General features: G+C 36.8%; 1 protein-coding gene across 1 annotated transcript; it reads left to right on the forward strand.

The window, feature by feature from the left end:
* The first annotated feature begins 28,575 nt into the window (after positions 1 to 28,575).
* LOC106074855 (transcription factor Sox-10-like) lies at positions 28,576 to 82,098 on the forward strand. Its single transcript, XM_013235733.2, has 4 exons — positions 28,576 to 28,839; positions 46,491 to 47,117; positions 74,896 to 75,227; positions 78,748 to 82,098. Exons 2-4 carry the CDS (start codon positions 46,693 to 46,695, stop codon positions 79,470 to 79,472), a joined length of 1,482 nt encoding a protein of 493 aa, XP_013091187.2. The 5' UTR covers positions 28,576 to 28,839; positions 46,491 to 46,692; the 3' UTR covers positions 79,473 to 82,098.
* Positions 82,099 to 119,070: the final 36,972 nt, after the last annotated feature.

Raw genomic sequence — 119,070 nt, forward strand, 5'->3', positions numbered from 1 at the left:
TAAAAAAAAACACGAAACTTGTCTACTCCAACAACACTAAAAGAATGAGCTTAGTAACGAATGTAGACGATTTCAATACAATACAAGGCCTACAGTTTTAGTTTTCTGTCTTGGCCTACTTCCAATTGACAAGAATTTCATCCGATCTTTTCTGCTCTACATATTTTTATCTCCTTTTTTCTTCTTTGAAATGAAACTAAACATTTACTCCAAGACTTCAATTCATTCCTTCATATTTTGATTTCTCTCAACACCCCCCACCCCATGCACTGCTATCTCCCACCTAGCCTTCAAATTATAATCTCATCCAAATCTGCAGGGAAATGATTTCATCTGGTGCCAGCCATGTCTTACTTTGTCGTCATAGCTTCCGAATGCTCTAACACTACCCCCCCCCCCTATCTGGCCATAATATCTAACTTTGAAAAAAAAAGTTTTATAGCCAGGCTGAAAATAAAAGCTATTCAGATGGGTAATGGTCTCCCCTGCCTGGTTCATTGCCCAGCACAGGTCAACAAGTGGTCTCAGATATCCGGCGCCACTCCGGGTGGCAAAATCATTTTAACTCTAAGGTGGTTGATGCCCGTTTTTTTTTTTTTTTTGTACAAATCGGTTTGTGTTACTGTGTTCTGGACCTCCCACTTGACCAACATTCTTAACTTATTCTTTTACTTATTTCTAGTGTAAATGTACAGAATCAACCAGACATGTTCTTAGAGACTCAAATTAATAACTTAGTTAGATACAGAAATTACACCTTTAGGTTAAAATTTTTTAGCTGTTTTTTTTTTTTTTTAAATACAGAAAAGACGAGTTCTACGTACACAAAATAAGAAATATGTTCCAGGGAGATTACCTTATTCCAATGGTAATTTTTTTTTTGTGAGTTGACAGGTGGTAGGGCAACATACTTCTGAACAATCGGTGTATAATAGTTTGAGTTCGAATTCATGTCGTACAAATGTTTAAAAAATGCATTTAAAAAGCGATCACGCTAACATTCACACAGATAGCATCTTCTCCCCCCCCCCTTTTTCCAAATCGGTCAAGACAAGTGATAGGATCATTTATTTTTGTTAGTCTAGATTACTCTAGATCTATTACAAACTTAATTACCGGACTGATCCAAGCTAATTGATACAGTTACACTTAATATAAGCTTTGTTTATTTTTTAAGTTTTTTTGTTGGGGGGGGGGCGGGGGGGGTTGCTTAGAATCTAATCAGTACTCATAAAACTTTTTAAAATTTCGTAATATAATTCAGAGAAAAGTGTTTATTGGACTATGCAGGAAGGCACGTAGGTCTCGTGTCAAAATATAGAAGATGAATTAGGACTTTCTGCAGGGACCCAAGTCTCGTGTACAAATATAGAAGATAAATTAGGATTTTATGCAGGGACCCAAGTCTCGTGTACAAATATAGAAGATGAATTAGGACTTTATGCAGGGACCCAAGTCTCGTGTACAAATATAGAAGATGAATTAGGACTTTATGCAGGGACCCAAGTCTCGTGTATAAAAGTTCACAACCGACTACTCATCAAATTGTATTTCATAAATATTGAGGGGTTTTCCCACTGATCCACAGAGCTGTCTGTAAATGAAAACAACAACAGTTGCTCACACGTATGTGTGATACTTCAGTCAATACTAGTGATTCATGCTTGTAGGTTGAATATATTGCTATATGTGTCACGAGAGTTCAACCCACACCATGACTTCCTTATAATGTCACATCTAGGGAAAGGGAAGTTCAAAATCTGTGCCATTTTTAGCGGCCCCCGAAAGGGGAAAAGACGCAATTAGTTTTGTGTGGAATGTCAGTCCATCCGTTCGTCCCGTTTAGATCTCGTAAACTAGAAAAGATAGTGAAAATAGTATCGCGTGAACTGCAGAAATACAACACAGATATAAAACACTTCACTAAAGGGGGAAAAAATGTTTTACGGAAATATTTTTATTTCGCGAGTATTTGAATAAGAGACTGACCCTTTACAAAACAATTAGATCAATTAGAAATTCATTATAAGACATCAGTTAAGCCAGGTTCACATCTAATTTCACATTCACTTTCACCTATCCTTTGGTCTGCTGGACTGCTGGGGCACCAAACAAGATCGGTCAACTTTCTTTCTCCATTCTTCTCTGTCATTAATAGAATTTCATTCTGATGTTCTTTCTGGAAATATTTTTAAGTTTGTGTTTCCACACAAACTGTCTTTGTAACCTTGTTTTATTTTGATTCATAACTTGCCTTGAAAGATTGGCGTCCAGTATTGTGAGAGTGACACGTTCATGTCTAAAGTAAGTCAGACTACTCGTAAGTGATGCATTGTGCAAGTCTCTGGTGACAATAACAACAATATTAGGCAGTGGACGTCAAACTAGTGATGCATTGTGCAAGTCTCTGGTGACAATAACAACAATATTAGGCAGTGGACGTCAAACTAGTGATGCATTGTGCAAGTCGCGGGATTCTAAATAGCGACTGAACAAGCATTGCCTCGACTGATGACTGAAGTAGCCTACACATGTAAAGATAAGTTGATATAGGCCTAGTAGTAGACTAGTCCAGACGTATCAGAAATGGATTGCCAACCATGTACGTGCACGCCTCTGAATTATGAGTAGCCACATTTTAGCCATTTTTTTACACCTTCAAATCTATTAACTTTTTCTAAGTAGCAACTTAACAAGTTCCACTGAAGTAAAGTTGTAAAGAGATGCTATTATTGTGAGAAACTAGAATAGGCAAATCTTTCCGACCATCTACGACTTATTATAGGTTTGCACTTCATTGCACTATTATTAAAGGAAGTGAAATATTCTATAGCACGTTAGTCGTGACGATTTCTTTTCATTTGCACATCATTATAGTTAATATTATATTTAGTGAAGGCCTAGAATAGGTATAGTCTATGAATAGGATAAATGTTTTGTGTTGTTATTTTTTGTTGTAGCAGGTTAAACAGTTAATAAACACGTCCATCAGTCTACGATAGAAGATATACAAGAAAGTTCTTCACATGCCATCGTCCGAGTCAAAACGTTGATTTGTATCAACGGAACACTGGCAGCAGCAAGAAACCAAAAAATATCAGTATCATAATCACGAATTAACTGCATTATCTGGATATTTTAGGGATGAAACTGCAGATATCTCAGGCACTAAATAATGTTTTTGAGCATTCGGTTGGTGGCGATTCTATTTGAGAAGACTTCATTGGTTTTGATCATGTTGTTCTGAGATACGCATTGCATATGTCTAGCATCATTGTCTGCGAATACATTTATGTACAGTCTAGACATGGACAAACTACTCGACCAAGGCTGCCCCGTGAAGGCTAGCATTCTTCTTCCGTAATTTACCTCTTGTGTGTGAGACTGAGATACGAATCCATTCGCGTTTTAAGCCTCAACTTGAGATCTTTGTTTGGCGGATCTTAAAATAACGTCCGCAAGTGAAACCAGACAAACTACACACGTGTAATCATTGCCTCCTCCTCTTGTGTTTCTGATTAGTTTTTTCATTGTACTCAACTATTCTTGAACCAGTTTCCCAGATGTTGCAATCTATCAGCAGTCCCATTGACATAGTCACAAACCAACTTGACCATGCCGAGGAACATCTTGAGAAAGGCGAAACTGCTGGCAGACAAACTTGATACCGGACACAAAGAGCAGAAACCAAATGTTTTGATTTGTAGAAGTTATTACAGAACACAACTTTACTTTACGTTTCTTGAGTCGTTCATTTCTTCATTACGTCTCGCTTTTCGAGCAACAATATTGGTCAGTTCAACTTGTTTTTTGTCTTCATCCTAAAACAATGCAAGAGTAAAGAAGAATATCAGAACTGCAGGATAAGCATTCATCGCCAGCTTGTCCATCCCGACGAAAAGCAATTCCATAGTAAAGTTATTGACAATTTCGGCAGCCACAGTCAACGTTTGCAGTTTTTGTCCGATCGAACGTAGGGAATCAAGGGCCACACGGATAACAATGTGTACAGTAAATACTTTCTTTACGTATTTAGTTTTTCTTTTACTTCAGAAAGAAGAAATATTTACTATACACTTAATATCGATTAGGTATGGAGGCCCGAATGTTGCTCAAGAAAGTTGAGGCTACGACTTTAAGCCATAGGTGGCAGCTTGCACCCCCCTGCAAAAAATCCTAGGGGCGCCCATGGGTGTACCTCAGGAACAGTCTCAGGACCACTACTCTTTCTAATTTACATAAATGACCTACCAAATTGCATTAGCTAAGAAACAGAAGTCAGATTATGTGCCGACGATTGCATAATATATAGTTAAACAAGTTTACAAAAGAAATTCAAAATCGGTCGCTCATGCAGGTAAAAAGGCAGGTTTCAAAATTTTCAGAAAGAATATCAGAAACTATGAACTACAAACTATCAACTACTACAACCCCGTCGATACAAAAAGAAGAGACGTACTGTTGTATTGTTAATTCAACTAACGATTTGATACCACAGGATACGGAGATTTATTAATGTTATTATCATAACATTGTTTATAATCATATGTATTCAATGAACTGATCGTTACGTAATGGTATCTCTGCCACAAGTGTTACTTGCAAATAATATGACATACTACTTAATAATTAATGTTTTAAATTATATTCCACTTACATGCATACTAAATAATACTTTTCTCTTTAAAAAAGAGTAAACATTTTTGTTTTGTTATAAATATAGGTAGTTAGTATAACATAAATTATTTTATACTAGACATATGTTACCCGCGACCCGCGGGTCTTTATTTGCGCATTACTGTCGATATAGTCACTGAGAGTGTTTGTAAACAATTAAACGAAATAATAATGTAATAAGTAAAGCGAATGTGTCAATGTAAAAATAGTGTGAATGAAGCTATCAAATCAGAATAGCTAATAGGCTTAAATCCATTTGTTCAAATTAAAACATTTGCTTATAGGCCTACATATATTTGATTAAAATTTGAGACGAATAGACTTAATTTTGTATGTTCATGTGTTACAGTATAAAGTAGATCTTTAGGTAGACATAGATCTAGATCTAGACTAATCTAGAGGCTTTTATAGAGTTCATTCTGTGTTGCGCATGCGTGACCTTTTTTCATGAATGAATATAGGCCTATCTCAACACGGCTACGCAGCTTTGTTTAGCGAACAGCGAACGAATGTATTAAAAATGCTTTAGAAAAACAAATTTTAATGCTAATTTGATTAAAATATGAAATGAATGGACAATAATTAGTATGTTTATGTGTTAAAGCATAAAACTATCTTTGCGAAAAGAAGTTTTATAGAGAGATGTGTTAATACATTAATGTGTAACCATTTGGAAATGACTAAATGTCTAATGAAAGAATGTTCGCCAGGAAATCTGTAGTCACAGATATCAGGAACTAATTTATGTAAAAAATGCTTTTGAATAATCTAGTGGATTGGATTTAGATGTATGTTAAATGTAGCTAATGATCCTTTCACGTTATTTTTCTTTCGCTACGAAAATAAAATTAGTTTTGCGAAAATGGGTTTACCCGAAGCCGATACATTCTTATCTATTAAAAACGAAAAGAGCGATAACTTTGTTAAATGAATGGGATTATAAAGTGAACAATTAAACGAAATAATTTTATGTACGCGATTCATGAATGAATATAGATCTAGGCCTATCTCAACTCGGCTTCGCAGCTTTCGTACACGAATGTAGCTTTAGAAAACCAAATTTGAATGTTTATTTGATCAAAATATGAAATGAATGGACTGTAATTAATATGTTAAGTGTTAAAGTATAAAACTATCTGTGCGAAGAGAAGTTTTATCATCTTAGAGTTGAATTAGAGTTTTAGATCTAGGGATGGGATTATAAAGTAAACAATTAAACGAATAAATATTTAGTACGCGATTCATTACGGTATTGTCTAATGAATTAATGTTCGTCAGGAAATCTGTAGTCACAGATATAAGGAACTAATTTATGTAAAAAATGCTTTTGAACACAAAATTGAAGGTTAATTTTATTATATAATGAAATCAATGGATCTTCTTTTGTATTTTCATGTGTCAAAGTAAAAAACTATCTGCGCAAAGTGTAGGCTATTTCTTAAAATTAGATCTAGGTTTAAATCCTTTCTATCTTTTCTCATGTCAACATTGTAGACATGGCCTAGATCCATAAAATACTATAGCTGTAATAGAGTCGGACAACTTTATTTTTTTTTTGAGGGTCTTAAGTTTGTTTTAGGGCTACAATACATACACTACGGTCTAAGTTAGTAGCCTACCCAAGGAACATTCCTGCCTAGTTTTATCAAGATTGGTCAAGCGGTTTTGATGTCTATAAGTAACATACATAGGCCTACATACATACATACATACACCTCACATTCTACTTTATAATATAGATAATACAATTAAAAAAAAATGACAAGAAATCTAAAACCGTTTGCATAACTGTGTTAAAAAGATGGTAGATATCCATCACCCCTACTAAGTTGTCCCGTGCTTTTTAGTAAATAGTTGTAGAAATGGTGTATTTTTATGAAAGAACTGCTTGAAAATTTTTAAATATTTAAAAATTAAACTACCACAACACTACTCACTACTAGTGGATTTTGAATTTCGGGATTTTTGGGGCTCCCTGAGTTCACCCAACTCTAATGGGTACCTGGCTTTAGTTGTGGATAAGTAAAGGAGGTTGGTCGTTGTGCTGGCCACACGACACCCTGTTCGTTAACCATTGGTCAAAGAAAGAGATGACCATAACATGATCTGCTGTTTAGATCGCAAGGTTTGAAAGGAGATCTTTAAACTTGACACTAACTTGATTTTCTTCTGATCTTATTCTTCCATCTCGCCCTTCATTGGGCTTCATACCATTCTTAACAGTGATCTCACTTCAAAGTAGCCATACCTTTTGTCATCCTAACCTTGACTTGACCAAGACCACATGTTTCAATTCAAGACGTATCCGTATAGAGATTACTTTACCTTATTACATCTTGCTTTTGTTAAAGTTTGTTCTCTTCTCGGAGCACACGATAAGCTTATGTGCATGTTTGCTACCAGCGCTATAGAAATAAAATGATTAGTAGTATTATCATTTCATACACTTTCTATGACATGGCAGTATTATCATTTCATACACTTTCTATGACATGTCAGTGTCTGCCTGGGCCACATCACAATTGTTTGTTGTCATGTTGCTGTAGTTTGTTTTGTTTTTCACTAGTCCTAGTCAGCCTAACCTATCACTTATTTCCTTGACCTTGGCCAAAGCAGCCTAACCTTGACCCCACCCATGATTTCTTACAGTATAGGTACTACTAAGCACTCAAGGTGCGTAAGTCAACTAGGTCAAAGGTCATGGCGAGCAACACTTCTTAAGACCTAGTTTGTCTAAAAATAGAAACGTTTGACTACAACCAAAAGTTGCATACTGTGCAGACAATAAGGATCTGTTTGTGTACTCAATAAACCACACGAGCTACTTAGAAAGTACACAAACACGTCATTTCATTGGTCAGTCTACAGAACAGGCCATCATTCGCCTGCTGATTACAGGAAGAACAATAGTTCGTGCAGAACATGAGGCAAAGGCACGTTTTGGGGTGTGATCCCTGGACTTTCAGTTTTTCTTTTTTTTTTAAAGCTAGTGAATTTCAATTGACTCACACAATCTAGTCTACTAGTTAGATCTACATGTCCAGCGAATTTCTATTGACTCACACAATCTAGTCTACTAGTTAGATCTACATGTCTAGTGAATTTCTATTGACTCACACAATCTAGTCTACTAGTTAGATCTACATGTCCAGTGAATTTCTATTGACTCACACAATCTAGTCTACTAGTTAGATCTACATGTCCAGTGAATTTCTATTGACTCACACAATCTAGTCTACTAGTTAGATCTACATGTCCAGTGAATTTCTATTGACTCACACAATCTAGTCTACTAGTTAGATCTACATGTCCAGTGAATTTCTATTGACTCACACAATCTAGTCTACTAGTTAGATCTACATGTCTAGTGAATTTCTATTGACTCACACAATCTAGTCTACTAGTTAGATCTACATATCCAGCGAATTTCTATTGACTCACACAATCTAGTCTACTAGTTAGATCTACATGTCCAGTGAATTTCTATTGACTCACACAATCTAGTCTACTAGTTAGATCTACATGTCTAGTGAATTTCTATTGACAAAATCTAGTCTAATGGCTAAATCTACAAGATTATGTGGAAATCTTAGTAATGTATACTTAGTATTTTGACCGAAACTGTTTGGTTCTCCCAACCCGCCCCCCACCTCAGGCTCTAACCTTTGGGGCGGAGGAAAACGGTCCAATTATTTGTGCAGAAATCACAGGTTGTTAACAAAATTAGTTAAAAAATGTATGTCAAAAGTGCTACTTCTTGATTTTGTAATATTTCCCGTCGCACTGTCATCTCAAATTGAATCATTCCTAAATATCAAATAGAATCGTGGGCACACGGAGGAACAGTTGGAGGTACGATACATGCAATGCCCCCCCCCCTTCCCCCGAAGGAAGCTAACTTTTTCTTAGGGGGCGTATTTTATCAGAGACATTGCACAATGTGTGTCCAACGTCAGTGGCACGAATATAAGTTATCTACAGGACATACTAGAGTCTTCATAAGTTATCTACAGGACATACTAGAGTCTTCATAAGTTATCTACAGGACATACTAGAGTCTTCATAAGTTATCTACAGGACATACTAGAGTCTTCATAAGTTATCTACAGGACATACTAGAGTCTTCATAAGTTATCTACAGGACATACTAGAGTCTTCATAAGTTATCTACAGGACATACTAGAGTCTTCATAAGTTATCTACAGGACATACTAGAGTCTTCATAAGTTATCTACAGGACATACTAGAGTCTTCATAAGTTATCTACAGGACATACTAGAGTCTTCATAAGTTATCTACAGGACATACTAGAGTCTTCATAAGTTATCTACAGGACATACTAGAGTCTTCATAAGTTATCTACAGGACATACTAGAGTCTTCATAAGTTATCTACAGGACATACTAGAGTCTTCATAAGTTATCTACAGGACATACTAGAGTCTTCATAAGTTATCTACAGGACATACTAGAGTCTTCATAAGTTATCTACAGGACATACTAGAGTCTTCATAAGTTATCTACAGGACATACTAGAGTCTTCAATTCATTCTCCCCCCCCCCCCCATACACTATAATGTAAGATGCAATCATTAAGAAATAGAGAGGACCCGTACCTGGTGACCGTTTACACCTGAACACACACACACAAACACAAACACACACACATATATATAATAAATATATATATATATATATATATATATATATATATATGTATGTGTGTGTGTTTGTGTGTGTGTGTGTAAGTGTATCTATATGTATAAATAATTCTCATTACACATAACCTTTGCTTTTATTTTTTTTTTGTGTAAATAGAGATTCGAACCTCTAAACTTCTCTCTTATGGCATGTAGTAAATAGTTATCCTTCATTCGTGTTATTTATAAAAAAAAAGGGGGTGGGTTAACCCAAGCCCCCTTCTTAGCTACTCTTGTGTAGTGGAGTGACTATAGGTACTCTTGTGTAGTGGAGTGACTATAGCTACTCTTGTGTAGTGGAGTGACTATAGCTACGCTTGTGTAGTGGAGTGACTATAGCTACTCTTGTGTAGTGGAGTGACTATAGCTACTCTTGTGTAGTGGAGTGACTATAGCTACTCTTGTGTAGTGGAGTGACTATAGCTTTGTTGTTCTTTGTATTGGAACCAATGAGATTTGAACCCAAATAGTTGTTTTCCTAATCGCCTTTGCCATGTTTTTCTCAATCTCAGAATTTTTTATTTGTATAAATAACTCGTTCTTAAGCTGCTTAAAATACACTCAAATTATAAGTGCTCTGCTCAAGTTAAGTATGTCCTCCCCCTGGCTCTCCCAACTATTGTGTTCGACGAATCAAAGTTCTGTAACAACACGAAGTCTCATACAGACGAATAGAACCAAATAAATTAGGCTTCTTAAACTATTAAAGCTTTTTTTAAATATAATTTTTTTTTTTTAGTGGCCGCTCCCCCCCCCCCCTTTTAATCTTAATCCACTTTTCTCTACCTGTAGGACATAGTTTGCTGACTGGGTGAGGGGTGGAAGATAATTTTTTAAAACTAAAGGCAAAAAAATATGTTATATTTTGCAATAAGCTCGGCCTCTAAATTCATATTTGAATATTGTTAAAGTAAAAAGACATTATTTAAAAGTTATTTAAAAATAAGAAATTGTAAGAATATGTCATTCGTGAAAACATTCTACACGTTTTTGTTCTTTTCTTTCGTCACTAATCCCAGCATTGTATATGTGACTAAATAAAAACATCATCACACTCTAGCATTACGCATCGACTACGCCCGTTGATTTCTTCCCAGGGTGTAAACTGTTTAGTTCGGCCGATACCTCCCGCTATCTGTTTACTGAAATAAAAGCCAGTATTTTAACGATACCTCTCCCCTAACATCATTTTAGTGAATTCTAGTATTTATTTAGGTGTATTGAAACAGACGTCTCTCTCTCTCTCTCTCTCTCTCTCTCTTTCTTACCAAGAAAATTGCACAAATTCATTTACTCCTGGAGATCATGCAGCGTTAGACGACGTAGAAACACCAACTCATATAAGATAAGAAAGATAAGATCATTTTTATTGGTCCAATCAAAAGGAAATTCCGTTTGACTACAATTGACCACCTCAGCGTAACTACAGTACAATAACAAAATAGATGCAAATACGAACACCATTCACACACGAAACACATACACACAACCAGCGCTTTATGAATTAGACTTCTATGAACCTCTCGATGACGACAGATGATCTTGTAACACCGATAGTGGGATGAAGGAGTTTTTAAATCTTTTTGTTTTAGTCCTTATGAAAAGGAGACGACCACTTCGTTCAGATCTGATGTAACAGTGGTTTAATGGGTGCAGGTTGTCTTTAAGAATTGTAAGTGTTTTGGATTAAGTGTTTCATGACTCTCTACTATATAGACATTTAACTGGATTTAGAACGGCCCGCTTTATAACACATCATGACTCTCTACTATATAGACATTTAACTGGATTTAGAACGGCCCGCTTTATAACACATCATGACTCTCTACTATATAGACATTTAACTGGATTTAGAACGGCCCGCTTTATAACACATCATGACTCTCTACTATATAGACATTTAACTGGATTTAGAACGGCCCGCTTTATAACACATCATGACTCTCTACTATATAGACATTTAACTGGATTTAGAACGGCCCGCTTTATAACACATCATGACTCTCTACTACATAGACATTTAACAGGATTTAGAACGGCCCGCTTTATAACACATCATGACTCTCTACTATATAGACATTTAACTTGATTTAGAACGGCCCGCTTTTTAACACATCATGACTCTCTACTATATAGACATTTAACTTGATTTAGAACGGCCCGCTTTTTAACACATCATGACTCTCTACTATATAGACATTTAACAGGATTTAGAACGGCCCGCTTTATAACACATCATGACTCTCTACTACATAGACATTTAACTTGATTTAGAACGGCCCGCTTTATAACACCCCACACACAAACACACACAAACCACTGGCGGATCCAGGGGGCGGACGAATTTTAATTTAGAATTCGCACAATTTATATACGAATTTATTACTTATTTTCATAATATATATTAATTATTTATATTTCAACCTATTTTTTTTTTAGATTATTTCTCCCCCCTCTAGTATGTTGGCCGATTTGGTGGGGTCGGGAGGGGACGATGGCCTCAATCCCGCCCCCCTTCCCTAAACTTTCGAGTGGGGAGCGGTTTAATTTATTTGTAGAAATCACAGCTTGCTAACAGAATCAATTAAATATCTATATGTTTAAAACTTGTTATTGATTTTTTAAAACGATGTTTACATTATGTCGTTCCCCTGTCGGGCGACTGGGGAGGGGGGGGCGAATACCTCTACTGCCCTTCCCACCTATACCCTTTGAGTTGGGGGGCGGTCCTACTTTTATGGAGAAATCATAGTTTGTAAACAAAGTTTGTTGAAATATAATTCCTGTATTATGTCGATCCCCTTATGGCCGATTCGGTGAAGTTGGGGGGGGGGGGGGGAATTGCATCTACTGCACTCTAGCCTTCTGAGTGGGGATGCGGTCCTATTTTTATGGAGAAATTATAGTTTGTGAACAAAATTAGTTGAATATCTATATAATATAAACTACGTATTGATAAGTGAAGCAATTTGTATATTATGTCGCACACAGACTCTGACCTCAAATTTTATGATTAGTAAATATAAAAAGAAAAAGGGTTGTACCAGGTGGGAGGGGAGATACATGCAATCGCCTTCCGCCCATCGGACAAACCAATACTTTTTCTTTTTGTATTATAGTGAAGAAATTACAAAATTAAAAATAAATCTGTCATTAATGTAATTTATATAGGCTTCTAAAATAAATTCTTATAAATAGTCGCCCCACCCCCTATTCTTTAATGCCAAATGCAATCATTAGCAGAAATTATAAAAGTAGCGAGGATTAATCATTTTCACTCTCACCAGACGAAACCAGTAAAAGAGTAACGATTGAGATGAGTTCTGAACCCAAATATTCTTTTCCTAGTCGCCTTTTTCCAACCTTTACTCATTCTAATAATTTTCTAGTTATATAAATTTGGGACTATAGTTCACAATTTAAACTAGAATCCTAAAAATGCAAAAAAAAAAAAAATTAGAGTAGAATGTAACTGGTCCACTTCATTTCTTCTCCCACTTGCGAATTTTTTTGTTTAGAGCTTTGAACTCTAGTTCTGTAACAAAACAAAAAAGTTACAAACATGCCTTTTGAACAAAATGTATCACTTACATAGGAACTTTTAAAATAATATTATTTTCGAATATTTTTTATTTCGGCGGCGACCCTCAAAGCCTTAATCTAAATATGTAGGGTATCTTCAAATCGTTTTATTTGTAATGTAGTAAGGGCCTATAAATTCATATTAGAATATTCTCAATTAAAACATTATTCCAAAGGTCATTTTTAAAAGGATAAATAATGAGCTGTAGATGTCAGGAGAATGCGTTTCTGCAGTGAAAATGCAAGAAAGCGCTTTTGGCGTCGGGGCTCCCCCAGACCCCCAAGCTATCAAGAGAAAGGCCTCAACATGACTGGTTTTTTTTTGTTGTTGTGTTTCGCCGAAAGGGGAGTAACACTGCTTTTTTTTTTAATTCTCATATATATATTTATATGCTGTGCGCACGTTTATGCTTAGGGTTAGGGTTTACTGAGCGTTAGGGCTAGGGTTTGGAAAAAAATCGCCCCTCCCCCCCCCCCCTCCAAAAGAAAAAAGAAGTAAAAAGAAGAAAAAAAGTCCTAAATACAAAATCTGACTTTTCTTCGGCTTCACAATTCAATATCAAAATATTTCACAGGCGCTTTGTCGTTTTTGGTATTGACCACGCCCCCCTTTTCTGTGCACCCTACCCATAGAAACACTCTCGTGCGAATGTTCATTTCAACTCTATTGGAACAGTTTGAAAGGGATAACACCCGCAATTTAATTAACCACAACCTATGCGGCGCAGTGGTACCGCGTTTCCAAAGGCCCCGCGCTAATTCTATGTGTAGTTCCATTATATTTTTTTTAACTATATTAAATAATTGTCAACATCCACTTATCAAAACCTGGGTCCTTCCTTGAGTCCGCCTCTGTCCACTCACCTTAGCTAAACCAGAAGAAAGCCCTGCGGGGCTGGATTGGGTTTTCCCCATTTGAATCTGTTGCATACAAGTATATATAGAGATATCACAATTGGCTCTGTGTCTGTTGTCTAGATCTGAACTCGCTGATGTGTCAAGATAACCTGAGCTGACGTGTACACTTGTCTGTGAAACAATGTGTCAGTCAGAACAGAATGATATTGTCCAACCAACACTCGGAGAATAAACTTGCTAGAGAATTCTGTTTTTTAAGTTGTAATATTCAATGGAGGAGGACGTGTGTTGCCACTGCGCATAGAGCAAAGGAGAGACAAACAGGGGAACAGAGGAAGTGAATGGGAGAGCTAGAGAGAGACACAGAGAGACAAACAGGGGAACAGAGGAACTGAATGGGAGAGCTAGAGAGAGACACAGAGAGACAAACAGGGGAACAGAGGAACTGAATGGGAGAGCTAGAGAGAGACACAGAGAGACAAAGTGGTGAAGAGAGAGAGAGAGAGATGGACAGAGAGACTGTAGTAAAGAGAAACAAAGACAGAGAGAATGAGAGACATATGAAGAGATTAAGAAAGCTGCTGAAATAGAATTGCTGTATAAAGTAACATTAAGAAAGAGACAATTTTTTTTGTGTGCATCATAATTGTGTCATCATTATACAATGTATAGTATATTTGTAAAATACCACTGACTGACTCATTGATCAAGAAATCTCTTAAACTGTCGCACAATTCGCATGAAATTTCGTCCTAGACGCTTGCTAAGAGACGGTTTTGACAGATTCGCAGCCTGAGGACCGCAAATAGCAAAAAAACCGCAAGCTTTGTAAGAAACCTTTGTAATTTATTTTCAGGATTTCCCCCCCCCCCCCCAAAAAAAAAGCCGAAGTTTACATATAAAGCATTTAAACAATATCACACGAATTCCGAGCTTTGAAAGTAAATTCTTTCTTTTTGCCTAGGTCTACTTATTTTTAACATGCCTTACGTCTAATAAAAACAAAAAGCAAGTAAATCGTAATAGCATTAACTCTTTCTCTCCGTAATTATTTACCACATTCAGGTGGAGTCAACGTTAGTATCGTCAGTTCAGAGAGAAAGAGTTAAAAAGATAATGCATGTTTAGATTCGTTTTCTTATAATTAAAATCTGTAGATGAAAAGTTTAAAACTAACCCTAGATGCTATATATAGATTCAAACTCTAAAAAGTGTGTCGGTGATCAATCAGAGGATCTCTTTAGAAGCTGACTAAATAACAACATTCAAAAGAAATCTCTGGATCTGTTGTCATTTCGCTACACTCAAACTTTGACTTCTTAGATATGCTCAAACTTTGACTTCTTAGATATGCTCAAACTTTGACTTCTTAGATATGCTCAAACTTTGACTTCTTAGATATGCTCAAACTTTGACTTCTTAGATATGCTCAAACTTTGACTTCTTAGATATGTTCAAACTTTGACTTCTTAGATATGCTCAAACTTTGACTTCTTAGATATGCTCAAACTTTGACTTCTTAGATATGCTCAAACTTTGACTTCTTAGATATGCTCAAACTTTGACTTCTTAGATATGCTCAAACTTTGACTTCTTAGATATGCTCAAACTTTGACTTCTTAGATATGCTCAAACTTTGACTTCTTAGATATGCTCAAACTTTGACTTCTTAGATATGCTCAAACTTTGACTTCTTAGATATGCTCAAACTTTGACTTCTTAGATATGCTCAAACTTTGACTTCTTAGATATGCTCAAACTTTGACTTCTTAGATATGCTCAAACTTTGACTTCTTAGATATGCTCAAACTTTGACTTCTTAGATATGCTCAAACTTTGACTTCTTAGATATGCTCAAACTTTGACTTCTTAGATATGCTCAAACTTTGACTTCTTAGATATGCTCAAACTTTGACTTCTTAGATATGCTCAAACTTTGACTTCTTAGATATGCTCAAACTTTGACTTCTTAGATATGCTCAAACTTTGACTTCTTAGATATGCTCAAACTTTGACTTCTTAGATATGCTCAAACTTTGACTTCTTAGATATGCTCAAACTTTGACTTCTTAGATATGCTCAAACTTTGACTTCTTAGATATGCTCAAACTTTGACTTCTTAGATATGCTCAAACTTTGACTTCTTAGATATGCTCAAACTTTGACTTCTTAGATATGCTAAAACTTTGACTTCTTAGATATGCTCAAACTTTGACTTCTTAGATATGCTCAAACTTTGACTTCTTAGATATGCTCAAACTTTGACTTCTTAGATATGCTCAAACTTTGACTTCTTAGATATGTTCAAACTTTGACTTCTTAGATATGCTCAAACTTTGACTTCTTAGATATGTTCAAACTTTGACTTCTTAGATATGCTCAAACTTTGACTTCTTAGATATGCTCAAACTTTGACTTCTTAGATATGCTCAAACTTTGACTTCTTAGATATGCTCAAACTTTGACTTCTTAGATATGCTCAAACTTTGACTTCTTAGATATGTTCAAACTTTGACTTCTTAGATATGCTCAAACTTTGACTTCTTAGATATGCTCAAACTTTGACTTCTTAGATATGCTCAAACTTTGACTTCTTAGATATGCTCAAACTTTGACTTCTTAGATATGCTCAAACTTTGACTTCTTAGATATGCTCAAACTTTGACTTCTTAGATATGCTCAAACTTTGACTTCTTAGATATGCTCAAACTTTGACTTCTTAGATATGCTCAAACTTTGACTTCTTAGATATGCTCAAACTTTGACTTCTTAGATATGCTCAAACTTTGACTTCTTAGATATGCTCAAACTTTGACTTCTTAGATATGCTCAAACTTTGACTTCTTAGATATGCTCAAACTTTGACTTCTTAGATATGCTCAAACTTTGACTTCTTAGATATGCTCAAACTTTGACTTCTTAGATATGTTCAAACTTTGACTTCTTAGATATGCTCAAACTTTGACTTCTTAGATATGTTCAAACTTTGACTTCTTAGATATGCTAAAACTTTGACTTCTTAGATATGTTCAAACTTTGACTTCTTAGATATGCTAAAACTTTGACTTCTTAGATATGTTCAAACTTTGACTTCTTAGATAGGCTCAAACTTTGACTTCTTAGATATGTTCAAACTTTGACTTCTTAGATATGTTCAAACTTTGACTTCTTAGATATGCTCAAACTTTGACTTCTTAGATATGCTCAAACTTTGACTTCTTAGATATGTTCAAACTTTGACTTCTTAGATATGCTCAAACTTTGACTTCTTAGATATGCTCAAACTTTGACTTCTTAGATATGCTCAAACTTTGACTTCTTAGATATGCTCAAACTTTGACTTCTTAGATATGTTCAAACTTTGACTTCTTAGATATGCTCAAACTTTGACTTCTTAGATATGTTCAAACTTTGACTTCTTAGATATGCTCAAACTTTGACTTCTTAGATATGCTCAAACTTTGACTTCTTAGATATGCTCAAACTTTGACTTCTTAGATATGCTCAAACTTTGACTTCTTAGATATGCTCAAACTTTGACTTCTTAGATATGTTCAAACTTTGACTTCTTAGATATGCTCAAACTTTGACTTCTTAGATATGCTCAAACTTTGACTTCTTAGATATGCTCAAACTTTGACTTCTTAGATATGCTCAAACTTTGACTTCTTAGATATGCTCAAACTTTGACTTCTTAGATATGCTCAAACTTTGACTTCTTAGATATGTTCAAACTTTGACTTCTTAGATATGCTCAAACTTTGACTTCTTAGATATGCTCAAACTTTGACTTCTTAGATATGCTCAAACTTTGACTTCTTAGATATGCTCAAACTTTGACTTCTTAGATATGCTCAAACTTTGACTTCTTAGATATGTTCAAACTTTGACTTCTTAGATATGCTCAAACTTTGACTTCTTAGATATGCTCAAACTTTGACTTCTTAGATATGCTCAAACTTTGACTTCTTAGATATGCTCAAACTTTGACTTCTTAGATATGCTCAAACTTTGACTTCTTAGATATGCTCAAACTTTGACTTCTTAGATATGCTCAAACTTTGACTTCTTAGATATGCTCAAACTTTGACTTCTTAGATATGCTCAAACTTTGACTTCTTAGATATGCTCAAACTTTGACTTCTTAGATATGCTCAAACTTTGACTTCTTAGATATGCTCAAACTTTGACTTCTTAGATATGCTCAAACTTTGACTTCTTAGATATGCTCAAACTTTGACTTCTTAGATATGCTCAAACTTTGACTTCTTAGATATGCTCAAACTTTGACTTCTTAGATATGTTCAAACTTTGACTTCTTAGATATGCTCAAACTTTGACTTCTTAGATATGTTCAAACTTTGACTTCTTAGATATGCTAAAACTTTGACTTCTTAGATATGTTCAAACTTTGACTTCTTAGATATGCTAAAACTTTGACTTCTTAGATATGTTCAAACTTTGACTTCTTAGATAGGCTCAAACTTTGACTTCTTAGATATGTTCAAACTTTGACTTCTTAGATATGTTCAAACTTTGACTTCTTAGATATGCTCAAACTTTGACTTCTTAGATATGCTCAAACTTTGACTTCTTAGATATGTTCAAACTTTGACTTCTTAGATATGCTCAAACTTTGACTTCTTAGATATGCTCAAACTTTGACTTCTTAGATATGCTCAAACTTTGACTTCTTAGATATGCTCAAACTTTGACTTCTTAGATATGTTCAAACTTTGACTTCTTAGATATGCTCAAACTTTGACTTCTTAGATATGTTCAAACTTTGACTTCTTAGATATGCTCAAACTTTGACTTCTTAGATATGCTCAAACTTTGACTTCTTAGATATGCTCAAACTTTGACTTCTTAGATATGCTCAAACTTTGACTTCTTAGATATGCTCAAACTTTGACTTCTTAGATATGTTCAAACTTTGACTTCTTAGATATGCTCAAACTTTGACTTCTTAGATATGCTCAAACTTTGACTTCTTAGATATGCTCAAACTTTGACTTCTTAGATATGCTCAAACTTTGACTTCTTAGATATGCTCAAACTTTGACTTCTTAGATATGCTCAAACTTTGACTTCTTAGATATGCTCAAACTTTGACTTCTTAGATATGCTCAAACTTTGACTTCTTAGATATGCTCAAACTTTGACTTCTTAGATATGCTCAAACTTTGACTTCTTAGATATGCTCAAACTTTGACTTCTTAGATATGCTCAAACTTTGACTTCTTAGATATGCTCAAACTTTGACTTCTTAGATATGCTCAAACTTTGACTTCTTAGATATGCTCAAACTTTGACTTCTTAGATATGCTCAAACTTTGACTTCTTAGATATGCTCAAACTTTGACTTCTTAGATATGCTCAAACTTTGACTTCTTAGATATGCTCAAACTTTGACTTCTTAGATATGCTCAAACTTTGACTTCTTAGATATGCTCAAACTTTGACTTCTTAGATATGCTCAAACTTTGACTTCTTAGATATGCTCAAACTTTGACTTCTTAGATATGCTCAAACTTTGACTTCTTAGATATGCTAAAACTTTGACTTCTTAGATATGCTCAAACTTTGACTTCTTAGATATGCTAAAACTTTGACTTCTTAGATATGCTCAAACTTTGACTTCTTAGATATGCTAAAACTTTGACTTCTTAGATATGCTAAAACTTTGACTTCTTAGATATGCTCAAACTTTGACTTCTTAGATATGCTCAAACTTTGACTTCTTAGATATGCTCAAACTTTGACTTCTTAGATATGCTCAAACTTTGACTTCTTAGATATGTTCAAACTTTGACTTCTTAGATATGCTCAAACTTTGACTTCTTAGATATGTTCAAACTTTGACTTCTTAGATATGCTCAAACTTTGACTTCTTAGATATGCCCAAACTTTGACTTCTTAGATATGCTCAAACTTTGACTTCTTAGATATGCTCAAACTTTGACTTCTTAGATATGCTCAAACTTTGACTTCTTAGATATGTTCAAACTTTGACTTCTTAGATATGCTCAAACTTTGACTTCTTAGATATGCTCAAACTTTGACTTCTTAGATATGCTCAAACTTTGACTTCTTAGATATGCTCAAACTTTGACTTCTTAGATATGCTCAAACTTTGACTTCTTAGATATGCTCAAACTTTGACTTCTTAGATATGCTCAAACTTTGACTTCTTAGATATGCTCAAACTTTGACTTCTTAGATATGCTCAAACTTTGACTTCTTAGATATGCTCAAACTTTGACTTCTTAGATATGCTCAAACTTTGACTTCTTAGATATGCTCAAACTTTGACTTCTTAGATATGCTCAAACTTTGACTTCTTAGATATGCTCAAACTTTGACTTCTTAGATATGCTCAAACTTTGACTTCTTAGATATGCTCAAACTTTGACTTCTTAGATATGCTCAAACTTTGACTTCTTAGATATGCTCAAACTTTGACTTCTTAGAGCAAACTATTGCTTAGTAATGTTATAAGGGATGGTTCCTATCAAGTTTGGTTTGAAATGAAGTAAAGCATCTTTGAGAATTTATTTTGTCATATAATCATCACTAACTTCGCATCGTACGTATTGGAACGCAATAACTCTGTAACTAGAGCATTGAATTCCTAGCACCCAACTAGAGCAGACAAATACGAACTGCTCCATCAAATGTACAACTTTATCGCCTCAATGTAAATAGTGTACTCAAACTTTCACCTTTACTAGCCGCCTCCAAAGATTTGAAAGAAAAAAAACAAGCCAGGTCGGACGTCCGTAAGGTTGAGTCAACTATCTCTTCTACTCCAGAAGCCGTGAATCTTTCTAATTGAATGCATCATTATTATCGTGTGTATCCCACGTTTGTTTATCATTGGACTTGCATGTCTCTGAAACCAAGGGAAGGTAAGCCAGGAGACAGGAACCACTTGGCGCCGCTTTGGGAAGGGAGGCCACCCATCCATGCTGACAGAGTTATGATAACGAGGGTTCGCCCATCCCGTCAATGTTTAGCGACACTTATCTCCCCTAGAAAGTAGAATCAAAGACAGGAACTGGCAGGGAAAGACACATTTTGACAACTCGAGTTTAAGATAAACCCGTTACAAGTAAATTTCCAGTTAGTCACTATCAAATTGTAATAGTAACAATAGTGGATACAGTGGATAGCGCAATAATGTAACAATATAAAGTATCACAGTGGACTTCATGCAATTACGTAAGAAAAGTGGGCACTAATTGTTTTTACAGCGAAAAAAAAACCTATAGATAAGAATACTTCTTTAAAGGCAACATACAATGTACTGTACAAATATGCTATTTATTTACATCCTTTTTATTCTCTTTAGATACATTACATTATAAGGCTTTGGCCTGTTGTAAATGTACACAAATGTTTGGCTAATTAAAAAAAATATTACATAGCACTTGAGTACGACAAAAACAAAGACAAAACAAAAAACAAGATTACAAAGAGAGTTTGTGTTATCACATGCGGCTTCCATCAAATTCACCAATGTTTTGATCGTTGAAAGAAATTTGGCGTTATTTTTCACATAAAACCAAACAGTGCAACACTTCGTCTTTGATAAGACTTTTTTTTTCGAACTCTTCTAGAATAAGTAGCGTTAAGTGATCACCTAAGATCAGCATGGAAACCTCCCGAAACAGTGTGAGCTGATAACCTAATTTTATTGATTTTTACTCAAATGTTAATTACATTTATTCAAATGTTATTGCACATTTTACAATAATACTTCATTAAAATTATAATCAGACTTAACATCGCATGAACAAGTTTCTTTTGTTATACTTTAATTGGTATAACGTTGTGCTGCATTATTTACTCTTCATCTACCATCTAGATGTGTCTAGGCATATTTGGGCATATATCTAGAGATTTTATTATTATCTTTTCCCATGTGTCTGCTTTTACCAAGTTAAAATTTTTCCAACTTGGTTGTCACCCCCAAAATGGTGTCGACTGGTGCGGAACGCACCTCTCACACCCCCACCCCCCTATTGACGCCACTGCTCCAAGATATATCTCGAGATTTTATTATTATCTTTTTCAATGTGTCTTCTTTTGCCAAGTTAAATTTTATTCCAACTTGGTTGTCATCCCCAAAATGGTGTAGACCGGTGCGGACGGCACCCTTCACACCCTCTTCCCCCTAGTGACGCCACTGTTCCAAGATACCTACTTCTTCCCAACAATTTTTTAATATATTGGAGTAGACGTAGTAAGAAATGAATAAAAAGGGCCTGCAAAGCTTAACAGGTTTCCCATGCGAACAGAATAGGCTAATACACTATTAACCACTAGTAGGCCTACTAATCCTGATCAAAATCGCTCTAGACTCTATTTACTTAATAAGTCTAGACTAGATCCAGAATATAGAATATATATAGAATCTAGATCTAGACAAGTTCTAGATTTCCTGACTAGTTCTAGATATAATATAGATATAGTTTAGATCTGGATCTAGACTCTTCAGAAAGGTCAAGATGATCAAAGAGTTTCTAGCCAAGGACTGTCAGAGTTTCTAGCCAAGGACTGTCAGAGTTTCTAGCCAAGGACTGTCAGAGTTTCTAGCCAAGGACTGTCAGAGTTTCTAGCCACTACACAACAATACAAACAGAAAAGAGAAAGTATTAACACTACACAATATACAGACAGAAAAGAGAAAGTATTAACACTACACAACATACAGACAGAAGAGAGAAAGTATTAACACTACACAATATACAGACAGAAAAGAGAAAGTATTAACACTACACAACATACAGACAGAAGAGAAAGTATTAACACTACACAATATACAGACAGAAAAGAGAAAGTATTAACACTACACAATATACAGACAGAAAGTATTAACACAACTCTTATGTTACAGACAGCTCAATGAAACATTTACCCCATACAACACACTGACCTATCAACCTCATTGAAAACTTGTCAGAAAGTATTATGTCAATTCGATGTTATTTTCCCACATAATGTTTCTAAGACAAGTGATGTTCAAAGCAACACTGTACACTTAGCGCGCTGATGTCTTGAGTTTACGAGGGCTCTTCGAGTAGCGGCCATCAGACCTTCTGAAGGTATCGATGAGAGAAGAGGGTGGTACTCATCCACAGATCGCCTCCCCTTGGCTCACCAGCGCTGAATTATCGAGATTATGTTAATTAGTCAAGAGAAACGTGCTAATGAACAAATTTCGTGGTTCATCAAAAGAAATCGGCGACTTCAAATACTGTCTGACTGCTGCCACTTTAGTCTATTTTGATAGTTCCACAAAAGTATGGCGGATTGTGTGTTTGAGCACGCGTGTGTCTGACTGCAGTGGAATGTTTGTTTACACTCAACTTGACTAAGTATTTCCAATGTAAAACAAGTTACACTTCAAATATTCTCTCTCTAATTGTTGGCTTCCTATTTAAAAGATGTTCAGATAATGAGAGAGGAAGCTGTCAACATTTCTGAAGACACTCCTGCCAGTTCTGCTTTACATTTCCCCTAAGAATAAATTTAAATACTGAACTTTTTTTTGAGTGAAACTGGGTGATGCCGTGCTATTAAAACTCGCAGTGTCAGATTTTCCTCTGGATGTGGTATATTCCTGTCACCGATCAAACTTTTTCTTGATTCTCATTTAACCCCCAAATCAGAATACTTGGCATTGTACTTTTGTGCCTGGTTAATGAATATGAGGGACTTTATTCGAGACCCATTCCCTGGCTCATACTTACACACACACACACACACACACACATCCGATATAAAATCCTTAGTTTAGGTTTAGGCACATGTTTTGTTTCAATCGTGTTTCTTTAACTCATGAAATGTGTGTGATAGCCCTTGGCTGTGTGTGATAGCCCTTGGCTGTGTGTGATAGCCCTTGGCTGTGTGTGATAGCCCTTGGCTGTGTGTGATAGCCCTTGGCTGTGTGTGAGCGTAGGTGTTTAGAATACTCCGGAAAACAAATCATCTTAACGTGTGAAGTATATCAGACACAGACCTACACACACACACACACACGACACATACTAACACAGACAAACCAGACAGGCTCCTGCACGTCAATGTCACGAACACTTTCAAATAGACAAAAATGTTTTCTCTTCTGGTAAGTCTCAGAATAGATTGTGTTCCACAGGTTACAAACTATAAGCCAAATCTAAAACCCTTCTGGTACTGACTACTTTAGTCAACGAAACGGTTTCAATGTGAATCTGTTTAAATATTCAATGTTTTAGATAAGTGGAATCATCAAACCACAAAATTGCTGAATGACTTGAGGGTTAGACTTAAGACTCTGTGATTGATAAGTGCAATCAGTCAAGTAGGTGAGTCACAAATAAAGAGAAGTCTTCAACACTATCAGTGACCTACTGTAACTACAGTTCAGAAACAATTGGACCTCGCTAGGGCTAGCCTGTAATCAAAGGGTAGAGACCAAACAATTCTTCCATTAGATACCAGACCAATTCACTAGAGATAGGCATCTCGTAGCTCAGACCTGTTCAATAGAATATGTGTGGGAAAAGGGGAGGGGGGTCTAGTGTTTGTGGGACGTGGGCATTGCCAGGAGAAAATTACAAACAATTGTTATCATAAGTTTCAGTTCTGATAGTATCATCTTCACGCTTGAATGGTTCTCACTAGTCCAACTAGTCTGTATAATGTATTGAAATAGTATTGTAAATTGTAAGCATTAGACTAGACTGACTTACAACTAGTTAGAAGTCATAGTGGAAATACAAAGCTGATATGACGAGATGGGATAATCCCTCAAATAGTGACTACTTTCTTATGCTCCGTTGAAGCTCACATTTTGTACTGGATTATCTGCTCGAACCTCTGATGACAACAGGCTGGTCAAAGCAAAAAGATAAAGTAAAAGTCATCAAATAAATATCAGTTGAATAATTCAAGTCATTGATAGTAACAGAAACAAAGTCCTTCGACTATCAATGTACTGGAGCTATGAAATAGGACAGTGACACAACTCTGAAGCGTAGATCTACTGACAGATTGTTGAAGGCACGCTGATGGAAACAAAATTAAAGTCAACTTGCCTAACAGAAACACATCTAAAGTCAACTAGTCTAACAGAAACAAATCTAAAGTCAACTAGCCTAACAGAAACAAATCTAAAGTCAACTAGCCTAACAGAAACACATCTAAAGTCAACTAGCCTAACAGAAACACATCTAAAGTCAACTAGCCTAACAGAAACACATCTAAAGTCAACTAGCCTAACAGAAACAAATCTAAAGTCAACTAGCCTAACAGAAACACATCTAAAGTCAACTAGCCTAACAGAAACAAATCTAAAGTCAACTAGCCTAACAGAAACACATCTAAAGTCAACTAGCCTAACAGAAACAAATCTTAAGTCAACTAGCCTAACAGAAACAAATCTTAAGTCAACTAGCCTAACAGAAACACATCTAAAGTCAACTAGCCTAACAGAAACAAATCAAAAGTCAACTAGCCTAACAGAAACACATCTAAAGTCAACTAGTCTAATAGAAACACATCTAAAGTCAACTAGTCTAATAGAAACACATCTAAAGTCAACTAGCCTAACAGAAACACATCTAAAGTCAACTAGCCTAACAGAAACACATCTAAAGTCAACTAGTCTAATAGAAACACATCTAAAGTCAACTAGTCTAATAGAAACACATCTAAAGTCAACTAGCCTAACAGAAACACATCTAAAGTCAACTAGTCTAATAGAAACACATCTAAAGTCAACTAGCCTAACAGAAACAAATCTAAAGTCAACTAGCCTAACAGAAACACATCTAAAGTCAACTAGCCTAACAGAAACAAATCTTAAGTCAACTAGCCTAACAGAAACACATCTAAAGTCAACTAGCCTAACAGAAACACATCTAAAGTCAACTAGCCTAACAGAAACAAATCTTAAGTCAACTAGCCTAACAGAAACAAATCTTAAGTCAACTAGCCTAACAGATAATAATCTTAAGTCAACTACCCAAAAAGAAACAAATGTAAAGACAACTACCCAAAAAGAAACAAATGTAAAGACAACTACCCAAAAAGAAACAAATGTAAAGACAACTACCCAAAAAAAAACAAATGTAAAGTCAACAGTGGAGTGGGTAGGGTGGGAGGAGGAGGAGGAGAATTTGAAAATCCCCACGGGCCCCCATTTGAGCAGGACCTCCAAATAAGTTTTTTCTTTACATTAAACATTAAATATTACGCAAAAAGCAGGGGCCCCCAAAGAGGTCAAGTTTCCGGGCCCCCAAATGATGGAAAATTCCTAGTTACGCCCCTGAAAGTCAACTAACCTAATAGAAACAAATCTAAATGAACTAGTCTAATAGAAACAAATCTAAAATGAACTAACCTAATAGAAACAAATCTAAAATGAACTAGTCTAATAGAAACAAATCTAAAATGAACTAACCTAATAGAAACAAATCTAAAATGAACTAGTCTAATAGAAACAAATCTAAAATGAACTAACCTAATAGAAACAAATCTAAAATGAACTAACCTAATAGAAACAAATCTAAAATGAACTAACCTAATAGAAACAAATCTAAATGAACTAACCTAATAGAAACAAATCTAAAATGAACTAACCTAATAGAAACAAATCTAAATGAACTAACCTAATAGAAACAAATCTAAAATGAACTAACCTAATAGAAACAAATCTAAAATGAACTAACCTAATAGAAACAAATCTAAAATGAACTAACCTAATAGAAACAAATCTAAAATGAACTAGTCTAATAGAAACAAATCTAAAATGAACTAACCTAATAGAAACAAATCTAAAATGAACTAACCTAATAGAAACAAATCTAAAATGAACTAACCTAATAGAAACAAATCTAAAATGAACTAACCTAATAGAAACAAATCTAAAATGAACTAACCTAATAGAAACAAATCTAAAATGAACTAGTCTAATAGAAACAAATCTAAAATGAACTAGTCTAATAGAAACAAATCTAAAATGAACTAACCTAATAGAAACAAATCTAAAATGAACTAGTCTAATAGAAACAAATCTAAAATGAACTAACCTAATAGAAACAAATCTAAAATGAACTAACCTAATAGAAACAAATCTAAAATGAACTAACCTAATAGAAACAAATCTAAAATGAACTAACCTAATAGAAACAAATCTAAAATGAACTAGTCTAATAGAAACAAATCTAAAATGAACTAACCTAATAGAAACAAATCTAAAATGAACTAACCTAATAGAAACAAATCTAAAATGAACTAACCTAATAGAAACAAATCTAAAATGAACTAGTCTAATAGAAACAAATCTAAAATGAACTAACCTAATAGAAACAAATCTAAAATGAACTAACCTAATAGAAACAAATCTAAAATGAACTAACCTAATAGAAACAAATCTAAAATGAACTAACCTAATAGAAACAAATCTATAATGAACTAACCTAATAGAAACAAATCTAAAATGAACTAGTCTAATAGAAACAAATCTAAAATGAACTAACCTAATAGAAACAAATCTAAAATGAACTAGTCTAATAGAAACAAATCTAAAATGAACTAACCTAATAGAAACAAATCTAAAATGAACTAACCTAATAGAAACAAATCTAAAATGAACTAACCTAATAGAAACAAATCTAAAATGAACTAGTCTAATAGAAACAAATCTAAAATGAACTAACCTAATAGAAACAAATCTAAAATGAACTAACCTAATAGAAACAAATCTAAAATGAACTAACCTAATAGAAACAAATCTAAAATGAACTAGTCTAATAGAAACAAATCTAAAATGAACTAACCTAATAGAAACAAATCTAAAATGAACTAACCTAATAGAAACAAATCTAAAATGAACTAACCTAATAGAAACAAATCTAAAATGAACTAACCTAATAGAAACAAATCTAAAATGAACTAACCTAATAGAAACAAATCTAAAATGAACTAACCTAATAGAAACAAATCTAAAATGAACTAGTCTAATAGAAACAAATCTAAAATGAACTAACCTAATAGAAACAAATCTAAAATGAACTAACCTAATAGAAACAAATCTAAAATGAACTAACCTAATAGAAACAAATCTAAAATGAACTAACCTAATAGAAACAAATCTAAAATGAACTAACCTAATAGAAACAAATCTAAAATGAACTAACCTAATAGAAACAAATCTAAAATGAACTAACCTAATAGAAACAAATCTAAAATGAACTAACCTAATAGAAACAAATCTAAAATGAACTAGTCTAATAGAAACAAATCTAAAATGAACTAGCTTCAGCCTGGAATAGTTCTCCATCCAACAGGCTTCAGCATTCAATAAGCGTTTGACCAGCATGATTGTATAACTGTATCATTTGGGTGTCAACCTTTTTTTTGTTATTGTTTGGTGGGATGCTAGGTACCAATACATCTCTAAAGTCTAAATATTTCCGTTGAAGAAACTCGAAAGTGTGGTTTCAATGTTATTGCGAGTACATGAGAAAAGGGAAATAATCAGAGGTAGTTACATTGTAGATTGGTCACTGTATAGGCCTGCTCAGTTGTTGGTCGATTGTACTTCTGACGCTCGACTCCCCACGTGACTCCCCCTTTGACGTTTGATCCCCTAACACGGACCTCTAACTCGTACTCTCCCTACAGAGTTATCGACATCTTGAGCGAACCAATCGCAGCGGCTGGCCGACAGGTGGGAGGAGCTGTTTTTTCCCATGTCTGAATCACAGATTTCTCTCCCCCTTGTTAGAAACCAACGTAATTTGTGCAGCGTTGCTTTCAATTTGCTATAGGAGACAGGCTGAGATGTTTGATAGAGTCAGAGTTATGTCTTCAAGTGACGCTCTTATTTAAAGGCTAACTTTGACAACAATCGGGCCAATGTTTTGACTTTGTGTCTGATCAAATAAGAGAGAAAGATGATTGTGCCCTAGACACACTAAGTCCCTTTTGTTTTGTGAACACTTTCTTTGGATTGGATTACCTGGCTGGTGAGTTGGCACCTACTTTCTACTTTAGTACAGTGTATAGGCGCCGTTACACACATTGGTTCTTGTTGGACATTACAATTTAGACAATTGAACAGTTTCAGAGACTTTGAAATCAAGTTGAGTGCTAACACTAGTAACAGAAGATGGTTGCAGGAATGATTCAAGACACAAGACATTTATTTCAATGTTACTATTGGGCAATGATAGAAATAGGGGCCTACTTTACAAAATGAAAAACATGAAAATAAAACAGTTTTAATTTAATAGAAATGTTTATAGAATAGATTTTTTACTAAACTATGAGATATATCTTTTTGAAAGAAACAAACTTACTAGAAATAGACAATTATTCTGTGCCCCTCCTTATTTAAATAAACTTTTTTGTTTTGATGAGATGATATAATTATGAACATTTGATACATATTCAGTGAGTCAATCTAGTTCTAATATCAGTATAAACGTTGGCTGAATGATGGTGAGCTCTCCTAGGACAGTTCTAGTGACATGTGATCAAACTGCGAGCCAGGGGCTAACAACTCGTTTGTTGAAAGAAGACATTATTTCCCTCATGTAGATCTATTCCTAGAGGCCTAAACAAAATTTGGTTTTTAATTAATAAAAACATAATCCGAAATATTCCGAAATTATTTCTTTCATCATGTGAAGGAATTGACATTCACCAGTCTGGTCATAACTAGTTGATAGTTAGTCTCAGTCTGGTCATAGTTGATAGTTAGTCTCAGTCTGGTCATAACTAGTTGATAGTTAGTCTCAGTCTGGTCATAGTTGATAGTTAGTCTCAGTCTGGTCATAACTAGTTGATAGTTAGTCTCAGTCTGGTCATAGTTGATAGTTAGTCTCAGTCTGGTCATAGTTGATAGTTAGTCTCAGCCTGGTCATAACTAGTTGATAGTTAGTCTCAGTCTGGTCATAGTTGATAGTTAGTCTCAGTCTGGTCATAGTTGATAGTCGCAGCCTGGTCATAGTTGATAGTTAGTCCACCAGCGAATCCAGAACTTTCAAGTTGGAGTGGCATTTTTGTCCCAAACCCTAACCCTAACGCCCAGTAAACCCTAACCTTATGTATATACGCACACACAGCACACATATATGTGTGAGACAAAATTGGTCTATATTATAATTAGACCAGTGTTTCTCAAACCTTGGCTAATCTCCCCCCTACCAAAAAAAAAAAAGGTACGTCGGTGGCTCTTCTCTGTTAGTTCTCCCAGCGGAGTTCGGGGCAGAGCCCGACGCAAGCCGTTTTCTTGCAATTTTAACTGCAGAAACTCAATACCCTGACATCTAAAGCTCATTATTCATCCTATTAAAAAGGCAGATCAAATTTAGTAAAGTAACGTGGGGTCAAGGGCAGATAATGAAGTGTGACAGACATTCGAGACACAAGTACTGAAGTAGGCCTTTTTTGGTCAGAATAAGACGATATAGTATGATGTTTAATTAACATATTTATTCCATCCTGCTGTTATGGTCAGCAGTCGTTGGGGCCTTCCTCTACCTATACCTTCCCCTTTTTGTATCTACCCATTCAGCTGGATACTTTAGTGAAGGCCTCGTTGAGTGCTAGACAGAATGGCAGTTATATGTATGGGGCGTATGAATCAGACAGGGAACCATTACTTATACATGGAGAAATGGTTTCTTGACAGGTCAATGTTGTTTACATTAACGTTTGCGAAACATTGGGGAAAGTTGTTGTTTTTTTTATCTTTCAGTATCTTAAAATATTTTTTGTATTTATTTATTTTACATTTTTTTTTTACTTAACTTAACATGCCTATTGGACATTTTCACTATAAAGTAAACAATGAACAAAAAATGAACAAACACAAGACATTAACCAAGAAACTCAGATTGGGCCCGATCTCTAGCAATCATTTTTTTTTTTTTTGGAAATAATAGCTACAAAAGTCTACATGTAAACAAATTAAACACGCGACGAGAATATATATAATAAACAATATGTTACTATCCAGTGAACCATTTGTCAGTGAACAATTTGTCGGTGAACGAATTGTAGTGAACCAACTGTCGGTTAACAAGTCGTCGGTGAACAAGTTGTCTTTGAGCCAGTTGTCGGTGAACGAATAGTCGTGTGAACGAATCGCCGGGTGAACTAATTGTCGGGTGAGCAAATTGTCGGGTGAACGAAAAGTCGTGAACGATTTGTCGGTGAAAGAAATGTTAGTGAACAAATTGTGTCCCCAGAACGAGGCTAAACGCTTTCTTAGACCGTTTTGACGCACGCAAAATGTCTCATTTTTAATATTTTCAATAATGTTTTTACTTTTTAAAAATTCTATATGAATTTAAAGGCCCCTAACTCTACATTGCAAATAGAAAGGATTTGTTCCTTGAAAAGAAAAGATACCGAAAAGATTGAGAAAGTTGATTTAGATTAAGACTTTAAGGGTCGCCGCAAAAAAAAAAATGTTTTTGAAAAATTATATTTGAAAGAGTTGTTCATTTATAAGAGATTAATTTTGTTCAATTTGCTTGTTTAATTTGCTTGTTCAATTTGCTTGTTTGTAACTTCGTTTGGTTACAGAACTATAATTTAAAGCTCTAACAAATATCGGAAGAGGGAGGATGAATTCAGTAGACCAATTCGATTCGACTCTAAATTGTGTGTATTTTTAGGATTCAAGTAGAACTTGTGAGTTCAAGTCCCAACATTATTTATACAATACAAAAATCTCAGATTGAGTAGAGGTTGGAAAAAGGGCAACTAGAAAAAAATATTTGGGTTCAGAACTCATCTCAATTGTTACTCTTATACTTAAAAGTTTCTTATGAATTCAAACATTTTCCAAAACAAAGTCTTTCTTTAAGTAATTATGACCAATTCATGCGCTATTACATAGACTGTCGCCATATTTGACTATTCTGTTTTAACAGTCATGTCTTCATCAGAAAAGGAGAAGGGCCGGTAGAGTGAAAACGACTTATCATGTAAGCGTTATCTCTCTTTTTTATAATTATTGCTAATGGTTGCATTTGACATTAAAGAATGGGGGTGGGGCGACTCAGTCACTAAAGTACAAAAGAAAAAGTATTGGTCTGTCCGGTGGGGGGGGGGGCACCCCCACGGTCCCACCTGGTACCGACCACCGTCTTTCATTGTAATGATTGTATTTGAGTTTAGACTGTGGTCCAAATGTCAATACGCGGCTTATATTTAACTGATTAATTTGAGTTTAGACTGTGGTCCAAATGTCAATACGCAGCTTATATTCAACTGATTTTGTTCACAAACTATGATCTCTACTTAAACATTGGACCGCCCCCCCCAACTCAAAGGGTTAGTGTGGGGAGGGCAGTAGATGCAATCGGCCCCACCCCCATTCATTACCATACTAGAGGGGCGGGGGCGTCATAATCTCAAAATTGGTTAGAATTTAAATAATAAGTATACATTCTTAACATAAGTAAAGAATTAGTATACAAATTGTATAATTTCTGTATTAAAATTTGCCAACCGAAGAGGAGGGGAGGGGTCGGCCGAGGGGCGAGGATGGCCCCTACCGCCCCTCTTCCCCCCTGAATCCGTTAGTCTCAGTCTGGTCATGCTAGTCATGATTAGTGACCACTGCGAACTATTGTGTAGAAATTTTTCTTAACTCCTCAAACTTGTCTCCTCCCTTTTTTTTTTGGCTGACTCTCGAAACAAAAATGTCTGGTAGAGAAGAAAATGAAACCAATCCAAATATATTACTATCTGAAAAACAGTTTCCACTTCAGTTCTGACACCAAATATGTCGTTGGCATTACACCAATGTCTCGCATTGCTAGAAAACGTTCATGTACAAGGATGGGGGGGGGGGGGGTAATTTTGAACTCAAACAAATGTGTTTTTTTTTCGTTATTTAAAATACAAGTTTTTATCTAGGCGACGTCCAGGTGGCGACGTAAGTAGTCGAATACTATAGCAGGCATTTCTAAGTAAGTCAGGTTCCATAGGTCTTCATCTTCTTTAAAAAAGTCGAAGGCTATTGGTCTAGATCTACACAGAAGTCGGAAGCCATTTGTTTTACATTTTATAAAATATTTTTTTACATATATTTTTACTATACTTTGAGAACCCTTATGGCCTTCAATTGCACCCAAGTAGCAAAATAATAATCAAGCTTAAAAAGCCAATGTGTTCTTATATATCTGACTCCTAAATATTTTCCTACATTCGATAAAAATACCCCCTCGCACACACATACACACCCCCTCAAACACCCCCCCACACATACACACACACCCTCACACATATACATACCCCCTCACACACACATACACACCCCCACAAACAAGCATAATCCGTCAGCTTTTCTAAGACTTGTTTGAACTGCGACACTCTCTAACTTTTGACTCTCACTGTATCAGCAGAAGTCAACAATGACACGTGTTTCAAGTCGTGAGTACACGACGGCTCACGTCTGAAGGAGTCACTGTACACACGTTCTCTAATTGCTGACCTACCGCGTCATTCACAGTTGACTGTGTTATCTAGCCAATAGGATAGGCTAGGGAGCATTTAGATTTGGCTTGGTGAGATACGGGGGCTTTCCCCAGCTTATCAAATCTCTGTCTTAAGTGTGACCTGACAATTGGGAGAAGGACACTCTGGACGTTTTGTCTGTCTCTATTTACTAGCTACACAAGACATTCAGTTCAAACCTACAGGATAAGTGTATCGCTTAACGAACAAGTTGTTTGATTGATGTAAATACATTGCTGTCAGGGCTGTAAGAAACATTCTGTCGATTGGATGTTAAATTTATAAACAATGTTACTAACAAAGTAGACAAAATGTGTTTAACTGTTGCTAGGTAAAACAATGTACTAAACAGGATTGTGACCATAGGACCCAGAAGTCATTCGTGTTTCACTGGCCGATACAGACATTGTCGATGGTGATTGTTATGCCCCTGTAATAATGCCATGATCAGATACACGTCCCTTATATGTTGCAATCAAACTAAGCCTTAGAAGAACAATATCTAGGTTTTTATAGTTAAAGCCATCTAGGTTTAAGTTTTGTTATACGATTAGAAGTTTTGAAAAGTTGCTGCTCGTGCCTACTCACCTCACGTTAGAAATGATTGAACATGCCTTCATGAACACAGGGAACATGCCTTCATGAACACAGGGAACATGCCTTCATGAACACAGGGAACATGCCTTCATGAACACAGGGAACACCTTCATGAACACAGGGAACATGCCTTCATGAACACAGGGAACATGCCTTCATGAACACAGGGAACATGCCTCCATGAACACAGGGAACATGCCTTCATGAACACAGGGAACATGCCTTCATGAACACAGGGAACATGCCTTCATGAACACAGGGAACATGCCTTCATGAACACAGGGAACATGCCTTCATGAACACAGGGAACATGCCTTCATGAACACAGGGAACATGCCTTCATGAACAAAGGGACATGCCTTCATGAACACAGGGAACATGCCTTCATGAACACAGGGAACATGCCTTCATGAACACAGGGAACATGACTTCATGAACACAGGGAACATGCCTTCATGAACACAGGGAACATGCCTTCATGAGCACAGGACAAGCAAAATGAGACTTTGTGTGTGCGTGCGTGCGTGTGTGTGTGTGTGTGTTTGAAAGAGTATGAAGCATGGTGAAAAAGTGGGAGCGCTGGTCAGCCCATGGGCGTAGCCAGGATTTTTTTTTCGCTCATTGAATTTGGCGACAGTAGTTTGCTCTAGAATAATATTGTACAGGTGTTTTTTTTAAACCTCAAAGCTATCTGTAGGGGGGGGGGTTAAACTCAAAACAACCTGGATGGCATTTTAAACTTATAACCCTTTAGAATTTGGTGTGTGTAGTTTGCTTTAACTTTATATTCAAGAGGTGGTTTCTAGCTTCAAATTCAAAACCCTCTGGAAGGGGGGGGGAGTTAAACTCAAACCACTTTTGGCTACGCTCATAGTATCTGGTGACTGTTGTATGCTTTAGTCTTATATTGAAAAGGGGGTTTTATCCACACACAAAATTTCGTAGGGAGTTTTAAACTCAAAATCCCCTTGTGGAAGATGGTGACTGTCATTTGTATCAATTTTGTTTTATAGAAGAGGGGTTTCAACCTCAAAACATTAACATTAAAATCTCACCTAAAATAAACAAAATTAAAGTAAAAAATCGGTTATATAAATTCCCCTCCTTCCTGGGGGAGGGGGGTCATTTCAGGATTGGGAGGGGGGGGGGTAAATAAATCATTAAGTTTCAGACTAGGTCCCAAACGTTGACATAGCAAGTTGACAACAAAAATTAAAAAAACAAAAACAAAATCTCGCAGTAGGAGTGGGGGCTACAATAGGAAGTTGTGATAGTCTGTTCAAGCTCCAGTGGATTCTAATTCTGCGTGAAATATTTCAAACATATAATACATAATACTGGATCTATCTGTCCAATATGTGTTCCAATATGTTAAGTGTTTTTTTTCAAACTTCCTACAAGTTCTGCTCAAATATGTGACACGCAGGTCACGTGACGCACCCTGACCAGATGGGTGTAAATCGTGGCAATGAAGTCCTGTTTCAGAGTGCATCGGATGCCTTTTTGAACGGGCTGGAAGTCCCAGTTGGATGCATTAACCGCATTTACCGCCTCTTTGTGAAGACTATCTTGAGGGCCGCTGGAAGGGCTATACCGTGGTCCTACGGTGGGCAAGAGTTTAGGGCCTTTACAGCTTTTAGCCTTCTCACTACGCTATGATCCTATCCCTTGTCTCACTACGCTATGATCCTATCACTTGTCTCACTACGCTATGATCCTATCACTTGTCTCACTACGCTATGATCCTATCACTTGTCTCACTACGCTATGATCCTATCACTTGTCTCACTACGCTATGATCCTATCACTTGTCTCACTACGCTATGATCCTATCACTTGTCTCACTACGCTATGATCCTATCACTTGTCTCACTACGCTATGATCCTATCACTTGTCTCACTACGCTATGATCCTATCTTATGTCTCACTACGCTATGATCCTATCTTATGTCTCACTACGCTATGATTCTATCACTTGTCTCACTACGCTATGATCCTATCACTTGTCTCACTACGCTATGATCCTATCACTTTCTCACTACCCTATGATCCTATCACTTGTCTCACTACGCTATGATCCTATCACTTGTCTCACTACGCTATGATCCTATCTTATGTTTCACTACGCTATGATTCTATCACTTGTCTCACTACGCTATGATCCTATCACTTGTCTCACTACGCTATGATCCTATCACTTTCTCACTACCCTATGATCCTATCAGTTTCTCACTACCCTATGATCCTATCAGTTTCTCACTTCCCTATGATCCTATCACTTGTCTGGACAGTTGTGAAAAAAGGGAGGGGCTGAATGTTGATCGTTTTTTAAATAAAAATGTGCAAATAATAATGGAGTGGAGTCCCGATAATTCGAACTTCGGTTATCCGAAAGTCCACTAAATCCGAAACCAAAATGAGTCTATTTTTAGGAATAAAAGAACAATAAAGAAAGAGAGAACAGTGAATAAGTTGTACTCCAAATGACAGCACATTTCAAAGAGAGACAAATGTCTTGAAGATAACAAAACAATGTTAGAAAGGTTTCTAAACTCCGTTGTTTGTTTTTTTAAAGTCAATTTTTGTTGTTTAGGAGAAGACCTTTCTTTCCAAACAAAACTACGCCAACGCCTCAGAAACAACGTATTCGCTGGAGCCGAGGCGGTCTGTTCTTTAACGCAGCATAGCGCTACTTGAAAGCTGACGTATTTACACGCTGTACGTAGTGACGTTTATTTGAGTCATAATATCACTTATCCGAAATATTCATTAATATGGGTCCAGTCCCAATCATGTCAGACCATCGGGACTCCACTGTAATAATAATAATGTACATTTTTATGCAGGGACTCTACATATCTCGGGATTAGGTTTTGCTTTCAAGTTTTATGCAGAGTCCTTAACACCCACTACCTTGTTTGATGAGCAAATTGTCTCTTAGACCTTCAGGTCTTGTGTACAACACAACATTAGAGACTAGACCATAATGAGTAGTATACAGCACCTGGTCTCTAGTTCAAATATATTAGACCAACAGACCTAAATACGGGTTAGAAGACTTTATAGGCCTAACTGTTATACTTAATCGAAATAGACTAGACTAGGCTAAAACATCACACTAGACTAGACTAAGACATAGATAACAGAGAATAGACACTATTATTGTTCTTAGTCTGTAGCTATAACATTGCTATTTCAAAAGCAGTACATACACACACACATGTTCACTTTAAGTGATGACGTCGTTTCATCTAAAGCGATTACCCAGTAGCCGGACAAAGTCAGACGTGAAACTTTTGAAGTCGCCACCACAGAAATAATGTTCACGCTCAATGAGGTTGTTTTTTTTCCCTTTTTCCTCCCGTTCCTCCCCCTGCTGGTAAATGAAGACTTTTCTCAAGTAGATAATTATAAGAGTCTTTCATAGGGGCTCCACAGAGTTGAATAGAAAATGATCCAGTCCCGTTTGTTGCAGTAGACAATTTCTGACGCCCCGGGCAGCAGTTTTTCTTGTGCTGGTGTGTAGAAATGTGTTCAATGGCCTATAGACTTGATCTTGTAGTCTACACTCTAAAAGTGTACCAATGTTTGTAAAGAGTTTGGAAAAGTCTTTGATGACATTCCTGGGAACTAAACAAAACAATGAAGGTGAGGAGAGCGAGACACGAAGATTCAACGATGTTTTCAACTAGGCTACAAAACACTGATTTTTATTTTTTTTTACAGTTAATAATCAAATAAAATCACACAGATTTAGTGTCAATAGTTATATTGAATACACAGATTTTACTGTGGCCTACGTTCTACGCCCGAAACGGATTCAGACCTTAGAGTCATCATTGGATGGGGGATGAGAGGCTTAGGAAGAATGTAACAAACAAAAAAATTAACATCCTGTGTTGTGTTTAATTGGCAAGAATGTTTAATGTGACTTAAAATCAATCAAAATGTACTCAGTTCTCTAACAGTGTCTACTATTAGAGGCGACTAAATGTCAAGTTAGTGCTTTGTAGATATAGTTCTCTAACAGTGTCTACTATTAGAGGTGACTAAATGTCAAGTTAGTGCTTTGTAGATATAGTTCTCTAACAGTGTCTACTATTAGAGGTGACTAAATGTCGAGTGAGTGGTGTCTGTAGATATGACTAGTAAATCACATTGGCTGGAACTGAAGGACAACAAAATAGTGCGTATAGTGGGGGGGGGGGGGGATCCATTTTTCTCTCTGGAAATGTCTATGGGATGAATAAAACAAAGTTAGTTTTTCCATAAGGGCTTCATCTTCACCTATCTCTTAGTCTGTTGAACCGTTGGGGCACCACACAAGATCTGTGGACCCACCTTCTACATTCCTCTGTCTTGCAATGACAGCCCTGTTCATTCTTGTATGTTGTCGTCCCTTTGCTTTCTCTGTCTGCCTCTTCTTTTTTTCCTGGTACTAATCCCCGAAGGAAGGTGTTTTCGAGCGCTGAGAACATTCTGATAAAGCCATACAATTTTAGTTTGCGTTTTTTTTTGTTGACAGTGGTCAGCAGGTCATCGTGGGGATTCATATGTGATCCTGTTCTGAATCTCCTCTTTTGTGAAGCCGTCTTTGTGTTGCATTGCATGCTGTTCCACTAACCAACACATTCCAAACTGTCCACATTCATTAAAGTGACCTCCTCAGCCCTCAATTAGAACAATATATACATTTGTTTAATTCATTAAAGTGACCTCTTCAGCCCTCAATTAGAACAATATATACATTTGTTTAATTCATTAAAGTGACCTCTTCAGCCCTCAATTAGAACAATATGACGACATTTGTTTAATTCATTAAAGTGACCTCTTCAGCCCTCAATTAGAACAATATGACGACATTTGTTTAATTCATTAAAGTGACCTCTTCAGCCCTCAATTAGAACAATATATACATTTGTTTAATTCATTAAAGTGACCTCTTCAGCCCTCAATTAGAACAATATATACATTTGTTTAATTCATTAAAGTGACCTCTTCAGCCCTCAATTAGAACAATATATACATTTGTTTAATTCATTAAAGTGACCTCTTCAGCCCTCAATTAGAACAATATGACGACATTTGTTTAATTCATTAAAGTGACCTCTTCAGCCCTCAATTAGAACAATATGACGACATTTGTTTAATTCATTAAAGTGACCTCTTCAGTCCTCAATTAGAACAATATGACGACATTTGTTTAATTCATTAAAGTGACCTCTTCAGCCCTCAATTAGAACAATATGACGACATTTGTTTAATTCATTAAAGTGACCTCTTCAGCACTCAATTAGAACAATATGACGACATTTGTTTAATTCATTAAAGTGACCTCTTCAGCCCTCAATTAGAACAATATGACGACATTTGTTTAATTCATTAAAGTGACCTCTTCAGCCCTCAATTAGAACAATATAGACATTTGTTTAATTCATTAAAGTGACCTCTTCAGCCCTCAATTAGAACAATATAGACATTTGTTTAATTCATTAAAGTGACCTCTTCAGCCCTCAATTAGAACAATATGACGACATTTGTTTAATTCATTAAAGTGACCTCTTCAGCCCTCAATTAGAACAATATAGACATTTGTTTAATTCATTAAAGTGACCTCTTTAGCCCTCAATTAGAACAATATAGACATTTGTTTACTTCATTAAAGTGACCTCTTCAGCCCTCAATTAGAACAATATATACATTTGTTTACTTCATTAAAGTGACCTCTTCAGCCCTCAATTAGAACAATATATACATTTGTTTACTTCATTAAAGTGACCTCTTCAGCCCTCAATTAGAACAATATAGACATTTGTTTAATTCATTAAAGTGACCTCTTCAGCCCTCAATTAGAACAATATGACGACATTTGTTTAATTCATTAAAGTGACCTCTTCAGCCCTCAATTAGAACAATATAGACATTTGTTTAATTCATTAAAGTGACCTCTTCAGCCCTCAATTAGAACAATATAGACATTTGTTTCATTCATTAAAGTGACCTCTTCAGCCCTCAATTAGAACAATATATACATTTGTTTAATTCATTAAAGTGACCTCTTCAGCCCTCAATTAGAACAATATAGACATTTGTTTAATTCATTAAAGTGACCTCTTCAGCCCTCAATTAGAACAATATAGACATTTGTTTCATTCATTAAAGTGACCTCTTCAGCCCTCAATTAGAACAATATAGACATTTGTTTAATTCATTAAAGTGACCTCTTCAGCCCTCAATTAGAACAATATGACGACATTTGTTTAATTCATTAAAGTGACCTCTTCAGCCCTCAATTAGAACAATATAGACATTTGTTTAATTCATTAAAGTGACCTCTTCAGCCCTCAATTAGAACAATATAGACATTTGTTTAATTCATTAAAGTGACCTCTTCAGCCCTCAATTAGAACAATATAGACATTTGTTTACTTCATTAAAGTGACCTCTTCAGCCCTCAATTAGAACAATATATACATTTGTTTACTTCATTAAAGTGACCTCTTCAGCCCTCAATTAGAACAATATATACATTTGTTTAATTCATTAAAGTGACCTCTTCAGCCCTCAATTAGAACAATATAGACATTTGTTTAATTCATTAAAGTGACCTCTTCAGCCCTCAATTAGAACAATATGACGACATTTGTTTAATTCATTAAAGTGACCTCTTCAGCCCTCAATTAGAACAATATAGACATTTGTTTACTTCATTAAAGTGACCTCTTCAGCCCTCAATTAGAACAATATATACATTTGTTTAATTCATTAAAGTGACCTCTTCAGCCCTCAATTAGAACAATATAGACATTTGTTTAATTCATTAAAGTGACCTCTTCAGCCCTCAATTAGAACAATATAGACATTTTTTTCATTCATTAAAGTGACCTCTTCAGCCCTCAATTAGAACAATATGACGACATTTGTTTAATTCAAGGTCGTCGAGCTAAGTCTGTAGGGGAGAGAGTTCACTGTAGGAAGTACGTCCCCTTGACTGCACACGCTTTACTAACTAACGTCTCACACGCTTTACTAACTAACGTCTCACACGCTTTACTAACTAACGTCTCACACGCTTTACTAACTAACGTCTCACACGCTTTACTAACTAACGTCTCACACGCTTTACTAACTAACGTCTCACACGCTTTACTAACTAACGTCTCATACGCTTTACTAACTAACGTCTCACACGCTTTACTAACTAACGTCTCACACGCTTTACTAACTAACGTCTCACACGCTTTACTAACTAACGTCTCACACGCTTTACTAACTAACGTCTCACACGCTTTACTAACTAACGTCTCACACGCTTTACTAACTAACGTCTCACACGCTTTACTAACTAACGTCCCACACGTTTTACTAACTAACGTCCCACACGCTTTACTAACTAACGTCCCATCACGTTTTACTAACTAACGTCCCATCACGTTTTACTAACTAACGTCCCACACGCTTTACTAACTAACGTCCCACACGCTTTACTAACTAACGTCCCACACGCTTTACTAACTAACGTCCCACACGCTTTACTAACTAACGTTCCACACGCTTTACTAACTAACGTCCCACACGCTTTAACAAAAAAAAAAAAACTCCCCTAGTTTTCATCGAAACTCTCTCTCTGTCTCTCTCTCTGTCTCTCTTTCTGTGTGTGTGTCTCTCTCTCTGTCTCTCTATTTCTCTCTCTGTCTGTCTCTCTGTCTGTCTCTTATTCTCTCTATCTCTCTCTCTGTCTCTCAGTCTATTTTTCTCTCTCTCTCTCTGTCTGTCTCTCTCTGTCTCTGTCTGTCTCTCTCTGTCTCTCAGTCTATTTTCTATCTGTCTCTGTCTCTCTCTGTCTTCATGTTTTCAATCTTGGTGTTTGTCCCTGGGTTTCCCTATATTATTTCAACATAGCAAGTTAATTGTTACTTCATGCCAGGTGTTTATCTACAAATATTTTAAAGGACACTTGCAAATAAATCAACGTTTCCAAAGGGGGCAAGACTGCATGTTCAACAAGGCTAGTCACATCGTTTAAGTCGAATGTAGTCATATCTTTTTTAGGATTATGAGCCGTGGGGAAGCTAAAGGGGGGGGGGACCAAATTTGAAAATCCCCCCGGACCCCCACTTGAGGAGGGACCCAAAATGAGTATCCGAAATTTGTTCTTACATTAAATATTACGCCATTACCTCATGTCATGATGTAGAATGTCAAAATGCAGGGGCCCCTAGAGTGGTCCAACTCCCCAAAATCACTAGCTACGCCACTGCTTATTTGTTTCCTTTTTTTTGTATCTGTTCAGTACAGATAGGTCATTAGGTAACGATATTGATGCCACATTATTAGTTAGAATATGATAATAGATCTAGAGTGATCTAGCAACGTTACCAGACAAAAAAACTAATTTAAAAAAATATTGCATATTGAAAGTGGAAAAAAAAAGTTATTCGCATGCAAATAAAATAAACCCAAGTTCCCAAAGAAAAAAACTTATTCATGTGTCGTGTCCTGAGAAATAAAACACATTGAACCAATTTCTAATCATTTTTTAAAATCATTTTTATTGTGAACAAAAACAAATCGTTGTATAATGGTCATGAATAAATCCAATTCCATTGTACAATGTTCATCATCAAAAAGCCGAATCTAGTTGTACAGACATACATAAACCAAGAAAACCCAAACCTGCTCCTACTTTGAACGTTCTCTTGGTGAACAAATCACCCACTAGCAGCCAGAGATAAACAAAAAATGTTCAACTCTTTCTCTTCAAATGTATTTCTAAAGTGTAGCACCAAGAAACAGTTTTAACCACACCTCATGAGGCTGGATGTACAAGCACTGCCTGGTCATGTAGGGCGTGCCATACTCCCGCTATTAAATCACGCCCACTACTCCTCCCTTTCCCTTGGGAGGTTTGGGCTAGAATATACTAAGATAAGATAAGATAATTTTATTGATCCAATCAATAATCCTTAATTTGAAGGAACATCCAAACAAACTTTGGGACAATGTCTGTGGTGATACACAATAATCATGGATTAGTCTTCATTGAATGTAAGCCCGTGATCTTTTGTGACCTGGAGTTCTGTCTCAATGTTTTAGAAAGCACACAACATTTTGTAATCAACATATGTATCAATAGAAAAAGAAAAGAACTGAATATTTAAAAGAACACACACACACACATTTACTTGATATAATATATCACATAGTTTTCAATATTGAATGCATAAAGAGAGCTAACCCTAACAAGTCAGATTTTACCCGAGAATACAATAAATGGGCATTGCATGAAGCTCCTCCCTAACCCCATACATGTAAGGGCTTCTTGCATGCATTTCCATTTTGGTATCCCATAACAGCTTAGGTCACGTGACATCCTCTTTTATAATGACGTGTTAGGAGGGACTGGCTTTCGCTTTCCTGGAATTATTGAGAAGCAAGACAGTGACCTCTTAGTACTTCACCATGACATCAGTGTCCAGTTCGATTTCTGGTGTCGGTATTGGCATTCTTTTGGCAGTTTTATAGTAAAAAAATTAATGTATAGATTTGTCTACCATTGTGTTCACTTTCAGTTTTGTTTGTCAACTTCCATTAAAAAAAGAATATTAGCAAAACCCTGACACTTTTTAAAATTAGATTAATGAGAGAAAATGAACAGAAACACACATATACACACTCACACTATTAATGAACACCATGAACGACCTGATATGGCCTCATGTAAATGAGATGAATGTCTGGGCATTAGCTGTGGTAGGAACGATGTCGCCCATATTGAGTCCGGCGGAACTGTTATCACTAACAGGAGAAGGGGCAAAGGCGAGTAACTGGCGCCTTAACCAGGAGGGGCTCGTTAGCCATGGCTGGCCACCCACCTGGGAGAAGGAAAACTCTGAATTGAAGCCTCTGTTGTCTTGCAACGTCTGGATAACTTAAAACTTGAATTCAAAATCTGACGGGACAAAAATTGTACACATAAAAATGTACATAAATGAACCAAACTAAACAAAACAAAAACATGGATAGATCTTTTGAAAGACGTATTTAAATAAATGTACACTATATGCCTAGTAGTTAGCGCCCAATTGTCCCGTCGCCATAACGTCCTGCATCATTGGATGCTATAATTGTTCTCGAACTTAGAACTTAGACTATGAGATGCCGAGTCAAGTTGATCACTGCCTGCTAACATGGACTCTGGATAAGGGGAGTTGTCAAAGGTAATAATTGAATATAAATTCTAACAAATTCATAGTTGCCTCAAGAAGTCTCAATTGCTCTGGCCTAGTTTCAAAGATGTGAAAAAGAAATACAATTATTTGAAACACTAGCATCAGAGACAGTGATCAGGTACTAAAGTCTGAACTTTGTTGAACTTTTGGAGTCTCTAAACTAGGCTCTGTTCCTTGCCATCACTGCGACAAAAGGACGACTACATTCAATGACTGGTTATGGACTTTTCAGATTGACTTTTACTGTAGTTCTGCATAACAATCCGAACCAGATTTTGTTTCCCCACTACAGTTAGGGCACTGAAAGATATTAGACCTTCAGTTATTTGAATACAGGGGACGGGCTCATGATGTCACTAAGACAGAGATGGAGAAAAAAGAAATACATGTATGGAATTCTTCGCAAAAGTTACCACCATGTAAATAGACAGACTGCCTGGTGTTCGTAAAACAATTGGATTGAAAGCTTTGGACGAATTGTTGGTGTTTCTTACCTTATAAAATACAGACGTTACTTTCAAAACAATTTTACGTCCTACAAACCAAGAGATTGGAGACAGAGTTACTGCAGCGATCGGACCCCATGATGACCTGCTAACTATAGTACAAAAAAAACGCAAGCTTAAAAACTATGGCCATATTACCAGATCTTCGGGGCTCGCAAAGACCTTCCTTCAGGGAACAGTACAAGGAAAAGAAGAAGAGACAGACAGAGAAAGCCATGGGAGGACAACATAAAAGAATGGACGGGCCTCCATTGAAAGAGATTCTAAGCAATGCAAAAGAGAGGGAGGAATGGACAAAGACGGTCGACGAGTCTTGCTTGGTGCCCAAACGGTCCAACAGACTAAGGGATAGACTCTAGACGCATGATAAAGTCATTGTCAAAATATGGCAGATGAGGACAGCCTTAACTAGTGTTTACCAGATCCTGCAAAAGTAGGACAAGTCTTCTTTAAGGCAATAGTTTAAAAGATGAAAATGTCAGTTTTGTGCCCTTTTATCTCATGAAATGCCATAAGATCCAACAGTGAATCTTTAATATCTTCTAGTTTAAACATAGTAGGCCTAGGTCACTTACAATTAATGTGGCCAGGAATTCTCTACTTTGATAGGAAAAAGAGCATTGATCTAAAAGATGTTTCATTCCAGTCTACTACATGCTTTTTGTATGTGTACCACCCACTTTATGTTTCTGTTTGTATGAAGCATGTTACTTAGAGCTCAGATAGACGTCCTGCCTCTGACAGTAGCAGCACAGTGGACAAGAGGGAGAAATACACTCTCTCTATCGTCTCAGAAAAATGATACTTAATATGTTAGTTGGACATCCAATGATTTCATATTTTAAAAGTTTTTCTTGTATTTTGTGTGTGTGGCCTTCTTGGTAAGTCTGTGTCCTGTTTTCTGTGATCATTGAAGTGTGCAGGTGTCTGTGATCTTAATCCGAATTTAAAGCATTGGGACATTAGCACCGAACAATAAGTACTTCAATGTCAAACGAGCAATAAACACTTTGACTAACGACTATCTCGTTATTCGTAAGAAGTCTTACTACACAATGTGTAGTGGACATTAGATAGACCAGGCCTAGACCTAGCCATAAGTCACGTTTCATTGGCTAGAGCAAGTCGTAAACCGTTTGGCTGGTCAAACCACGTGACATGTGGAAAGTAAAATTTGATTGGCCAGTTCTATAAGGTCTATAAATATTATGGATCAAAATTTATTGGATAAATTGGTCTTAAAATAAGTTTGATAGGCTTGACTATCAGTATGCTTAGGTCGTCCTAATGAGACACAGGCTTCTGCCATCTATTCCCGGCTTTCTTATCACCTTTGTTCCCAGAATTTAAAGTTGAGTTTAAACACCTCAAGTATAAGTCAGCCACTTAACTCATTAACTCAGCTTTTACTCATTAACTCAGCTCTAACAGAGATCTACTGATTGCCGTCTGATCGTTATCCCAACTGCCTCAGGTGCCGACAACAATTGACTTCAGCTGATAGAAGCCAGCTAGCCATATGTAGGCATGGCGCACACAGTCAAATGTTTCTGCTGCACTGAGTTTTTCCTGAGGACGGATAACAGTAGGGGGTCTTTGTTTGATTCTATCGCCAAACGATATCCTATTTATAACGCCTCGAACGTCTTCCTATAATAATCCTATTTAAACTGTTTGCTTTAACCACGCTGAATTAGCACTAACGCCGGGAATTTCTTTGATGTTAAATACCAGGTAATCACTTCATGACGTTTTAGTTACGTATCTTTGTAGTCACATTTTTTATTCTGATTTTTTTTTTTCAGATTATTAGTCGCAGTGCCTTTGTTTGGATTCCAACATTCGGAGTTGTAGATATTGCACTTTATATCAAACATCAAGGGCCAGATACTGTTCTTTCAAGATTGGTCACATGTAGAATTTGAGTCGATCACTAACTACTGCATCTGGTGACCCTATAACATCACGTCACCCTATAACATCACGTGGCTCTATAAACTCAATAAAATGAATGACAGAGAGAGGAGTAGGTCCCCACGACCTAGCAGCACGACTTCACCTAGGGCTCACCTAGCATCGCCCTCCTACAGCCGAGAGACCAGTGAAGGCAAAATGACCATTGACTTAACTTGTACTATCCCTCATTTAGCCACATCAGCCAACAAAGGTCATCCCACAGCCGGGATTGGAGTGGACGATCCAAGGTTCTCGCAACAAATTCAGGAAGCTGTGTCCCATGTACTGGACGGCTACGACTGGTCACTGGTCACAACTCCAGCTAGAAGTCAAAATGGCGAGAAAAGGAAACCTCACATCAAGCGGCCAATGAATGCATTCATGGTGTGGGCTCAAGCAGCAAGAAGGAAATTAGCTGACCAGTACCCACATTTACATAATGCAGAGCTCAGCAAGACTTTAGGGAAATTGTGGAGGTAGGTTGAACATATACACACATATAAATATAAACCTATACATAGGACCATAAACATCCACATACACAATCACACAGGCTCAAAAACAACCACAGAAACGCATGCACGTTGAGACCTATTCACAAAAACACATACACTGAACTAGAAACAACAGCACACACACACACATCCTTCCTACGATCATATAGACAGCGATCCTTATTCCAATCTTTCAACAACAGCACACACACACACATCCTTCCTACGATCATATAGACAGCGATCCTTATTCCAATCTTTCAACAACAAACACACGTACACAGAGCACCACATGCACACATCACATACACTCTTTTGGGGGCCCCCCTCAAATGGGGGAGGGATTTTCAAATTCTCTTCCACCACACAATTCTTCTTGACCTACCTGTTGAAAGCTTAGAAATCTTGTTCATGAGCTCTTGATTCTCTTTTAGAAAGTGCCTTGTTCACAGTGCTGTTGAAAGGACACTTCTATTCCATTGACAATCTAACGTACAGCATTGATTGAGATTGACATTGTTAGCTCAAACAAAGGAAGACTACTCTCTCTCTCTCTCTCATTTGCTGATTAATATTGTACGCATTTGTAATGTCCATGGATCTGTAATGTACATATCTGGGCAGTCTTGTAACTAATGACGCATTACTGCCAAAGCTAACACTGGTCGTCTTGAGTGTGATGGTTGAGAATCGCTCTGTCGACCAAGAAACCCAAACTTCATGTCTACCTTTAGTTCTGTATGTCTCTCGGTGTTCTACAGATAACTGCTATGTGGCTTTTCGAATGCCTTCAACTCAAGTGACTGCTCTGTATGTAACATACAGCTGGCTCTGTGAAGCCACGTAAAATAGTGTTGCTTATTCAATCTCGAGACATACTTTCATAGATCAGGCTCCACAGGGGCGTAGCTAGGAAGTTTCCATTATTTGGAGGTCCGGGAGGCTTGACCTCTTTGCGTAATATTTAATGTAAAAAACACTCTTTTGGGGGCCCCCTCAAGTGGGGGGGGGGTCAAACTCTTCCCCCTCTTCCAGCACCCTAGCTACTACACTAAGGCTCCACCATTTTTCTGTGTACACCTTCTCTCATACTGCCTAGAATAACATTCAATGTCAGCTGTCATTGTAGATATCAATTCTGTACACTGCCTAGTTTACACATCTCAACCCCTCAACTCAAGAAAACATTAAGAAACTGGAACAGACACAAAATAGAGCAGTGAGATCCATAACAAACGAATATTCACATTTGACTAGAGTAACACCTTTAGTAAAATCACTAAATTTAGAAAGCCTTCAGGACAGAAGACTCAAAAGTAAAGTAGCAATTATACATAAAACACTGAACCATAATCTTCAAATACAAAAACAAAATTTAATAAAATACTCAGAAAGACACAAAGATAAAGGCACATTCCTCATCCCATATGCTAGGACGAATTTGTACAAATACTCCTTCTTCCCTAGTGCTATTACAGCTTGGAATGGGTTGCCTGAGCTAGCCAGGAAAACCAGTGACTTGGCAGAATTTAAGTCATTGGTTTATATGAATGACTAAATGCATGATGCGTAGGACGTAATCATCTTCTTTTTTGAAGTAACGTCTGTATTATATAAGATAAGATAAGATCTAATACTGCCTAGAATAACATTCAATGTAAGCTGTCATTGTAGACATCAATTCTGTACACTGTCTAGTTTACAAATCATTATACAAAGAAGAAAAATTTTAATTTTATTTTCACATTTGACAACTTTGCGTTGGGATGGTACAATCTCTGGTATTCTAAAAGTCCAAAGTCAGGTAACATTCTAGAATAGTGTACACATGAAATGGAAACGTATCTAATGTTGTCATTCATTGTTAGTGACTTCTTATTAGGACTTAAACAATGTTCTAAAATCTCTTTAGATATCTACTTGCTTGACCTGGGAAATGACAAAGAACAACAACAACAAAAAAAAAAGACTTGCCCTGTTCGTTCCACCTCTTCCTGCCCAGTAGTCAGGGGTCAACCTATTCTGTTGACACGGTGACCCTCTGTGTTTCACTTCCGTCTAACCCTAGTTCAACATGTTGGACCACCCATGATCACTACGTTCTAGCTTGGTCAATGGAATAACTGCATCCTACTTGGATGTCATCACAAATTTAGAGTCCAGTATAATCAGGTCGCCTACAGTGTAGCGATCCTTGTTCATTCAAAACAGATTGATAATGTTTACATTGTTAATCTGAATCGATTTAATGGTATAGAAAGAGTTTTATACTCTTTTCTTAAAACTCTTATATTATCCAAGAACGAACAATTTGGCAGTACTGTTCTATTAAATAGCACATTTGTTAGTGCAGTTAGATCAATAGTCAGAAAACCTGGAAGTATCATTAGGGACATCTGCTGGGATAGTATCGGCCCATTATACATCAGCTCAAGATTTGTTCAGTTTAGTCTGATGTGTTTGAATTGTACTTTGTGTCAATAGAGTAAGTAACCTGTAAACTTTGTGTCAATAAAGTAGCCTGTAAACATTGTGTTAATAAAGTAGCCTGTAAACATTGTGTTAATAAAGTAACCTGTAAACATTGTGTTAATAAAGTAGCCTGTAAACTTTGTGTCAATAAAGTAGCCTGTAAACTTTGTGTCAATAAAGTAACCTGTAAACTTTGTGTCAATAAAGTAGCCTGTAAACATTGTGTCAATAAAGTAACCAGTAAACTTTGTGTCAATAAAGTAGCCAGTAAACTTTGTGTCAATAAAGTAGCCAGTAAACTTTGTGTCAATAAAGTAGCCAGTAAACTTTGTGTCAATAAAGTAGCCAGTAAACTTTGTGTCAATAAAGTAGCCAGTAAACTTTGTGTCAATAAAGTAGCCAGTAAACTTTGTGTCAATAAAGTAGCCAGTAAACTTTGTGTCAATAAAGTAGCCAGTAAACTTTGTGTCAATAAAGTAGCCAGTAAACTTTGTGTCAATAAAGTAGCCAGTAAACTTTGTGTCAATAAAGTAGCCAGTAAACTTTGTGTCAATAAAGTAGCCAGTAAACTTTGTGTCAATAAAGTAGCCAGTAAACTTTGTGTCAATAAAGTAGCCAGTAAACTTTGTGTCAATAAAGTAGCCAGTAAACTTTGTGTCAATAAAGTAGCCTGTAAACTTCACTTCTTGTACAACAGCGTGAAAGGGATTCAAAAGACTAGAGTGAACTGAATTATACTTGCAGAAATTGTTTATTTCTATACCTGATGAGACACACACACACACACACACACACGTTTCCCAAGAGGTTACACTCGTCTAACGTAAATATATTCATCAACTACAAATGTCACAAAATCGTTGTCAATTTTGTTGGGAAAAAATCTCCATGAACGATTCATTTCTTGTTTGAATGTGTCTCATTAGATTCTCCTCCATCAAGATGTTGTCATTCTCGACTTGTGGCGGCTCTACACTTCCAGAAAAGACGGGCCATTGTTACTTGTCAGAGTTCAGAAAACAAAAGAGCTCTTATTCCCTGCCATGCCGCACGATTATCGAAGTTTAAAGATCCCAGGTCTTGAAGTAGGCGACGTGAATTATGACTGGTGGGCAGAGTTAATAGAAGAACTAATCCATATGTAATGCTAAGAACTAATCTATTTGTAAGGCTAAGAACTAATCCATATGTAATGCTAAGAACTAATCCATAGGTAAAGCTAAATCTGCCTGAAGAAATTCAATTAAAACGTTAGTGTAAGTTTGCGTCACGATTCGCTATTACTGAATTCAACTTCACATGTACATTGGGCGACACCTGTTTGGTTTAGTTTATTTTTTTTTTACTTGAAGGTCAGTTTTTTATTTAACACACACAAAATGACATTACACAATCTCTAGTGGTGTCACAATCTTGTCCACTAAAAACATTCCAACGCAATGGACCAAAGGACACGGCTAAGAAAATACATTTATTTAAACGATTCCTTTTGCAATCTATTTAGAGGTGCTGTTGCCAACTTGAAACAGTTTAACATATTTTTTTAAACAGAAGAAAAGGGATCGCAATTTTTTGAAGAAGTAATGTCAATATTGTCAATGTCACAAATTAATTTTTTTTTTATTTATATCAATAGGTTGACATTTTTGTTTTCGTAAATATATAAAATTGTTTGAAGATTGGACAAAACATAATAGGTTCTTTCTCTTTTTCACTCTCTCTCTCTCTCTCACTTTCTCTCTCTCTCACTTTCTCTCTCTCTCTCTTTCTCGCTCTCACTCGCTTTCTCTCTCTGTCTCCTCCTCTCTCTCTCTCTCTCTCCCTCCCTTTTTCTCCCGCTCTCTCTCTCTCTCTCTCACTTTCTCTCTCTCTTTCTCGCTCTCTCTCTTTGTCTCTCTCTCTGCCTCACCCTCTGTATCTGTCTCCCTTCCCCTCTCTTTTTTTTTCTCTCTCTCTCACTTTCCCTCTCTCTCTCTCTCTCGCTTTCTCTCTCTCTTTCTCTCTCTCTCTCTCTTTGTCTCTCTCTGCCTCACCCTCTCTATCTGTCTCCCTTCCCCTCTCTCACTTTCCCTCTCTCTCTCTCTCACTTTCTCTCTCTCTCTTTCTCTCTCTCTCTTTGTCTCTCTCTGCCTCACCCTCTCTATCTGTCTCCCTTCCCCTCTCTCTTTTTTCTCTCTCTCTCTCTCACTTTCCCTCTCTCTCTCTCTCTCTCTCGCTTTCTCTCTCTCTGTCTCCCCCCTCTTTTTCTCCCTCCCTCTCTCTCTCTCTCGCTTTCTCGCTCTCTCTCTCTGTCTCCCTTTATCGCTTTCTCGCTCTCTCTCTCTCTCTCTGTCTCACTCTCACTCTATCGCTTTCTCGCTCTCTCTCTCCCTCTCTGTCTCCCCCATTTCTCCCTCGCTTTCTCGCTAATACACACCTGCACACACACCTTGCACTGACTTTGGATTCAATTATCCAATTAAGTTTATCTCTTGATTAACTTGACGGAGCTACGACGTATGTCTAGCAGAGTCACTTCGTGTTCATTATGAAGTGAATCTTTGAACTATTTGACGACATCAATCACTAGAGAATTGTTCTTAGCACATCGCCTCAATGGCATCATTTATTCTGTACGGTCAAATCGTGCTTCGCGAGAAACATTTTATTTGTTAACCATTTTGTCACTTGGAAGAAAAACAAAAGTCAATGAAGCCGCCAAGAAAAAAGATTCTTCTAAAGATATCACTAGATTAACAAATTAGTAAGCAGTTTCCAGTTCGTGAAGACTGTTACACATTTCCAGCTTAAGACTTTGCTCATGTGTTGTGTGTCTGTCTGTGTAATTACTTGTGTGTAAGTGTGTAGGTATGTCCCTGTTAGTTTGTAGTGAAATAGTTTCACTCTATTGAATTAATAAATCGATAAACTAGTTTGTGCCTTGTTTCTATTGAATGAATAAATCGATCAACTAGTCTGTGCCTTGTTTCTATTGAATGAATAAATCGATAAACTAGTTTGTGCCTTGTTTCTATTGAATGAATAAATCGATCAACTAGTTTGTGCCTTGTTTCTATTGAATGAATAAATCGATCAACTAGTTTGTGCCTTGTTTCTATTGAATGAATAAATCGATAAACTAGTTTGTGCCTTGTTTCTATTGAATGAATAAATCGATCAACTAGTTTGTGCCTTGTTTCTATTGAATGAATAAATCGATAAACTAGTTTGTGCCTTGTTTCTATTGAATGAATAAATCGATCAACTAGTCTGTGCCTTGTTTCTATTGAATGAATAAATCGATAAACTAGTTTGTGCCTTGTTTCTATTGAATGAATAAATCGATCAACTAGTTTGTGCCTTGTTTCTATTGAATGAATAAATCGATCAACTAGTTTGTGCCTTGTTTCTATTGAATGAATAAATCGATAAACTAGTTTGTGCCTTGTTTCTATTGAATGAATAAATCGATCAACTAGTTTGTGCCTTGTTTCTATTGAATGAATAAATCGATCAACTAGTTTGTGCCTTGTTTCTATTGAATGAATAAATCGATCAACTAGTTTGTGCCTTGTTTCTATTGAATGAATAAATCGATAAACTAGTTTGTGCCTTGTTTCTATTGAATGAATAAATCGATCAACTAGTTTGTGCCTTGTTTCTATTGAATGAATAAATCGATAAACTAGTTTGTGCCTTGTTTCTATTGAATGAATAAATCGATAAACTAGTTTGTGCCTTGTTTCTATTGAATGAATAAATCGATAAACTAGTTTGTGCCTTGTTTCTATTGAATGAATAAATCGATCAACTAGTTTGTGCCTTGTTTCTATTGAATGAATAAATCGATCAACTAGTTTGTGCCTTGTTTCTATTGAAGTAGGAACGGGATGGGGACACACTTTGACAAACTAATTGGATTATTTCATGGCATGATATGACCCTCACCTTCACATTATGAGTTCTGACTTTCTTCAGTGTTGCTACAACGCGTTATTCTAGTGACACGGTCGTGCTCAGTGTCTAGGAAACACAGTGTCTGCTGAAAACGTATTGGCAGAAGAAGTGACGAGACAAACACTGAAGACATCTCCTTGACTTTAGTTCACAGTATTTTAAGGCACACGAGCACGCAGTCCCCCCCCCCCTTCTCTTCAACAGTCCAGAGCTGATCGGTTTAGTTACAAAAGTCGGGCTAGGCTTTTGTTTATTGTCACCGGAAGACGGATTGTCCCAAGAATGCACCCCCCCCCTCCTTGCCCCCCCCCCCCCCTCTCTGTCCTCCGTCTGCTACTATCAAAACAATGTTCACCAAATAGCGCGCCAGTTTGTTCTCTTCCCACCACAGGAACACAAGCTTTCAATGGTAACAGACTTGGACACTTTTCTCTCTGACCTCAACTAATACTACCTTAGTCACGCTTTCTACTAGGCCAACATGGGATAGGTCACATGTTAATAGTCACTCTTTTCTAAACTAACATGATATATATCATATGCAATAGTCACTCTTTTATTTGGTATATGTCACATGTCAGTAATCACTCTTTTCTATACCAACATGGTATAAATCATATGTTACTCTTTCTTATGACAACATGGTATAAGTCACATGTCACTCTTTCCAATATGTCCCTTGTGAGTTGCTAACTCTCTAGTCTCAAAACTCTCCCGTATTGGACACTAAACTTTCATTCAGCGACACAGTTGGCAGACAAGTAAACATAAATGTCAGCAGCTTATCAGTGGCCTGGCATTTGGAATAGAAAAGATACAAGATTTTTTGATGTAATTGAAATAAGAGGGGTTTTTTTGCGCATCCAAAATGGAAAATCCGCAACTAGTTTTGTGTGGTCTGTCTGTAAGTCTGTCCGTCAGTCCCATTTAGATATCAAACTAGAAAAGAAAATGAATATCGGACATCATGATATTATAGACCTTTCAAAGTTCTGATGCAACGGCTACTTTTTTTTTTCTTTTCCGAAAGTGAACCATTTAATTATTCTAATTCACTATACAAGCAGATGTTTCATAAAAACACACCACTTTTAAATGAAAAACTTCAGGGGAGGTATTTTTTTTAAAAAAAGGTTACATATTTTTTCATTAATAACTCAAGCTTCATTCATAGAGTCGTGCATTGGTTAAAAAATGCATCTAAGGTTACAATGGAACATGTATCAATGGATAATTATAAAATATATTTTCAATTTATTTACTAGCTCATTGAACGAAATATTGATTGAAATGTTGTGTTTAAAAAACAATTTTGATACGAACTTCGCTTTAGTTGTAAGTTAAAACGGACTATTTTTATAACGCGCAGTTTTGCAATATCCTTATTATACACTTGACAACAATTTAAACAGGACTATTTTAAATATAGGCCATGTCGAAATCTAGATTTAGATACGAATGTATTAATAATTTGAAGAAAATTTACATCTATAGATTATTAAATAACATAGCTTCTGACAGCTTAGGGGTGCAGATTTATTTCTTAAGTCTACGGTAGTATCACATTAAGAAGCGGATCGGATGTGAACAGTATAATGTAAACTATTACCAATACTAGACCTATTCCTGATCATATCAGTCATCAATCCATATTCTACTTCTAGATCTTGATCTTCTAGACTTAGATCTAGATATTAGAGATTCTAGACTAGGTCTAGTCTAGAAAGTAGATCTATATCTAGAATTGTAAATCTATATCTCATTGGTTATCCTATCTTGCCACCTTATTTTAAAGATCCGCCTTCCAATGAGGAAGTGCTACGAAGAGCAGGATGCCTGGACATCCGCTGTGTTATCAGCAGCAGACGCCTTGGCTTGCTTGGTCACGTTCGTAGAATGCCAGTAGGTCGACTTCCACAGGACAGATCTACATGGAGAGAGAGCATAAAGGAAGGGTCTCGGATTGCAGATGTCATATACAACAGAAGCAGAAAGAAGGGTGATAATGCAACGGCGCCTGGTGATTATATATGCCCAACCTGCGATCGCAGCTGTGTATCAAGGATTGGCCTCTTTAGTCACACAAGAAGTTGCAAAGGGAAAAGATCGTCTCTCGAGACGTAAAATGCCACAGAAATCTATATCTAGAATTGTAAATCTAGTCTAGATCTCTATTTAATAGATTTAGATTCTAGATCTAGACAATTTAGTCATTGATTATATAATCTTTGCTTATAGTTTTACTAAAGAAGTAGATCTAGATCACAATAGTAAAGCAGTGGAAATTTGGGAAGTGGAATGTTTATGTTTGTTTGATTGCAGCATGGAAAGGAAATAGTTTCCCAAATTGTTAAGTACTTGGCGTGGGAGCTATGTGGAATGCCGCACTCCCCCCACCCCATCCAAATATTTTTTTAAAGTTTCAAATCATTTTGTTAACGGCCTTTTTATGATGTACGGTGTCCATTAGCTTTGTCTTTCTGTATGTTACAATCAGATTTGACAAAATTGAAAAGATATTGGAAAGACGATTTCTCTTTTTAATAAACAAACACATGAATATACTATAAGCAGAAATCTCATAATCGATAAAAGGCTGTTCATTTTGTAAAATTAAAACAGCAATACCAAAAAATTATTTAAAATCATTCTTCTGATGTATATAAATTTAGTTTTCTTACCAAAAGGTCCAGAGATCTCTGTATTTGATTATAGGTCATTCCAGAGATCTCTGTATTTGATTATAGGTCATTCCAGGGATCTCTGTATTTGATTATAGGTCATTCCAGGGATCTCTGTATTTGATTATAGGTCATTCCAGGGATCTCTGTATTTGATTATAGGTCATTCCAGAGATCTCTGTATTTGATTATAGGTCATTCAGTTTGTTTTCGAGTGAAACGTAACGTCAATTCATTCTTCGAAATTCTATTACTTTAGATAATAAAAAAATTGTGGCTTGAATATTTGCTAATTGGCGGATCCTATGGGGGGAAGCCTCTGGGTATGTAATCTTGTTTATTGATGGTTTCTATAACTTCTTAGATACGAATTTGTTATTTTTAAGAGAAAACAAGGTTACAAAGACAGTTTGTGTGGAAACTTAAAATCGGCCCAGGAAGTGGTCCACCCAGGCAGGCTTCAATATTTTCAGAAAGAACATCCAAATGAAATTATATCAAAGACAAATGAGAGATAAGAATGGAGAAAGAAGATTGACAGATCTTGTGTAGTGCCCCAATGGTGCTGCAGATCAAGGGATAGGTGCAAGTGAATGCAAAGTTAGATGTGAACCTGGCCTAAATAGTTCCCCTTTTAGACCTTGTGGTCTATAGGGCAGATGATGTAAAGTTCATCTGTTTTGTGGCCTACGGTTAACGAGGGTGTCATGTAGCCAGCACAACGACCAACCGCCTTTACTTTTCACCAACTAATGTCAGGTACCCATTAGAGCTGGGTGGACTCAAGGGCGCCCAAGAATTCCGAAGTTGAAAATCCCAGTCTTCATCAGGATTCGAACCCGGGATCCTCGGTTCGGAAGCTAAGCGCTTTACCTGGTCTTTAGAAAATGTAATTGTTTTGGGAAGGCTTCATCTATTTTTTGAATTCTTTGACTACATCCATGTATTAAAAAGGTTAAAGAAAATAAAATTTATAAGATTATTATTCGTTTTAAAATAGGTCTAACTTATAATGCATACTAATTAGCCTTTTCTCTTTAAAAAACTGCTTGCATAACTGATTTTAAAAATTAGATTTTTCGCTTTCAGAAAAAAAAAAGTAGCCGTTGCATTAGAACTTTGAATGGTCTAAAATATTGTGATGTCGGATTTTCAATATCTTTTCTAGTTTACGAGATCTAAACGGGACAGACGGATAGACATTTCGCACAAAACTAAAAGCGTCTTTTTCCCTTTCGGGGGCCGCTAAAAATGACTAGGAAAAAAAAATGAAAGTAGAAACTATAGTATTGTTGCGTTTTTCTGAATCTTCTGGCTAGATGTATTAGTTGGCAGACAAATAAGAACACAGCAAAGAACTTGACGACTAAACTTTCAGTATCATATAACTTTAATGACTATTAACTCTAACAATTCGTTACTGTAACATGTAGCGTAGAAGACTGTACAATATCTGTCAGTTTACAGTTAGCTATACTTCGTTGCAATTCATCTCTTCACTTCGTTGCAATTCCTCTCTTCTCAACTTTCCTCGAGCCGTATTCCACAGAACAGACCAACGACACACTTCCCAGTGTCGCTCCAGGTCTCCCAAAGCTGAACCAAGTCGTACTCAAGTCTACCGAATCAGAGCCGCACACGTCTTACATCGACTGTATCGACTGTAACAGCTCAAGTCCACTGTAGTTCGCTGTATAGACTTTAACGACAGTAGTCCACTCCAGTTAACTCTACCCTAGTTAACTTGCATTGAGTCGTACACATTTCTCTTCCACAGAGCCGCACGCGTCTTACATAGTCTGTATCGACTGTAACGGCTCACTCACGACTCCATACGACTGACTTTCGCATTAACTCTCTGGCTTATATAGAGTCCCTAATCGCTTGTCCAAAGTTACACAAACACGGCTAGTATCCTCTGGAATAACACGTGAGGAAACGTCACATCCTGTCTTTGTTTATACATGAAGATTCCAGAAAACATCGGCTGCAGTGTCATCTTGCCGGGGTCACAAGTTGTGACCTCTATCTGTCACTATTCATTAGTAACTGTCCCCCTACTTAGATCTGTTCGTCCCCTGGAACAACACGTGAGGACACGTCACATCCTGTCTTTGTTTGTACATGTAGATTCCAGGGAACACTAGCTGCTGTGTCATCTCGCCGGGGTCATACGTTGACCTCTACCTATCACTGTTCATTTGTAACACTATTCATGAGATATAAATTGATGTGTATGTCTTATAATGTAATGTACACGGTATACGCAGACTTCCCGATGTCTTCCCAAAGTCTTCAACATGTCTTCCAGATGTCTTATAAATGCCTTACCCATGTTTTATAGATGTCTTTTCCCAGTCTGCCCTATGTCCTCTACATGTCCTCTATATGTCCTCTGCCTGTCTTTCCCTCTCTCGGAACCCGAAAGTTTACGTTTAAAACCTATGGCGTTGTATTGGAAATGTTAGTATTGGAAATATTGAACTCTTCAACTCCACGTGTTTCCAATTGGTTATTTAATTTGATTATGGGTAAACATTAAGTGGAATGGTTGAAATAGAAGTGCTTGCTCAATGCAAGTATTGTAGAAGATGTAATGACCAATTGTAAATGTGGCAAACAATGGACACTATTTAGGACACAATGGAACAAAACAAAACAAAAGGGATATAAATACATTCAGAAATGTCATGTTCCTTTAGGTTAAAAAGTAGTTCTTGTGCCTACATTGAAATGTTACTTCCTAATTTGGGAAAAACCTAGATTACGACTTCCCGCTTACCAGTACAGGTAAGTAAGTCTCTAGGGTAGGCAAACGTAAGTAGTGTGTTCAGAACTAGTTCACGTAGAGACAGAACAAAACAAAGTTGTAAAATTTAAAAAAAGTTGTTCAGAACTTAGATTACTGTCAGAAATGTATGACATTACATGCTGTTGTGACATTACATGCGGTTGTGACATTACATGCTGTTGTGACATTACATGCTTCTGTGCCATCACATGCTGTTGTGACATTACACGCTGTTGTGAAATTACACGCTGTTGTGACATTACATTCTGTTGTGACATTTCATGCTGTTGTGACATTACATGCTGTTGTGACATCACATGCTGTTGTGACATTACACGTTGTTGTGACATTACATGATGTTGTGACATTACATGCTGTTGTGACATTACACGCTGTTGTGAAATTACACGCTGTTGTGACATGACATGCTTCTGTGCCATCACATGCTGTTATGACGTTACACGTTGTTGTGACATTACAAGCTTCTGTGCCATCACATGCTCATGTGACATTACACGCTGTTGTGAAATTACACGCTGTTGTGACATTACATGCTGTGGTGACATTATACGTTGTTGTGACATGACATGCTTCTGCGCTATCACATGCTGTTGGGACATGACATGCTGTTAAGACATTACACGCTGTTGTGACATTACACGCTGTTGTGACATTACACGCTGTTATGACATCACACGTTGTTGTGACATTACATGTTGTTGTGACATGACATGCTTCTGTGCCATCACATGCTGTTGTGACATTACACGCTGTTGTGACATCACACGCTGTTGTGACATTACATGCTGTGGTGACATTATACGTTGTTGTGACATGACATGCTTCTGTGCCATGACACGTTGTTTTGACATGACATGCTTCTGTGCCATTGCACGTAGTTGTGACATGACATGCTGTTGTGACATGACACGTTTTTGTGACATAACATGCTTCTGTGCCATCACATGCTGTTGTGACATTACACGTTATTGTGACATTACATGCTGTTGTGACATGACATGCTTTTGTGCCTTGACACGTTGTTTTGACATGCTGTTGTGACATTACATGCTGTTGTGACATTACATGCTGTTGTGACATCACATTCTGTTGTGACATCACGTGCTGTTGTGACATTACATGCTTCTGTGTCATCACATGCTGTTGTGAGGTTACACGTTGTTGTGACATTACAAGCTTCAGTGCCATCACATGCTGTTGTGACATTACACACTGTTGTGAAATTACACGCTGTTGTGACATTACATGCTTCTGTGCCATCACATGCTGTTGTGAAATTACACGCTGTTGTGACATGACATGCTTCTGTGCCATCACATGCTGTTGTGACATTACACGCTGTTGTGACATGACATGCTTCTGTGCCATCACATGCTGTTGTGACATTACACGTTGTTGTGACATGACATGCTTCTGTGCCATCACATGCTGTTGTGACATTACACACTGTTGTGACATTTCACGCTGTTGTGACATTACATGCTGTTGTGACATTATACGTTGTTGTGACATGACATGCTTCTGTGCCATCACATGCTGTTGTGACATTACACGTTGTTGTGACATTACACGTTGTTGTGACATGACATGCTTCTGTGCCATCACATGCTGTTGTGACATTACATGCTTCTGTGCCATCACATGCTGTTGTGACATTACATGCTGTTAAGACATTACACGCTGTTGTGACATTACACGCTGTTGTGACATTACACGCTGTTATGACATGACACGTTGTTGTGACATTACATGTTGTTGTGACATGACATGCTGTTGTGACATTACACGCTGTTGTAACATTACACGCTGTTGTGACATTACACGCTGTTATGACATCACACGTTGTTGTGACATTACATGTTGTTGTGACATGACATGCTGTTGTGACATTACATGCTTCTGTGCCATCACATGCTGTTGTGACATTACATGCTTCTGTGCCATCACATGCTGTTGTGACATTACATGCTTCTGTGCCATCACATGCTGTTGTGACATGACATGCTTCTGTGCCATCACATGCTGTTGTGCCATTACACGTTGTTGTGCCATCACATGCTGTTGTGACATGACATGCTTCTGTGCCATGACACGTTGTTTTGACATGACATGCTTCTGTGTCATTGCAGTTTGTTGTGACATGACATGCTGTTGTGTCATGACACGTTGTTGTGACATGACATGCTTCTGTGCCATCACATGTTGTTTTTACACTGTTTAATGTGTTTGGTGATGTGGCATTGTCTTGCTACAGAATCAGTCACTGATAGGAAACAACGTCTACTTATTTTATGTTCTATGTCTGTTCATTAGTCCGTCACATGTCTTCTTCTCGTAAACGAAGACGGAAGTGCAAATCTGATTTCAGTTCCGCCGTCATCAATACTTTGTGCTTTCCAAACACTTTCCTAACACTTTCCAAACACTTTCCAAACTTGGATGGAAGGAAATCAAATACGCACTTTAAAACAAGAAAAATAATTTTTACATAGGAACTTTTTTTTTTTTTTGGCTCATGCCTCTTTTTTTTTTTTTTTTGTGCTTGTGCCTCTTTTTGGGGCTTCTTGCCTCTTTTGGTTAATCTGGCCTCATACCGTTTTGTTTGTTAGACCCCTACGGTCTATATTAATTGTCTTCAACTACTATCGGTAAGATTGATCCTACAAGCTTAAGTAAATCAATTGTAACAAAGTCTTGAGCTGTAAGTTGTGTTGCAGTTTCTAATACAAGAAGAAACTCTCTACTCCGCCTCTTGTTGTTGTGGCTGTAGTTGGAAATATACAAACACAACTTTTATTTGATACTTTGATCTTTTCATGATAAAGTTTTATGTAGCGATCATTTTAAAATGAACTCTAACCCCCGAGCCTCTCAATGGTTGAGATAGAATAACAACTTCCTTTCACTCGAGCTTCTCAATGGTTGCGATAGAATAACAACTTCCTTTCACTCGAGCTGAAGCAATGTTGGGGTTAGGGAAGAGTAGAATTGAAACCAATGGGCTGCTCAGATATGTCTGGATGGTTGGTTTATTTTTGACATAACTCAAATTACAAATAAAGTCATGTTACGCAATCAAATAAAATTGGATTTTTTTTAAATGTCAAAAAAAGTGGCCCATGTGGACGATGCCGAAAGTGCTAATGAATTACAAGGACAGTATTTTAAATTTTGTAAATGTTTCTGACGTCATAGTAATTAATGATTAAGTCAATTTGTCAAGTCATGGATAATTTAGATAATTATATGTCAAATTTATTGAATTACATACAAAGGTAACAACTTCAATGTCTGTACTTCTACGCTAGTCAGAAAGAATTTCAACCTCTTCAGTGCCAAGGCAGAGCTTCAGTTTCTATTCGAATATTTGAATGTGCCATAGTTTTAAAATAGATGAACACTATTGAAAATCAGAAAATGAAGCTTGCAGTGAGGTGTGACTAACAGTAACACATCGTTGTAATGACAGCCTGCCTTTTGTAACAAATACATGCATGGGCGTAGCCAGGATTTTTTTTTCGGGGTGGGGGTGAATTTTTTTCTCCCCCCCCCCCCCCCCGCGAAAAAAAAAATTATATGTATTTATGTGTATGTGTGTGTGTGTGTGAGTGTGTACATAATCTTTATTACATTCTGACCCTTCATTCTTTCGGTAGACGTTTATTGTGCCGCCAAGCACTATTTCTGATATTGAAAACCAACAAAATGCATATTCTGAGGTATCTACAGTGCATTTTCCTGCTATTAAAAAGTTCTTTTTCAAAAATCTAATGTGCTATTCTTACTGACTTAGACCCTCCCTCGTCGTTCGGCACATTTGCCATCAAGCTGTTTCCATAAAATTGTGGACTCCCCGCCATTACTAGCAAGGGGGTCTGGGGGAGCGCCAGGAGCTCCCCAGCGCGGGGCGAAGCCCCGCCGCCAAGCACTATTTCTGGTATTGAAAGCCAACAAAATGCATATTCTGAGGTATCTACAGTCCATTTTCCTGCTATTAAAAAGTTTTATTTCAAAAACCTAATTTGCTATTCGTACTGACTTAGACCCTCCCACGCAGTTCGGAGCCTTTGACGTCAAGCAGTTTCCATAAAAATATCACTGCTAATGTCTGAAGCCTCTTCCCACCTACCATGAGGACCTCCATGAATGAGTGGCGCTAAGTTGTACTAAGTTGTTCTTATGCGTAATTCATTTTGTTGGAGAACATGTCCCGCAAACCTCATGCGTCGCTCTCTCACAATCTTACTAAGGGGTCGACTCCCAGTTCGGCATAGGATTTCCTTGATTTAGATCCGATCTCTATAACTGACTCCTAAAACCTGTCTTAGCCATCTTTGTTGAGCTATATTTAGTGTTTTTCGATTTCGGTAGATGACTATTCACTGCAGTTTATTAATGGAGCCCTGCCACTGGTAAAAATGTGTAACCTCTCTTGAATACGCTCTTGGAATTAAGTGACTGTAGTTTGCTTTAGATTTTATATCGAAAAGAGAAGTTTTATCGTTAAAATCTTCTGTTGGGGGTTTTCCACCTCAAAATGCTCTGTAGGGGGATCTTAGACTCAAAACCATCTGGAGGGGTTTTAAACGTTAAAAAAAAGCCATCTGTAGAAGAAACTCAAAACCCCCGATTGGCTTGGCTACGCTCAAATAATTTTAGTGTGTCATTTGCTTTTTTTTTATATTGAAGATGTATTTTTAGCACCAAACCCTCTGAATGGGGGTTGAAACTCAAAACCCCTTTGACTACGCTCATAGATTTTAGAGTGAGTAATTTTCTTTTATTTATATTGAAGAGGTACTTTTTAGCTTCAAACTCCACTGGAGGGGAGTTTAAACTCATAACCCCATAGACTACACTCATAATATTTTTAGTGTATAATTTGCTTTTTTTCATTATTAAAGAGGTATTTTTTACCTTCAAACCCCGCTGAAGTGGAGTTTAAACTCAAAACTGAGTCAAAACCCATTTAGCTACGCTCATAACATTTTGAGTGCGTAATTAGCTTTTTTTTATATTAAAGAGGGGGTTTATTGTAAATTTTAGACGGGGTTTTAGAATCAAAATCTTCCTTAACTGTGCTCTTGGAATTAGGGATTTTCGTTTGCATTTTTTTTTTGTTTTGTTTTATAGAAGAGGGGGAGTTAACTGCAAAAACCCCAAGTAGGGGGTTTAAAACTCAAAACCCCTGGTAGGGGGTTTTAAACTCAAAACCCCTAGTAGGGGTTTTTAAACTCGAACCCCCCTGGTAGGGGGTTTTAAACTCAAAACCCCTTTGGTTGTGCTGGGGCAAGTGATGGTTTAGTATGAAAATCTCACCTAAAATAAACAAAATCAAAACAAAAAAATAGTCACTAAATTCCGCCTCCCCCCCCCCAGCCAAAGGGGGGGGGGGTTCATTTCGGGGGGGGGGGGTTGAACCCCTAGAACCCCCCCCCCCCCCCGGCTACGCCCATGAATACATGCTCCAAGGTCACTCAACAAAGTTTTGATCCAATTTGTTCGTTAGTCTTTAATTATTCTCTCTCTCTCCTGATATTGTAGCTATCAATCTTTTAATCATGACGTCATTTTGATCTCTTTCTATCTAAAACTTTATTTCATTGACATTTTCGTTTCAAGTTTGGGCTCTCAAAAACGTACCAAACCTTCTCCAAAAGACTCAATCAATAAATCAAATGTGGAAAAACAAGGGACAGCATTGAAGCTCATTTTAAAAAGGTGAAATGAAATATTACCAGGTCAAAGTTCAACCTTAAATAATGATATTAAATATAGAAATAGTATTTCTACACTACAATTAAAACTTAGATGACCTGAACTACAGGAAGACTATTTCTGAAGTGGATTGCTCTATTTTTTGAAATAAAATTCATTTTGCAGAAAAAATGTTGACTCATTTCAATGATTTGTCAATAAATGTAGAGACGTCTAATGCTATCATTCAAAATGGCCCTAAAAGACAACAGAAGTGGCGCAGGGGAGGGAGGGGGGCGAACAGTAAATAACAAGTGACACTCTAACGGAGAGAACTCGTATAGACAAATAAGGTAGTGAAGAACTAGTTGTAGATGTGGTCGTCAAGAACTAGTTGTAGATGTGGTCGTCAAGAACTAGTTGTAGATGTGGTCGTCAAGAACTAGTTGTAGATGTGGTCGTCAAGAACTAGTTGTAGATGATAATGTTGTTTAACAGCAACTTATTGACAAATCTGCTGAGTGTCAAACTGTGAGATGAATTCGTTTGTATGAAACTAAGGGCGCATAAGTCAGAGCAGCAGTTAGAGCAGATGTTAGAGCAAAGTTAGAGCAGAAGTTAGAGCAGATGTTAGAGCAAAGTTAGAGCAGATGTTAGAGCAAAGTTAGAGCAGATGTTAGAGCAAAGTTAGAGCAGAAGTTAGAGCAGATGTTAGAGCAAAGTTAGAGCAGATGTTAGAGCAAAGTTAGAGCAGATGTTAGAGCAAAGTTAGAGCAGAAGTTAGAGCAAAGTTAGAGCAGAAGTTAGAGCAGAAGTTAGAGCAAAGTTAGAGCAGAAGTCAGAACAAAGTTAGAGCAGAAGTTAGAGCAGAAGTCAGAGCAGAAATTAGAGCAGAAGTTAGAGCAAAGTTAGAGCAGAAGTCAGAGCAGAAATTAGAGCAGAAGCTAGAGCAAAGTTAGAGCAGAAGTCAGAGCAGAAGTCAGACCGAAGGAAGAAAACTCTTGGTGTCCAAATCTAAATAAATAATCTATTCAATGTAGTTCGTCTAGTAATTGGACTGATGGAGAGATACTACTATCTAATAATCAGGCGAGTGTTTTCATTTCGAGATAAAAGGATTGAATTTCTTAATGGGATAGGGATGTCTGTGCTTAAATATAGAGTTGGGTTTTTCTGTGTATAAGTACAGAGTTATTTTTTTTCTGTGTATAAAAGTAGAGTTGAGTTTTTCTAGTTAGCTGCCCCGAAAGGGGAATATACGCTATTAGTTTTATGTGGTATGTCTGTCTGTCCCTCCCGTTTAGATCTCGTAAACTAGAAAAGATAGTAAAAATCCGACATTATGATATTTTAGAACTTTCAAAGTTCTGATGCGACGGCTATTTTTTTTCTTTTCTGAAAGAAAAAAAAATAATTTTTTAAAATAAACTATGCAAGCAGTTTTTTTTTTTTCATAAAAATACACCATTTTTACAACTATTCACTATTAATAGTAACAAACACGGGAGGCTATTTAGTAAGGGAGATCCATATTTTTAACACATATATACAAACGGTTGCAGATTTTTGGTCAAAATAGCTAAGTTAAGTAAGTTCTGTTATACTAACTACTACAATTACAAAAAAATATTACTTTTTTTTAAAGAGAAAAAAATCTATTAATATTCATATAAGTAGAACATAATTTAAAACAACAATTAATAAGTAGTTTTTCATATTATTGCCCCACGACACACCTGTAACAGTACATATAACAAACGGAATTTTCTTTTTCGGAAATTTTTTTTTTGAGGCTTTGAATAAGAGATTGCCCTTTACAAAACAATTTGATCAATTACATAATGATTATATGACATCAGTTAGGCCAGGTTCACATACAACTTCACCTTCACTTCCACCTATCCCTTGGTCTGCTGGACCGCTGGGGCACTACACAAGATCTGTTAACCTTCTTTCTCCATTCTTCTCTGTCATTTGCCTAAGATAGAATTTCATTCTGATATTCTTTCTGAAAATATAGAAACCTACCTTTTTACCTGGTCTAACCTGGTGGACCACTTAGGGGGGCCGATTTTGAGTTTGTGTTTCCACACAAACTGTCTTTGTAACGTTGTTTTAAAGATGAGTTCAAAAATCTACATAGCTTTACAAGCAAAAGATTAGCCAAACATGTCTCAAGCTCTAGTCTGGAGGATACATTGTAAAGATGCTGTCAGTGTCTCATTAGTTCACCATTATTTTAACAGTTACAATCACTCAATAATGAAACAACAAATATGTTAAGTCTTGTTATGTAGTCTCTCCATTTATTATGTAGTCTCTCCATTTATTATGTAGTCTCTCCATTTGTTATGTAGTCTCTCCATTTGTTATGTAGTCTCTCCATTTGTTATGTAGTTTCTCCATTTGTTATGTAGTCTCTCCATTTGTTATGTAGTCTCTCCATTTGTTATGTAGTCTCTCCATTTGTTATGTTAACTCTCCATTTGTTATGTTAACTCTCCATTTGTTATGTAGTCTCTCCATTTGCTATGTAGTCTCTCCATTTGTTATGTAGTCTCTCCATTTGTTATGTTAACTCTTCATTTGTTATGTAAACTCTCCATTTGTTATGTAGTCTCTCCATTTGTTATGTTAACTCTCCATTTGTTATGTTAACTCTCCATTTGTTATGTAGTCTCTCCATTTGTTATGTAGTCTCTCCATTTGTTATGTAGTCTCTCCATTTGCTATGTAAACTCTCCATTTGCTATGTAAACTCTCCATTTGTTATGTAAACTTTCCATTTGCTATGTTAACTCTCCATTTGTTATGTAGTCTCTCCATTTGTTATGTAGTCTCTCCATTTGCTATGTAAACTCTACATTTGTTATGTTAACTCTCCCTTTGTTATGTAGTCTCTCCATTTGCTATGTAGTCTCTCCATTTGTTATGTAGTCTCTCCATTTGCTATGTAAACTCTCCATTTGCTATGTAAACTCTCCATTTATTATGTAGTCTTTCCATTTGTTATGTAAACTTTCCATTTGTTATGTAGTCTCTCCATTTATTATGTAGTCTCTCCATTTGTTATGTAGTCTCTCCATTTGTTATGTAGTCTCTCCATTTGTTATGTAGTCTCTCCATTTGCTATGTAAACTCTCCATTTGCTATGTAAACTCTACATTTGTTATGTAAACTCTCCATTTGTTATGTAGTCTCTCCATTTGTTATGTAGTCTTTCCATTTGTTATGTAGTCTCTCCATTTGTTATGTAGTCTCTCCATTTGTTATGTAGTCTTTCCATTTGTTATGTAAACTCTCCATTTGTTATGTAAACTCTCCATTTGTTATGTAAACTCTCCATTTGTTATGTAGTCTCTCCATTTGTTATGTAAACTCTCCATTTGTTATGTAAACTCTCCATTTGTTATGTAGTCTCTCCATTTGTTATGTAAACTCTCCATTTGTTATGTAAACTCTTTATTTGTTATGTAAACTTTTCATTTGTTATGTAAACTCTCCATTTGTTATGTAAATTCTCCATTTGTTATGTAGTCTCTTCATTTGTTATGTAAACTCTCCATTTGTTATGTAAACTCTCCATTTGTTATGTAGTCTCTCCATTTGTTATGTAAACTCTCCATTTGTTATGTAAACTCTCCATTTGCTATGTAAACTCTCCATTTGTTATGTAAACTTTCCATTTGCTATGTTAACTCTCCATTTGTTATGTAGTCTCTCCATTTGTTATGTAGTCTCTCCATTTGCTATGTAAACTCTACATTTGTTATGTTAACTCTCCATTTGTTATGTAGTCTCTCCATTTGCTATGTAGTCTCTCCATTTGTTATGTAGTCTCTCCATTTGCTATGTAAACTCTCCATTTGCTATGTAAACTCTCCATTTATTATGTAGTCTTTCCATTTGTTATGTAAACTTTCCATTTGTTATGTAGTCTCTCCATTTATTATGTAGTCTCTCCATTTGTTATGTAGTCTCTCCATTTGTTATGTAGTCTCTCCATTTGTTATGTAGTCTCTCCATTTGCTATGTAAACTCTCCATTTGCTATGTAAACTCTACATTTGTTATGTAAACTCTCCATTTGTTATGTAGTCTCTCCATTTGTTATGTAGTCTTTCCATTTGTTATGTAGTCTCTCCATTTGTTATGTAGTCTCTCCATTTGTTATGTAGTCTTTCCATTTGTTATGTAAACTCTCCATTTGTTATGTAAACTCTCCATTTGTTATGTAAACTCTCCATTTGTTATGTAGTCTCTCCATTTGTTATGTAAACTCTCCATTTGTTATGTAAACTCTCCATTTGTTATGTAGTCTCTCCATTTGTTATGTAAACTCTCCATTTGTTATGTAAACTCTTTATTTGTTATGTAAACTTTTCATTTGTTATGTAAACTCTCCATTTGTTATGTAAATTCTCCATTTGTTATGTAGTCTCTTCATTTGTTATGTAAACTCTCCATTTGTTATGTAAACTCTCCATTTGTTATGTAGTCTCTCCATTTGTTATGTAAACTCTCCATTTGTTATGTAAACTCTCCATTTGTTATGTAAACTCTCCATTTGTTATGTAAACTCTTTATTTGTTATGTAAACTCTCCATTTGTTATGTAAACTCTTTATTTGTTATGTAAACTCTCCATTTGTTATGTAAACTCTCCATTTGTTATGTAAACTCTTCATTTGTTACGTGGTCTCTTTATTTGTTATGTAAACTCTTCATTTGTTATGTAAACTCTTCATTTGTTATGTAGTCTCTCCATTTGTTATGTAGTCTCTTTATTTGTTATGTAAACTCTTCATTTGTTATGTAATCTCTTCATTTGTTATGTAGTCTCTCCATTTGTTATGTAGTCTCTTTATTTGTTATGTAAACTCTTTATTTGTTATGTAAACTCTTCATTTGTTCCTAAACGTTTCCAACCAAAAGATAGACATTCAAGAAATTCGTGGTTGTATATTTTTCTTGTTTGAGGACCACCTAGTGGAAGTGTAAACTGACCAAGTGAACCCACCATTTGAGTAATTGTGTCTATAAATACATAATGTATCTCATGGCTTTGTCCGTCATTCAGTGGCCGAAACTGAAGGAAAGAAAAAGGGAACACAAGACTGGTCAGCAGTATGACAGAAGAGAGGAGACGCTGCTTCTAAACTCAATCATTTCCTCTGAATGTAGATCACACACACACACACACACACACTTAGGATCATTGTTTCATGCTTTAGATCTTATCTCATTCAAGTCGAATCTTCAAGAAATGATCTATTTTGTAGCTAATTACAGAATCGATTTAATAGTGATTCAAATAGATCTGCCATCGTTTCTTTCATTAAGTATATAGATCTGTTAACAATATTTTAGTTACAATAAGGCTTACATTGTCATGGATTTGCAACTAGTAACCATGGTAATATGAAATTGAATCAAATACTTTTTTAATCATGTTTTAGAAATTGTTTGAATGTACATAAAATATGCATATTTTCTTTTTTTTTTTAATATTCAATTAGCGAGAGCACTGACTCAAGGCGATACTGGTACTTGAATCTATACGAATTGTTAGCGTGAACCTTCTTTAGTAGCCTATGTTTTCATTGGGTTCTAGTTACATGTAAAGATATTTTTAGGATAGATTCTTGGTATAAATTTAATTTTACTAAAGATAATTTTAAGTTTTCATTCTTAAAATAGAATACGTTAAATAAAAAATGGATAAAATATGAATTCTGCGTTTGAAAATTTCTCTAGAGACTCGCTTATGCCAGGGTATACTCGATTGGCTAGCTTCCAAAAATGGCGGTCCTATTTCGCTTCTCACTTGAACTGGGATTTCCCAAGTAGGTCAAGTCTGATCTTCTCTCCACCACTTACATGCACTCACGTCACGGATCTTAGACTTCTCATTGATTGACCTTTTATATCTAGTATCTGAATGATGACCAGTGACTAAGTTCCGATATACCCATCTAGTTGGCTAGTGTAGAACTACTTTAGAATACCAAGTGGCCATACACTTTGGGCTAGAAGACAATGGTGTACTTTCGAGTGTTAGTGAGAGTTCCGTGGATTGCAATTAGAACAAAATAGTTTGTCGACTGTTACACTGCCATAATATTGTCATGATTGAATAGTTCATTTGTAAAATGTTCCCTTTAAAAAAAAGATATTAAAGATATAATAGATATAAAAGTCTTACTGCCACATTAATTAACACAAACAAGTATCTGTCTCTAGCGGATCAGTCGTACTGCCCCATTACGTAACACAAACAAGTATCTGTCTCTAGCGGATCAGTCGTACTGCCCCATTACGTAACACAAACAAGTATCTGTTTAAAAACGTGCAAACTCTAGGAATACTGAGTGAAGCTGTTACGCGCACACACACACACACACACACATAATAAACAGTTATTCAGTTAGACTAGAACCCCCCCCCCCTCCTTTCGCTGTGGTCACAAGACGTTTCAACATTTATTTTATTTTAAATAATGCATGCATATTTTAAACAAGCAAATTTTTTGAAAGATTGGTTCGAGTTCAGATAACCAATGAGCTCTACATTGTTTGTATTAACATCGGATCTTCCAAAAAACTTTAGGATTTTAAAGTGGCAGATGGACAGACAAATACACAGACAGACGGACAAAATCAATAAAGCTTTTCCTATGAGGGTCGATAAATTACCAAATGAAAATGACAAACTTTATATATATCTTTTGTGTGTTGTTGTTACTTCCGTAACTGTTTGTACGAGTTTCACTAATGACTGGAGTACTAGAAGTGGAGATTAAACTTTATGGAGATTTTACATTTTTTTGTTTTGAAAGAACAATGAAAACTATCAAACAGTTACAACAATTCACTTTAACTTACTAAACTACTTTTAAATTTCAGACTGTACATATGACATGTGTGTTCCTATTTTAGTTTTATTGCTTGTCCAAGTCTTGCCAATCAGTGTCTAATGAGTATGCCTATGAACTTTAACCAGTATATGTTTTCTGTACAAAAAGGCCACCGTTACAAAAATATTGATCCCAGTTCATAAGCAATGCCTTAAATATACCACATGCGGATGTTTGATAGGCGAATCACATGTCGCAAAAGTTGATGAATTTTTTGACTAAACTTAATCATTATAATAAAATAAAATAATGAATATATCAAATGGTAAAAACAAAAACAAAAAAAGATTTCGCATATTCCCTTAAAGTGAAACAGGCCTACGGGAGAGAGCAATACAAGGTCAAATACAGACTTTATACAGAAAGGTTTGTGTGAACTTGACCTCTATGTTATGAGCCTAGACATTTTAAAACATAACTAGGTCACATGTAGGTCACATGTAGGTCACATGTATCATCCTAAACAATTGGTCAAAAAGATGAACTCTATGACCATTCGAACTTTCAGTTCTCTAGGGTTAACTTCATTGTCTTAACCCAACCATTTGCTGGTACACAGGTTCAGAATCAAAACTAAATATTACCAGCTGAGACAATGGCTCATGAAAGTAACAAGTTGACTCAAAGTCATGTCAAAAAGGAAATCAATTGTTCAGACAATGAAGTGCCCATTGTGTTTGATAGGCTGACTCAAGATGGACAGGATCAATGTCATCCACTGACAGCTATCATCGTCCGAATCACACTTTATGATTATCTGTCTCACCATTGACTTCTCCAGAGCTGGTCCAGGCAGAATTATAATTGCTTGGGTCAAGACAACCTAAACGTATGATTAGCGCTTGAGTTGCGCTTCGTTCTCCACAGAGGGAAACAAAAAACATGATGGCTGGACTACACTTTGAATGTATTTATATTTTCTTTCCCAAATAGTTGTTTTGTAACGGCTGCCTAAATGTTTATTATCAGTGTTTCGTTTAGCTCTGTTCGTCGTTAGGCATGCAAGTACTATGTCGGTACTAAGGTCTGACGTTTCAATAAACGCTCTTACAATGCCAATTGGTCGTGAAAAAAAGAATAACTATACATTGACAAACAGATGGAGAGCCATAAAGTTATATAGATGTATACACACACACACAGACATTTATGGATAGATCGATAGATAATAGATAGATAGATAGATAGATAAATAGATAGTGGCAATGTCTTTGATTTTGCAGATTAATATCTTAACGGTACACAATAATGAATTTACAATTGTTCGTACCACATTCAAGTGTCTATGTATCTAAAACAAGAGAGTTTTCATTTTGGCATGAAATGCTTCACATAAATGTCTACACAAATTCTTTTAAAACGGAAAGTCTTGACAAGTGTTTCTTGTAGCGGTACTAGTGCAAACATATTGTAGTGTTTCTAGTTAACTGATGTATGGGATGGGTTATCTCCTTCCAAACAGATCTATATTTAGATGTCACTTAGAAACACACTTATCTAGTGAAATAAATAATAAATACAAATTAGATGTCTAAAGTTAAAATTTAGTAGTATCAAAAGTTGTTGTATTTACCGCCCCCTTAGCCGCCCCCGAAAGGGGAAAAGACGCTATTAGTTTTGTGTGGCATGTCTGTCCGTCTGTCCGTCCGTCCCATTTAGATCTCGTAAACTAGAAAAGATAATAAAAATCCAACATTACAATATTTTAGACCATTCATAGTTCTGACGCAACAGACACTTTTTTTCTTTTCTGAAGTCGAAAAATCTAATCTTTCAAATCACTTATGCAAGCAGTTTTTTCATAAAAATACACCACTTTTACAACTATTCACTATTAATGATAACAAACATTTCAGGCTTATTTTATCAGGGATAAGAGCTACCCACCACTTTTTTAACATAATTATGCAAATGGTTGTATACTTTTTATCAAAATTTTTTTTTTTTAATTTTTATTGTGAAGTTATGTAAGTTCTGTTTTACTAAGTACTATATTTACACACAAAAAAAGTTAATTATTTTTTTAAAGAGAAAAATCTATTTAGTATGCATATAAGTCAGACATAATTTAAAACAACAATAAATAAGTAGTTTTTCATATTATTGTGTGAACTGCCGCACAGCACTATTACCATGCAACACCTGACCAAAGAAATTTTTTTTATATTTTTTTTTTTACGGAAATGTTTTATTCTTGAGGAATAAGAGATTGGCCCTCTACAAAACAATTAGATCAATTAGATATTCATTATAAGACATCAGTTAGGCCAGGTTCATATCTAAATTCACATTTACTTTCACCTATCCTTTGGTCTGCTGGACCGCTGGGGCACCACACGAGATGTTAACCTTTTTTTCTCCATTATTTTCTGTTATTTGTCTTTGATAGAATTTCATTCTGATAATATTGAAACTTGCCTTTTTACCTGCCTGGGTGGACCATTTCGGGGACCGATTTTCAGTTTGTTTCACACAAACTGTCTTTGTAACCTTGTTTATCAATTTGTCTATTACAGTGTTATAGTATGCCGATCTAATTGTATAATTACAACTCTCATTTAATGCTTGTCTGTAATGTATTTAAAATAGGTGGTCATTTTCTGAAAGAGAATCCGTTGATTACGAAATAATATTTAAAATACTGACATTTAAAACACTAGTTTATTTTGTTATTTATTTACAAACATATACTCAAAGGGAAATGACTACAAAAACATAGATACTACTCCTTTAGTATTAATATAAATAAAAAGTGTTAATGTTTAAAAGAAAACACAACATGTATAAACTTAAGAGAAATGCTTAAAAAGTCTTTGCATAGTTTTTTAGGTTCTCAAAAATTTTGTACATTGTAAAAATGATTTACTTGGCAGTTTGTGTGATATAATTGACACCTTGGCTCGGGCTTGGCATTGGTAATGTTCACAATCTGACTACTTGAACCGTCTTTTAGCGACGTATTGATTCTTATTGAAATCCTCCTGTAGTGCTCAGAAATAGTTCCACCTTCCCATTAAGTTGCTTACCAAACAAAATAGACTGAAATGTGTGTGAAACTACAGGCCCTACTATTTAACTATTCTCAATCTTCTCCTCAGACTGAAAAGTGTGTGAAACTCTATTCTACTATTCTCAATCTTCTCCTCAGACTGAAAAGTGTGTGAAACTCTATTCTACTATTCTCAATCTTCTCCTCAGACTGAAAAGTGTGTGAAACTCTATTCTACTATTCTCAATCTTCTCCTCAGACTACTCAATGAAGGCGAGAAGAAACCATTTGTAGAAGAGGCCGAGAGACTTCGAGTCCAGCACAAAAAAGATCATCCTGACTACAAGTACCAGCCCAGGAGAAGGAAGGCCCCTAAAGGGGGTAGCGCAACTTCCGGTGGGGCGCATACTTCCAAGTCTTCCCAGGCAGGTCGAGACACATCGTCTGCTAGCGATGACTGTGACAGTGAATGCTCCAGCCAACAGGGCAATTCAAATGGACCACCGACCCCGCCCGTTACACCTAACCAACAAGACCCAGTGGTTCTCAAATGCATGTATGAGAGACGCGCACATCGTGGCTATATTATGGGTAAGTCAGAGATGGTAATGTGATGTCATTCTTGCACTGACTTTAGAATGTCAAAGAATTGTAATAGGAAGAGAAGACCTTTGCTAGCACTGGTGCATCAAAGTTTGTTAAGATTGCTTTCAAATATGGCTGAGGCTGGACCAAAAAGTGTCAAACATGACAAGAAAATATCAGGGTCCGAGAAGTGATGCGAATAAACAAATAAAATAGGAAACATACTTTTAAAAAACAAAGCTTCTATTTAGTTATATTGAGTGAGATTGCATCAATTATTTGAATTAATCAAGTCATTAATTTTTAATAGATCTAGACTAAGTATTATACAATGGAGCGATTGGTACGAAATATTTGTAATAATTGTTGTTTTGTTTTGTGGTTTAGCACGACTTTCATTCGTATTCAATACTCAGATAGCTATTGGTCCAATCCTATTATGGTTAGGTAGGGGAGAGAGAGGGGGTATCTGGGAGAAGGTTTCCGGGCTGTTTTTTCATATAATAGTTACGAAAAACTGCTCTAGTCTGAATTCAAAATCGGGATCTTAGCTTTGTACATATCTATCTCAAACAGAATGAATTAATGATGACTAAGTTATTAACTATTTTGTTTTATTAATTCATGTGTTGTCATCGAAATGAATAATTGTGCCAAGTTTCAACTTGATCAGACAATGGGAAGTGGGAGAAATATCGTGTATACAATTCCACCTAGACACAAAGATTGACAGTTAATAGAAGCTTTATAAAACAAACAATGTTACAAGAAATGAAACAATTAATGCAAGTGATAGTTACTAGAACGTTGTCAATAGTTGTTATATCAGCTCATGAACTAGTTACACTCAACTCATCATGAATAAGTTACACTCAACTCATGAATTAGTTACACTCAACTCATCATGAATAAGTTACACTCAACTCATGAATTAGTTACACTCAACTCAACATGAATAAGTTACACTCAACTCATGAATAAGTTACACTCAACTCATCATGAAGAAGTTACACTCAACTCATGAATTAGTTACACTCAACTCATCATGAAGAAGTTACACTCAACTCATGAAGAAGTTACACTCAACTCAACATGAATAAGTTACACTCAACTCATCATGAATAAGTTACACTCAACTCATGAATTAGTTACACTCAACTCAACATGAATAAGTTACACTCAACTCATGAATTAGTTACACTCAACTCATCATGAATAAGTTACACTCAACTCATGAATTAGTTACACTCAACTCATCATGAATAAGTTACACTCAACTCATGAATTAGTTACACTCAACTCATCATGAAGAAGTTACACTAAACTCATGAATAAGTTACACTTAACTCATCATGAATAAGTTACACTCAACTCATGAATTAGTTACACTCAACTCATCATGAAGAAGTTACATTCAGCTCATGAAGAGTTAGTTACATTCAGCTCATGAAGAAGTTACACTCAACTCATGAAGAAGTTACATTCAGCTCATGAAGAAGTTACACTCAACTCATGAAGAAGTTACACTCAACTCATGAAGAAGTTACATTCAGCTCATGAATTAGTTACACTCAACTCATTATGAATAAGTTACACTCAACTCATGAATTAGTTACACTCAACTCATCATGAAGAAGTTACACTCAACTCATGAATAAGTTACACTCAACTCATCATGAATAAGTTACACTCAACTCATGAATTAGTTACACTCAACTCATCATGAAGAAGTTACATTCAGCTCATGAAGAGTTAGTTACATTCAGCTCATGAAGAAGTTACACTCAACTCATGAAGAAGTTACACTCAACTCATGAAGAAGTTACATTCAGCTCATGAAGAAGTTACACTCAACTCATGAAGAAGTTACACTCAACTTATGAAGAAGTTACACTTAACTCAACATGAATAAGTTACACTCAACTCATGAATTAGTTACACTCAACTCATCATGAAGAAGTTACACTCAACTCATGAAGAAGTTACATTCAGCTCATGAAGAAGTTACACTCAACTCATGAAGAAGTTACACTCAACTCATGAAGAAGTTACATTCAGCTCATGAAGAAGTTACACTCAACTCATGAAGAAGTTACACTCAACTCATGAAAAAGTTACATTCAGCTCATGAAGAAGTTACATTCAGCTCATGAAGAAGTTACACTCAACTCATGAAGAAGTTACATTCAGCTCATGAATAAGTTACACTCAACTCAACATGAATAAGTTACACTCAACTCATGAATTAGTTACACTCAACTCATCATGAATAGGTTACACTCAACTCATGAATTAGTTACACTCAACTCATGAATTAGTTACACTCAACTCATCATGAAGAAGTTACACTCAACTCAACATGAATAAGTTACACTCAACTCATGAATTAGTTACACTCAACTCATCATGAATAAGTTACACTCAACTCATGAATTAGTTACACTCAACTCATCATGAAGAAGTTACACTCAACTCATGAATAAGTTACACTCAACTCATCATGAATAAGTTACACTCAACTCATGAATTAGTTACACTCAACTCATCATGAAGAAGTTACAATCAACTCATGAAGAAGTTACATTCAGCTCATGAAGAAGTTACACTCAACTCATGAAGAAGTTACACTCAACTCATGAAGAAGTTACATTCAGCTCATGAAGAAGTTACACTCAACTCATGAAGAAGTTACACTCAACTCATGAAAAAGTTACATTCAGCTCATGAAGAGTTAGTTACATTCAGCTGATGAAGAAGTTACACTCAACTCATGAAGAAGTTTCATTCAGCTCATAAAGAAGTTACACTCAACTCATGAAGAAGTTACACTCAACTCATGAAGAAGTTACATTCAGCTGATGAAGAAGTTACACTCAACTCATGAAGAAGTTACATTCAGCTCATGAAGAGTTAGTTACATTCAGCTCATGAAGAAGTTACACTCAACTCATGAAGAAGTTACATTCAGCTCATGAAGAAGTTACACTTAACTCATGAAGAAGTTACATTCAGCTCATGAAGAAGTTACACTCAACTCATGAATATGTAAAGCAAAGTTATGTCTTCAGCTCTAGAATCTTGTCCAGTCGTTTTTTCAAATCAACTTTCCACTCTGCTGCAAAGCAAGTATATACAGAACTCATAGCTTCACGTCAAAGGAATGTGCCTTAAGTGAAGTTTGTACATTGAATGGATCCTTGTATTCTATTCATTAATTACAGCATGCTGAGTGTATGGGAGTAACATTCCATTACGCTGCAATTAACTATGTTACATACATATTTGTATTTCTAGTGTTTCTTTATGTGAACATCTCTCGTTGGTACATCAAATGTGTACTCTACATCAACAGGATCCTAGTTCTTTCATTCCTCAAAAATATTGTTTTCCCGTCAACTTTAGTGTACTCATGTTATTTGTTTTAAACTCATTATTAGAATTATTAATGCGCGAAATCCAATGTAATCTTCCACTACTATTTTGATATGTCTGGTTCACTGAACTCAACTTTTATTGTATTTCTCAGGACCATCTGGACACCCCATTGACTTTAGTAGAATGGATCTCAGCCCGGAAGTAATTGAGCAGTTTGATGATCAAGATCTTGACCAGTACCTACCCCCACCTGGGGTCCCCCATCCCCAACATCACCCTGACAGCAGCTACCCACCATGTTACATGAGTGGGCCTATGCAGACATCTGCCAATTCTGGTTCCGGTTGGTCATCTCAATATGGACGCATGAGTGCACCGGGCACATCGTCTTGCCTAACATCCTATATGACTCATGGTCCGACTTCGTCCTATAATCTGTCTGAACAAGGGCCATCGACAACAAGGTCTCCTCCTCTGAACAGTACACCCGTTGGGAGCGCACCGCAGTCCTCGCCAACCAGTCTCTCTGGAAGTGATAACTTTCTCCACGCCAACACATCCTCTTCAGAATGTAAATACCCAAACGATGAGAGCTGCTCGGTCAAATTAGAGCAACAGTCTCACGGCATGAGGCCAATAACTCTGCAATCGCAGTACCGATGTGATAGTAAATATGACCAGAGCTCCTACAACAGTAATCAAGTTCGTTACGAGGGTCCCTACAACCACATGTCCAGCCCTTATTCTGCACAGAATAGCCCCAGTCTCTTGTCCTCTACTGGCTATCAATACACCATGGGGCTACATAGACAAGGAATGTTTAGCGCAATACCGGCTGCGGGGCCTTCGGAACAAACCTGGGAGAGATTTGGATGAGTGCCAGTTTCAGAGATATCGTGTCCCTCCCCCTAACACTGATGCAGTAGTTTCACAAGTTCAATAGGGTTTAACTACTTGTAAAGTCAGCCTAAAAAAACAAACAAATAACTAATTTATTTCTTCGATCAATGAATGAATTTTTCTGAAGATAGCTATTTTAGATGTCCCACAGAAAAAAACAAAACTATTTTAGATGTCCCACAGAAAAAAAAAAACTATTTTAGATGTCCCACAGAGTCTGATCAAAATAAACTTTTTGAGGCTGTTAAAATAACACCACAAAAAAGCTAAGCTGTGTATCGTTCTCTGTCACAAGGGCACTGTCACTACATGGTACAAGATTAAATGGTTTGACTTGTCTGATGCTGACAGTGTACTATCCATTATGGTTTGACTTGCTGACGGTGTACTATCCATTATGGTTTGACTTGCTGACGGTGTACTATCCATTATGGTTTGACTTGCTGACGGTGTATTATCCATTATGGTTTGACTTGCTGACGGTGTACTATCCATTATGGTTTGACTTGCTGAGGGTGTATCAACTAGTTAGTGAACAGATGATATTTCGTGAACATAAATACTCCTTCTTGAATCTCATTATTTTTGTAAAATTGCTTTCAATATTTGGTTTCTATATGCCTCAGGACAGAGATTAAGTTGTACACATCATGACCTAGAAAGTGTACCAATGAAAACATTGACACCAAGTGGTATGTTCTAGCCTAACAGCCCCAACTTACTGGTACATGCCTTCGGAGTGAACTAGTTCTAACTAACTTCTAACATACTTCCCAGCGTGCAAATCAAAATCTATAAACGGAGTTGAAGATTTTTATATTTTTATATCTTGAAGAATTTGATTCGTGTCCTTCTAGAGATCCAAGCATAGAGCACAATAGCTCGGAATGTTGTTTCCAGGCAGCAACTCACAGCAAAATATTTCGATAGACTTTTCTTTCACTGGCCTGGAAGTTTTATGGATGTTGATTTGTACCTGACTTGTGTTTCAACAACATAATCAAACTCTTGTGAAATGATGTAATCCAACTATTTATGTACATATTTGATCACTGTTTTTGTTTGATGTCAGGTTCTTATTGGCTTGTGAAAGTAAACCTTTTGTTTGACACATGAATGAAACATAATACTTTCTGTTAGCTAGATGTCTGTACAAAGCATTAGGACATCAACATATTTACATATACACCTTTTCGGATGTTTATAGATTTAGCTCTTTGCAATCAGTCATAAGCGAATTTTTCTTAGTGTCAATAGAAATATAGCATACAGTTGTTACATACATTAGTTCAGTGAAGACATTATTCTATAATTTAGCTGTTCAATCACGTGGTCATTTTTTAATCAGCTATTATCTCTCTCTTTTTTTTTTGTTGATTTTATATGTATCTCATTAAGTACTTTATTTATGAATGTATCTGATCTATTGGAAATCTTTTTTATGTGTGCATATTTATATCTAATTAGCTGAGTCGAGCGTCGCACTGCACGCTGCACATTAAAATGTAAATATTATTTTGTATTTTGTACAATTCTATTTCATCTCCATCCTGTGGAGTTCATCCAAAGTGTACTGACGTTGTGTTCTTGTTCTATTTTATTTACTACTAAGTATCTACTGGCCAATATACACTAATGCTCACTATATATATATCTTTTAATATTATACTTTATATTATATCAAAAATATCACCAAAAGAAAAATGATATACCTGGTACAGGTATATCTAATTATTTTGGGTACATTCAACATTTTAACTTATACCTATGACAGACACTCTTAACTTAAGCAGGGCCGGTCCTACAGATTGTGGGCCCTATGCGAAACTGTTTGAGCGGGGCCTAGTCTGGGTAGGGATAAGGATAATAAATGAAAATTAAGATTTTGTATTAGAAAATACATTCTTCTTTGGCTTTGCATTTTATACATAATAGGTACAAAATTACGGTCAAATTAACAGTAGATGGTAGTTTTCCAACAAAAAGTCTATAAACATTTAGAACTGCCTTATAGATTTACTATCGACTTGCAAAGACTTGCAAAATATCGCTTTTTCTTTTTTTTTTTTTTGTAAGAGATCGAACTAGATTCAGATCTATACTTATATTCCAGTAACTATTAAAGTAAATTAAGTATTTGAACTTCGCCCTATTATTACGTTTTTATTAAATGAAAGCTGGCAATGCCGTTTTTTTTTATAGCGAGTAGGTTTGAAGTTTTTCATATTGAATATCGCCCCGAAATGACAATTATATCTGTGTTTCAGGAGATTTTTTTGAGTTTTCAGAAGATTTTAATAATTTCAGTAGGGACTTTTTGAAACATTTTGCAATTTCAGGAGATTTCCATGAGCTCTTGGAAAATAATTTACACCTAGTTCTAGAATTAGGGCGGGGCCTATGAAAATGCGGGGCCCACTGCGGCCACATAGGTTGCAGTGGCCTAAAGCTGGCCCTGCTCTTAACCTATGACCTCTGAAGACTTTCCAACTGCCATTGAAACGCCATAATCTTTCTACATAACGCCAGCACATATCTACTGAATGCCCTCTACAGTCAACATTTCTTACATATTCAATAAACTCACCGTTTCTACCCATGACCATTGACTTATTATCTCTACATTTCTACAATCACCTATCTAATGACCACTGCAGATCTATATGACCATCGCCATGATTGATTCCTTTTACTTAACTCATGGCTGATCAGTTCACCACAACAATCTTCTGCATTGATAGACATCAGCATTTGATATTTTCAAAGTAGAACACTGTCGCAAGTCTCTTGCTAGCCACTAACTTTTAACATCATCATTTGATATTTTCAAAGTAAAACATTTTCGCAAGTCTCTTGCTAGCAAATAAATTCTCCAAACTTTGCTGATGTGCAGTACATACGTTGTCAGGTGAATAGAGTAACCGGACCAGCATCTATGCATTTTTTTTCTGTATGATACTAACCTATGTCTAAAGTGATGGTCATTGCATCCATAACCATTTTCTGCTTACCTGGTGACACCTGAATTAGTAAATAGGTATCTACTTCGATACTTTTCAAACATAATAACTTTAATGAATCATTTCTAATCACTTGCTTGAATGATAACCACTAAATACAGACTTTCTACCTACATTAGATCTCCTGCTAAAACTTTTGAAATCATCAGTTTGATGTTCTCATTTTTTTATTCTTCAATTTTCTATCCGTACTCATGTTGGCTAATCTCAGTACTTAATTCTACACACTAACTGTACGTAATTTCAAAACTAACTGCTACACTCTAACTTATGTTCCATACCTACTGCTCATGTTTAGTAGCTGAAACTAAATACTTAAGCCCAGTGACCAAAACATGTCAGACTACTAATAACAATGATAATTACAGAATAACCATCACGGTTACTAATCACTTACCTTTTAAATGTTTGTTCGCTTTGGTGCCTATCTTCTAATCCCTTTGGTGCCTATCTTCTAATCCCTTTGGTGCCTATCTTCTAATCCCTTTGGTGCCTATCTTCTAATTCCTTTGGTGCCTATCTTCTGATCCCTTTGGTGCCTATCTTCTAATCCCTTTGGTGCCTATCTTCTGATCCCTTTGGTGCCTATCTTCTGATCCCTTTGGTGCCTATCTTCTGATCCCTTTTGTGCCTATCTTCTAATTCCTTTGGTGCCTATCTTCTGATCCCTTTGGTGCCTATCTTCTAATTCCTTTGGTGCCTATCTTCTAATCCCTTTGGTGCCTATCTTCTGATCCCTTTGGTGCCTATCTTCTGATCCCTTTGGTGCCTATCTTCTGATCCCTTTGGTGCCTATCTTCTAATTCCTTTGGTGCCTATCTTCTGATCCCTTTGGTGCCTATCTTCTGATCCCTTTGGTGCCTATCTTCTGATCCCTTTGGTGCCTATCTTCTGATCCCTTTGGTGCCTATCTTCTGATCCCTTTGGTGCCTATCTTCTAATTCCTTTGGTGCCTATCTTCTGATTCCTTTGGTGCCTATCTTCTGATCCCTTTGGTGCCTATCTTCTGATACCTTTGGTGCCTATCTTCTAATTCCTTTGGTGCCTATCTTCTGATCCCTTTGGTGCCTATCTTCTAATTCCTTTGGTGCCTATCTTCTGATCCCTTTGGTGTCTATCTTCTGATCCCTTTGGTGCCTATCTTCTAATTCCTTTGGTGCCTATCTTCTGATCCCTTTGGTGCCTATCTTCTAATTCCTTTGGTGCCTATCTTCTAATCCCTTTGGTGCCTATCTACTGATCCCTTTGGTGCCTATCTTCTAATTCCTTTGGTGCCTATCTTCTGATCCCTTTGGTGCCTATCTTCTAATCCCTTTGGTGCCTATCTTCTGATCCCTTTTGGTGCCTATCTTCTGATCCCTTTGGTGCCTATCTTCTAATTCCTTTTGTGCCTATCTTCTGATCCCTTTGGTGCCTATCTTCTGATCCCTTTGGTGCCTATTGACTCATGACTTCTGATCACTTGTAGACTGACATTTGATACTAACCTCGACATTTACATATTGATATGGACTCTATTTGATGGTTAAGAGTTTAGTCGATGTTTCTTGGGAACTATTTTTTTAGATGTCAATGTCCATATGAACAAAGGGTCAAATAGTTTTTACTCGGAGGTCATTTAAAATTGTGAAAATAATGAATTTTATTTTGAATATCATAGGACGGACATATTTGAAATGTTTTATTACATCGAGATAGTCTCTCTTATTGTGTTGATTTTCTATTGCGACCTTCCCCTTTAATCTTATAAAAAACATACAAAAAATGATTATTTTATGAAAATAAACAGAAAGAAAGAAAGAACTTGCATGTGTTTCAATTATCTAATGAATTGGCTGACTTGACTGATTGTATCCGACATGTGTTAGTACTTAACATTTAGTTCAAATGACCAATTTGGATGTGTAACACTCAATAGTATTTATACAATTATTGCAAATATTTTCTGCACTTGACAAGCGTTAAAAATGATTTTTTTTTTGTTTTTTTGTTTTTTCTTTTGGTCGTGGACATTTAGAATATTTACATTAAATAGTAGAAGAAAATAGAAGAAACTTGGCACAATGTTTTATGTGACGCTGTCATCATAGCAAAGTACAGCAGTTCTTAAAATGTTATCTGAACAAAGTACAGCATTCTCAAATGTCATCATAGCAAAGTATAGCAGTTCTCAAAATGTTCTAAACAAAGTACAGCAGTTCTCAAAATGTTATCTTAACAAAGTACAGCAGTGCTCAAAATGTTATCATAGCAAAGTATAGCATTTTCTCAAAAGGTCATCTCAGCAAAGTACAGCAGTTCTCAAAACGTCATCTCAACAAAGTACAGCAGTTCTCAAAACGTCATCTCAACAAAGTACAGCAGTTCTCAAAACGTCATCTCAACAAAGTATGGCATTTCTCAAAACGTTATCTCAACAAAGTACAGCAGTTCTCAAAACGTCATCTCAGCAAAGTACAGCATTTCTCAAAACGTCATCTCAGCAAAGTACAGCAGTTCTCAAAACGTCATCTCAGCAAAGTACGGCATTTCTCAAAACGTCATCTCAGCAAAGTACAGAATTTCTCAAAACGTCATCTCAGCAAGGTACAGCAGTTCTCAAAACGTCATCTCAGCAAAGTACGGCCTTTCTCAAAACGTCATCTCAGCAAAGTACAGAATTTCTCAAAACGTCATCTCAGCACAGTACAGAATTTCTCAAAACGTTATCTCAGCAAAGTATAGCATTTCTCAAAACGTCATTACATCAAAGTACAGCAGTTCACAAAATGTCACCTCACCAAAGGGCAGCAGTTCTCAAAATATGATTCTACACGACACACACTTTTTAGTTCTGCTCTAATGTTACGTCCCTGGATTTATTTGTTAAAAATTGACTTACAGAAGACTTTGACGACTGAATGCTTCTACAACTGAATGATCTTACATAAGATTTTGAGGAAAGAATGCTCATACAGAAGGCTTTGAGGACTGAATGCTCATACAGAAGACTTTGAGGACTGAATGCTCATACAGAAGGCTTTGAGGACTGAATGCTCATACAGAAGACTTTGAGGACTGAATGCTCATACAGAAGGCTTTGAGGACTGATTGCTCATACAGAAGACTTTGAGGACTGAATGCTCATACAGAAGACTTTGAGGACTGAATGCTCATACAGAAGACTTTGAGGACTGAATGCTCATACAGAAGACTTTGAGGACTGAATGCTCATACAGAAGACTTTGAGGACTGAATGCTCATACAGAAGACTTTGAGGACTGATTGCTCATACAGAAGGCTTTGAGGACTGAATGCTCATACAGAAGACTTTGAGGACTGAATGCTCATACAGAAGACTTTGAGGACTGAATGCTCATACAGAAGACTTTGAGGACTGAATGCTCATACAGAAGACTTTGAGGACTGAATGCTCATACAGAAGACTTTGAGGACTGAATGCTCATACAGAAGACTTTGAGGACTGAATGCTCATACAGAAGACTTTGAGGACTGAATGCTACAAAAGTTCATTTTCTATTGAAGTCAATTGAAAGGTTTTTGTTTCACCAATTTCTTTCGTTTTGCTTCAGAGACTTTTGTTTGGGAGACAAAATAACCAGCTACACATCAATCCTGTCAGTAGACAAAATAACCAGCTACACATCAATGCTGTCAGTAGACAAAATAACCAGCTACACATCAATGCTGTCAGTAGACAAAATAATCAGCTACACATCAATGCTGTCAGTAGACAAAATAACCAGCTACACATCAATGCTGTCAGTAGACAAAATAACCAGCTACACATCAATGCTGTCAGTAGACAAAATAACCAGCTACACATCAATGCTGTCAGTAGACAAAATAACCAGCTACACATCAATGCTGTCAGTAGACAAAATAACCAGCTACACATCAATGCTGTCAGTAGACAAAATAACCAGCTACACATCAATGCTGTCAGTAGACAAAATAACCAGCTACACATCAATGCTGTCAGTAGACAAAATAACCAGCTACACATCAATGCTGTCAGTAGACAAAATGACCAGCTACACATCAATGCTGTCAGTAGACAAAATAACCAGCTACACATCAATCCTGTCAGTAGACAAAATGACCAGCTACACATCAATGCTGTCAGTAGACAAAATGACCAGCTATACATCAATGCTGTCAGTAGACAAAATGACCATCTACACATCAATGCTGTCAGTAGACAAAATGACCAGCTATACACCAATGCTGTCAGTAGACAAAATGACCAGCTACACATCAATGCTGTCAGTAGACAAAATGACCAGCTACACATCAAGTTCTGTCAGTAGAGAAAAATGCAAAGAAAGACATGTCACTGGAATGAAATGTCATTTCAACTCTTGAAATAGTATCTCATCTACAAGTAGTTATATAGTTACCTTGAACTGTTTTAGTGTCTTTTCTTGTGAACTCACTATGTCTAGGTATGTTAAATAAAAGTACTCACTATGTCTAGGTATGTTAAATAAAAGTACTCACTAAGTCTAGGTATGTTAAATAAAAGTACTCACTATGTCTAGGTATGTTGTACAAAAGTACTCACTAAGTCTAGGTATGTTAAATAAAAGTACTCACTATGTCTAGGTATGTTGTACAAAAGTACTCACTAAGTCTAGGTATGTTGTACAAAAGTACTCACTATGTCTAGGTATGTTGATCTAAAGTGTGTATCTCTCTGTTCAAATGTTCACACTTTGCTTATCAGACTCAATAAACTTTTTGCATGGATCACATTTTTAAAGCGTGTTCTTCTTACTTGTCTACTTAGTACTTCTGTCATGTCTACTAGTAAGTACTTACATCTGTCATGTCTGCTAGTTAGTACTTAGATCTGTCATGTCTGCTAGTTAGTATTTAGATCTGTCATGTCTGCTAGTTAGGTATTGTCCAGGGATCAAAGAAGAGCCTTTTTGTAATGGGTGCGTAGACCCATCTCTGACCTACTTATTTTTCATCCGTTGGATGTCTTTTATGGTTCTCGTCGATTTTCCTTTAGATGACTACACAATGTGTTCTATTCCATTCAAACTCTCATGTCCCAGTACAACATTGCTAATTACATAAGCTGAACTTGCAAAGCATCTAAGAAATAAAGCGGATTCTATAGCAAACTTAAGACTCAACACGGTTACACAAAGATAGTTTGAGTGGAAACACAAACTCAAAATCGGCCTCCGAAGTGGTCCACACAGGCAGGTAAAAAGGCAGGTTTCAGTTTTTTCAGAAAGAATATCAGAATCAAAGGCAAATGACAGAACAGAATGGAGAAAGAAGGTTGACAGATCTTGCGTGGTGCCCCAACGGTCCAGCAAACCAAGGGATAGATGAAAATGAAGGTGAAGTTAGATGCGAACCTGTCCTAACTGATGTCATAAAATGATTATTTAATTGATCTACCTGTTTTGTAAAGGGTCAATCTCTTATTCAAAAACCTTCACATAATATATTTTTGTATTTTGCATATATACTCTCGTGTGTATTAATATGAAAAATACTTATTAATTGTTGTTTTAAAGTAAGTTTCATTTAAATGCATTTTAATAGATTTTTTTCTCTTTAAAAATAAAAGTAAAGTTTTTTTTACAAATATAGAAATTAGTATGATAGAAAAGATACCAGCAACAGAGCTAGGCAGGCCTTAGAGTGGAACCCCCAGGGAACAAGACGCAGAGGAAGACCAAAAAGAACATGGCGACGCAGTGTACTTGAAGAAGCAGAGAAGACCGGGAAGAGCTGGGACACCATCAAAAAGCTAGTAAGAGACCGTGGAGAGTGGCGTGTTTTTGTCGAGGCCCTATGTTCCATGAGGAACTCAAAGGAGTGATGATGATGATGATGATGACAGAAATTATTTGACTTAGCAATACATTTGTATAAAAAAATATTTTTTTACAAAAAATGTAAAACCGTTTGCATAAATGTGTTAGAAGTATATGGACTATGGTCCATCCTTAGCCTCCCGTGTTTGTTACAATTAATAGTGAATAGTTGTAAAAATGGTGTATTTTAGATATTCTCTGACACAAAAAGGACCATTTTACCAGGACATCAAATAAACAAGAAAAACATTAAAAATACTTTTTTTTTTGAAAAGACAATACCTCCTTTATCCAACTTATATGGCAACTGTTTTCCCTTGATAATAAAAAAAATGATAATGATAATTGACTAATGAATGTTAGATTACAAAGCAAATGAACATTATTTTCTTACATCCTCTACCCCCCCCCGCCCTATTCCCCTCGAGAAAGACTCCTCCTAGTTAAGCGAAAGTATAGATCTACTGCACTTGATACTAGTCCATTGATAGACTTTGAGATCTAGACGACGAGGTGCACAATTGTCTTGAACATGAATGTATTCAACTCTAGAATCTATCAAATCTTACATTCGGACATTCTCCAACGTGATAGTCCTTTCAAGAAAGTGACAGTCCTTTCAAGAACGTGACAGTCCTTTTAAGAACGTGATAGTCCTTTCAAGAATGTGATAGTCCTTTCAAAACTGATGTTGGCTCTAGATCTAAGTTGTTCCAAGTCTATTCAAGCCAAATTTGCATTTATTTTTGTTTTTTTACTTGAAAAATGATAAAGCTAGAGTTTTTCCCGTGTGGCCAAAGAGCTTGTAATTCTTTTCGCAGCGATATACAGCAACTGTTAAATTTCTAGAAAAATCATTAGAGCTGTTTCTGAGATCAGCGTTCCACCACCCACCAACCCACCCATCGTCCATGAAGTTCTGACTTGAATAGAGGTATTGTAAAACAAAATCAGTTACAACTATATGTTCAATGTAATTACGAGTCTCTTCCTTTACATCCAGCAAACGCAGAAACCAGTTATCTGTAAAGTGCAATGGTCAACATATTTACACGTATCAGTTTACTAGAAAATGACCAATAAAAAAGTTGACCACCAAAAAACATGCTACCAAATTATTATAAAAGTAACACATTTATCATTCGAACAAAGTTATCTTTTGGTCAACATCAGTATTAGTTTACCTGGACTTAATTGCAGAAAGTATACTGAGACACATATTTAATTTACCTGGACTTAATTGCAGAAAGTTTACTGAGACACATATTTAGTTTACCTGGACTTAATTGCAGAAAGTTTACTGAGACACATATTTAATTTACCTGGACTTAATGGCAGAAAGTTGACTGAGACCCATATTTAGTTTACCTGGACTTAATGGCAGAAAGTTTACTGAGACACATATTTAGTTTACCTGGACTTAATGGCAGAACGTTGACTGGGACACATATTTAGTTTACCTGGACTTAATGGCAGAAAGTTGACTGAGACACATATTCATTATGAAAGTGTTTAAATTTCTTCAATACAATGTGCCCATTTTGATGTTAGTGTTATGTCCTTGCAAGGCCATGCAATTGTAAGGCCTACTGTTCACTAGAAGTTACAATTACGAATGAAATCTTTATTATTAAAAGTTAACTATAGTTTTGTTGTTGTTGTTTTTTTGCATTATAACATTTGATAACTAGAAAAATAGATTGGTGACGCTAGGTTTGATTGTTTTATTATCAGCAAAGTTTGGACGCTAGGTTTAATTTTTTGCAAAGTTGGACGCTAGGTTTGACGTGGCAACGAGTTATTGGTCTCCACTGCCCACAGGTTGCGACGTTCAGGACTTCTAGGACGACTGGTCTTGGTACAACACACGACCAGGTCTGACGATGCCTTATGCTCCTCTTTGCTTACATTTTAACGGATAAAAATATTTCTTCTGCGACAATTAAAATGTCAATTAAAAAAGTCAATTCTGATTTAGATGTATGCAGCATCTATCCTCGAATAGCAATAACAATAGTAACTTCCAATGGAAAAAAAACGTAGTAGGTGACAAGTTCTACATGCTAGAATGGACAAAAAACAACAACTTATTTTCAATGGTCTTAAGCGACTCCTGATAAATTGTAAATCGTCCCCCAAAGGGGTCGCGACTCACAGGTTGAGAACCACTGTTCTAAACAATTGCATTGGACTTGTTGATCTTTCTAAATCATTGCATTCGACTTGTACTATCAAGTGTTCTTCATCCTCCTAGTTTCCCCTACAGCTTCTTCCTGCAATGTCTCTCACTCCAGTGTCTGCAGTCCCATTCTGGCTGTAAAAACAACAAAATCCGTTTCTCTTGTCAGCGTGTGTTCCTTTCCACATTATTCCCATTGTTCCATAGCGAGGACTTCTCCGTACAGCCGGCTCAATAGCCTCTGATTACATTTTAATTTCAGTCCTTTACATAAAGATTTGCTTCAAGTGTAATAGAATGCTTTAAAAAGGAAGAAAATATTGCCAGCAGGGACCCATTTTCCTCCAGTAGTGGGGTCATTAGGTTACGTGTCATTCGGTGCGGTCAACTAGATGTCTTCTTTTCTTCATGCAGATGTCTCGAGGTGTTTGTGTCTGTGGATTTAAGCTTCAATCAGTTTTAGAAACGTAAAAATAAGATAAGAACACCAACAAGGTAATACATGGAGTTTGTCGTGTAGGTGGGAACACCAACAAGGTAATACATGGAGTTTGTCGTGTAGGTGGGAACACCAACAAGGTAATACATGGAGTTTGTCGTGTAGGTGGGAACACCAACAAGGTAATACATGGAGTTTGTCGTGTAGGTGGGAACACCAACAAGGTAATACATGGAGTTTGTCGTGTAGGTGGGAACACCAACAACGTAATACATGGAGTTTGTCGTGTAGGTGGGAACACCAACAAGGTAATACATGGAGTTTGTCGTGTAGGTGGGAACACCAACAAGGTAATACATGGAGTTTGTCGTGTAGGTGGGAACACCAACAAGGTAGTACATGGAGTTTGTCGTGTAGGTGGGAACACCAACAAGGTAATACATGGAGTTTGTCGTGTAGGTGGGAACACCAACAAGGTAATACATGGAGTTTGTCGTGTAGGTGGGAACACCAACAAGGTAATACATGGAGTTTGTCGTGTAGGTGGGAACACCAACAAGGTAATACATGGAGTTTGTCGTGTAGGTGGGAACACCAACAAGGTAATACATGGAGTTTGTCGTGTAGGTGGGAACACCAACAAGGTAATACATGCAGTTTGTCGTGTAAGTGGGAACACCAACAAGGTAATACATGGAGTTTGTCGTGTAGGTGGGAACACCAACAAGGTAATACATGGAGTTTGTCGTGTAGGTGGGAACACCAACAAGGTAATACATGGAGTTTGTCGTGTAGGTGGGAACACCAACAAGGTAATACATGGAGTTTGTCGTGTAGGTGGGAACACCAACAAGGTAATACATGGAGTTTGTCGTGTAGGTGGGAACACCAACAAGGTAATACATGGAGTTTGTCGTGTAGGTGGGAACACCAACAAGGTAATACATGGAGTTTGTCGTGTAGGTGGGAACACCAACAAGGTAATACATGGAGTTTGTCGTGTAGGTGGGAACACCAACAAGGTAATACATGGAGTTTGTCGTGTAGGTGGGAACACCAACAACGTAATACATGGAGTTTGTCGTGTAGGTGGGAACACCAACAAGAACTACTGTCAGGTACCCATTAGAACTGGATGGACTCAGAGGCGCCCAAAGATCCCGAAATTAAAAATCCCACTTTTCACCGAGATTAGAACCCTGGAAGCCCGGTTCAGAAGTCAAGCATTTACCACTCAGCCACAGCACCTCCTATTATTATATCTGTACTAGCCATATAGCACCCGCGGCACGTGGGTCTTCATTTGTGTGTGTATTAGTGTATTACAAACAAATAAACAAAATAATAATGCTATAAGTAAGGCGAATGCTTGAATATAAAAATAGTTTGAATGGAGCTATTAAAATAGTTAATCGACTTAATTCTATTTTTAGCGGCCCCCGAAAGGGGGACAATATTTTAGACCATTCAAAGTTCTGATGCAACGGCTACTTTTTTTTTTTTTTTCTGAAAGTGAAAAATCTAATTTTTAAAATCAGTTATGCAAGCAGTTTTTTAAAGAGAAAAAGCTAATTAGTATGCATTATAAGTTAGACCTAATTTAAATCGAATAGTAATCTTATAAACTCCATTTTTCTGAATATTTTTTTATTGCGGAAATTTATTTATTTATGTATTTTATTGATTATAACAATCAGTTAGGCCAGGAGAGGCGCGGTGGCTGAGCGGTAAAGCGCTTGGCTTCCGAACCGGGGGTCCCGGGTTCGAATCTTGGTGAAGACTGGGATTTTCAATTTTGGAATCTTTGGGCGCCTCTGAGTCCACTCAGCTCTAATGGGTACTTGACATTAGTTGGGGAAAAGTATAGGCGTTTGGTCGTTGTGCTGGCCACATGACACCCTCGCTAACCGTAGGCCACAAAAACAGATGAACTTTACATCATCTGCCCTAAAGACCACAAGGTCTAAAAGGGGAACTAGTTAGGCCAGGTTCACATCTAACTTTACATTCACTTACACCTATGCTTTGATCTGCGGGACCGTTGGGGCACTACACAAGATCTGTTAACCTTCTTTCTCCATTCTTATCTCTCATTTGTCTTTGATATAATTTTATTTGGATGTTCTTTCTGAAAATATAGAAGCCTGGGTGGACCTCTTCGGGGGCCGATTTTGAGTTTGTGTTTCCACACAAACTATGTTTTGTAACCTTGTTTATATATATACATTTGCTTGTAGGCCTCTCTATATATTTAGATCTAGACTTAGAGTCTAATATAGTTTTAGACTTAGATTAAAATTATATTCATTTTTTTAATTAGGTAAAATACATTCCTCTTTCACAAAATATTCTTGATCTATTAGTTTAAGAGTGAATTCAAGACTCAATAAGCTTATTTATTATTTTATGTTAGTAGACCCTATCATGGGCGTAGCCAGGGGGGGGGGGGGTTTGGGGTTCAAACCCCCCCCCCCCCCGAAATGAAATCCCCCCCCCTGGGGGGGATCGGAATTTAGTGAATGATTTTTTGCTTTGATTTTGTTTATTTTAGGTGAGATTTTAATACTAAACCATCAATTGCCCAAGCACAACCAATGGAGTTTTGAGTTTAAAAACCCTTACCAGGGGGGTTTGAGTTTAAAACCCCCTACTAGGGGGGTTCGAGTTTAAAAACCCCTACCAGGGGTTTTGAGTTTTAAACCCCCTACTTGGTAAGTTCGAGCTTAAAAACCCCTACCAGGGGTTTTGAGTTTAAAACCCCCTACTAGGGGTTTTGAGTTTTAAACCCCCTACTTGGGGTTTTTGCAGTTAACCCCCCCTCTTCTATAAAACAAAACAAAACAAAAATGCAAACGAAAATCCCCTAATTCCAAGAGCACAGTTAAGGGAGATTTTGATTTTAAAACCCCCTCCAAAATTTATGATAAACCTCCTCTTCAATATAAAAAAAAGTTAATTACGCACTCAAAATGTTATGAGCGTAGCTAAATGGGTTTTGACTTAGTTTTTAGTTTAAACCCCACTTCAGCGGGGTTTGAACGTAAAAAATACCTCTTAAATAATAAAAACAAAGCAAATTATGCACTCAAAATGTTTTGAGTGTAGTCAGAGGGGTTTTGAGTTTAAACTCCCCTCCAGTGGAGTTTGAAGCTAAAAAGTACCTCTTCAATATAAATAAAAGCAAATTACTCACACTTAAATCTATGAACGCAGCCAAAGGGGTTTTGAGTTTAACCCCCCGCCAGGGGGATTTGAGGCTAAAAAATACATCTTCAGTGTAAGAAAAAAAGCAAATTACGCACTGAAAATGCTATGAGCGTTGCCAAAAGGGGTTTTGAGTTTAAACCCCCATTCAGAGGGGTTTAATGCTAAAAATACCTCTTCAATATAAAAAAAAAAGCAAATTACACACTAAAATTATTTGAGCGTAGCCAATCCCATTGGGGGGTTTCAGTTTAAACCCCTCTTCTACAGATGGCGTTTGTTTAAAGTTTAAAACCCCTCCAGATGGTTTTGAGTTTAAGATCCCCCTACAGAGCATTTTGAGGTGGAAAACCCCCAACAGATGATTTCGACGGTAAAACTTCCCTTTTCGATATAAAATCTAAAGCAAACTACAGTCACTTCATTCCAAGAGCGTATTCAAGAGAGGTTACACATTTTTACCAGTGGCAGGGCTCCCTTAATAAACTGAAGGGAATAGTCATCTGCCGAAATTGAAAAACACTAAATGTGGCTTAACAAAGACGGCTAAGACAGATTTTAGGAGTCAGTTATAGAGAATGGGTTTAAATCAAGGAAATCCTATGCCGAATTGGGAGTCGACCCTTTAGTACGATTGTGAGAGAGCGACGCATGAGGTTTGCGGGACATGTTCTCCGACAAGATGAATTACGCATAATAAGAGTTGCAATGATATCCTAGTACAACTTGACGCCACTCATTCATTGAGGTCCTCATTGCAGGTGGGAAGAGGCTTTAGACATTACCATTGACAGATTTTTATGGAAACAGCTTGACGTCAAAATGCTCCGAACGGCGCAGTAGGGTCTAAGACAGTAAGAATAGCACATTAGGTTTTTGAAAGAAAACTTTTAATAGCAGGAAAATGCAGTGTAGATACCTCAGAATATGCATTTTGTTGGCTTTCAATACCAGAAATAGTGCTTGGCGGCCGGGCTTCGCCCCGCGCTAGCGCTCCCCAGACCCCATTGCTAGAAATGGCAGGGAATTTACAATTTTATGGAAACAGCTTGACGGCAAATGCGCCAAACGGCGCAGGAGGGTCTAAGTCAGTAAGAATAGCACATTAGGTTTTTGAAATAAAACTTTTTAATAGCAGGAAAAGGGTTAGGGTTAGGATACCTCAGAATATGCATTTTGTTGGCTTTCAATATCAGAAATAGTGCTTGGCGGCGCCGCGCTTGGGGAACTTCTAGCACTCCCCTAGACCCCCTTGCTAGTATTGGCGGGGAATCTAAAATTTCTCCACTAACTACAGGAAGAACCTATTCTAGCGCACAATAAACGTCTTCGGAAAGAATGAAGGGTCAGAATGCAATAAAGATTATGTACACACACACACATAAATACATATTTTAAAAAAATTTCGCGGGGGGGGGATTTCCGAACCCCCCCCCCCCCCCGAAAAAAAATCCTGGCTACGCCCATGGAGCCTATATTTAATACACCCTTGCCGATATAGAGCCTCAGTTACATTTAGCCTTCGCGAGATATTATATCCTGCGCATGCGTGACCTTTCGGTAATGTCTAGTGTAAAAGCGCGCGATATCATGAATGTCTATTAAATGTACGCCGAGACGGATAAAGTCAACAGCATTAGGAAACGAATTGATATAAAATGCTTTTGAAACACAAAATTTGAAGGTTAATTTTAATAAATAATTAAATGAATGGACTAAAGTTTCATGTGTTAAGTAAAAAACTATCTTCGCGAGATTTTATTCTTTACGGATGCGTGACCTTTCGGTCCTGTCTCATGTAAACATGACTGACTATATTAACTAGATCCATGAAATAGTAATACTTTCATAGAGTTGGGCAACATTATTTTTTGAGGGTCTTAAGCATGTTTTAGGGCTACTTTACATACGTTACTGTTAGAGTTAGTACCTAACGAACTTTTATGCCAAGTTTTATAAAGATTCATCAAACGGTTTTGAGTTCTACTCGGGATATACATCATGGGCGTAGCCAGGATTTTTTTTCGGTTGGGGGGGGGGGGAGGGTTTGGGGGGGGGCGCGAAAAAAAAAATTGTATGTATGCATGTGTGTGCGTGTGTGTAGATAATCTTTATTACATCATTTTGACCCTTCATTCTTTCGAAAGACGTTTATTGTGCCCTAGAATATGTTCTTGCTGGAGTTAGTGGAAAAATTGTTGACTTCCCTCCATTGGCAGTAGGGGCCTGGGGGAGCGCTAGGATCCGCCAAGCACTATTTCTGGTATTGAAAGCCAACAAAATGCATATTCTGGTGTATCTACAGTGCATTTTCTTGCTATTAAAAAGTTTTATTTCAAAAACCTAATGTGCTATTCTTACTGACTTAGACCTTCCCGCGCCGTTCGGCGCATTTGCCGTCAAGCTGTTTCTAAAAAATCTGTCACTGGTATTGTTTGAAGCCTCTTTCCACCTGCTTCTATAAATGTGTGGCGCCAAGTTGTACTAGGATGTCATCGCAACTCTTATTATGCGTAATTCATTTTGTCGCAGAACATGTTCCGCAAACCCCATGCGACGCTCTGTCACAATCTTTCTAAGGGGTCGACTCCCAGTTTGGTATAGGATGTCCTTGATTGAGACCCGATCTCTATAACTGACTCCTAAAATCTGTCTTAGCCATCTTTGTTGAGCCACATTTAGTCTTTTTTCAATTTCGGCACTTTATCAATGGAGCTCAGCCACTGATAGAAATGTGTAACCTCTCTTGAATATGCTCTTGGAATTAGGTAAATGTAGTTTGATTTAGATTTTATATCGAAAAGGGAACTTTTATCGTCAAAATCATCTGTTGGGGGTTTTAAACTAAAAAATCTCCAGAGTTGTTTTTTTAAAATTCAAAACCCCATTTAGCTACGATCAATTTGGTAACTGTAGTTTGCTTTACAATAATATTGAAGATAGAGGATTTCCACTCCAAAACGCTCTGTATGGGGGATTTAAAACTCAAAACCATCTGGAGAAGAGAGGGGTTTAAACACAAAATACCCAATTGACTTGGCTACACTCAAATAATTTTAGTGTGTAATTTTCTTTTTTTTATTATTGAGGTATTCTTTAGCATCAAACCCTACTGAAAAGGGGGGGGGGGTAACTTAAAACCTTTTTTAGCAACACTCCTTAACTGAGTCAAAACCAATTTGGCTACGCTCATAACATTTTGAGTTGGTCATCATTGACATGCGTGCTGCTAGCTGGTCATCATTGGCTGTCACTGCTATCTGGTCATCATTTACATGTGTGCTGCTAGCTGGTCATCAATAACACATGTACTGCTAGCTGGTCATCATTGACATTTTTGCTGCTAGCTGGTCATCAAAAACATGTGTGCTGCTAGCTGGTCATCATTGGCATGTGTGCTGCTAGCTGGTCATCATAGGCTGTGTGCTGCTAGCTGGGTACAAAATCAGTTTTCACAATGATCTCAGAATATGAAATATCTGCCAGACCAATGGGAAAACCAGTTTTGTTGTTAAGTCGAAGATGTCTTACAATGAACTTGTCTTAGATATAAGTGGTGCTAGATATATGGTTTAAATAAATGATAAACTATTATATACCAAACAAAAAAAACAACATATACCTTCATCAAGACAAAGAAACAAAACAGCCAGTAAGACGTGGTCAATACTAGAGTGGTCAATACTAGAGTGGTCAATACTAGATTATGACGACATCTGAAATAGTCTGCAGGAATGTGATTGCACCAAATCTGTTTGGATTTTCAAAAGACTTGACATATCAATAAATCATTAAACAATTATGGAACCCGAGACCCCTGGGTTCAGAAGTCAAGCGCTTTACCACTCTGCCAGCGCGCCCTATTAAAAACAATTATTTTAAGTAAAATTAAACAGCGTAGTTAAAACAAGTGGTTAGTCCATAATAAATTTAAACTATTGGATGGCAGAATGGGAGCTGTGCTTGAGACCAAATTAGACAAGGGAAATAACGAAGGCCGAGATGAAAGTCAATAGAATGTATTCAGAGATGTATTAGAATAACTTTTTTGTTTGGTGGAGAGATACAATCACAGACTTTGAACTTTGCTGAAAAAATCAATTGAAAAATCCTTTCAGCTCCTTTTATTTTATTCCTTTGAATGACACACTAGCGACTTGAGTTCATGGGCTGACTCGTAATTATAGGATTTGAACATTTCAACACATTTGTACTATCTCTGAAATCTTTTCTGTCTCTAGGACACACTGAGTAATTACATAGCGCCTTTCAGTTGGTAAGAAAATGGAGATTGAATTGTGTGAATACAGCCTTTGAAATGCATTTATCTGCACCATCTCACTTTTGTAACTAGTTCACAATACAAGATGGCATGAGTTCAGAGCTAGAAACGCAAGACAGTCTGATCTCAGCACTAGCAATACGGAGCCTAGATGAAAGGTCAAGTTCTTTGATAATTACAGTGATTTGGTCTAAACTTCACACAGCTTACATCACTAGCCTATATAGATAATAGAATACAAAAATGTTTCAGCTTGCAAGTCGCTCTAAACATTCTCTTTCTTTCTATATTTGTCATGTATTCCACTTCCTCGTATGTCTTCCATGATTGAGAGGACGTGGCGGCTTTCTGGTGGCTAGTGTCTAGCTTGGAATATAAGCGTGGAGCGATAAAGGGAACCATTTAGATGACAAGAAAACTATTTTTTTTAAATCTTTTTTAACAGCAAAGATTATCTATTACTGCCTATATTTCAATACTGCAAGAATAAGCTCCCTTTTTATTTAATTAATTAGCACTGATTGATTGGAAAATGTATTTATTGATTCACGTATTGTCTTTGACTATAAATGATTTTGAAAATTTCAACTTGATCAGAGAATAGGAAGTGGGAGAAAAAACGTAGAAATAACTCCACACATACAGCCACATCTCTCAATTAGCATTTATTTCCCTTTTTAAAATCAAACAAATTAATTACTTATCAATAATTAATTAGCAAATTGTTTATTTTTAGTGGCCCCCGAAAGGGGAAAAGACGCTATTAGTATTGTGTGGCCTGTCTGTCCGTCCGTCCCGTTTAGATCTCGTAAACTAGAAAAGATAGTGAACATCCGACATCACAATATTTTAGACCATTCAAAGTTCTGATGCAACGGCTACTTTTTTCTTTTCTGAAAGCGAAAAATCTAATTTTTATAATCACTTATGCAAACAGCTTTTTTCAGAAAAATATACCACTTTACAACTATTCACTTTTAAAAATAACACATTTGTACAAACGGTTGCAGATTATTTGTCAATTTTTTTTTATTTGTATTGTTAAGTTATCTAAGTTCTGTTATACTAAGTACTATATTTACACACAAAAAAGTTAATTATTTTTTAAAAAGAAAAAATCTATTTAGTATGCATATAAGTCGAACATAATTTAAAACAACAATTAACAATTAGTTCAATTAGATATTCATTATAAGACATTAATCGCACAGAGTAGACATTCACTTTCACCTATCCTTTGGTCTGCCGGACCGCTGGTGCACCACACGAGATCTGTTAACCTTTTTTCTCCATTATTTTTTGTCATTTGTCTTTGATAGAATTTCATTCGGATAATATTGAAACCTGTCTTTTTACCTGCCTGGGTGGACCATTTCGGGGGCCGATTTTCAGTTTGTGTTTCACCAGTCTGTTCTATTTGTATTGGCTGTACTTCATTCCCATGGTCTCACTAGTCTGTTCTATTTGTATTGGCTGTACTTCATTCCCATAGTCTCACTACTCTGTTCTATTTGTATTGGCTGTACTTCATTCCCATAGTCTCACTACTCTGTTCTATTTGTATTGGCTGTACTTCATTCCCATAGTCTCACTACTCTGTTCTATTTGTATTGGCTGTACTTCATTCCCATAGTCTCACTACTCTGTTCTATTTGTATTGGCTGTACTTCATTCCCATAGTCTCACTACTCTGTTCTATTTGTATTGGCTGTACTTCATTCCCATGGTCTCACTACTCTGTTCTATTTGTATTGGCTGTACTTCATTCCCATAGTCTCACTACTCTGTTCTATTTGTATTGGCTGTACTTCATTCCCATAGTCTCACTACTCTGTTCTATTTGTATTGGCTGTACTTCATTCCCATAGTCCCACCATAATTCAACCATACCTCGAGCACTAAGTACAGCCCATAGTTCTCAGGGGCGGGACCAACATTTAGTTTTTATTTTCGAAATAAACAAAACTTACGAATAATTTGGAGGGAGTTATGTACTTTAATAATGACCTACAGACTCATGTTAAAAAAACAAATCAACAGCACTAAGTTCCTATTCAGATCTACAGTGCAGTGTTGACCAGTACCTAAATGAATATCAGTGCAGTGTTGACCAGTACCTAAATGACTAGAAATGCAGTTTCACCCAGAACCTCAATGAAGAGAACTCGTGGTCTTGCTCTCTACCAAACTGAATAACTCACTAAAACGTCTTACAAAATCTTCACAGAAACATGTCCTCGTCTGTCATTGTGTCTAGCAGAAATAAATCTTTTCAATCTCTTTATTTCACAGGTTGAGATCAGGACGAAGTGAGAAGGGGCAGCTTAGGAAAGAAGGTTGCTGTCATTTGACACCCGAGGTACGAAGGGATTACCATTGAGCCAATGCAAACGGGTTTTCCAGAAACTGTCCGTTGGCTTTGTCCCTTGCATTGCCGACTTCCCAGATTTTTTTTTTTTATTCTATTAACGTAGCGAATAGAATAAGCGTTAAAACTGATGCAGGGGAAGTAACTTGGGGCGGCGGAGTGGAGATAATCTCTAGTCAGGAGAAACAAATCAGCTATCACTAAACTTTACACCCCCAGAAATTTACATTTAACGCACATGTTCACACATACACAGAAACACTACACACCTATACAGAAACAATACACACATGCACACACCATGTTCAAAATAATACTCGCACATAACTGGCTAGCCCAAAGCGCCCATAGCCTAAGTAAGTACATATCTGGGCTACATGCAAACACAGTAAATAAACACCTTCACATAATCTATTATAGTCATAGAATAGTAGCTTCAGAATTTATTGGGGACAGAGTTCAAATGTGAGTGACCATGATATTCGTGAACGTGTGTTTTATTTGGATGTTAGCTCCTGGAGATGTAGATTTATTTGGATGTTAGCTCCTGGAGATGTAGATTTATTTGGATGTTAGCTCCTGGAGATATAGATTTATTTGGATGTTACCTCCTGGAGATGTAGATTTATTTGGATGTTAGCTACTGGAGATGTAGATTTATTTGGATGTTTGCTCCTGGAGATGTAGATTTATTTGGATGTTAGCTCCTGGAGATGTAGATTTATTTGAATGTTAGCTCCTGGAGATGTAGATTTATTTGGATGTTACCTCCTGGAGATGTAGATTTATTTGGATGTTAGCTCCTGGAGATGTAGATTTATTTGAATGTTAGCTCCTGGAGATGTAGATTTATTTGGATGTTAGCTCCTGGAGATGTAGATTTATTTGGATGTTAGCTCCTGGAGATGTAGATTTATTTGAATGTTAGCTCCTGGAGATGTAGATTTATTTGGATGTTACCTCCTGGAGATGTAGATTTATTTGGATGTTAGCTCCTGGAGATGTAGATTTATTTGAATGTTAGCTCCTGGAGATGTAGATTTATTTGGATGTTAGCTACTGGAGATGTAGATTTATTTGGATGTTAGCTACTGGAGATGTAGATTTATTTGGATGTTAGCTACTGGAGATGTAGATTTATTTGGATGTTAGCTACTGGAGATGTAGATTTATTTGGATGTTACCTCCTGGAGATGTACATTTATTTGGATGTTAGCTACTGGAGATGTAGATTTATTTGGATGTTAGCTACTGGAGATGTAGATTTATTTGGATGTTAGCTACTGGAGATGTAGATTTATTTGGATGTTAGCTACTGGAGATGTAGATTTATTTGGATGTTAGCTACTGGAGATGTAGATTTATTTGGATGTTAGCTACTAGAGATGTAGATTTATTTGGATGTTAGCTACTAGAGATGTAGATTTATTTGGATGTTAGCTACTAGAGATGTAGATTTATTTGAATGTTAGCTACTGGAGATGTAGATTTATTTGGATGTTAGCTCCTGGAGATTTAGATTTATTTGGATGTTAGCTACTAGAGATGTGGATTTATTTGGATGTTAGCTACTGGAGATGTAGATTTATTTGGATGTTAGCTCCTGGAGATGTAGATTTATTTGGATGTTAGCTACTGGAGATGTAGATTTATTTGGATGTTAGCTACTGGAGATGTAGATTTATTTGAATGTTAGCTACTGGAGATGTAGATTTATTTGGATGTTAGCTCCTGGAGATGTAGATTTATTTGGATGTTAGCTACTGGAGATGTAGATTTATTTGGATGTTAGCTCCTGGAGATGTAGATTTATTTGGATGTTAACTACTGGAGATGTAGATTTATTTGGATGTTAGCTCCTGGAGATGTAGATTTATTTGGATGTTAGCTACTGGAGATGTAGATTTATTTGGATGTTATTACTAAAACTAAAGGTTGTAGAGCATTCTGAAATAGCATCATTTTTACTAAGACCACATGCACTGGCTCAGACTGAGTACTTTGATTTGACTGTCAGCTAAGATTAAAATGTATCTTATATTTGTATTGACTACATATTTGTATCTTATATTCTTATTGGCCACATAAATGTAGGTTATATTCGTATTGGCCACATAAATGTAGGTTATATTCGTATTGGCCACATAAATGTATGTTCTATTGTAGGCCTATTTGTGACGTTTGAATGCAATTAATGAAAAGACTTCCCTCCCGAGCTGTGTTTGTATCTGTGGACACCAGTCCGATGTAAACCACTTTACTGTAAACCACTTTACGTAACGGTTCTCCCAAGCAATTTCTCAAATCGTAATCTACAAAGAAAAAGTTTAACAATAGATTAATAATAATAGATTGTTATTAGTAGATTATTAAATAGGATTGAACATTATTTATTGGTTACTTTTCTTCTCTAGTTTCTATTCTTAGATTCATTAATTAGTTCAACACCTAATTAAAGTGTACATTTATTTAACCTAACTGGTAGCTTCCTAGCAATACAAATAAACAAGATACCACTGAAACAAAGACTTTTTCGTGTAGCTTCTGTACAATGTTTGGAGCCGGACCCAGCAAGTCATGAAAGAGTGAGACCGACTTCCGCCCAAATGGAAGAAGAGCGTGCTCTACAGATCTGAGAAAGAGGTACAGCAAACTGTTAGTTACGAGGATGTCACATGTAGGAACTCATGAACAGAGATTCACTCTTTTAGGAAACTGTGGCAGTAGATCTATGTGACAATAGTTCCTGACCTACTACTGACCTGAGGCAACGCTGACAAGTTGTATTGTAACGGTTAAGGTGCCGGAGTTTAAAAAGATAAGAAGTGTACATAGGAGTACTAGACGGTCTAAGTCAAGGGGTCTCAACCTGTGGTCGCAACCCCTTGAGGGGTCGATTAACGATTTGTTAGGGGTCGCCTAAGACCATCGAAAATATGGATTGTATTTACTGTATTCTTCTATTGCTTTGTAGGCCTATATTATTGGGGGGGGGGGGGTCGCGGCAGAGTGGGGGATAATAAAAAGGGGTCGCCGAGCTTAAAAGGTTGAGAACCGCTGGTCTAAGTAGTGTACACAGGAGTAAAAGACGGTCTAAGTAGTGTACACAGGAGTAAAAGACGGTCTAAGTAGTGTACACAAGAGTACTAGGTCTAAGTAGTGTACACAGGAGTAAAAGACGGTCTAAGTAGTGTACACAGGAGTAAAAGACGGTCTAAGTAGTGTACACAGGAGTACTAGGTCTAAGTAGTGTACACAGGAGTAAAAGACGGTCTAAGTAGTGTACATAGGAGTACTGGGTGTAAGTAGTGTACATAGGAGTACTGGGTCTAAGTAGTGTACACAGGAGTACTAGGTGTAAGTAGTGTACATAGGAGTACTGGGTCTAAGTAGTGTACACAGGAGTACTGGGTGTAAGTAGTGTACATAGGAGTACTGGGTCTAAGTAGTGTACACAGGAGTACTAGGTCTAAGTAGTGTACACAGGAGTAAAAGACGGTCTAAGTAGTGTACATAGGAGTACTGGGTGTAAGTAGTGTACATAGGAGTACTGGGTTAAGTAGTGTACACAGGAGTACTAGGTGTAAGTAGTGTACATAGGAGTACTGGGTCTAAGTAGTGTACACAGGAGTAAAAGACGGTCTAAGTAGTGTACATAGGAGTACTGGGTGTAAGTAGTGTACATAGGAGTACTGGGTCTAAGTAGTGTACACAGGAGTACTAGGTGTAAGTAGTGTACATAGGAGTACTGGGTTAAGTAGTGTACACAGGAGTACTGGGTCTAAGTAGTGTACACAGGAGTAAAAGACGGTCTAAGTAGTGTACACAGGAGTAAAAGACGGTCTAAGTAGTGTACACAGGAGTAAAAGACGGTCTAAGTAGTGTACATAGGAGTACTAGGTCTAAGTAGTGTACACAGGAGTACTAGGTCTAAGTAGTGTACACAGGAGTAAAAGACGGTCTAAGTAGTGTACATAGGAGTACTGGGTCTAAGTAGTGTACACAGGAGTAAAAGACGGTCTAAGTAGTGTACATAGGAGTACTAGGTCTAAGTAGTGTACATAGGAGTACTATGTCTAAGTAGTGTACACAGGAGTAAAAGACGGTCTAAGTAGTGTACACAGGAGTAAAAGACGGTCTAAGTACACAGGAGTACTAGGTCTAAGTAGTGTACACAGGAGTAAAAGACGGTCTAAGTAGTGTGCATAGGAGTACTGGGTCTAGGTAGTGTACATAGGAGTAAAAGACGGTCTAAGTAGTGTACATAGGAGTACTGGGTCTAAGTAGTGTACACAAGAGTACTAGGTGTAAGTAGTGTACACAGGAGTAAAAGACGGTCTAAGTAGTGTACACAGGAGTACTAGGTCTAAGTAGTGTACATAGGAGTAAAAGACGGTCTAAGTAGTGTACATAGGAGTACTGGGTCTAAGTAGTGTACACAAGAGTACTAGGTCTAAGTAGTGTACATAGGAGTAAAAGACGGTCTAAGTAGTGTACACAAGAGTACTAGGTGTAAGTAGTGTACACAGGAGTACTAGCAGTTGTAAGAGACCAAAGACTATTTGGAATATTTGACACATTAACCACCAAGGCATTGTGTAGTTGAAACAAGACGAGCTAACACAAGCAACAGACAATACAAGTCTTTATCCTGACCATCCTGATACAAACAAGGTTATTAGTTGTGTGGACTTATAACTTTCTTCTTTCTCGGGATCACTGGCAAAAAACAAACTTCGGCCCCAAGCTACGGATTTTCATGTTTGCCCACCACGTTATCTGCCCTTGACAGAACGGTAGCCCCTGAGTCGTCCTAGGGCCCAGAGAAGTGTCCGAGCAAATGTTTCGTTCAAATAGGCGGCGAGTCTTGTCCCTATGACATTGATGTTGGCCGGAGGGGGGGGGGGCTGGCTATCGGGAAGCGGGGCATTTTGATAGAGTTAATGTTTGAGTGCAGGCCAGAGATGACAGTGCCATTTCAAATGTCAATATCTCAACAGCAACAAACCAACACCAATGATGCTACAAGTAGAACCAAACTATGTCCGAGCATGTCATCTCTCCTTGGACACACGATATGATCCTAACAAAGCAACGATCCCACTGCTCTCGGTGTATGACCACTTAGCTCCCTTGGTCAAGAAAGACAAAAAGAAGAAATTCAACTTACAATTACATAATTTGAAATGTATTCTATCATCATGTTTTATCAATCTTTTCTTCTCTAAATTGACAATGTCAAATATTTGTACCACTAACGTTACTAATCTAAATACCTCTATTCAATTATCGGAGACAAAGCTTACATCAAGTCACTCTGTCTGTCTGTCTGTCTGGGTGGAATCTTGTACACACTATTGCTCCTACTTTCCATTCTCAAACCAACTTGAAACTTTGCAGTTATTAAATGTCGGTGACAACTTGACAACACAATAATCAATAAAAAAAATCAAGTAGTCGTAATTAATGAAAATTAGTTCTATATATGGAGACAGTAGGACCTACAAAGTTAAAGGGTGATAAGCCTTGTGTAGAGAATTAGGTCGTTCGTTAAAATTTTAAAACTAACAGAAGATTATAAAAACGTTAAACTTTTATAAGTACTTCGATAGCTTAGTGGCTAGTACTTCTAACTCGAGCAACTTTTTAAAAATTGGTTTTTGAAAAGGCAGCAAGGAAATTTTCTCCCAGTTGCAATGGACTTCACCAGCACTAACACTGGATTACACAGGTAGCAATGGACTACACCAGCACTAACACTGGATTACACAGGTAGCAATGGACTACACCAGCACTAACACTGGATTACACAGGTAGCAATGGACTACACCAGCACTAACACTGGATTGCACAGGTAGCAATGGACTACACCAGCACTAACACTGGATTACACAGGTAGCAATGGACTACACCAGCACTAACACTGGATTGCACAGGTAGCAATGGACTACACCAGCACTAACACTGGATTGCACAGGTAGCAATGGACTACACCAGCACTAACACTGGATTGCACAGGTAGCAATGGACTACAACAGCACTAACACTGGATTGCACAGGTAGCAATGGACTACAACAGCACTAACACTGGATTGCACAGGTCGCAATGGACTACACCAGCACTAACACTGGATTGCACAGGTAGCAATGGACTACACCAGCACTAACACTGGATTGCACAGGTAGCAATGGACTACACCAGCACTAACACTGGATTGCACAGGTAGCAATGGACTACACCAGCACTAACACTGGATTGCACAGGTAGCAATGGACTACACCAGCACTAGCACTGGATTACACAGGTAGCAATGGACTACACCAGCACTAACACTGGATTGCACAGGTAGCAATGGACCTCACCAGCACTAACACTGGATTGCACAGGTAGCAATTGACTTCACCAGCACTAACACTAGATTACACAGGTAGCAATGGACCTCACCAGCACTAACACTGGATTACACAGGTAGCAATTGACTTCACCAGCACTAACACTGCATTGCACAGGTAGCAATGGACCTTACCAGCACTAACACTGGATTACACAGGTAGCAATTGACTTCATTAGTGGTAATAGTTGAACAGGAAGAAGTAACTATGGATTCCATCATATATAACAGTGGTTAGACTTTTGCAGAGGCAATAGTAGAGAAGAAAGATTGTAGATTACAAAGAAGTAAATGCAGACGTTACCAGTGGTAAGAGTCAATTACAAAGATGTAACAGCGGACGTTACCAGTGGTGATAACAAAGATGTAACAGTGGACGTTACCAGTGTGATTACAAAGATGTAACAGCGGACGATACCAGTGGTGATAACAAAGATGTAATAGCGGACGATTCCAGTGGTGATAACAAAGATGTAACAGCGGACGTTACCAGTGTTATTACAAAGATGTAACAACGGACGATACCAGTGTGATTACTAAGATGTAACAGCGGACGATACCAGTGGTGATAACAAAGATGTAAAAGCGGACGATACCAGTGGTGATAACAAAGATGCAACAGCGGACGATATCAGTGGTGATAACACAGATGTAACAGTGGACGATACCAGAAGTGATAACAAAGATGTAACAGCGGACGATACCAGTGGTAATAATAAAGATGTAACAGCGGACATTACAAGTGGTGATAACAAAGATGTAACAGCGGACGATACCAGTGATGTTAACAAAGATGTAACAGTGGACGTTACCAGTGTGATAACAAAGATGTAACAGCGGACGATACCAGTGGTGATAACAAAGATGTAACAGCGGACGATATCAGTGATGATAACAAAGAGGTAATAGTGAACTTTACCAGAGTTAAAACGGATTAGATTTCTGCTTCTCAGATCATTGGTTTGGGGGAGAAATGTAAATTGTTTTCTCCATTGGAAGATTTAGAAATGTATTCTCCTGACGTCTACAAAGCACTATTTTCTTATCAAGCTGTGAGCTCCCCAAAACTGGGTCCGCTGAGAAGCCCCTGCGCCAAGCAATATTTCTGGTATTTAAAGCTAAAAATGCAAATTCTGAGGTAGCTACACTGCATTATCCTGCTTCTCTTCTATAAAAAAACTGTAGGTCAAAAATTAAATCTTCTATTCAGTGCACTTTATTAATGGATCCAGCAACTGGTAGAAAATGATAACTATAGTTGGTGTTGTTTTTTTTGTATTGGAGGTGGGAGGGAAACCGAAAAACTCCATTTGGCCAAGCTCTCATGAATTTGAGTAATTGTAGCTTTGTTTTTCTTTTTGCAGAAAGGGTGGATGGTTGACCTTAAAACCCCTCTTGGATGCCCTCATTATGGAATTCGATCAATTTATTGCGCATTAGATTTCTTATAGAAAAAAAGAGTATTATCGTCAAAACCATCTATTAAGGGGTTGTAAACTCAAAACCCTCTAATGGGGGTTTTAAACTAGAAAACCCCTCTGGCTACGTTCATAGAGTTTGGTGACTGTAGTTGACTTTAGTTTTTTTATTGAAGATTGAAGTTTTTAACTTCAAAACCCACTGCACAAACAAAACCCTAGAGGAGGAGGGGGGGGGGGTTTAAACTCGAAATCCCTCTTCGCTATACTAATAGAATTTGATGACTTGTTTGCTTTAGTTTTATATTGAAGAGGGGGGGGGGTTAACGTCGAAAAATTTGGAGTTTGTTTTTTTAAACACACAGCCCCCCCCCCCCCCTGTTGGCTACGCTCATGGAATTGTGTAAATGTTGTTTGCTTTATGTTTTTTTTTTGTTTTAATCAAACACCCAGGAGGTGGGGTGGGGGTAAACTCAAACACATAGGAGGTGGGGGGTAAACTCACCCCCCCCCCCCCCGTTGGCTACACTGGGGCAAGTGATGGTTTAACATTAAACTTTGTATTATAATTAGCATAATTAGCAAAATTAAAGCAAATAACCAGTGACAGAATTCCACGGGGAGGGGGGGATTTCATTTAGGGAGAGGTTTGAACCCAGCCCGCGGCTACGCGAATGGTGCAACTTTTTGATACAACACATAGATTTAATATGTTACAAATTTAGTCTATTGGTATATATTACGGGAATTGAAGGAGAATAGTTAAGAAGAAAGAAGTTTTAAACCTCAAATAACACGTGAATCTGTTGTAGAGTTCAGCTCAGTATTTGCGTGTGTGTCTGAGGTCGTGGATACCTTCAGTATATCATGTGCTATATCCCTCTCAGTCCCTTCTGCTATATACAAACACTTTCAAAAATCTCTTGTAGGACTTCAGACTAAACTCTACATTCATTGTTAATGTTTTCTATACTATATCTGCATTGTAGACTCTAAACAGTACTTCTTATGTTTACATCTAACTCCTTACATTGAGTGGTCTTGGTCTTCCAAATAAATTGGATCTAATTCATTGAGTGGTCTTGGTCTTCCAAATAAATTGGATCTAATTCATTGAGTGGTCTTGGTCTTCCAAATAAATTGGATCTAATTCATTGAGTGGTCTTGGTCTTCCAAATAAATTGGATCTAATTCATTGAGTGGTCTTGGTCTTCTAAATAAATTGGATCTAATTCATTGAGTGGTCTTGGTCTTCCAAATAAATTGGATCTATTCATTGAGTGGTCTTGGTCTTCCAAATAAATTGGATCTAATTCATTGAGTGGTCTTGGTCTTCCAAATAAATTGGATCTAATTCATTGAGTGGTCTTGGTTTTCCAAATAAATTGGATCTAATTCATTGAGTGGTCTTGGTCTTCCAAATAAATTGGATCTAATTCATTGAGTGGTCTTGGTCTTCCAAATAAATTGGATCTAATTCATTGAGTGGTCTTGGTCTTCCAAATAAATTGGATCTAATTCATTGAGTGGTCTTGGTCTTCTAAATAAATTGGATCTAATTCATTGAGTGGTCTTGGTCTTCCAAATAAATTGGATCTAATTCATTGAGTGGTCTTGGTCTTCCAAATAAATTGGATCTAATTCATTGAGTGGTCTTGGTCTTCCAAATAAATTGGATCTAATTCATTGAGTGGTCTTGGATCTAATTCATTGAGTGGTCTTGGATCTAATTCATTGAGTGGTCTTGGATCTAATTCATTGAGTGGTCTTGGATCTATTTCATTGAGTGGTCTTGGATCTAATTCATTGAGTGGTCTTGGATCTAATTCATTGAGTGGTCTTGGATCTAATTCATTGAGTGGTCTTGGATCTAATTCATTGAGTGGTCTTGGATCTAATTCATTGAGTGGTCTTGGATCTAATTCATTGAGTGGTCTTGGATCTAATTCATTGAGTGGTCTTGGATCTAATTCATTGAGTGGTCTTGGATCTAATTCATTGAGTGGTCTTGGATCTAATTCATTGAGTGGTCTTGGATCTAATTCATTGATTGGTCTTGGATCTAATTCATTGAGTGGTCTTGGATCTAATTCATTGAGTGGTCTTGGATCTAATTCATTGAGTGGTCTTGGATCTAATTCATTGAGTGGTCTTGGATCTAATTCATTGATTGGTCTTGGATCTAATTCATTGAGTGGTCTTGGATCTAATTCATTGAGTGGTCTTGGATCTAATTTATTGAGTGGTCTTGGATCTAATTCATTGAGTGGTCTTGGATCTAATTCATTGAGTGGTCTTGGATCTAATTCATTGAGTGGTCTTGGATCTAATTCATTGAGTGGTCTTGGATCTAATTCATTGAGTGGTCTTGGATCTAATTCATTGAGTGGTCTTGGATCTAATTCATTGAGTGGTCTTGGATCTAATTCATGGGCCAGTTGGAAGTCGAAAACTTCAATGAAAGGAACAAAAAAAAATGCTGCAGAAATTTCAAAGAGTTTCTTTCAAAGTATTATTAAAATTATGGCAACATTTGTCAGTTTATGCTGATTATAATTTCTAGCCCCCTCAGCCCTCCCCCCCTTCCCATGCCTCACTCGTCACTGTAATTGTTTGTTCTGAAATGTCTTTGAAAGAATTGAACAGATTTCTACAGAAACAAACATGTTCACTTCAGTTGACTTTGGTCGACAAAACAACGTGATTTTCTGTTGGCTAGAACTACATCCCACAAGTTCTGATGAACTGGAGGACAAGTCCTGATGAACTGGAGGACAAGTCCTGATGAACTGGAGGACAAGTCCTGATGAACTGGAGGACAAGTCCTGATGAACTGGAGGACAAGTCCTGAAACTATCTTCAAGAGTGGAGAGCTGAAACATTGCCCCCCACACACACACACACACTTTTTGTCACGTCTTCCCACGGCCCCATCTTCAGGTGGTAGAGTTCCCTGGCTCTATCACATAGCACTTGCCGAGATATTGTTGTTTGTACAGCCGATACCAACGTATACTAGACAGGAAGTACACTTGTCACGTGTTGGTTTCCTCTCCCGACAATAAAATGTGAACATTTGTTGACTTCATTAGAAGAAGAAACATTTCTTAGAAAAGTAAGAAACAGCTTGTAAACTGTTCATTGACCAGTCCTTTTTTTTTACAAAACTTATATCAACTCACTCTGTCTATCTGTCTGTCTGACTAATACAAAGTTTGTACACGTTATTTCTACCCAACCCAATTTCTGATCAAGCTGAAATTTCGCACAATTATTTCTTTTACCTAACAACACAAGAATCAATGAAAAAATTAACCTATTAGTTAATTAACTATTGACAATTAACTATTTTTTTGGTATCTTGAACAAGGGAAAGAAATTGTACTTAACTGATGTGGCGGTATAAGTTGAATTAGCCCCCTATACACTTTGTAGGTCGCCGCTTTAAAGTTTGAAGCTAACTATAGATACATATAAAACCTTCTATCTTCATAAGCGATTCGCTGGTTAGTGGCTAGTGTATTGGCCTGAGCAGGCTTTGGCCCTCGAGTTCGAATTCAGGTGGCTCACCTTTCTTATTTTTTGTTTTAGAAATACATTTAAAAAGCGATCACCCAGATACACCATTATTTCTTCCCCAACCCCTTTCCAACTGGCCCAGACAAGTGATAGGATCATAGCGTAGTGAGGAAGCTATACGCATGAGATTGCGCTAAACAAAAACTGTTAAATATTAATAATCGCACAGATTTATTATTGTTAGTTTAGATTTATAACAAGTTTAACTACAGGACAGATGGATACGAATGGATACCATTAGGCTTAATATAAGCTTTATTCTTGCTGTTTTTTTAAGTATTTAAAAATAATATTTTCTTGTTTTTAACTGGGCACACCATGACCTTAAGTCAAAGAAACAAGTCTCCAGTCAACTAAATGACACTAAAGTCTGCGATTGAAGGGAAATAGCGAGCGAAGCGAGGGACTAGGATTTAGATGAACGAATATTAGGAGACACATAGAGCAACAAGCAAAATATACAAGTACTTTATTTTTTAAAGAACTTCACATTTACAATTATATCTCTCAATAATGTACATTTATTTCCTATTTTGCTAATAAACATTAATTAATTACCAGTAATTAATTGACTAATTGGTAATTTTTTTACAGTTGATTCAAGTTTTGTTAGGTAAACAACTATTTATGTAAAGTTTCATCTTGATCCCAGAAAGGGTGTGAGAGAATTAACGTGTTCAAAATTTGTACCAGACAGACAGACACTCCGCCGAGTGAGTTGAGATAAGCTTTGTCAAAGTTAAGCGAGCGAGAGAGTGGGAATGAAAGAAAGAAAGAATGGGAAATGAGGCGGACAAAAAAAAAATAGAAACGAAAGTAGAGCAGTGTGTACAGGGGCATGGAGGGGACACAACAGGAGAGGGAGGGGGGGCGCACACAGTTGAAATAAGCAGTTGTCCAAGACTTAGATCTACGCGCTCCAATAGTCAATCGGTTAGTGTACAAACATGCTTCCTCCAACACAAGCCCTAATTTTGAATTTGTCACGAGCTTCGGTCGAGTGATCCGAGTCAGTTACTGTAACATAGAACACAATGTAGTTTTAGCAAACATAGGCCAGACACCATTAGTTGACCACATCACTGCTGCCCCTTCTCACTGCTGCTTACACACAGAGACCAACAGTAACACCTCAATCCACAACACAGACCAACAGTAACACCTCAAGCCACACACAGACCAACAGTAACACCTCAATCCAGACACAGACCAACAGTAACACCTCAATCCAGACACAGACCAACAGTAACACCTCAATCCAGACACAGACCAACAATAACACCTCAATCCACACACAGACCAACAGTAACACCTCAAGCCACACACAGACCAACAGTAACACCTCAATCCACACACAGACCAACAGTAACACCTCAATCCAGACACAGACCAACAGTAACACCTCAATCCACACACAGACAAACAGGAACACCTCAATCCACAACACAGACCAACAGTAACACCTCAATCCACAACACAGACCAACAGTAACACCTCAATCCACAACACAGACCAACAGTAACACCTCAATCCACACACAGACCAACAGTAACACCTCAATCCACACACAGACCAACAGTAACACCTCAATCCACACACAGACCAACATTAACACCATTAACACCTCAATCCAGACACAGACCAACAGTAACACCTCAATCCACACACAGACCAACAGTAACACCTCAATCCAGACACAGACCAACAGTAACACCTCAATCCAGACACAGACCAACAGTAACACCTCAATCCACACACAGACCAACAGTAACACCTCAATCCAGACACAGACCAACAGTAACACCTCAATTCAGACACAGACAAACAGTAACACCTCAATCCACAACACAGACCAACAGTAACACCTCAATCCACAACACAGACAAACAGTAACACCTCAATCCAGACACAAACCAATAGAAACGAAACCAATCATGTAGAACACAATAGACAGGACAATCGATCTAGGAGTCCAATTTGGTAACACTAGATCTACCTACTGCAGTGATCATAGCTACATAATAACATCAAGAAATACTAATGTTGAAGTTCAAGGTCGCTTTTTAGATTCACATGACTATGTTCAGACTAACGGGACTTTTCTAACAAAAAATTCTTACAGGTCTTGTGTTGTTTGTTAAACTCTTAGTGTGTCAAGAGAATTGAAACTCAGCAGCAAGGTCTACGACTATTAGTTCATCCATTCTTTCCGACTATGTGGCTCACGTAGTGACGTTTGCAAGGAGCTTTATAAAAGGTAAAGCGAGGGCAATCCCTTTTACAGGACTTACTGACATTTAAAGCTGCCTAATCGGCAGCCCCACCGGCCCACCAGGCTTTGGTCTGGTTGCACAGCCCGCCCCAGGATTTACATTGCCACAAACGTATAAATATAAGTTTTGTCAAAGTCGACAATTACAGAATTTCCTCTTTTCCTTTCAGACTTTATGACACATTTAAATTCACTACGGTCAAACCTATAGATTGGTTTACATCTGAGCATTCAATTCACTACGGTCAAACCTATAGATTGGTTTACATCTGAGCATTCAAAATAAAAATAAACTTTATAGAATCCTAAATGCTGCTGGTAAAATCATTGGCAAAAAACAAACCCCATTTGGGCAGTTGTTTGAGACAAACATCTATAAAAAAAAGCTAACAAGATCCTCCTTGTGTCAGGATTTTGTGATTTTACCATCACAAAAGAGATACAAGACACCGATAGCAAAGACAAACAGACACAGACACTCTTTTGTTCCCCTGGCAATCAAATCATTAAATAAGAACAATCTGGTATAAACTTTGTCACATGTAAATTATGAGTGAGTCTGGTGTGAATGTACACTTTGGTTTCTTATAGTTATAATGTTTTTTGTTTGGTGTAATGCACAAATTGTAAGACAAATTTCCATATGGACAATAAAGATTATTATTATTATTATTATATTATTATTATTATCTTTTATTACATTGAAAAAAGTTATCTAATTCTTGTACAGAGTTCAAAGAAAATGGCACAATGGCAATTAAAAATACTAATTTATAAATACGAGAGTTTTTCCAAGTTACTTTCCCAGGGCACAAGGCTACTGTTCCAATCTACACAACAACAAAAATTGGTTTTGTGGCACCTTGGAATGTTCAAAGAAAATGTATATTGCGATAAATCATTAAGAAACAAAAATAGGGTTAGCCAGAGAGTTAAAGCTATTCACTCTCTCTCTCTCTCTGTCTTTCTTTCTCTCTCACTCTTTTCTATATAATATACAGAGATAGATATAGATACAAATATATAGATTTATAGATAGATAGATTCTGATAAGTAAGTCATGTATTTGATATATATATATATATATATATATATATATATATATATATATATATATATATATATATATATATAACTGGAGTAATATTTGTAAAGCTAAGTGTACCAAGAAGGCGTGGTGGCTGAGGGGTCCCGGGTTCGAATCCTGGTGAAGACTGGGATTTTTAATCTCGGGATCTTTGGGCGCCTCTGAGTCCACCCAGCTCTAATGGGTACCTGACGTTAGTTGGGGAAAAGTAAAGACGATTGGTCGTTGTGCTGGCCACATGACACCCTCGTTAACCGTAGGCCACAGAAACAGATGACCTTTACATCATCTGCCCTATAGACCACAAGGTCTGAAAGGAGAAATGCTTACCTATTTGTTGTTAAAGAGTACCAAGGGAATGAACCCGTAAAATACATTGCACTATTTTAAAAGATAAGTTACTGCCCTTGGAGAAAATAAAAAGAACCTTAAAATGAGAGAAAAACTATTTCTCAATGCAAAATTGATTACTTAAAAACTGAGCACTACCTACTAGACAGGATGATATAGAACTATGGAAGTATTCGTTATGAGTTCTACTACTGAGGCTATTATGTACGTTAACAAAAGGCTGCCCTTGCACTCTCCCAGTTTGAGAATCGCTGCATTACAGCTTGGCACAATTTGCCTGAATTAACTAGAAAAGCCAATGATCATTAGACCCTTTAATTAACATGTGATCAGTAGAATTTTAAATTAACATGTGATCAGTAGACTTTTTAATTAGTATGTGATCAGTAGATTTTTTAATTAACATGTGGTCAGTAGACTTTTTAATCATGTGATCGGTAGACTTTTAAATTAGCATGTGATCAGTAGACTTTTAAATTAGCATGTGGTCAGTAGACTTTTAAATTAGCATGTGATCAGTAGACTTTTAAATTAGCATGTGATCAGTAGAATTTTAAATTAACATGTGATCAGTAGACTTTTTAATTAGTATGTGATCAGTAGATTTTTTAATTAACATGTGGTCAGTAGACTTTTTAATTATGTGATCAGTAGATTTTTTAATTAACATGTGATCAGTAGACTTTTTAATTAACATGGAAGTGACGTAATAATTCTCTGTTCTTAAGGTCTATCAGTCATTTCTAATAGGATGTAGGGATGTAGATCAATTTGTAAAGTAATATTCAAGTTAATTCACCGTAAATTTTTTTAAAACAAAATATGCTATGGTTGAATGAAATATAGCCTACCACAAGGAAATACCTATTAGGGTCAAATGGATGTCTCGCTCCACTAAACCGGTAGAGAATTTCTTATTCACCCTATCGATATATTGATAGATTGTTTATATTAGAAAATCATAATTATAACAAACAGAAATAATTGTGAATGAAAGACATTTTATAAATCGTTGACTGTAAAGTGTAAAGTATAGACTTGAATGTACCGACTTTAATGCTAAATAAATAGCGAGGTAAAATGCGAGTGTCTGTTCTAAAGAAGTTCTAATGACATCAAATAAATCTGCTTCTTCGTAGCTGTTCTTTAGCGGACAACGAAATGGACAAACCCGCTCTTAGATTTGTGTCTTCTGTCTGTCCGTTTAGTCCTCATGAACTAGAAAAGCTAAAATAAAATCCCATTTCAAGATACTTGACAGCTTGCAACTGCCAATCTTTTTGTCTTCTGAAAGTAATTCATTATATATTGACAATTATAAACCATTCTATCTAGTGTGTATTTAAAACTAATTTCTAATACCATAGGCGATATCTGCAAAAACCTGATATTGTCGTAGTCTTAATTGCATTCATAACATGAATAACAAAAGTCGAAATAAATCTTTATAATTTGGATCTAAACAAACAATAGCAAACATTTAAACCTAAGGTATAAATAAAAATTATAACGCCAGGCCTAAACAAGTAGTATAAAGTCTGTTTAAATAAACATTTCATCATCAGGTCTAATCCTGTAGCCCAAACGTACCATGTAAAGTATTGCGTAAACAAACGTTATCAAATCTGACTGAAGCAATCTTTATCATATCTGACTGAAGCAATCTTTATCAAATCTGACTGAAGCAATCTTTATCATATCTGACTGAAGCAATCTTTATCAAATCTGACTGAAGCAATTTTTATCATATCTGACTGAAGCAATCTTTATCATATCTGACTGAAGCAATCTTTATCATATCTGACTGAAGCAATCTTTATCAAATCTGACTGAAGCAATCTTTATCATATCTGACTGAAGCAATCTTTATCATATCTGACTGAAGCAATCTTTATCATATCTGACTGAAGCAATCTTTATCATATCTGACTGAAGCAATCTTTATCATATCTGACTGAAGCAATCTTTATCAAATCTGACTGAAGCAATCTTTATCATATCTGACTGAAGCAATTTTTATCAAATCTGAGACAAACTTTCGGGCTAAAACAATACACACACACACAACGTGTTAGTGTACACACACATAGCTAGTCGGGGGGGGGGGGAGGGGGGGTGATATCTTCCATGGCATCCAAGACTTGTATTCCAAAGTCATATTCAAATGTATGAGAGGATCTCCCCCCCCCGTGTCTCTAGCTGCCAGAACATAGTTATATTTGATCTTCAAACCTGTGTCTCTAGCTGCCAGAACATAGTTCTATTTGATCTTCAAACCTGTGTCTCTAGCTGCCAGAACATAGTTCTATTTGATCTTCAAACCTGTATCTCCAGCTGACAGAACATAGTTCTATTTGATCTTCAACCTGTGTCTCTAGCTGCAAGAACATAGTTCTATTTGATCTTCAAACCTGTGTCTCTAGCTGCCAGAACATAGTTCTATTTGATCTTCAAACCTGTGTCTCTAGCTGCCAGAACATAGTTCTATTTGATCTTCAAACCTGTGTCTCTAGCTGCCAGAACATAGTTCTATTTGATCTTCAAACCTGTGTCTCTAGCTGCCAGAACATAGTTCTATTTGATCTTCAAACCTGTGTCTCTAGCTGCCAGAACATAGTTCTATTTGATCTTCAAACCTGTGTCTCTAGCTGACAGAACATAGTTCTATTTGATCTTCAAACCTGTGTCTCTAGCTGCCAGAACATAGTTCTATTTGATCTTCAAACCTGTGTCTCTAGCTGCCAGAAAATAGTTCTATTTGATCTTCAAACCTGTGTCTCTAGCTGACAGAAAATAGTTCTATTTGATCTTCAAACCTGTGTCTCGAGCTGCCAGAACATAGTTCTATTTGATCTTCAAACCTGTGTCTCTAGCTGCCAGAACATAGTTCTATTTGATCTTCAAACCTGTGTCTCTAGCTGCCAGAACATAGTTCTATTTGATCTTCAAACCTGTGTCTCTAGCTGCCAGAACATAGTTCTATTTGATCTTCAAACCTGTGTCTCTAGCTGCCAGAACATAGTTCTATTTGATCTTCAAACCTGTGTCTCTAGCTGCCAGAACATAGTTCTATTTGATCTTCAAACCTGTGTCTCTAGCTGACAGAACATAGTTCTATTTGATCTTCAAACCTGTGTCTCTAG

Source organism: Biomphalaria glabrata, chromosome 2 (assembly GCF_947242115.1).
Source record: "Biomphalaria glabrata chromosome 2, xgBioGlab47.1, whole genome shotgun sequence".
Taxonomy (NCBI): Eukaryota; Metazoa; Mollusca; class Gastropoda; family Planorbidae; genus Biomphalaria; species Biomphalaria glabrata.

Coding starts and splice junctions, on each gene's coding strand:
- LOC106074855 (XM_013235733.2), top strand. CDS start 46,693: ATGAATGACAGAGAGAGGAGTAGGTCCCCACGACCTAGCAGCACGACT. Junction 47,118..74,895: donor ACTTTAGGGAAATTGTGGAG/GTAGGTTGAACA, acceptor TCTTCTCCTCAG/ACTACTCAATGAAGGCGAGA. Junction 75,228..78,747: donor ACATCGTGGCTATATTATGG/GTAAGTCAGAGA, acceptor TGTATTTCTCAG/GACCATCTGGACACCCCATT.